Genomic DNA, 144179 nt, shown 5'->3' on the forward strand with positions numbered 1-144179 from the left:
AACAGGGACGCGAATAACCTCAGTCTTTCTGAAAACATTAAGTATTTCTATTTTAAACAACACCATTCCCACTGTGGTTGTGGCTTTCCTTTATTCTGGCTCTCTCACCTAGAATTATGCTGAACACGAAAGACCCTCTGGCCATGCTCAGAACTGGGCTAAAATTCTAGGCTATAATATATTTTTGTGGACAGAGCCTGAAATTGGCCATACACCCTCACTCCACTGCCCTAAGGTCCTGTTTTGTACCCCAAGTAGTATTGGAAGTGTGGGAATGACTTGTATGGGCCTGGAGCTAGGGTTTGGGCTGACCTGTGGGCAAAAACAGCCACAGCCTTCCCAGGGGACTGCTGGTCTTCACACTGCTGCAGCATGGTTAAATGTCTCCAAGTCATTTGGAAAATGGTCACGAATCAGGAATGTTTAACTGGTCCCAAGTGGTAAAGGATCACAGGTTTCCATCTGTGCTTTGAAAAACCTTACCACAGCGAGGATTATAAGTCAATCCAGCTGCCAACTGAGGAAAATTCCATTAAATTGTGTTCACCGGAATACGTGCATATTATTTGATGCATTATCATTTGTTTTGTTTTTCAGTACATTTAAATTCACTTATAAAATGTATACCTCTTGTCTAAATACATTTTGATTAAATTTAGTGTTAAATTGATGCTAACTGAACAAAAATTGTTTATTTTTGATATATTCTGTGTATGGAAGTAGCCCTTATTTGAGAAGAAAGAAAGAAAGAAAGAAAGAAAGAAAGAAAGAAAGAAAGAAAGAAAGAAGAAAGAAAGAAAGAGGAAACTATGAAAACAGGAGAAACACATATAACCAAGTGATGCATTTAGCACAAAAGGGAGATTTTTTTCAATAAACTACCACACTAAACTTGCTTCTGCCTCTGGCAAAATCTATTGATAAAACCTTTGGTTCACTGTTGGCTTGGAAATCAAATGCAAGTGTGTTGTTGTTTCTAGCCCAAGCTGAAATGGATGCTCAAAGTGTTAATTCTCAGTCGTATAAGCTATAGCTAGGAGTTACTGCTGGAACACAGTGTCAGAAATGCTGTCCTTCTGGGCATCTGGGAACATATTTAATTTTCTACCCAAAGACATGTCTAAGAATTTATCCATGTTTACTCCAATGATGATTTTTAATGGATGTATTTTAAAGGATACAAATAATGAGGACAAAACAGGGTAGATGTCAAAGTAGGGCCCTGGTAATTTTAGTCTCCCAGGACTGTGCTGTATGCCACTTGAGTCCCTCCCTTGATTCCCGAAGTTTCAAGAGTCTTCATGACATCCCCCATTACTTTCATTCTTCTCAACCAATACATGAGGTTAAATGCTTCAGGAATGTGAAGATGCAAATAACGAAGGACAAAAGAGATTGTTAGCCACTTGAGCATTGCACTTAGGATTATACCTATAACTAGATGAATAAAACTAGGTCAGCTCTGCCAGGCGCGGTGGCTCACGCCTGTGATCCCAGCACTTTGGGAGGCCACAGCGGGCAGATCACGAGGTCAGGAGATTGAGACCATCATGGCTAACATGGTGAAACTCCGTCTCTACTAAAAATAAAAAAAAATTAGCTGGGCATGGTGGCGGGCGCCTGTAGTCCCAGGTACTCAGGAGGTTGAGGTAGGAGAATGGTGTGAACCCGGGAGGTGGAGCTTGCAGTGAGCCGAGATCGTGCCACTGCACTCCAGGCTGGGGGACAGAGCAAGACTCAGTCTCAAAAAAAACGAAAACAAAACAAAAACAAAACAAAACAAAAAACAAACAAACAAAAAACTAGGTTGGCTCTTATATAAAAGAACTATTTTGATCAAGAGAATTGAAACTCCATTATACCCCATCAAAAAGTAGGCAAAGGATATGAACAGACACTTCTCAAAAGAAGACATTCATACAGCCAACAGACACATGAAAAAAATGCTCATCATCACTCGCCATCAGAGAAATGCAAATCAAAACCACAATGAGATACTATCTCACAGCAGTTAGAATGGCAATCATTAAAATCAGGAAGCTGTAATCCCAGCACTTTGGGAGGCCGAGGAGCCCAGTAGGATCACGAGAGATGGTCAGGAGATGAGACCATCCTGGCTAACCTGGTGACCCCGTCTCTACTAAAAATACAAAACTGCTTGAGGCCGAGGTGGCGTCTGTAGTCCCAGCTACCCGGGAGGCTGAGGCAGGAGAATGGCTAAACCGGGAGGTGGAGCTTTACAGTGAGCTGGTCGACCACTACGCTCCAGCTGGGTGACAGAAGCGAGACTCCGTCTCAAAAAAATCAGGGAGCAACGTTGCAGGAGGGATGTGGAGAAGCCAGGAACACTTTTACACTGCTGGTGGGACTGTAAAGCCAGTTTCAACCATTGTGGAACAGTGTGGCAGTCGTCAGGTCAGAACTAGAAATACCATTTGACCCAGCCATCCCATTACTGGGTATATGCAAAGGATTATAAATCATGCTACTTAAAGACACATGCACATTATGTTTATTGCAGCATATTCACTCAATAACAAAGACTGGAATCAGCAAATGCCCATCAGTGGCAGACTGGATTAAGAAAATGTAGCACATATACACCATGGAGTACTATGCAGCCGTAAAAGGATAGTTTGTGTCCTTTGTAGGGACATGGATGCAGCTAGAAACCATCATTCTCAACAAACTACTGCAAAACGAAAACAGAAACACCACATGTTCTCACTCCATAGGTAGAGATTGAACAATGGGATTGCTTGGACACAAGGGAAAAATGCACGGGGCCTATTTGGGGAGGGAGATGGGAGGGAGGATAGCATTAGGAATATACCAATGTAAATGACAAGTTAATGGGTGCAGCACAACGTAGCACATGTATACATATGTAACAAACCTGCACGTTGTGCACATGTACCCTAGAACTTAAAGTATAATAATAATAAAAAAGAAACTCCATTATAGCTAACCATTTATCATACTTATGCAAAAATTCATTAATTCACTCATTGATCCATCTGTTAATTCATTTGATGACTATGTAGAGAGCATCAACTATGTACCAGGTGTGATTCAAAGATAAACTGGTAGGCAAAGCACTCTTAGATATGGCATATTATGAAATAATGGCTGAAAACTCCCCAAATTTGGCCAAAGACACTAAGAAGTTGAGTAAATCCAAAATAGGATAATCTCAAATAAATATATGTCCTGACACATTATAATTTAACTTTTGAAAACTCAAGGCAAAAAAAAATCTTGAAAGCAGTCCAAGAAAAATGACACATTATATGTATAGGAACACCACTTTGAATGGCAAGGGATTTCTTATCTGAAATCATGGAGGCCAGAAAGAACTCCTGAATGAAAATAAATGCCAACTGTGAATTCTACATCCAGCAAAATGATTATTCAGAAATGAAGGGAAAATAAAAATGATCTTAAATAAAAGAAAACTAACAAAACTTGTTAGAAGTCTTAGCCATAAAAAATTGACTAAAGGAGGTTCTTCAAACAGAAAGGAAATGATAAAAGAAGGAACTGTAGAGTCTCGGGAACAGTAGAAGAGCAGGAATGTAGGTAATAAAATAGACTATGCTTTCTCTAATGAGTTTTATAAGTCGCGTTTAATGATTGAAACAAAATTTTTAGCACAATATGATACTCAAGGCAATAATATTTTTAAGTGGTAAAGGTAAAAGAACCCGAATTGAAGTGAGATTTCCACACTTTATGTAAAGTGGTAAAATGCTGATTAAAAAGTAGATTGTTACAAGTCACATATGTATATATTAATACTCAGAACAATCACTACAAAACTATAAAGAGACATACACCCAAAAATACTATACATAAATATAAAAGGAATCCTAACACTGTTATACACACACACACACACACACGCACACACACACACAATGAACAAAGAGGAATGAGACCTAGTGAAGATAGAAAACAAACAATAAAATGGGAAACTTAATTAAGCACTAACATAGCAAGAATTACCTTAAATATAAATTATGAAAATATAACAATCAAAGAACAGAGATGGGCAGAGGGGATTAAAAAGAAACATAGTCCAGCTATATTCTACTTTTAAGAAACTCACTTCAAATTTAGTGACATAGGTAGGTTGAAAGTAAAAGAATGCATAAAAGATAAACCATGCAGACACTAATGTAAAAAAGAAGTGGTTATATTAATATCTGATAAAGCAACTTTAGATCAAATAAAAATTACTAGAGAAAAAGAGTGACATTACACAATAATAGAAAGATCAGTCTACCAGGAAGCCATAACAAACCTAAGTGCACATGCAGTAAACAAAAGAACCTCACAAGACATGAAGCAAAAAGTGATAGAGCTGAAAGGAGAAATAGACAAATTGACCATTTTAGTTGGAGATTTCAACACTCCTATCCCAATGGCAGATAGAATAACCACATGGAAAATCAGTAAGAATATAAAAGAATTCAATAACACCGTCAGCCAACAGAATCTAGTGGGCATTTAGAGAACACCACATCCAACGACAGCAGGTACACAATCTTCCTAAGTGTGCATGGAATATATAGTAAAATAAACCACATCCTGGGCTATAAGACAAACATTAATAAATTTAAAAGAATTAAAATGATACAATGTTTTCTCTGACCTTGATGTAATTAATCTAGAAATAACAGAATGACAATAGGAAAATGTGCAAACACTTGGAAATGAAACAATCCACTTCTAAATAATCCATGGGTCAAAGATGAAGTCTTGAGGGAAATTGAAAAATATATTGAACTGAACGAAAAGAAAAATAAATGTCAAGATTTGTGGGGAACAGTTAAAGCAGTGCAGAGGGAAATTTATAGCATTAAATACTAACATTAGAAAAGAGTAAACATCTTAAATGAATAAGCTTCCATCTCAAGAATCTAGAGAAATAACAGGAAAATAATCCCAAAGCAAGCAGGAGGAAGAAAATAATAGAGGAATCAATAAAATTGAAAACTGAAGAATAATAGAAAAATTAGCAAAATGAAGAGCTTATTCTTCAAAAAGATCACTAAAATTGACAAACATCTAGCAAGACTCACAAAGAAAAAAAAAGAGAAGATACCGATTACCAATATCAGGAATGAAACAAGGCATATAACTGTAGACTCTGCAAACATTAAAAAAAATGCAAATGCTATGAACAACTTTATAGGCATAAATTTGACAGCTTAGATAAAAGAGATCAATTCTTCAAAACCACGCAAACTATCATAAGTAACCCAATATGAAACAGAAAATTCAAATAGCCCTATAACTATTTAGAAAATTGAATCTGTAATTTAAAATTTTCCCAAAATAAATCTCCAGACCTAGATGATTTCACTGGAGAATTCTACCAAACATTTAAAGGAGAATTAATGCCAATTCTACACAACTTTTTCTAGAAAACAAAAGATGAGGCAATACTTTCCAATTCATTTTATAAAGCTAGTATTACCATGAGATGAAAAGCAGACAAAGACTATAAAAAAGAAAACTACTGACTAACATCATGAATGTAGACACAAAATCCTCAACACAATAGTAGCAAACAGAATTCAGCAATATATAAAAAGAATTGTACCATGATCAAGTGGAGCTTATTTCAGGTGTGCAAGGCTGGTTCAGTGCTCAAATATGAAGGCAATGAAAGTAATTCACCATATTAACAGCTAAAGAATAAAGATCATATGATCAAATCAATTTATGTAGATAAACAATTTGAAAAAATTCACCATACATTCATGATAAAAACTCTCGAAAAATGGGAATACAGAGGAACTTCCTCAACTTGGTAAAAGACATCAACAGAAAACCACAGCTAGCATTATACTCAAGGGTGAAAACTTGAATGTACTCCCCTCTAAGATCAAGAACAAGGTGAGAATGTCCACTCACATCACTCTTATTCATATAGTGCTGGTAGTTCTAGCTAGTTCAATAAAACATGAAAAGGAATTAACAGTTGTACAAATTATAAAGGAAGAAAAAAAGCAGCCCCTATTTGCAGATTACGTGATTATCTACACAGAAAATCCCAAGACATCTACAAAACAAAAACACCAAACAAAAAGACCCCCACAAAACTTCTAGAACTAATAGTGAGTGCTACTATAGGATACTAGGTAAACATGAAAAACCCAATGGTACTTCCATGTACTAGCAACTAACACTAAAATATAACACAGGCATACCTTGCTTTTTTTATACTTCACTAAATTGCACTTCACAGACAGTGCATTTTTTTTTTGAGTGTTAAATGAGATATTTAATTAATTAATTAATTTATTTATTTTATTATTATACTTTAAGTTCTAGGGTACATGTGCACAACGTGCAGGTTTGTTACATATGTATACATGTGCCATGTTGGTGTGCTGCACCCATTAACTCTTCATTTATATTAGGTATATCTCCTAATGCTATACCTCCCCCATCTCCCCTCCCCACAATAGGCCCCAGTGTGTGATGTTCCCCATCGTGTGTCCAAGCAATCTCATTGTTCAATTCCCACCTATGAGTGAGAACATGCGGTGTTTCGTTTTCTGTTCTTGCAATAGTTTGCTGAGAATGATGGTTTCCAGCTGCATCCATGTCCCTACAAAGGACACAAACTCATCCTTTTTTATGGCTGCATAGTATTCCATGGCCATGTGCCACATTTTCTTAATCCAGTCTGTCACTGATGGACATTTGGGTTGATTCCAAGTCTTTGCTATTGTGAATAGTGCTGCAATAAACATACGTGTGCATGTGTCTTTATAGCAGCATGATTTATAATCCTTTGGGTATATACCCAGTAATGGGATGGCTGGGTCAAATGGTATTTCTAGTTCTAGATCCTTGACGAATCGCCACACTGTTTTCCACAACGGTTGAACTAGTTTACAGTCCCACCAGCAGTGTAAAAGTGTTCCTATTTCTCCACATCCTCTCCAGTACCTGTTGCTTCCTGACTTTTTAATGATTGCCATTCTAACTGGTGTGAGATGGTATCTCATTGTGGTTTTGATTTGTATTTCTCTGATGGCGAGTGATGATGAGCATTTTTTCATGTGTCTGTAGGCTGTATGAATGTCTTCTTTTGAGAAGTGTCTGTTCATATCCTTTGCCCACTTTTTGATGGGGTTGTTTGCTTTTTTCTTGTAAATTTGTTTGAGTTCTTTGTAGGTTCTGGATATTGGCCCTTTGTCAGATGAGTAGATTGCAAAAATGTTCTCCCATTCTGTAGGTTGCCTGTTCACTCTGATGGTAGTTTCTTTTGCTGTGCAGAAGCTCTTTAGTTTAATTAGATCCCATTTGTCAATTTTGGCTTTTGTTGCCATTGCTTTTGGTGTTTTAGACATGAAGTCTTTGCCCATGCCTATGTCCTGAATGGTATTACCTAGGTATTCTTCTAGGGTTTTTATGGTTTTAGGTCTAACATTTAAGTCTCTAATCCATTTTGAATTAATTTTTGTATAAGAAGTCAGGAAAGGATCCAGTTTCAGCTTTCTACTTATGGCTAGCCAATTTTCCCAGCATCATTTATTAAATAAGGAATCCTTTCCCCATTTTTTGTTTTTGTCAGGTTTGTCAAAGATCAGATGGCTGTAAATGTGTGGTATTATTTCTGAGGGCTCTGTTCTGTTCCATTGGTTTATATCTCTGTTTTGGTACCAGTACCATGCTGTTTTGGTTACCGTAGCCTTGTAGTATAGTTTGAAGTCAGGTAGCATGATGCCTCCAGCTTTGTTCTTTTGGTTTAGGATTGTCTTGGTAATGCGGGGTCTTTTTTGCTTCCACATGAACTTTAAAGCAGTTTTTTTCCAATTCTGTGAAGAAAGTCATTGGTAGCTTAATGGGGATAGCATTGAATCTATAAATTACCTTGAGCAGTATGGCCATTTTCACAATATTGATTCTTCCTATCCATGAGCATGGTATGTTCTTCCATTTGTTTGTGTCCTCTTTTATTTCACTGAGCAGTGGTTTGTAGTTCTCCTTGAAGAGGTCCTTTACATCCCTTGTAAGTTGGATTCCTAGGTGTTTTATTCTCTTTGAAGCAATTGTGAATGGGAGTTCAGTCATGATTTGGCCCTCTGTTTGTCTGTTACTGGTGTATACGAATGCTTGTGATTTTTCCACATTGATTTTGTATCCTGAGACTTTGCTGAAGTTGCTTATCAGTTTAAGGAGAGTTTGGGCTGACACAAAGGGGTTTTCTAAATATACAATCATGTCATCTCCAAACAGGGACAATTTGACTTCTTCTTTTCCTAACTGAATACCCTTGATTTCTTTCTCTTGCCTGATTGCCCTAGCCAGAACTTCCAACACTATGTTGAATAGGAGTGGTGAGAGAGGGCATCCCTGTCTTGTGCCAGGTTTCAAAGGGAATGCTTCCAGTTTTTGCCCATTCATTATGATATTGTCTGTGGGTTTGTCATAAATAGCTCTTATTATTTTGAGATACATTCCATCAATACCGAATTTTTTAAGAGTTTTTAGCATGAAGGGCTGTTGAATTTTGTCAAAGGCCTTTTCTGCATCTATTGAGATAATCATGTGGTTTTTGTCTCTGGTTCTGGTTTTTTGTTTGTTTGTTTGTTTGTTTTTTTGAGACGGAGTCTCGCTCTGTCGCCCAGGCTGGAGCACAGTGGCCGGATTTCAGCTCACTGCAAGCTCCGCCTCCCAGGTTTATGCCATTCTCCTGCCTCACCTTCCCGAGTAGCTGGGACTACAGGCACCCGCCACCTGGCCCGGCTAGTTTTTGTATTTTTTTTGGTAGAGACGGGGTTTCACCGTGTTAGCCAGGATGGTCTCGATCTCCTGACCTTGTGATCCGCCCGTCTCGGCCTCCCAAAGTGCTGGGATTACAGGCTTGAGCCACCGCGCCCGGCCTTCTGGTTCTGTTTATGTACTGGATTACGTTTATTGATTTGCGTATGTTGAACCAGCCTTGCATCCTAGGGATGAAGCCCACTTGATCATGGTGGATAAGCTCTTTGATGTGCTGCTGGATTTGGTTTGCCAGTATTTTATTGAGGATTTTTGCATCGATGTTCATCAGGGATATTGGTCTAAAATTCTCTTTTTTTGTTGTGTCTCTGCCAGGCTTTGGTATCAGGATGATGTTGGCCTCATAAAATGAGGTAGGGAAGGGTCCCTATTTCTCTATTGATTGGAATAGTTTCAGAAGGAATGGTACCAGCTCCTCCCTGTACCTCTGGTAGAATTCAGCTGTGAATCCATCTGGTCCTGGACTTCTTTTGGTTGGTAGGCTATTAATTATTGCCTCAATTTTAGAGCCTGTTATTGGTCTATTCAGGGATTCAACTTCTTCCTGGGTTAGTCATGGGAGAGTGTAAGTGTCCAGGAAATTATCCATTTCTTCTAGGTTTTCTAGTTTATTTGCATAGAGGTGTTTATAGTATTCTCTGATGGTAGTTTGTATTTCTGTGAGTTGGTGGTGATATCCCCTTTATCATTTTTATTGTGTCTATTTGATTCTTCTCTCCTTTCTTGTTTTTTAGTCTTGCTAGCAGTCTATCAATTTTGTTGATCTTTTCAGAAAACCAGCACCTGGATTCATTGATTTTTTGGAGGATTTTTTGTGTCTCTATCTCCTTCAGTTCTGCTCTGATCTTAGTTATTTCTTGCCTTCTGCTAGCTTTTGAATGTGTTTGCTCTTGCTTCTCTAGTTCTTTTAATTGTGATGTTAGGGTATCAATTTTAGATCTTTTCTGCTTTCTCTTGTGGGCATTTAGTGCTATAAATTTCCCTTTACACACTGCTTTAAATGTGTCCCAGAGATTCTGGTATGTTGTATTTTTGTTCTCATTGGTTTCAAAGAACATCTTTATTTCTGCCTTCATTTCATTATGTACCCAGTAGTCATTCAGGAGCAGCTTGTTCAGTTTCCATGTAGTTGAGCCATTTTGATTGAGTTTCTTAGTCTTGAGTTCTAGTTTGATTGCACTGTGGTCTGAGAGACAGATTGTTATCATTTCTGTTCTTTTGCATTTGCTGAGGAGTGCTTTACTTCCAACTATGTGGTCAATTTTGGAATAAGTGCGATGTGGTGCTGAGAAGAATGTATATTCTGTTGATTTGGGTTGGAGAGTTCTGTAGATGCCTATTAGGTCCACTCTGTGCAGAGTTGAGTTCAATTCCTGGATATCCTTGTTAACTTTCTGTCTCGTTGATCTGTCTAGTGTTGACAGTGGGGTGTTAAAGTCTCCCGTTATTATTGTATGGGAGTCTAAGTCTCTTTGTCAGTCTCTAAGGACTTGCTTTATGAATCTGGGTGCTCCTGTATTGGGTGCATATATATTTAGGATAGTTAGCTCTTCCCAATGAATTGATCCCTTTACCATTTTGTAATGGCCTTCTTTGTCTCTTTTGATCTTTGATGGTTTAAAGTCTGTTTTATCAGAGACTAGGATTGCAACCCTTGCTTTTTTTGTTTTCCATTTGCTTGGTAGATCTTCCTCCATCCCTTTATTTTGAGCCTATGTGTGTCTCTGCATGTGAGATGGGTCTCCTGAATACAGCAGACTGATGGGTCTTGACTCTTCATCCAATTTGCCAGTCTGTGTCTTTTAATTGGACCATTTATTCTATTTACATTTAAGGTTAATATTGTTATGTGTGAACTTGATCCTGTCATTTTGATATTAGCTGGTTATTTTGCTTGCTAGTTGATGCAGTTTCTTCCTAGCAGCAATGGACTTTACATTTCGGCATGTTTTTGCGGTGGCTGGTACCGGTTGTTCCTTTCCATGTTTAGTGCTTCCTTCAGGATCTCTTGTAGGGCAGGCCTGGTGGTGACAAAACATCTAAGCATTTGCTTGTCTGTAAAGGATTTTATTTCTCCTTCACTTATGAAACTTACTTTGGCTGGATATGAAATTCTGGGTTGAAAATTCTTTTCTTTAAGACTGTTGAATATTGGCCCCCACTCTCTTCTGACTTGTAGAGTTTCTGCCGAGAGATCTGCTGTTAGTCTGAAGGGCTTCCCTTTGTGGGTAACCCGACCTTTCTCTCTGGCTGCCCTTAACATTTTTTCCTTCATTTCAACTATGGTGAATCTGACAAGTATGTGTCTTGGAGTTGCTCTTCTCAAGGAGTATCTTTGTGGTGTTCTCTGTATTTCCTGAATTTGAATGTTGGCCTGCCTTACTAGGCTGGGGAGTTCTCCTGAATGATATCCTGAAGAGTGTTTTCCAACTTGGTTCCATTTTCCCCGTCACTTTCAGGCACATCAATCAGATGTAGATTTGGTCTTTTCACATAATCCCATATTTCTTGGAAGCTTTGTTCATTTCTTTTTACTCTTTTTTCTCTACATTTCTCTTCTCGCTTCATTTCATTCATTTGATCTTCAATCACTGATAATCTTTCTTCCAGTTGATCGAGTCAGTTTCTGAAGCTTGTGCATTTGTCACGTAGTTCTTGTGTCATGATTTTCATCTCTGTCAGTTCTTTTAAGGTCTTCTCTGCATTGATTATTCTTGTTATCCATTCACCCATTCTTTTTTCAAGGTTTTTAGTTTCTTTGCACTGGTTACGTAGTTCCTTCTTTAGCTCTGAGAAGTTTGATCAACTGAAGTCTCCTCTCAACTCATCAAAGTCATTCTCCATCCAGCTTTGTTTCGTTGCTGGCGATGAACTGGGTTCCTTTGGAGGGGGAGATGCACTCTGATTTTTTGAATTCCCAGCTTTTCTGCACTGCTTTTTTCCCATCTTTATGGTTTTATCTGCCTTTGGTCTTTGATGATGGTGACGTACTGATGGGGTTTTGGTGTGGGTGTCCTTTCTGTTTGTTAATTTTCCTTCTAACAGTCAGGACCCTCAGCTGCAGGTCTGTTGGAGTTTGCTTGAGGTCCCCTCCAGATCCTGTTTGCCTGGGTATCAGCAGCAGAGGCTGCAGAAGATAGAGTATTGCTGAACAGTGAGTGAGTGTTGCCGTCTGATTCTTGCTCTGGAAGCTTCGTCTCAGGGTGTACCCAGCCGTGTGAGGTGTGATGTGTTGGTCTGCACCTAGTGGGGGATGTCTCCCAGTTAGGCTACTCAGGGGTCAGGGACCCACCTGAGCAGGCAGTTTGTCTGTTCTCAGATCTCAATCTCCATGCTGGGAGAATCACTGCTCTCTTCAAAGCTGTCAGACAGAGACTTTTACATCTGCAGAGGTTTCTGCTGCTTTTTGTTTAGCTATGCCCTGTCCCCAGAGGTGGAGTCTACAGAGGCAGGCAGGCCTCCTTGAGCTGTGGTGGGCTCCACCCAATTCGAGCTTCCTGGCAGCTTTGTTTATCTACTTAAGTTCCTCCTCCAGCCTTGTTGCCACCTTGCAGTTAGATCTCAGACTGCTGTGCTAGCAATGAGGGAGGCTCCGTGGGTGTGGGACCCTCCAGGCCAGGTATGGGATATAATCTCCTGGTGTGCCGTATGCTAAGACCCTTGATAAAGCACAGTATTAGGGTGGGAGTCGCCTGATTTTCCAGGTGTTGTGTGTCTCAATTTCCCTTGGCTAGGAAAAGGAATTCCCTTCCCCCTTGCACTTCCCAGGTGAGGTGATGCCTCGCCCTGCTTCAGCTCTCGCTGGTCGGGCTGCACCCACAGACCAGCATCAACTGTCTGACATGCCCCAGTGAGATGAACCTGGTACCTCAGTTAAAAATGCAGAAATCACCCGTCTTCTGCGTCACTCATGCTGGGAGCTGGAGGCTGGAGCTGTTCCTATTTGGCCATCTTGGGTGCCACCCAGATAGTGCATTTTTACAAATTCAAGGTTTGTGGCAACCCTACATCAAGCAAGTTGATTGGTGCTATTTTTCCAAAAGTATATACTCACTTCATGTCCCCTTATGTCATTACATTTTGGTAATCCTTGCAATATTTTAAATGTTATTATTATTATTATTATATCTGTTATGGTGATCTGTGGTCAGTGACGTTTAATGTTACTCTTATGATTGTGTTGGGGTGCCACAAACAAAGCCCAAAGAAGATGGATAACTTAATAAATGTTGTCTGTATTCTGACTGCTCCACTCATCGGCCATTGCCTGGTCTCTCTCCCTCTTTTCAGGCCTCCCTCTTCCCTGAGACATGACAATTTTGAAATTAGGGCAATTAATAACCGTACAATTGCCTCTAAGTGTTAAAGTGAAAGAGAGTCACGTGTCTCACTTTATATCAAAAGCTAAAAATGATTAAGCTTTGTGAGAAAGGCAAGTCAAAAGTCAAGATAGGCTGAAAACTAGACCTCTTGCACCAAACAGCCAAGTTGTGAATGCAAAGGAAAAGTTCTTGAAGGAAATTGCAAGTGCTGCTCCAGTGAACATACAAATGATAAGAAAGTAAAACAGCCTTATTGGTGATATGGAGAAAGTTTGAGTTGTCTGGGTAGAAGTTCAAACCAGCCACATTTCCTTAAGCCAAAGTTTAATCCAGAGCAAGGCCCTAACTCTTTTTGATTCTATGAAGGCTGAGAGAGTTGAGGCAGCTGCAGAATAAAAGTTTGAAGCTAGCAAAGGTTAATTCATAACGTTTAAGGAAAGAGGCCATCTCATAACATAAAAGTGAAAGGTAAAGAAGCAAGTGCTGATGGAGAAGCTGCAGCAAGCTATCCAGATTTAGCTAAGATCATTGATAAATGTGACTACCCTAAACAACATATTTTCTTTTTTTTTATTGTGTCTGTTTTATTTTCTTTTATTTATTTTTTTTATTATTATACTTTAAGTTCTAGGGTACATGTGCACAACACGCAAGTTACATATGTATACATGTGCCATGTTGGTGTGCTGCACCCATTAACTCATCATTTACATTAGGTATATCTCCTAATGCTATCCCTCCCCCCTTCCCCCAACCCCACAACAGGCCCCAGTATGTGATGTTCCCCACCCTGTGTCCAAGTGCTCTCATTGTTCAATTCCCACCTATGAGTGAGAACATGTGGTGTTTGGTTTTCTATACTTGCGATAGTTTGCTGAGAATGATGGTTTCCAGCTGCATCCATTTTACCACAAAGTACATGAACTCATCCTTTTTTATAGCTGCATAGTATTCCATGGTGTATATGTGCCACATTTTCTTAATCTAGTCTATCATTGATGGACATTTGGGTTGATTCCAAGTCTTTGCTATTGTGAATAGTGCTGCAATAAACATACGTGTGCATGTGTCTTTATAGTAGCATGATTTATAATCCTTTGGGTATATACCCAGTAATGGGATGGCTGGGTCAAATGGTATTTCTAGTTCTAGATCCTTGACGAATCGCCACATTGTCTTCCACAATGGTTGAACTAGTTTACACTCCCAACAACAGTGTAGAAGTGTTCCTGTTTCTCCACATCCTCTCCAGCACCTGTTGTTTCCTGACTTTTTAATGATTGCTATTCTAACTGGTATGAGATGATATCTCATTGTGGTTTTGATTTGTATTTCTCTGATGGCCAGTGATGATGAGCATTTTTTCATGTGTTTGTTGGCTGTATGAATGTCTTCTTTTGAGAAGTGTCTGTTCATATCCTTCACCCACTTTTTGATGGAGCTGTTTGATTTTTTCTTGTAAATTTGTTTTTCTTTGTAGGTTCTGGATATTAGCCCTTTGTCAGATGGGTAGATTGTAAAATTTTTCTCCCATTCTGCAGGTTGCCTGTTCACTCTGATGGTAGTTTCTTTTGCTGTGCAGAAGCTCTTTAGTTTAAGTAGATGCCATTTGTCAATTTTGGCTTTTGTTGCCATTGCTTTTGGTGTTTTAGTTATGAAGTCCTTGCCCATGCCTGTGGTCTGAATGGTATTGCCTAGGTTTTCTTCTAGGGTTTTTATGGTTTTTGGTCTAACATTTAAGTCTTTAATCCATCTTGAGTTAATTTTTGTATAAGGTGTAAGGAAGGGATCCAGTTTCAGCTTTCTACATATGACTAGCCAGTTTTCCCAGCACCATTTATCAATGAGGAATCCTTTCCTCATTTCTTGTTTTTGTCAGGTTTGCCAAAGATCAGATGGTTGTAGATATGTGGTATTATTTCTGAGGGCTCTGTTCTGTTCCATTGGTTTATATCTCTGTTTTGGTACCAGTACCATGCTGTTTTGGTTACTGTAGCCTTGTAGTATAGTTTGAAGTCAGGTAGCATGATGCCTCCAGCTTTGTTCTTTTGGCTTAGGATTGTCTTGGCAATGCAGGCCCTTTTTTGGTTCCATACGAACTTTAAAGTAGTTTTTTCCAGTTCTGTGAAGAAAGTCATTGGTCGATGGGAATGGCATTGAATCTATAAATTACCTCAGGCAGTATGGCCATTTCCTCAATATTGATTCTTCCTATCCATGAACATGGAATGTTCTTCCATTTGTTTGTGTCCTCTTTTATTTCATTGAGCGGTGGTTTGTAGTTCTCCTTGAAGACGTCCTTCACATTCCTTGTAAGTTGAATTCCTAGGTATTTTATTCTCTTTGAAGCAATTGTGAATGGGAGTTCACTCATGATTTGGCTCTCTGTTTGTCTGTTATTGGTGTATAGGAATGCTTGTGATTTTTGCACATTGATTTTGTATGCTGAGACTTTGCTGAAGTTGCTTATCAGCTTGAGGAGATTTTGGGCTGAGATGATGGAATTTTCTAAATATACAATCATGTCATCTGCAAATAGAGACAGTTTGACTTCCACTGTTCCTAATTGAATACTCTTTATTGCTTTCTCCTGCCTGATTGCCCTGGCAAGAACTTCCAACATGGTGTTTAATAGGAGTGGAGAGAGAGGGCATCCCTGTCTTGTGCCAGTTTTCAAAGGGAATATTTCCAGTTTTTGCCCATTCAGCATGATATTGTCTGTGGCTTTGTCATAAATAGCTCTTATTATTTTGAGATACATTCCATCAATACCTAGTTTTTGAGAGTTTTTAGCATGAAGAGCTGTTGAATTTTGTCAAAGGCCTTTCCTGCATCTATTGAGATAATCATGCAGTTTTTGTCTTTGGTTCTGCTTATATGATGGATTACATTTATTGATTTGTGTGTGTTGAACCAACCTTGCATCCCAGGGATGAAGCCCACTTGATCATGGTGGATAAGCTTTTTGATGTGCTGCTGGATTCGGTTTGCCAGTATTTTATTGAGGATTTTTGCATCGATGTTCATCAGGGATATTGGTCTAAAATTCTCTTTTTTTGTTGTGTCTCTGCCAGGCTTTGGTATCAGGATGATGTTGGCCTCATAAAATGAGGTAGGGAAGGGTCCCTATTTCTCTATTGATTGGAATAGTTTCAGAAGGAATGGTACCAGCTCCTCCCTGTACCTCTGGTAGAATTCAGCTGTGAATCCATCTGGTCCTGGACTTCTTTTGGTTGGTAGGCTATTAATTATTGCCTCAATTTCAGAGCCTGTTATTGGTCTATTCAGGGATTCAACTTCTTCCTGGGTTAGTCTTGGGAAGGTATAAGTGTCCAGGAATTTATCTATTTCTTCTAGATTTTCTAGTTTATTTGCATAAAGGTGTTTATAGTATCCTCTGATAGTAGTCTGTATTTCTGTGGGATCAGTGGTGATATCTCCTTTATCATTTTTTATTGTGTCTATTTGATTCTTCTCTCTTCTCTATTAGTATTGCTAGCAGCCTATCAATTTTGTTGATCTTTTCAAAAAGCAGCTCCTGGATTCATTGATTTTTTGAAGGGTTTTTTTGTGTCTCTGTCTCCTTCAGTTCTGCTCTGATCTTAGTTATTTCTTGCCTTCTGCTAGCTTTTGAATGTTAAATAACATATTTTCCATATATGTGAAATAGCATTCTATTGGAAGCTGTCATCTAATATTTTCATAGCTACAGAGAAGTCAATGCCTGACTTCAAAGCTTCAAAGAACTCTTTGAAGTGGCTCATGTGAAGGGCTAATGCAGCTAGTGACTTTATGCTAAAGCCATGCTCATTTACCATTGTGAAAATCCTAGGGCCCTTAAGAATTGTGCTAAATCTACTCTGCCTGTGTTCTATAAATGGACAAACAAAGCATGGATGACAACTCCTCTGTTTACAGCATGGCTTACTGAATATTTTAAGCCCACTGTTGAGACCTATTGCTCAGAAAAAAGATCCCTTTCAAAATATTACTGCTCACTGACAATGCACCTGGTAATCCAAGAGCTCTGATGAAGATGTACAAGAAGGTTCATGTTATTTTCATGCCTACTGACAGTACATTTACTCTGCAGTCTATGGATCAAGAAGTAATTTTGACTATCAAGTCTTATTATTTAAAAGCTACGTTTTATAAGGCGATAGCTGCTTCTGATTCTCTGATCTGGCAAAGTAAGTTGAAAAACTTCTGGAAATAATTCACCATCCTATTATCACATGAGAGTTGGAATTAACTTCTTTCAAACTCCTGTTAATGTGATGTTAACTCCTGATATTAAATATCAGGAGTTAATATCTTCCTGTGTATTTTTTAGAGTCACATATAAGTACTGGTGGGCATGGTGGTTTGTGCCTATAATCCCAGCACTTTGGGAGGCCGAGGTGGGCGTATCACCTGAAGTCAGGAGTTTGTGACCAGCTTGGCCAACACAGTGAAAACCTGTCTCTACTAAAAATACAAAAATTAGCCAGACATGGTGGTGGGTGTCTGTAATCCCAGTGACTTGGGAGGCTGTGGCAGGAGAACCGCTTGAGCCTGGGAGGTGGAGGTAGCAGTGAGCCACTGCACTTCAGCCTGGGCGACGAGAGTGAAACTCTGCTTCAAAAAAAATAAAAAATAAAAAAATTACAGAGGACTTGTATGCTGAAAAAAACAAAATGCTGATAAAAGAAATGGCAGTAGACATATATAAATGGAGAGACATGTCATGTTAATGTATAGGAAAACTTAATAAAAATATAAGTTTTATTAGAAGGATGGTTACCAGAGGCTGGGAAGGGTTGTGGGGAGGGGCAGTGGGGGGAGGTGGGGATGGTTAATGGATACCAAAAAAAAGAAAGAATGAATAAGACCTAGTATTTGATAGCACAACAGAGAGACTGTAGTCAATAATTATTTAATTGTACATTTAAAAATAACTAAGCGTATCACTATATTGTTTGTAACACAAAAGATAAATGCTTGAGGTCATAGATACCCAATTTCCCATGATGAGATTATTATTCATTGCATGCTTGTACCAAAATATCTCATGTACCTCATGAGATATTTTGTGGGTTCTATGTACCCTCAAAAACTTAAAAATTAAATGTCAGTTCTGCTTAAATTGATATATAGATTTAATATCATTCTTATGAAAGTCTCACAAGATTTTTTTCTAGATACAGACAATAATATTCTAAAATGTATATGGAAATGTAAATGAACTGCAGTGACTAAAATTTTCAAAAAAAAAAAAAAAAAAAGAAATAAAGTTGGAGAAAACAGTCTACCTGACTTTAAGACTTATCATCTAGCTATACAGAAATCAAGACTGTGTGGTATTGGTAAAGGGACAGACAGAGAACAGCAGAATAGAGCAGAGAATCCAGAAACAGAGCCACACAAATACACCCAACTGACTTATGACAAAGGTGCAAAAGTAATTCAATGGAGGAATGAGAGCCTTTTCAACAAATGTTGCTGGAGCAGGTGGACAACCATAGGCAAAAATGATTAACCTCAACCTAAATCTCACACCTTATACAAAAATTAACTCAAAGTAAATCAGTAATTAAATGTAAAATACAAAATTATAAAACTTTTAGAACAAAGTAGGAGAAAATTTGGGGGATCTGGGGCTAGAAAATACTTCTTTTTTGTTTGAGACTGAATCTTACTCCATTGCCCAAGCTGGAGTGCAGTGGTGCCATCTCCACTCACTGCAGCCTCTGCCTCCCAGGTTCAAGCAATTCTCATGTCTCAGCTTCTGAAGTAGCTGGGATTACAGGCGTGCGCCACCATATCAGGCTAATTTTTGTATTTTTAGTAGAGATGGGGTTTTGCCATGCTGGCCAGGCTGGTCTCAAACTCCCGCCTGCCTAGGCCTCCCAAAGTTCTGGGATTACAGGCATGAGCCACCACACCTGGCCTAGCAAAGAGTTGTTAGAGATTGATGCGAAAAGAACAAGCCACAAAAGGAAAAACTGATAAATTGGCATTCATCAAAATTTAAAACTTTTGCTTTGTGAAAGACCCTTTAAGAGGATAAAACAAGCTATGGACTGGGAGAAAATATGTGCAAACCACATAGGCAATAGAGGAGTTGTATCTCAAATATATAAAGAAATCACAACACTCAACAGTAAAAAAGGAAAGACAACTCTTAACAACTGGGCAAAAGATATGAAGAGACATTTTACCAAAGAGGATATCCAGATGGCTAATGAGCAAATAAAATGCTATTTCAACATCAATAGCCATTAAAGAAATGTAAATTAAAACCATAATGAGATATTCCTATATACCTATCAAAATGGCAAAAATAAGAAATAGCGACACCACCAACTGCTGATAAGAATGTGGAAAAACAGGTTCATGCGTACATTGCTGGTAGAAATGTAAGATGGTACGATCCTTCTGAAAATAGTTTGGCAGTTTCTTAAAAAAAAATACATGCAGTTACCATATTACCTAAATAAATGACAACTTATATTCACACAAAAACCTGTACACAAATGTTCATAGCAGCTTTATTCATAATAGCCCAAAACTGGAACCAGCCTATATGTCTTTCAACAGGTGAATGGTTAAACAAACTATGGTATATCCATACCATGGACTACTACTCAGATCAAAAGGAAAGAACTATTGATATATATAACTATGCTAATGAATCTCCAGGAAATTATGCTGAGTAAAAAATGATTAATCTCAAAAGGTTACACACTATATAAATCCATTTATTTACCTTTTTGAAATGACAACATTTTAGAAATGAAGAACAGATTAGCATTTACCAGAGGCTGGAGACATTGAGGGAGAGGATGAAAGTGAGTGTGGTTATAAAAGGATAACATGAGAGATATTTATAGTGCTGGAATTGTTCTGTATCTTGACAGTGGTGGTGGATACATGAAACTACATAGATGATATAATTGTGTAGAATGTAATACTAATATTAATTCATGTTTCTAATACATAGAAACACCATACACACACATACACACACACACACACACATACAAATGGCTACCAGAAGTGGAGAAAATTGAATCAGGACTACATTGTATCACTGTCAATATCTTGGTTGTGTTATTATACTTTGTTTTGCAAAATATTATCATTGGATGAAACTTAATAAAGTACACAAAGATTATTGTATTTTTTATTACAACTGCATATGAATCAATTAATATCACAATAACAGTTCAGTTAAAAAGTGAGATTGACAGTAGAATCCCAATTTTGTGATCTGCTAACAGTGATTATTTTGGAGTTGTGGAATTATAGATGATGGTTTTTTTCCTTTGTATTATGCTGGATTCTCAAAAATATTCATAATGAGCATCCAAAGATGGTACTGTGAGAAAAATAAACTATCTGGAGGACTGAAGCAAGATGGCTGAATAGAAGTCTCCACTGATCTCCCCACAGGGACACCAATTTAACAGCTATCTACACAAATAAAGCACTTTCGTAAGAATCAAAAGTCACGTGAACACTCACAGTACCTGGGTTTCACTTCATGTCACTGAAAGAGGTGCCAAAGAGGTAGGAAAAACAGTCTTGAATCACTAGTGCCACTCCTCTCCCATTCCCTAGCAGCAGTGGTGTGGTGGGGAGAATGGTTCTGTGCCCTGGGGAGAGAGGGACAGCCGCCAATTGTGAGGTATTGAACTCAGTGCTGCCCTTGTTATAGCAGAAAGCAAAACCTGACTAAACTCAGCTGATGCCCACCCACAAAGGGAACATTTAAACCAGCCCTAGCCAGAGGCAATTGCTGATCCCAGTGACGGGAACTTGAGTTCTGGCAAAACTTGCCACTGTGGGCTTAAGTGTTCTGAGGCCCCAAATAAACTTGAAAGGCAGTCTAGGCCACAATAACTGCTACATCAAAGTGAGTCCTAGGGCTGAATTGGGCCCAGAGACAATGGATGGGTCGGGGAGGGGCAGGGAGAGAAGATGACCTACTGAGACACCAGCAAGGGCAGCAAAGAAAGTGTTGGCATCACCCCTCTCCTAACCCCAGGCTGCACATCTCATAGCTACAAAAGAGACTCCTTCTTTCCACTTGAGGAGAGGAGAGGAGAGACAGGGGAGGACTTTCCCTTGCATGTTGGATACCAGCTTAGTCACAGCAGGATAGGGCACTAGTCAGAGTCGTGAGGCCCTCTTTCCAGGCCCTAGCTCCTGGATAACATTTCTAGACACACTCTGGGCCAGAAGGGAACCTGCTTCCTTAAAGGAAGGGCCCAGTCCTGGCAGGATTCATCACCTGTTAACAGAAGAGCACTTGGGTCCTGAATAAACAGCAGTGACACCAAAGTACTACGTTGAGGGCTTTGGATGAGACTCAGATTTGCAGGCAGGTGAGACTCAGCACATTCCCAGTTATGGTGGCTACAGATCAAGACTCCCACTGCTTGAGACAAGCAGAGGGAAAAGAGGACTCTGTCTTGCACCTTAGGTACAAGTTTTGCCACCAAGCAGGCTCTTGGGGACCCTGATTCGAGGAATTCAAGAATCACAAAATGGGTACACAAAAAATAAAAAAAACAAGAAACTAAATCATATCATCAGAGAAAACCACCTTTGCTAAAAGGAAAACAAGAAGGAAGAAAAGACCAAAAACAACCAGAAAGCGAATAACAAAATGGCAGGAGTCTTTACTTGCTACCAGTAAAATTGGATGTAAGTGGACTAAACTCTTCAATCAAAAGACATGGAGTGGTTGAATGGATGAAAAAACAAGACCTATTGATCTGCTGCCTATAAGAAACACACTTCACCTATAAAGACACAAGTGGACTGAAAATAAAGGAATTGCAAAAGATATTCCATGCCAATGGAAACCAAAAAAGGAGTAGGAATAGCTATACTTACATCAGACAAAATAGATTTCATGACAAAAACTATTACAAGAGAAAAAGAAGGTCATTATATAATGATAAATGGGTCAATTCAGCAAAGGGATATAACAATTTTAAATAAACATGTACCCAACACTGGAGCACCCAGATATATAAATAAAATATTATTAGAGCTAAAGAGAGAGGCCCCAATACAATAGCAGCTAGAGAATTCAAACCGCACTTTCAACATTGAACAGTTCTTACATTGGACAGAAAATCAACAAAGAAGCATCAGACTTAACCTGCACTATAGATTAAATGAATCTAATAGATATTTACAGAACATTTCATCCAATGGCTGCAGAAAACACATTCTTTTCCTTAGCACATGGATGATTCTCAAGAATAGATCATATGTTATGTCACAAAACAAGTCTTAAAGCATTAAAAAAAATTGAATACCAAGCATCTTATCTGAATACAAGGAAATAAAACTAGGCATTAATAACAAGAGAAATTTTGAAAACTATACAAATTTATGGAAATTAATATGCTCCTGAATGAGCAGTGGGTCAATGAAGAAATTAAGAAGGAATTTGAAAAAAATTTAAACAAATGTTAATAGAAACACAGCATACCAAAACTTATGGGATACAGCAAAAGTAGTACTAAGAGAGAAGTTCATACTTGTAAGTCCCCACATCAAAAAAGAGGAAAAAAATGTCAGTGAGAAATCTGATGACGCATCCCAAAGAACTAGAAAAGCAAGAGCAAAACAAACTCAAAATTAGTAGGAGAAAAGAAATAATAAAAACTAGACAGAAATGAATGAACTTGAAATAAAGAAAACAATACAAAAGCTTGAGCTTGTTTTTGAAAGGTTAAACAAAATTGACAAATCTTTATTCAGACTAGGAACAAAAGAGAGAAGATCCAAATATATAAAATTGGAAATGAAAAAAGAGACATTACCAAACATTTAAAGAAGAACTAGTACCAATCCTATTCAAACTATTCCAAAAAAATAGAGAAGGAAATACCCAAACTTACTCTATGAGGCCAGTGTCACCCCGATATCAAAACCAGACAAAGACACATTAAAAAAAAAAAAGGAAACTACAGGCCAATATCTGTGATGAACATTGATGCAAAACTCCTCAACAAAATATTAGTAAACTGAATTCAACAATACATTAGAAAGATCATTCATCATGACCAAGTGGGAGTTATCCCTGGGATGCAAGGAAGGTTCAACATAGGCAAATCCATCAATGAGATACATCATACCAACAGAATGAAGAACAAAAATCATATGATTATTTCAATTGATGCTAAAAAAGCATTTGATAAAATTCAACAACTCTTCATGATAAAAACTCTCAAAAAACTAGGTATAAAACAAACATACCTCAACATAATAAAAACCATATAAAACAGACCCATGGTTAGCATCATACTGAATGGGCAAAAACTGAAAGTCTTTCCTCTAATATCTGGAACACTACAAGGATGTAGTGAACACCCACTTTCACCGCTGTTATTCAACATAGTGCTGGAAGTCCTAGCTAGAGCAATTAGACATGAGAAAGAAATAAAAGGCATCCAAATTGGAAAGGAAGAGGTCAAATTATTCTTGTTTGCAGATGATATGATCTTATATTTGGAAAAATCTGAAGACTCTCTGAAAAATCTATTCAAACTGATAAATTCAGTAAAGTTGAAGGATACAAAATCAACATACAAAAATCAGTTGCATTTCTGTATGCCAACAGTGAACAATCTAAAAAAGAAATTTAAGTAGTCTCATTTACAAAAGCCACACATAAAATTAAATATCTAAGAATTAACCACAGAAGTGAAAGATCTCTATAATGAAAACTATAAAACACTGATGAAAGAAATTGAAAAAGGTACCAAAAAATTGAAAGACATTCCATGTTCATGGATTGGAAGAATCAATATTGTTAAAAATTCCATACTACCAAAAACAATCTATGTATTCAATGCAATCTCTATTAAGATACCAAAGACATTCTTCACATAGCTAGAAAAAACAATCCTGAAATTTATATGGAACTACAAAAGGCTCAATACAGCCAAAGCTATCCTAAGCAGAAAGAACAAAACTGGAGAAATCACATTACCTGACTTCAAATTATACTACAGAGCTATAGTAACCCAAACAGCATGGTACTGGCATAGAAACAGACACATAAACCAATGTAACAGAATAGAGAATGCAGAAACAAATCCATACACCTCCAGTGAACTAATTTTTGACATTAATAATCAGTAATCAATACATGATGCTGGGAAAACTGGACATCCATATACAGAAGAATGAAACCAGTCCCCATCTCTCACCATATGCAAAAATGAAATCAATAGATTAAAGACTTAAATCAAAGACCTCAAACTATGAAACTACTATAAGAAAATATTGGGGAAACTCCCTAGGATATTGGTCTGGGCAAAGATTTCTTGAGCAATACCCCACGAGCACAGGCAACCTAAGCAAAAATGGATAAATGAGATCACAAGTTAAAAAGCTTCTGCACATAAAAGGAAGCAATCAACAAAGTGATGAGATAACCTACAGAATGAAAGAAAATATTTGCAAACTACCCATCTGACAAAGGATTAATAACCAGAATATATCAATAGCTCAAAAAAAACTCTATAGGAAAAAATCTAATAATCTGATTTTAAAAAGTGGGGAAAATGTTTGAATAGGTATTTCTCAAAAGAAGATATACAGATGGCAAACAGGCATATGAAAAGGTGCTCAACATCATTGATCATCAGAGTAATGCAAATCAAAACTACTATGAGATGTTATCTCATCCTATTTAAAATAACTCATCCAAAAGACAGGCATTAAATGCTGGCAAGTACGTGGAAAAAGGGAACAGTCATACACTGTTGGTAGGAATGTAAACTAGTACAACCACCATGGAGAACAGTTTGGAGGTTCCACAAAAAAACTGAAAATTGAGCTACCATAAAATCCAGCAATCTCACTGCTGGGTATCTATCCAAAAGAAAGGAAATCAGTATATTGAAGAGATATCTGCACTCCCATGTTTGTTGCAGCTCTGTTCATGATAGCCAAGATTTGGAAGCAACGTGAGTGTCCATCAACAGATGAATTGATAAAGAAATACAATGGAGTACTATTCAACCATAAAATATAATGAGATCCAGTCATTTGCAACACTATGGATGGAATTGGAGGTCATTATGTTAAGTGAAATAAGCCAGGTACAGAAAGACAAACATTGCATATTCTCACTTATTTATGGGATGTAAAAACCAAAACAATTGAACCCATGGAAGTAGAGAGTAGAAGGATGGTTACCAGAGGCTGGGAAGAGTAGTGGGGGTGTTTGGGGAGACGTGGGTTAATGAGTGCAGAAAAATAGAATGAACGAATGAATAAAGCCTAGCATTTTACACACAGTAGGGTGACTATAGTCAATAATAATTTAATTGTACATTTTAATACAACTGAAAGAGTATAATTGGATTGTTTGTAACACAAAGGATAAGTTCTTGAGGAGATGGGTATCCCATTTTCCATTATATGATTACTATGCATTGTGTGCCTGTATCAAAACATCTAATGTATCCCATAAGTATATACACGTGCTATGTAGCCACAAAAATTAAAAATAGAAAACATAATTTAAAAAATAAAAGCTAAAATAAAGTATTTGATCTGACCATCATTGTAACAATGTTTTGGAGCAGTATAGAAAAAGTAAGACTGAGGCTAGGGAGACCAATTAATTCTAGTAATACCTCTATTTCAGCAAAGATGGGCAAGAAAGAATTTTGAACTTCCAATGTCATTTCTGCCACTATGTAGGTCTGTGTTCTTTCCTGGTTTCACAGTTTTTAAAGACACCTTCTCTACTGAGTAGAAGGCATAATTCACTAGGTCATACTGTTAAACAGTTTAGCTTTTGAAACGAGATTACAATTGAGCTTTAACAGCATGGATTTGAGCTGCACAGGTCTACTTACATGTGGATTTTTTCCACCTCTGCCATCCCTGAGATAGCAAGACGAACTCCTTCTCTTCCTCCTCCTCCTCCTCAGCCTACTCAACATGATGACAGTGAAGATGAAGACTTTCATGACGATCCACTTCCACTTAATGAACAGTAAATATGTTTTCTCTTTATTATGATTTTCTTAATAACATTTTCCTTTCTCTAGCTTACTTTACTGTAAGAATACAGGGTACAATCATATAACAGAAAGTGTGAGTTAATCAACTGTATTATCAGTAATGCTTCCAGTCAACAGTAGGCTATTAGTAGTTATGTTCTGGGGGAGTCAAAAGTTATATCTGGATTTTCAACTGTGCAGGGGGGTCAGTGTCCCAACCCCCATGTTGTTCAAGGACCAGTTGTATTTGTGAACCTACATTTCTAAAATATATTCTTGTTTGAAGTACAAGTAAAGGAATACTAAAGAGATAGAGCCTACCTATGTTATTTAGCAGGAGGAGGAATGGTAGAATGGAGTTTGAAAAGTGTGACCAGTAGCCCAGGTAAAAGGTAATGAGAGCCTGATATGTGTAAGGCAGTCGCTGTAAGAGGTGGACAGGAGGGAACAGCCGTAAGATGTGTTAAAGAACAGAGATTTGATTGTATCTGTAAGGAGATTTAATGCAGAGAGTTGGTTACACAAGTGAGAGAGGAGCTGGGAGTAAAACAGAGCTCAGTGAAGGACTCCAGAGACTGGCAATAGTAAGAAGCTTCCACCAGCCTTCAACTGATGAAACAAGGGCTTCAGCCACACTACTGAAGCCAGGATTGCCCAGAGGAAGCTGGAAGTACAGTAGCTTTCCTGGCAAGAGCTAAAGCCACAGATGTAGCCCCAACTGGAAAATCTGCCGACATCAGAGAGAAAGGGTGAAAGCACCCTAGGTTCTTTCTCCTTCTAGTGCTCCAGTCTCCTACCAATGCCAAGTTCAGTTGAGGTCAGATGACTTGAGAGCCTGGGAAATGGAAATGTAGCCCCTAAGACACAGAGTAGAGCTGGAGAAGGGCATGAAACAAATCTGATGGCAAACATGCCCAACACTGACATAGTCCATCTATTTCACTACTCAGCATTCATTCTTACCTCATATCCATGTCTAACAAATTCACGTCTTTGCCAGACATGAGACAACTATCCATGACACAACTCACCAGCTCTCTGCAACAAGGGGAGGAACAAAGTCTGATTTGTCATTTTTCTATCTCAAGTCCAGATCTCCAGGCATTATGGAATTCCTCCTGTAAATAGCAAGTGTGGCTCCCTGTAGTCTGGTGACTTATAAGTTAAATTACCAAGTGCTTATTATTAACACTCCTTATACAAAATAGTAGGAAAAAGGTTGTTGGTTAACACACACATAGTAAAATATGCCTGGTAGTTACAATTCTTGTTCTACAACTGGTCATGTGGCCATAGTATATACATATGACTTTCTTCTTCCACCACATGTTTTGTTTCTTCTTGCCCTTGTAACCAGCATGTTGGTTGCCATTCTTTGCTCAGTGGGGTAATCCAACCCTTTATTCTTACAAAGTCTGAATCTTCGGTAGTCCTGTACTTAATTGGGTTGCTGTAGATTTTAATTGACTTTGACTATCAAACATAGAAGTACTAAAAGATGCACCCATATATCTCCTGGGTTTCAGCCATAGTCTTTATGCTCTTATTGTGTAGCAGCAAACCAATTTCCCATTATTAATCATGACCAATCACTTCAACCAATATAATTCGCCCTTCCTTTGCTTGTTGGTTCAGTGGTATAAGGAGCTCCAAATGCCAGGTGAGAGCCTCAACTTCTAGTTTATAACGAGGCTGGGTGGAAAAAATTTCTTCACTGGGAACAAAGATTTCTAGACTAGTAGAGCTGAAGGTTGTGGACAGGAAGTGAAAATTCTGCAAGTGGATTATTAGAGATAATAGTGAGAAAAGCCATTCCCATTCCTGCCCCTTAATTCATGAACCCATGCATTCTACATAAGGGAGAGACATACCATATATTCATCACTGGTTCAAAGCATGTGCTCCATCCTGGGGGATGTATACAAGCTCCACAGAATGTGACCTCCCAGGTGATACCATAAGCCATTTCACCATTTAATCAGGTCAGCAGCTCCTGAGTAACGGGGTGCATGCTAAGATCAGCAAATTTTCATGGCATGGTTTACTACTGTATTTTCTTTGTAATAAAATATGTCCCTTGGACAGAAGCATTGTTATGTGTGATAACATGATGGTGAATTAGGCATTCTATAAGCCCATAGATGGTGGTTTTGAGAAGACATATCCACACCCATAATAGTAACAACAAACGGTGGCTCCTCCATGACAGGAAAGGGTCAAATGTAATCAACTTGTTACCAAGTGACTGGTTGGTTCCCCAAGAGAATGGTGCCAAGTTAAGAGCTTAATGTTGACCTCTGATTTGGTGGGCTGGGCACTCAGTAGCAGAGTGGCAGAACATTATTGGTTAAAAAAAAGTCCACATGCTTGAGTCTTGCTAGTCTCTAGCAGCAGGGTTTCTCATTGGATAAACCTAGCCACAGGCTGACACAAGAAACTGAAGAATGCAGCCTGCAGGGGATTAAATACTTTTGAGTAGAGCAGAGGATTGGCAGGGAGCAGTTCTGAAAGAAAATAGGCCTGGTTTTCTGAATGCAGAGTAAGAGAGAAAGTGGCTTCCCTATTTTCTATCTTGGGTGACTAGGTGGATAGTAATTCACTAAGCTGAGCACATAGAAATTTGGGAACGTGTTGAGTTTAAGGTGCCTGTGGGATGTTGTGGTAGAGCTGCCCAGGATGCAGTCTGAAGTTGAGGAGAGAAGTCTGTGATAAAGATATATAACCAGGTGTCCACAGAAAGTAAACAGTCATGAAAAATTATGGGAGTGAGTGAATTCCCTCAGGGTCGATGTAGGATGATCAGAGACCAGAAACAAAGGTTAGCTATCACCAACATTTGAGTGAATGGTGATGAAAAAGACGGCTGTGAGGGAGAAGTTAGAGTGATGTTTCAGAAACTAAGGGAGACAGGGCCATCAAGAAAAAGTGGGTGATCAAAAAGGTCAAACTCATCTGCGAGGTCAAGTAAAATAAGCCTGAATATAATCAAGAGCAATAAGAGGCCACTGATGACCATTGCCTGGCTGAAATAGAAATGAATAATCTGAACCAAATCCTTGATTTTGCCTCTTTTCTTTACTTCTCAGAGCATCTGTCCTGAAAGTTTTATCAATTTGAGGGAAAATAACTTCCAATTCAAGGTTTATGTGTACACCTCTGAGCAAGAACTCTGATGCTCTTGGTGGGGAGTCTGGGCAGGGCATGTAACAGGGAGAGAAGGGGATGGAGGCAAGAATCCCTCTTACCAATCTCTTTGCTGCGTACTGGAGAATGGAAAAGGTCAAACAAGCAATTAATTCCCTGTCCCTCCTGGGAGCTGTGAGAATTGTGGTCCTATTGTTCTAGCAACAATTTTCTTCTTAGGAAGAGTGCACGGAATGCACTTACTCCATCTTATTGAAAAGTTAAGATAATAACAATTTTTTTTTTTAGTTTTTTAAAAGAATTTTTAAAGCTCCAAATCCCACCACAATACCATTATTTTTAAAATATGTTCTTGCATAAGTATACTTTGTACATGATTGTAATCATAGCATGTGATTTTTTTCCCCAAATTAGAGTCATAACATAAAGAAAAAAATCTTTAGAATTTTGAACCATCTCCTTGAAATCCTTAGAACTAGGAAATCTTGCCTTTGAAAACTGAGAGTATGTTAAATTTTTAGTCCTTAGAAATCTGAAAGAAACTTTAGAGATGATCTTACCCAATCCTTTGTTTTAGAAATGATTTGATTGAGACGCAGAGTGGGAGAGTGGACTGATTTAAGGTCAGAAAGTAATTGATGGTAGGATCTTCTCTAGGACCTTGGTCTTTAGAGTCCAGTTTCCAGCACTCTTGCCACCATCACAGCTCGGACTCCAGCAGCAGGTTTATTTAGCGCAATTGTGATTAAAGTGCCATGTATCACATGTACACCTCTTCTTGGAGATAGCAAAATTAGCCACAATAGTCTGTAGCTTTTACCTTCAAGAAATAGGATCTACTTACCCATCCTTTGAATCTTGTGACTTGCTTTGGAAGTAATATTACGGAAGTGATGTATAATTGTTAGCCTAAGCCTTAAGAAGGTTTGCGGCTTCTTCCCTCACACTCTTAGAACCCTAGGATCAGCTCAGGGCTAGCCTGCTGAATCATGAGTCATCATTGTTGCCCTGCCAAACACCAACTATGTGAGTGAGTCTGTCCTAGATCATCCAGCCTCCAGCCAACCTGCCAGCAGAGATTAGTAGAGCCTGCCCAGACCAGAAAAACTCTTCCATCAACCTGTAGAATCAAGAGTGAAATAATTGGTTGTTTTAAAGCACTATGTTTTGAGGTGGGTTTTTTTGTTTTGTTTTGTTTTGTTTTTTTACATTGCAAAAGCCAACTGATGCATAGGTTTCTTCATTGTGCTGATAACCCACTCCATTAGAGTAAATCATACTTCATGTCTCATGGTTTCTTGAATCAGGAGGTGAGGAAATGTATTTTTTCCTGCCTTAATTTTTGTTTTATTATTTTCATTTAGATATCTAAGTTTCAAAAGACAATTTATAGAATAATGTTTTTGGACATGCAAGTCTATGTTCAGCTCCTTGCAAGCCATCTGCTTTGAAAAGAACGGTTGGTAGAGTCCTTTATTTTTACCAACAATCTCCCCTTCTCCTGCCCACATTTCAAGACATTCAACAAAGATCTGTACATATGGATTAAGGTGGGACTAAAAGGGGGAAGGAGGAGGAAGGTAGCTTTACTGTGAGTTAGGACACAGCAGTGATTTTTTTTCTTAGTTTGAATCTAGCCTGAAGCTTCTAAATAAACACTGCAGAAGTATCTCCCCAAGTGGTGCACTGAGGAAAACAAAACAGAATGCATGTATTCCTGATCTGGAGCATGGCAGATGAACAGACTGGAAACTCCTACTCCTGTCAAAGGCTTTAGGGATTTATTACTCATAGCTCTTCATTTCCATGGTATCTCTAATTTGATACAAACTAACTCTTTATAAAAACCAGCTTATAGAAAATGTCCATATTTGGTGGACTAAGTAATAAAGTTCATGTACTTTCAACATTCAGTGATTCAATCTTGTAATCAAGTTTGATATTTAGTTCAATGAGATTGTACCAAGAACTGAGCCTGGGCTCTGCAGCACAGCAAAACATTAAGCTGGATGATATTTGAGTGTTGCAATTACACGCCTACACTCTTTCCCAGAAAGGAGAGGTGGAGGGGGGCAGGGGATTATTATCTTTTATACATTTAGTCCCTGTAATCACACTCTGGTTAGTAGAGATGTTTTCTTTTTATCATTTAAATACACTTCAAAGATAAATCAAAAGTCTTTAGACTGCAAAGTTTGCAGTGAGCTGTTTCACCTCTTTCTTGGTTTCTGGTTCCACTTATCTCCTCTTTACTTCCACCAAGTTCCTCTAACAAGAAATAAGAAATGAAAAATGATGAGTGAGATGACAGATCACGTTGGTTAGCTTGACTTAGTCAGTTCACAATGTATACATCTATCAAAACATCATGTTGTACACTGTCAGTATGTACTATTTTTATTCGTCAAGTACACCTTAATAAAGCTGGGGGGAGAGAAAAAATAATAAATGTTGTTGCTATATCAAAAAAAGAAAGAAAATAGTCACATTCAATGACACAGAATCTAATTAATGATAATCATTAAAGATCCCTCTTGCCACACTCAAGCTCTAAGCAGAGGTTCAGAAGACAAGAAAAACGACGAGTGTCCACCTTTTAGGAACCATCATTTATTCAATGGTTTATTGAGCACACGATCGTGTGCCAGATCAGGCATGATGCAAGATTATGAAGATTTAGAGGTGAACAAAAAAGATCCTTATCTCACTCTTAGGGAATAGTCGAGTTTTCCTTGCATCAACCTGATTTCCATAGTTCTTCCAGTTACATCTTTAGCTATAGGTCTGTACCAAAAGAAAAGTTGCCTAGTGACATAATTTCTTTACAAATAACAATAATTAATAACAAAAACAATAATAAAATAGCTAACACTTACCTTGTGCTTCCTGTGTGCCAAAAAGTGTTCTACGCACGTTCATATATTAACTAATTTAATCTCCAACAATCTTTCGAGTTACTATCATTCTTCCTTTTAAAAAAATATAAGGAAACTGAGGCACAGAGAGGTTAAGTAATTCACACAGATTCAGACTATTTGCTACACTATTCTTATTAAGACAGAATACTCTAGAGTGTTGTTATTTTTTAATAACAAGGGTTGAAAGAGAATGGGATGTTTTTAATCATAAGTAAATCAATAAATTTCGATGTCAAAATACCCTGTTCTCTAAGCATTCAGTCTAATCGAGATTTAATAATCTAGACCGAATCTTTTCCACTTAAACAGATGCTCATAAAAGCCACATCCAAAGAAAAATAAATTGCAGAGTGTGCTGACTTTTCTTAAAAACTGTGGCTGATTTTCAGTCAGCCTGTCCAAATCTCTTTTCAAACTTTCAGCCCATAAGCCAGTACATCTGCTCCAATATCGAAGTAGGATGTCAAGCCCCTAATATTCCCAGAAGAAAACAGGGGAATTTGGCCAAATGTTTACTAGGATTTCCTTGTAGGCATCTTCTTCCAAATATATGAAGATCCCCAGTTGGGGGTGTTCTAAAGAAGCTCAGATTCAGTGATTTACTCCAATTGCCAGAACATGTACCAGATGAGCCATTATGTCCTGTCTCTTGCATGTGCATGTGTGTACCTGAGCCAGGTGGGTAAATACTGAAGAATGTTTTGCTTAAACTTACTCTGATCTCCTGTAAGTAACTGCAATCCTCCGTCTGATACCTGGAGCCAAGAGCATTCTGTAGGCAACAACTGCCTACCTGATTTAATACGCAAACCAGCATACAACTTGCTTGCTCTCAAAGACATGTCAGTATGATATCTCCCAAACTCTCCCAGAGATAATCTTTGAAAATAACAATGATGCCTGGGTGCGATGGCTCCTGCCTATAATCCCAGCTATTCAGGAGCCTGAGGTAAGAAGACGGCTTGAGTCCAGGAGTTTGGGGCTGCAGTGAGCTAAGATCATGCCACTGCACTCCAGCCTGGGTGACAAAGTGAGACTCTGCCTTTAAAAAAATTAAAAAATTAAAAACAACGATGATGTTGGTGATGATAGTAAAAGCAGACCTTTATTGACCTCTTATAATATGTCAGGCTTCACACTTAATGCTTTATAGCATTTATAGTCTTTTAAAATTTAAATTTCACAATAATCTTTTTTCCCAAAGAACTTTATTTTTTATAATTTCAACTTTTATTTTAGATACAGAAGGTACCTGTGCAAGTTTGTTACATGGGTATATTGCATGATGCTGAGTTGGGAGTATGAATGATCCCATCACCCAGGTAGTGAGCACAGGACCTAATAAGTAGTTTTTCAACTTATGTTCCTCTCCCTCTCTCCCACTCTAGTAGCCTACAGTGTCCATTGTTCCTATCTTTTTTTTAACCTCTGAACGTTTTATTGTCCTCCTACTCTCCAAAGGGTCCCCTGCTTCTGCTGGCTTAATATCTCAGAACTTTGGTGTGGTTGGTCTCAGACACCACTTTGCCATCCACTATCTGGCGGGCGGTGGTCTTTTGGATGGTTTGGATGGAGTTGCTGTCCAGGGCATCACCAAGGTTGAAGTTCTTGCCATCTTCCAGCAGGCGGCAGTAGGTGGTGATCTCAGCCTCCAGCTTGACTTTGATGTTCAGCAGGGCCACCTATTTCTGTACCTAGCGCTGTCCCTCTGCCCTGGTCTGTGCCGGCTCAGACTCCAGGTGCAGCAGGATGCCGTTGAGCTGCTCCTTCTGCAGGGCATAGCGGGCCTCCACCTCCCTCAGGCTGTTCTCCAAGCTGGCCTGCAGATTTCTCATGGAGTCCAGGTCGATCTCTGAGGACTGGACTGTACGTCTCAGCTCTGTGAGCATCATCTCAGCAGCTCCAACCTTGGCGGACTGTGTGGTGCTCTCCTCAATCTGCTGAGACCAATACTTGTCCAGTTCCTCTCAGTTCTTCCAAGCCAGCACGTCATATTGGGCCCGGACGTCTGCCATGATCTTGGCAAGGTCCTGAGATTTGGGAGCATCTACCTGCACGGTCAACCCAGAGCTGGCAATCTGGGCTTGTAGGACTTTTACTTCCTCTTCGTTGTTCTTCTTCATGAAGAGCAGCTCCTCCTTGAGAGCCTCGATCTCTGTCTCCAGCTGCAGCTGAGTGACATTGGTGTCATCAATGACCTTGTGGAGCCCACGGATGTCGCTCTTCACAGACTGGTGCATGGCCAGCTCTGTCTCATACTTAACTCTAAAGTCATCAGCAGCAAGACGGGCATTGTCCATACTGTCCACCGTATTTGCGAAGAGCTGAGCCCTCAGGTCCTCCATGGTCTTGAAATAATGGCTCCAGTCTCTGACCTGGGGTTCCTTCTTCTCCAGGTGCTCCCGGATTTTGCTCTCCAGCTTCCGATTCTCGGTCTCCAGGCCCCTCATCCTGTCCAGGTAGGAGGCCAGGCAGTCTTTCAGGCTTTGCATGGTCTCCTTCTTGTTCTGGATGCCTCCCATTCCTGCTAGACCCCCGGCCATCCCTGTGGCCAGGCCTCTGGACCTCATGCTCCCCCGGAAGCTGGTGGAGCGGGACACGGAGATTCGGGAACCAGAGCCCCCCACGCCTGCATAGAGGCTGCCTGCACTGCTGACTGGCCGGGTGCCATAGCTGGGCACCTGGACAGAGCCCCGGGACCGGTAGTTGGTGAAGGTGGAGCAAGTGGTGAAGCTCATGCTAACCGGGGAGGAGAGTGAGAGGACAGGACTTAGGCTTTGTCGACGACCCATTGTTTCCATCTTTATGTTCACGAGTAACCAATGTTTAGCTCCCACTTATAAGTGAGAACATGTGATATTTGGTTTTCTGTTCCTGAGTTAATTTGCTGAGGATTATGGCCTTCAGCTGCATCCATGTTGCTGCAAAGGACATGATCTCATTCTTTTTCATGACTGCATAATATTCCATGGTATATATGTACCACATTTTCTTAATCCAATCCACCACTGATGGGCACCTAAGCTCATTCCATGTCTTTGCTATTGTGAATAATGCTGCAATGTACATACAAATACATGTGTCTTTATGGTAGAAAGCTTGATTTTCTTTGGGGTATATACCCAGTAATGGGACTGCTAGGTCAAACAGTAGCTGTTTTAAGTTCTTTGGGGAATTTCCAAACTGCTTTCCACAGTAGCTGAACTAATTTACATTCCCAACAACAGTATATAATCATTTCCTTTTCTCGGCAGCCTCACCAACATCTGTTATTATTGGACTTTTAATAACAGCAAACAACCTTTAAGTAACCAGTACAGCAAGATTTTCAAATTTGGTATGTGTAAAAATTACCTGGGAAGCTTATAAAAATGTAGCTTTCCAGGATCCACTCTAGAATATCTGATTCAGTAGGTTTAGGGAGTGGTGTGAACATCTTTTATTAAAAATAATAGAAAACTGGTGAAAGTGACTGAAATCAATCTAATCCAAATAAATAAAATGTATTGTGCTTCTACTAAGTCCATATGGAAATTAACAAGATAGAGTCTTTGTTGTTCCTCTTATAAAAAGAATAACAATATTGAACAAATCCTTTCCCAAGAAGTAAAAAGTATGTGTTGATTGTGTGACAGATTTGGGAAAAAGCAAGTGAAACTAACAGGGAAGGAAAAGATGGGAAAAGGAGGGGTCAAAGAAGGGGAATGTTCTATCTCTTGCTGTATACAAAACCACTAAGAGACTTAATGGATTAAAAGGCAAAAATTATTTCATTTGTTTATGAATCTGAAATTTGGGCAGGGCTCAGTGGGGACAGTTTGTCTTTGCTCCATGTGTTGCCATCTGGGGTGGCTTAACCTGGGCCAGGGAATCTACTTCCAAGATGGCTCACTCATATAGCTGACAAATTGATACTGGCTATTGATTCCTCTTCATGTTGGGCTCTCCATAAGGTGGCTTGGGCTTCCTCACAGCATGGTGGCTGGGTAATGAGGGTGATAATCTCAAGGGACAAGAAGTAGAAACTTCCAATTTCTTAAGGCCTAGCCTCAGAAATATGCACATTGCTTCTATCATACTCAACTGGCTAAGCAGTCACAGATCCCAGATTCAAAGGAAAGGGATATAGATTTCACCTTTTAGTTGTAGGAGTGCCAGAAAACATTGGAGCCATGCTTTAAAATTGCACAGGGACAGACAAAGGAAAGACTGAGAACATGAAAAACAAACTTTGCCTATTTTGCTAAGGCCAGTTCAACCAGGAAGAAAGCAAACACTCCTTCCTTGGTTAGTCAAGAAAAACCATTCCAAGTAGAGTTAGCACACTTTCTAAGATCTTGTCACAAAAATGGGAAACATGGGAGATTTTCCCTACATACTTAAATGGAAAGAAAGTTCTTTCAAATGTCACTCTTATTTCCTAAAATACTTTCTTCTTCTTAACAAATATTGAATGTGCTTACATGCCAGTCACTGTACTAGATGTAGGGGATATCAAGATGAATAAGACATAGTCTTTGTCCTCAGATATGAATAGTTAGAAGAAATAATCATCAGAGTCATGCTACACACACATAAAGCTATTTTGGATGCCCATAGGAGAGACAGATAGGTGGGTGGACCAGCTCAAATCCCACTTTCCTTGGGCCATGGATCCCTGAACAGGATACCAGTTCAGGTATCCTGATCTATGCTGTCACTACTCCTTGTATCACAGTACTTTATTATATATTTGTGAGACTATTTGATTACCATCTCTTTCCCATACAGGATCATAGAATCCTCTTGAATATTGGGCCAGCTTTAGTGATTCACTTCTAATGAAAGATACACAGAACTGACTCTATGTGACTTCAGAGGTTAGGTTACCAAAGTGTCTGCCTGGCTCTCCTCCTAGCTATACACACCTTGGAGCTCTGGTGCTGCCATGCTGGAGAGATCACACTGAGAGATGAGAGAGACAGACAGAGAGAGAGAGAAAGAGAGAGAGAGAGAGAGAGAGAGAGCTTGAGAAGAGAGAGAGAAAGACAGAGAGGAGCTTGAGAAATCCCAGCTATTTTAACTTCAGCTGTTGGAGTCTTCCAGCATCAACCACCAGATGTGTGAGTGAACAAGCCTCAGATGATTCCAGTCCCCAGCCTTCAAGCTGCCTTAGCTGATGCTGCATGGAGCAGAGACGAGCCTTCTTCTCTGTGTCTGCATCCTATCCGAATTCTTGACCAAAAGAATTCGTAAACATAATAAATGGTTGTTTTATGCTACTAGGTTTTGGAGCGTTGTTATGCAACCATAGTAATTAGAACAGAGAAAGAAGCAAGATTCAGACTTAGAGGCACTTTACATGAATGAGGGGGAGTTTGTACTTTCCCTAGGGCTATGGAGAGATATGGAGAGATTTTAGCCAGAAGAAAGGGACAGCTCTATTTGGGTTTTAGAAAATAACTCTGCCTGGGAACAGTGGCTCATGTCTATAATCCCAACACTTTGGGAGGCCAAGGCAGGGGTATCTCTTGAGCCCAGAAGTGCGAGATCAGCCTAGGCAACACAGTGAGACCTTGTCTCTACAAAAAAAAAAGTCTTTTTTTTTTTTTTTTTTTGAGACAGAGTCTTGCTCTGTCACCCAGGCTGGAGTGCAGTGGCACGATCTTGGCTCATTGCAAGCTCTGCCTCCTGGGTTCACGCCATTCTCCTGCCTCAGCCTCCCGAGTAGCTGGGACTACAGGCGCACGCTGCCATGCCCGGCTAAGTTTTTGTATTTTCAGTAGAGAGGGGGTTTCACCGTGTTAGCCAGGATGGTCTCGATCTCCTGACCTCGTGATCCGCCCTCCTCGGCCTCCCAAAGTGCTGGGATTACAGGTGTGAGCCACCGTGCCTGGAAAAAATTTTTTTTAGTTAGCCAAGTGTTGTGGTGCATGTCTGTAGTCCCAGTTACTTGGGAGACTGAAGTAGGAGGATTGCTTGAGCCCAGGAGGTTGGGGGTGCAGTGAGCTATGATCGCACCACTGCACTCTAGCCTGGGTGACAGAGTGAAAACTCGTCTCAGAAAAAGAAAATAAGAAAAGAACTCTGGCTACATGCAGTGGGACTCTCATGGGAGACTGCATAGGACATTGGTAAAGATTAACACTTAGAGTCAGAATGATGAGGGTCAAGTTCCAGTTTGCTACTGTGTAATCAATGGCATAGTCAGTTAACCTCTTTAAATCTCGGTTGTATCATCTATAAATTAGGAATAACAACACTCCCCTCTCAGTGAAGAATGTGAAGACAGCTCAAATGTGGTCACTGGACATGTATCATTTCAAGCCTACTTTTCTACTTTCAATTAAACTGGCTGTTGGGGGAAGTTGGTCACATGACAATTCGAAATGATTGTTGAGATAATAATATCTCTTCATCACAAATAATGCCAGTAAAGACTAAGTCTCTGATTCTAAGTGGCTTATTCAAGTTGAATTACTTAGAAATATACTCAACAATTACAACAATGTAATTGTTAGGACCAAGAGTCATGGTTTTCCAGTGATGATAAGATAGGATGTCTTATGATGACTAAACTGTGATGTAAAATTTTCAATTCCAAGAGTTGACTGTTTCCCAACACTGGGTGATTTTCTTCACTTGTTAAAAAACTAGTCATTGACGTATCATGGAGCATATTTTTAAATCACCTCCAAGTACTGCATCTGAATATGATGAAATATGTTCAGAGAGGAATATGACGAAAGAACAGATCAGTAATATATTTAATGCTGCTTCCCAAGCTAAAACATTCATCCCTCTAAATTTTTCTGATATGTGATTCAGCTTAGCATCTGACAAAACATTAATTTTTAGTTAGAATCCTCTTCATAATTTTTTGGTCTATCTTTAATCCAGTATCAAAACAGGTAAATGCAACAAACACATGACGTCATTTCTACATCTCGAAATTGTGAATTAGGACCTTCTAAAAGAGTATAAAAGGAGGAAGAAGAAGCAGCAGATAAATATGGTATTTTGCCTAAAACTCAAGCTATTCAACATTCAGTGAGATAGAGATATGGCAAGGAAAGGTTACAAATGTCATCACTTTCTCTGTTATGAAACTATTGTCAGTATCTCATTGGTAATAATTACGCATTTTTTCATTTTACAAATAGAAATGTATCTTTTAATTAAAAAATTGTTGGTCCTAGTGTGTCATTATTGCATTTGATTCCAAATGTTTGAGAAAAACTATACAGATGGTGATGACACAGGCAGTGGGTTAGATCGCTCCAAAATAGTGTAAATGAGAAGCAAAGAGAACCAAGGAAAGATCCCAGGGAACACCCACATGAAAGAAACAAAGAGTCAGCGAAGGAAACTGAGAAAGGAGAGGCCAGCAATGTAGGAGGCAATACAGGAGAAAGTGTACTCATGGGATCAAGGAGAAGAAAGGGTTCAAGGAAGCTTTGCTAGTCACAGAGAGGGAACAATGTCAAATGTTTCACAAGTCACCGGACATAAGTTGAGAAGGCTTACCGAAATGAGTTAGCATCACTGAACTCAGTAAGAGCAGTTTCAGCAGCGTGGTGTGGCTGGAAACCCTTCTGCTTGAATCGAGGTGTGGGCGGGAACAATACAACAGAAACAGTGAGTGTGGAGTACCTTTTCTAGATTCTTGGCTAAAAATGGAAGGTGAAAAATGGGATATTAGCCAAAAAGGTATACAGGAGAGAGAGAGAGAGAGCGCACACAGCATTCCTAAAACAAAAATAAATTAATATTTAAATACTGACTGAAATCACTTAATATACAGGGAGTGTTTTAAATAGAACAAATGTTTCAAGAGGCTGGAAGGGATAGCATCCAGATCCTGATACAGAGAATAACCTCAGAAAGGAAACTTCTTTTACAGTGATGCTGTGGTTTGGATATGGTCTGTTGTCCCCATCTAAACTCATGTTGAAATTTGATCCCCCATGTAGTGGTGTTGGGAGATGAGGCCTCGTGAGAGGTATTTGGGTCATAGGACTGGATCCCTCATGAATAGCTTGATGCTGTTCTCCCGGTAGTGAGTTCTCACTAATGCAAAACTAGATTAGTTCTTGAGGGAATACATTAGTTCCTGAGAGAGCAAGTCGTTATAAGGCAATGTTTTTCCTCTTGGTTGGACCTCTTTACCTCCTCCACCATGTTGTAATGCAGCACAAAAGCCCTCACCAGAAGCCAGGACCATGTCCTTGAACTTCTCAGCTTGCAGAACTACGAGCTAAATAAATCTCTCTTTTTTAAAATAAATTACCCAGTCTCAGGTATTCTTTTATATCAACACAAAGTGGACTGAGACAAATGATGGGAGGAAAGTAAGAAAGAATGATTAAAAAGGCAGTTAAAAATAAAAAAAAAAACTGTGTTCAGTGTGAGCAATGAAACAATACTGGCTATGAGTTGATAATTATTGAAGCTGGATGATACATACATGAGGGTTCATTATACCATCCCCTCAAGTTTTGTGTATGTTTAAAAGTTTCCACAATAAAAACATTTAAAAAAATGATAAAAAACCCTGGGGTAAAAAATTGCTGTTACTTGGGGGATAGCTTAAGTTTCTGATGTGAAGTTGAGGAAAAGTTGTCTGCTGAGAGTTAAGGTTGTGGGTTGAAGGTTTAATAAGATTGGTGAAAGTTTGAAATCACTGCTGTGGGAGAAAGAGTTGATGATCCAGCTGAGGTTAGAGGTCTTGAATTTCCAGTTGCAAATATTTGTGTGTTGTAAGATTTTCTCTAGGAGCTCTCAAGAGCACAAGTGTGAGAACTGTTGGGGAGATCCATAATTGATTTTTGATGGGCTGGCGCAACTGTAGATTAAGGGAAGCATCAATAAGAAAGATTTAATGTGATGGGGCATGTTGCTTCCCTCCCCCTTCATGAAAAAGTTATTGTGTTTTTTGTTTGTTTGTTTGTTTGTTTGTTTTTAAGTAGGAGAATACTTTAGTATAGTAGTCTTGAAGTTTTGAGTTTGATTCTAATGGGAAAGAGAGAAAAACTAACTTGAGAGGTAAGATAGTTTTTCTTTAAAAAATATTGTCTCATGTATTATCATATAATATTGATCATAACTGTTTACAAGGAAACTGAATGATAGTAAAATCAAATAATCCAAATGCAATTTCAGAAATATTTTAAAATTTAAACCAAATATGATTTTAAGTACTTATAAATTATTTATACTAAAAAACTAGTATCTATCTAGAGGAAAAACCATTTCAGATATTGACCTCCAAATTTAGCAATCTTTCTGGTATTTACACTGATGGCTTTATTTCCCATTCTAGATTTCAAACTATTATTTTAACTCATATTCATTTTATTTGAAGTTTTCCATAAGTTATTGGGGTACAAGTGGTATTTGGTTACATGAGTAAGTATTTTAATGATGATTTGTGAGATCCTGGTGCACCCACCACCCGAGCAGTATACACTGCAGTGCATTTGTAGTCTTTTATCCCTCGCCCCCTCCCACTCTTCCCCCTAAGTCCCCGAAGTCCATTGTATCATTCTTACGTCTTTGTGTCCTCATAGCTTAGCTCCCGCATATTGGTGAGAACATACGATGTTTGATTTTGCATTCCTGAGTTACTTTACTTAGAATAATAGTCTCCAGTCTCCAGTCTCATCCAGATCATTGCAAATGCTGTTAATTCATTCCTCTTTATGGCTGAGTAGTATTCCATTGCGCACATATGTGTGTGTATATATATATATATATGTATATATATATCTCACAGTTTCTTTATTTACTTGTTGATTGATGGGCATTTCGGTTGGTTCCACGATTTTGCAGTTGTGAATTGTGCAGCTATAAACACGAGCGTGTGCAAGTATCTTTTTCAAGTAATGACTTCTTTTCCTCTGGGTAGATACTCAGTAGTGGGATTGCCGGATCAAACGGTAGTTCTACTTTTAGCTCTTTAAGGAATCTCCACACTGTTTTCCATAGCTGCTGTGCTAGTTTACATTCCCACCAGCAGTGTAGAAGTGTTCCCTGTTGACCACATCCACACCAACATCAAGTGTTTTTTAATTCTTTGATTATGGCCATTCTTGCATGAGTAAGGTGGTATTGCATTGTGGTTTTGGTTTGCATTTCCCTGGTCGTTAGTGATGTTGAGCATTTTTTCTTATGTTTGTTGACCATTTGTATATCTTCTTTTGAGAATTGTCTATTCATGTCCTTAGCCCATTTTTTCATGGGATTGCTTGTTTTTTTCTTACTGGTTTGTTTGAGTTTGCGGTAGATTCTGGATATTAATCCTTTGTCAGATGTATTGATTGTGAAGATTTTCTCCCACTCTGTGGGTTGTCTGTTTACTCTGCTGACTGTTCCTTTTGCCGTGCAAAAGCTCTTTAGTTCAATTAGATCCCAGCTATTTATCTTTGTTTTTATTGCATTTGCTTTTGGGTTTTTGGTCATGAAATCCTTGCCTAAGCCAGTGTCTAAAAGGGGTTTTCCAATGTTATCTTCTAGAATTTTTATAGTTTCAGGTCTTAGGTTTAAGTCCTTAATCCATTTTGCTAACTCAGATTTAAATGTACTTTTAAAGAAGATTAATTGTTGTACATCTTCCACATTCTACCAATATCTTCATAGCCTAAGAATCCCTTGAAACAGAATGACCTACACTCCATTTGGGACCAGTGACCACTGACAAAATCTCAATTTGCTGTATATCCTCCTCCCCTCCTTGTGTTTACATTTTGTAAACTGGATCCTGAGGTTTAAATATTGTGGGCAGTGGGTTACTAGTAACCAACATGGCAAAATACTATAATGCTTCATTAAACAAAGCTGTAAGATAAGGTTAATATAACTAGGGAATAAGGAAGCCTGTGCTATGAGCAAAATGAGGGTTAGTGGAAATCTTGGTGCACTGTAACTAGTTTGCTTATGTGTAAATTTATTTGTTTATATTGTTTCAAGATGGGCTGAATTGTATCGTTTACATGACAAAGTTGTCAGCAATTTCCAGTTTGCACTGTAGATTTTTGGAGGGTGAGACATCTGTGAAATTCTCTATAATGAAAGCCAGCAGCTTTTAAAATGATATGATTTCACTGCAGTTCAGATAATCAGGGACTAGAAAAGTCAAACCAACCCTCCCATTCATGACAATTAACAAAGCTGGACAAAATATAAAAACCATCTTCATAAAGGCATCAGAAAACTAAAAAAAAAAGTGAAAAATTACAGTGCCAAGATGGGGTGAAAGCAGAGGTTCCAGAAAGTAAGACCGTCACTGGGACCTTGTTTTTCTCTTGGGGTGTTTTCTCATTTCAGGAGAAGACTAAGTAGTTAAGACATTGAATAACATTATTAGCAGCTTCGCAGGACTGGGTAGACAGGGATTGGAGTCTCCTTTAGGGTCCCTAAAGGGGACCTAAAGAAGATATTCATTTTTCAGACTTTAGCTCAGCTTTGAATCATTACCCCAATCACTAGACTTGAATTGAAGCTATTCCCTATTGCTAGTGCCAACAAGCACTTGATGGAATCAAACATAAATCCTCTCTGGAGGACAATAACATTCATTTCGACTTCAAATTACTTCTTACAACAGTTTTGCAAATACAATGTCCACAATTGTGAATTGTACTGCAATAAACATGCAGTGATGCCTTTTTTTGTGGTGTCTTTTTTGATATAGTGACTTCTTTTTTTGGGGGGGTAGATACCCAGTAGTGGGATTGCTGGATCAAATAGTAGATCTACTTTTAGTTATAGAAGAAATCTCCAAACTGTTTTCCATAGAGGTTGTACTAATTTACATTCTCACCAGCCATGTATAAGCATTCCAGATGAAGGGAGATTTAGTGAACTAGAAGGTAAATCAGAAAATATTCAAATTGAAATATGGAGAGAAAAAAGGATAGAAAATACAGAAGAGAGAATAAATGACATAGAGAACTCCATAATAATATTTGTTTACATTTAATTGAAGTCTCAGAAGAAGAAAAGAGAAATAACAGTATAGACACAATATTTAAAGATATAATAGCTGATAATTTACTGAATGTTTTTAAAAAATCATTTATAAAGGCTTATATACCCTAAGGAAGAAGCAGAAAGTGAGGCTGGAAAACTCATTTGGAGTCAGAGTGTTAAAGACTCCATCAATCCATGCAGCTAAATTTTGGCATGTGGGCAGATGGGAACATTGATGGAACAAATGTCAGGATGAGATCCCGGAAGCCCAAGGAGTCATATGAGGGGCCATTTGCTTAAAGAAACCAAGAGCAGAAAAGGGAGACACGTGAGTACTTAGAGGACTACAAGAGTCAAATCTGGAAAAGCTGAGCTTAATTGCAAGTCCAAGCAGACAGGAGACAGAAGAAATAGAAGAGAAACATCCCACAGGTTGGGACCTAGGCAGAGCTGAAATGGAATAAGAAACTAGAGCCAAGCAAAGTTGGGAAGTTACAACAATTTCATGGAAACAGTCTGAGTATCTGAGGCAAATGGTTTAATTTGATTTACGGGCATGGTACTGGGGTGGATGATTGAAGGCTTTAAGGAGGTGAATAATATGGTACTAAGTGTGCTTTACAAAGATCATACTACAAAGATCAGTGTGAAAGGTGAACTAGAGAACTTGTGATGGTTCCAATCTCGGGATTGGGGATCAGGCAGTCTTGAGTGCAATGCTGATTCCACCTCAACTATCTCTGTTTCCTAGGGCATTTTGCATAAGCTCCCTGGGCCTTGGCTTTCACATCTGTAAACTGGGCATCTTCACGGGGTTGTTTTGAAGTTAATGAGATAATACATGTGAAGTACTTGGCCTAATGCCTGGTTTACAGTGAACATCCAGTGACCAGTGACAGGGCTCTTCTGAGGAGAAACCAGAGGCAGCAAGATCAACTGGGATGGTATTGAGATAGTCTAAGAGAGCCCGAGGGAGTGCAGGCATGGGCCAATAAACAGCTGTAAGAATGAGGAGGGGGGAAGATGTATCAGGGAATGTGTATGTGTGTGTGGGCAGGGGAGTATAGGGACAATGGAATAAGGCAAAGAAATAACACTGGAGTCCCCACCCCAACACTTCTTGAGCACATGCTGTGTGCCTAATTGTGTGCAGCTGATTAAGCCCTATGCCCAGATAACACTGAGAGCCCCAGGCCTCATTAAGCAAATTCATGCATGCTGCCATGGATGTACAAAAGATACATTTGGTCTTCAGAGTGAAGGGGCCTGCTATAGCCAAATATTCTGCAAGAATGTGCAAGCCTGGTGTGAACTTCGACCAGAGGCAAGCACTTTATTTGTAATAATCTCTGTCAGCCATACCGTGACCACCAACAATTTGCACAGGTCCAGTAGGCTGTTAATTTTTCCAAAAATTGAAGAAGCAATTGAGAAACTTACTTGTGTAGTTAATTTACTCCCCCTTTCCACATGAGCACTTCTTCAACCCAACCTAATACTTATGAGTAACAGCTCAGAACAGACGCTACTTATTTTCTCAGCCCAAGCAAGCTGTCTTGCAAAAGAGGTTAAGAATAGATTGCAACTCCCTCTAAGGTCTTGGTTTTGTCTCCTTGTTGCTTTCATTTAGACAAAAGGAAGTCTGTTTATCAAAGGATTTCCTGAGGCTCCAAATCCCTGGGTGAGGAGGTGAGGTGTGAAGGCCAAATGGCTCACTAGGAAAGATTTTAATCAGTGAGTACCACCGGTGGGTGCTTTCCCTTGGTTATGTTTGATTCCTCCAGCTTCACCACTGAGAAAAGTAGGCAAAGGGCAGAAGGGGTGACTAGTGAAGCAATGGGAAAGAGGAATAGAGGAGAAAACCTTCTCACTGCTCTAGCACCTTAGAGAGACTGAATAAAATCCTGTTTCCCCCAAGTTAACCACTCCACTGCCAGCTCCCCCATCAGCCAGCCCTAGGAAAAATAGTGTAATAGACGAAATGATTTCTGGTACCCTCATCTGCTTGCTTCTCTCACCCATCATTACCTCCTTTCCCAACACTGAATCCCAACTGCCCTCATGCTGTACCCCTTCCTTTGCCATCAGACCAAATGTAACCTTATCTTGTGATCCGGGCCTTTCTTTCCCTTATTCAACTTTGTCCCACAGAGCCTGAACTAATGTGTGTGTTCATTCTAGCAGTGCCCAAAAGGGCCACATACACATTGGAAACTGGGAGCCTCAGGTAACTTAAAAAAAAAAAATGATATCTGGCCTCTGCCAGAAAATAAAATGGCACCTTGAAGGAGCTGCAACAATTTGGACAGATATAATACTTTGACACTTTTGTTCACCTCAGTTAGTCTAAATTCAGTACTAATTCAGGTTGCTTTCAGTTTTGTTTCCGTGTATGGACAACAACTTGGGGGCTTATTTGGGAGAGCAGCCATGCCCATCTGGCTCATCGTTATGCCCACCCACGCACAATTCCCCCCAACACCTGTGTCTGGCACATAGAGTTCCATAATTGTTCCCCAGATTTAATGAGAATGAGCATATGATTGTTAATTTTTCTCCTGCTGAATCCAGAGATAGCAAAAAAAGCACTTTTCCATTTTAATAGCAGCCCTTGAAATATCAGTTTTAATATTTGCTGAGACTTATGTAATCATTCAATAATTAATTCTCATATTATCTTGTGAAATTGGTTATTCTTATGAAAGTTTTACAGATGAAGGAATTATGTTGAAATCCTGGTTTAAGAACAAGGGAGAGGCAAAATTTAGATTTGAATCAGATGGAAATTGCTTAAAGGTAGATTTAGCCCAGTTTATGCTTAAAGGTATTAATGACAGTGATGGTGAAGATTCTGAGATGTCTATTTTCTTTTTTGAGACAGAGTCTCTCACTGTCACCCAGGTTGAAGTGCAGTGGCGCGATCTTGGCTCACTGCAACCTCCACCTCCCATCTTTAAGCCATTCTCATGCCTCAACTTCCCAAGTAGCTGGGATTACAGGCATGTGCCACCACGCCTGGCTGTTTTTTTGTATTTTTAGTAGAGATGGGATTTTGCCATGTTGGCCAGGATGGTCTCGAACTCCTGACCTTGTGACCCACCCACCTCCACCTCCCAAAGTGCTGGGATTACAGGCGTGAGCCACCATGCTTGGTCCTGAGATGGCTATTTTCTAATTGGAAGTCCTCATCTGTGTACATGACACGTTTGTCTTCCTCCTAAAAAGACATATTTTAATAAAAGGGGAAAACAGTTGTCTTTTTAATGGTTTATCAGATTATATTCTCAAGTGTTTTCCTATCCCAGTCAAGGGCTTCATCATTCTTCTAGTCCGTCAAAGTCATTATGGCTTCCCTCCTTTTCCCATCCACACCCGTTCATCAGGAGGTACAATCACCTTGACCTCCTAGCCGTGTTTTAGTTTTTGATTGCTACCACCCTAGCCCCCGCTCTTGCCTAGAAGAATGAAATAGCCTCTTAAATATTCCCCTGCAACCATTCTTATTTCCTTACAATCCACAATCTTCCGATCAGTATAACTTTTATGCTTTTTTATAAACACAAATCAGTTCATGTCGCAGCTCTGTCTCCCATTGTATTTCAAAGAAAATTTAAACTCTTGTCCAAGGCCTTACATAATCTAGTTGCTCTTTGACCTCATATCTTTTCACTCTCTTACTTTCTATACTGGCATTATACTCCAGTCATTCCAGCCATCTTACTATTCCTTAAATATAGTGAGTTTATTTCTACCTGAAAGTCCTTTTACTTGCTGTTTACTGACCAGTGTTGCTAGTATCTTTGTTAATACATTGTTAATAGTTTGTTAAAACCTACTAAACTCTACAGGGTGCAAGCAAGAAGCAATTTTATTATTTCTTACTACTACTCCTCTGTCAATTTCTTCCTCAGCCCTGATGAAATCCTGGACAGATCTCATAACTTGTTTGATGTTTTTCAGTTATGAAAAGGTCCACTAAAATCTAAAATTGTGGTTTTCAACAGAAGAGGCCCACTCTCTGGGGGCATTTGGAAATTCATGGGACACATTTGGCTGTTGCAATGGTGGGGAATGAGATTTAATGGCATTAGCTATATACAGGTCTGAGAAACAAGGCTTCTGCCAGCAAATGAACTCTTGTTGCAGATATTGCATGGCTTTCAAATGACCTGTTGGACATTCATGTATACTTGAATAAAACCCATAAATATAAAACATTTTTGCCTTGATTGACTGTACACTAAATTTTCCAAAATCGAAAACACTGGATAAATTAAAGGACGATTATACATTGTTTTGTTCAGAACTTTCCCAAGAGTTGTTTGTCATTTCAAAAAATCATTTCACTAACAGACACACCATGTGTGGTATATAAATAACCAATATGACACACTTGTGTAAGACGTGATCAGTAGCTGTTGTAATTATGGTGGTTCTGTATGTATGTATAGGAATATACTTAATCTTTATTTCAAATGGTTAAATATAAAGAAAAGATACTGATTATATTAAATTAAATATTGTTACTCACTTCGATCCAGACTTGTTCACTACAAGTAGTTGCAAGCATTTCATTCATTATGTGATCTAGGATAGTCATGCCAAAGGATTTGTATACTGAAATGTTTATTATTTTATTATAAATTGCTTTTATTCATTTCACCTTCACATTACAGTTTGGTTTACACCTTTGTTTTTGAAATGTTGTGTGTAGGTAGCTTGTATTATCTATATATTTCATTTCAGGATATTAAAGAGATATGTTAGAATATTTATTATAAAAAGAGGGCATTGAGCCTGACAGGATTAAGGACCAGATTCTCAAGAAATCTTACTCTGGTGCATCCCATCAACTCGATGAGAATGCAGTTCACTTCTGCAGTAGCCTCTCTTCTCACTTTGCCCTCAAGGAAGTCTTATAAATCCAATTCCAGTTGAATCCCTGAAGCCCCCAAATTCCAGAGGGTACAGCTATCCAGGTGGTTTTCTTAAATTACCCCAACTTGACTTAAAGGAAAAGGAACAAGATGGGAAACATCACAGTATTGCAACAACTTGTTCTCTAAAGAAATAGTCCTCATCAACTCAACAACTTATCTTTGTTAATCTTGTATGTCCTGTGCATATAATAATCTGAGGGGAGCAAATCAACTTTTGCCACCTTGTGTGCAAGCCTTCCATAAATTTTCTGGCACCTTATTTTAGAATTTGACACAGTCAGGGCCTCTGTTACAACCTTGAGGCAAGATGGAGACCATTTTTAAAATTTGAGAAGATGAGGATTCCTCTAGGAATGAGTATGAGTACTGGGTGAATGCCATTTTTCTTTTTTCTTTTTTTTTTTTTTTTTTGATACAGAGTTTCACTCTTTCGCCCAGGCTGGAGTGCAGTGGCGCTGTCTCGGCTCACAACAACCTCCGCCTTCCAGTTTCAAGCGATTCTCTTGCCTCAGCCTCCCGAGTAGCTGGGATTACAGGCATGAGCCGCCACGCCCAGCTAATTTTTGTATTTTTAGTAGAGACTGGGTTTCACCTTTTTGGCCAGGCTGGTCTAGAACTCCTGACCTTGTGATCCACCCACCTTAGCCTCCCAAAGTGCTGGGATTATAGGCATGAGCCACTGCGCCCAGCCATGAATGTCATTTTTTAACTGCCAAATGTCAACTTTCTGGTGTTGATATTACAATATGATTATGTAAGATGTTACCACTGAGGGAAGCTGGACAAAAGGAATACAGAACTCTCTGTACTTTTTTTTTTTTTGAAAATTCTTTTGAATCTATAATAATTTTAAATTAAAAAGTTAATAATATGCTAATTTGATTCTTACATGTATATTATTAAATCTCATCATGGGAGTGACATCAGCAACATGGCACAGTAGGAAGCTCCAAGCCCTTGTCCTCCTATGGCATCATTAAATAAACAACTAGGAATTGACTAAAATGACTTTATAGGAGGTCTGGAAATCACTCAAAGATCTACAGCAACCAAGCAAATAGCCAATTTTTTAAAAACCGAAATTACAAATGGTAGAAAATTTTGTAACATTTTTACTTGTCCTTGCCCCACCTGCCCCTAGCGTAATTCCCAAATTTGAGGCAATGCATAAATATACAAATATAAGAAGCTCCATGAACTCAGAGATCCACAGCAGGCACATTATAATCAAACTGTCAAAAGACAAAGAGAGAACCTTGAAAGCAGTGAGAAAAGCAACTCATCATGTACAAGGAATCCTTAATAAAATAATTTCTCAGAAGAAGCCATGTAGGACAGAAAGCAGTAGGATGATACATTTAAGGGGTTGAAGGGGGGAAAAAAACCTGTCAACCAAGAATTTTACATATGGTAAAACTGTCATTCAAAAATTACAGAAAAATTAAGAAATTCTCAGATAAACAAAAGTTGAAGGCATTTTTTATCACCATTACATGACATGCTAAAGGAAATCTTTTAGGTTGAAATGAAAGGATGGTAGATAGTAACCGAAAGCCATATGAAGATATAAAGTACAGGTAAATACATGGACAAATATAAAAACCAGTATTATTGTCATTTTAGTACCTAATTCTGCTTTTTATTCTTCTACAACATTTTAGAGTTAAAAGAATAAAAAATCACAAATCTATATTAATGGGTAAACAATATATAAAGATGTAATTTGTGACATCAATAACATAAAGTGGGCAAGAAAGATATGTAAACAAGTACAGTTTTTGTATGCAATTGATGTTAAATTATCAGCTTAAATTGTTATAATGTTAGTATGTTACATGTAATCTCCATGGTAGCCATAAAGAAAGTATCTATAAAATATACTTAAATGTAAATGAAAATGGAATCAAAGTATGTTACTACAAAACATCAACTACACACGAAGGAGGGCAGTAAGGGAGGAAATGAGGAACAACAACAACAAAAAAAACTATAAGACATGGAGAAAACAATTAAGCAGCAATAGTAAGTTATTTCCTATCAGTAATTGTTTTAAATGTAAATGAATTAAACTCCCAAATTGAAAGATATAGATTGGCTGAATGGACAGAAAAACAACATCCAACAATATGTTATCCGCGTGAAACTTTCATTAAACTTAAAAACATGCAGAGATTGAAAATGAAAGGATGAAAAATAATATTCCATGCAAAGACTAACCAGAAGAGAGCAGGGGTTGACTAAACTAATACTGGACAAAATAGACCTTAAATAAAAAAATTAGGCCAGGCACGGTGGCTCATGCCTGTAATCCCAGCACTTTGGGAGGCCAAGGTGGGTGGATCGCCTGAGATCAGGAGTTCAAGACCAGCCTGGTTTACATGGCAAAACCCCATCTCTACTAGAAATACAAAAATTAGCTGGGCTTGGTGGCAGGCACCTGTAATCCCAGCTACTCAGGAGGCGGAGGCAGACAGAATTGCTTGAACCTGGGAGAAGGAGATTGTAGTAAGCTGAGATCATGCCACTGCACTCCAGCCTGGGCCACGGAGTGAGACTCCATCTCAAAAAAAAAAAAAAGTAAAAAACATAAAAAGATGTAGAATATTATATAATGAAAAAGGATTAATTAACAAAAAATATACAATTTTTAATTAACCAAAAAGATACAATAATTATAAATATATATGCATCAAACTTCATAGCTTCTAAATATATAAAGCAAATATTGCAGAATTGAAAAGAGAAACAGGCATCTCTACAATAGTAGGAGGAGACTTCAATATTCCAGTAGGCCCACTTTCAACAATGGAGAGAACAACTAGCTGAAAAAATCAACAAGGAAATAAGGAACTTGAACAACACCACAGAGCAATTGAATCTAAAAGACATGCAGGACACTCCATCCAATAATAGCAGAATACACCTTTTTTGTCAAGTTCACATGGAACTTTCTCTAGGACAGACTACATGTGAGGCCACAAAAAGTCTTAATGCATTTAAAAAGATGGAAGTCGTACAAAGTAACTTTTACAATCACAATAGAATGAAAATAAAAAATCAATAGCAAAAGGAAAACTGAAAAATTCACAAATATGTGGAAATTAAACAAGATATTCTTAAATAACCAATGGGTCAAGGAAGAAACAACAAGAGAAATTTTAAAATATCTTAAGACAATGAAAGTGAAAGGTCAACATTTAAAAAATGAAATACAGTGAAAGCAGCACTAAAAGGGAAATTTATAGCTATAAGGACATTAAAAAAGAAGAAAAATCTTAAATCAACAACCTACCTTTAAATGTTAAAGAACTAGAAAAGAAGAACAAATTAAACCCAAACAACAGAAAGACAGAAATAATAAACATAAAAGCAGAGATAAATAAAATAAAAAATAGTAAAACAACAGAGAAATTAACAAAATTAAGAGTTGGTTCTTCAAAAAAATCAACATTGACAAATTTTCAGTTAGATTGACTAAGAAAAATGAGAGAAGACTCAAATAACTAAAATTATAAGTGAAAGAGGGGACATTACTACTCATTTTAAAGAAATAAAAATTATTACAAGAGAGCACATGTATATAAACAATTATATACCAATAATTTGGCAAACTAGATGAAATGGACAAATTTCTAGAAACACGCAAGCTACCAAGACTGAATCATGAAGAAATGGAAATTTTGAACAGATCTATGACTAGTAAGGAAATCAAATCAGTAATCAAAATCCTCCCAACAAAGAAAAGCTCAGGAACAGCTGGCTTCACTGATGAATTCTACCAAATATTTAAAGGATAATTAACACCAATCTTCCTCTAACTCTTCCAAAAAGATTGAAAAGGAAGTAACAGTATCAAACTTCTTCTATGAGGCCAGCATTACCTTGATACCAAAGCCAGATGAAGATCCTACAGGAAAATTATAGACCAATATCCCTGATTAATACTGATGGAAAATCCTCAACAAAACATGAGCAAACCAAATTCAACTGTAAAGGAATTATATACCATGATTGAGTCATTCCTGGAATGTAAAGATGGTTCCCCAATTGAAAATCAATGTAATGCACCACATTAACAGAATGAAGAATAAAAATCTCATGATCATCTGAATTGATGTAGAAAAAGCAGTTGACAAAACTCAACACCATTTAATGATAAAAAATACGCAACAAACTGGTAATATGAGAAACTACCTCAACATAATAAAGAACATTTACACAAAGCCCACATTTGACATCATACTCAGTAGTGAAAGACTGAAAGCTTTTTCTCCACAGGAACAGAAATGACACAAAGATACCCACTTTCATCAAGTCTATTCAACATAGTACTGGAAGTTTTAGCCAGAGAAATTTAACAAGAAAACCAAAAAGAAAAGGCATTCAAATTTTAGAGGAAGAAGTAAAATTATCCATTTGCAGACAATATAATCTCGTATATAGAAAACCCTAAAGATTTCACATGCACACACAAAACTCTGTTAGAACTATTATAGGAGGTGGTTCACACTTGTAACCCCAGCACTTTGGAAGGTCAAGGTGGGTAAATTGCTTGAGCCCAGGAGTTTGAGACCAGCCTGGGCAACATGGCAATATCCCATCTCCATAAAAATATAAAAAATTAACTGGGCATGGTGGCATGTTCCTCCCAAATATTCCCAGCTACTTGGGAGGCTGAGGCAGGAGGATCACCTGAGCCTGGAGGTCAAAGCTGCAGTGAGCTATGATCATGCCACTGCCCTCCAGCCTGGGTGACAGAACTAGAGCCTGTCTTAAAAAAAAAAAGGAACTAATATAAAATAATTCAGCATAGTTGCAGAATACAAAACCAACACACAAAAATCGGTTTATTTCTACACATAAACAATGAAAAACCTGAAGAAAAAGAAAATTTAAGAAAACAATTCCATCTACAATAGAATCAAGAAGAGTAAAATACTTCGGAATACATGTAACAAAAAAGGCAAGAGACTTCTACACCAAAAAACTATAAAATATTGCTGAAAGAAATTAAAGACAGACGTAATGAAAAGATATCCCCTGTTCATGGATTGGAAGACTTAATAATGTTAAGATGTCAATACTACTCAAAGTGATCTACAGATTCAGTATAATCCTTATCAAAATACCAATGGTGCTTTTTTTTACAGAAATAGAAAAATCTGTCCTATAATTCATATAAAATCTCAAGGAACCCTGAACAGTCAAAATAATCTTGGAAAAGAACAACAAAGTTTGAAGCCTCACACTTCCTGATTTCAAAACTTACAACAAAATTACAGAAATCAAAACAGTGGACTATTGCCGTAAAGACAGACATATAGATCAATAAAATAGAATAGAGAGCCCCTAAATAAGCTTATATATAATCAAATGCTTTTTGCCAATGCTTCCACGACCATTTGAAGGGGGAAAGAGTAGTCTTCATTCTTTTCCATATGCACATACAGTTTTCCCAATAGTTTGTCGAAAAGACAGTTGGGAAAACTGTATGTGCATATGGAAAAGAATGAAGTTAGAATTTTGCCTTATACCAGTCACAAAACTTAACTCAAAATGTATCAAAGACCCAAACATAAGAGCTAAATCTGAAGTCTTCTAAAGTCTTAAAATAAAATGTAGGGGAATACCTTCAATGACATTGGATTCGGCAATGATTTATTGAATATGACACCAAAAGCAGGGGCAAAAAAAAAAAAAAAAAGAATTACATTAAGATTAAAAACATATGTGCACTAAAGGGCACTATCAACAGAATGAAAAGGCAACCCATGAAATGAGAGAATATTTGCAAATAATATATGTGATAAAAGGTTAATGTCCAGAAGGTATTAAAAAACTCCCATAGCTAAAGAACAAAAAAATCAAACAACCCAATTTAAAACTAGGGAAACAAATTGAATAGATATTTCTCCAGAGAAGACATAGGAATACAAAAAGCACTTGAAAATATTCCCAACATCACTAATTATAAGAGAAATACAAATCAAAGCCACAGCAAAATACCACTTCACACCCATTAGAAAGGCTACTATTAAAAAATCAAGTAACAAGTGTTGCTGAGGATGTAGAGAAATTGGAACTCTTGTCCATTATTGGTGGGAATGTAGAATGTGCAGCCACTAGAGAAAACAGTGTGATGGTTCCTTAAGAAATTAAAAAATAGAATTACCATATGATCCAGCAATTCATCTCCTGGATATACATCCAAAATAATTGAAAGCAAATGACGAGTTGCATGTTTCATAGATATTTTTGAAAAATATTATTTTTTTTAACTTTTATTTTTGGTCCATGGAAACATGTGCAGGTTTGTTATATAAGTACATTGGGTGTCACGGGGGTTTGGTGTACAAATTACTTTGTCACCCAGGTAATAAGCATAGTATCTAGTAGGTAGTTTTTCAATCTCCACTCTCTTCTCACTATCCACTCTCAAGTAGGCCCCAGTGTCTGTTGTTCCCTTCTTTATGTCCATGTGTACTCAATGTTTAGCCCCTGCTTATAAGCAAGAACATTCAGTATTTGGTTCTCTCTCCCTTAATTAGTTCACTTAGGATAATCACCTCCAGATCCATCCATGTGCTGCAAAGTACATAATATCAGTCTTTTTCAGGGCTGTGCATTTGAGAGGAAGATGAATTCTGCTATTGTTTCAAATAATTTCTTGATTTCTGTCTTAATTTAATTGTTTGCTCAAAAGTCATTCAGGAGCAGGTTCCTTAATTTCCAAATAATTGTATAGTTTTGAGCAATCTTCTTAGAATTGATTTCTGTTTTTACTGCACTGTGGTCTGAGAGTGTGGTTGGTAGGATTTCGGTTTTTTGCATCTGCTGAGCATTGTTTCATGGCTGATAGTGTGGTTGATTTTAGAGTATGTGCCATGTACAGATGAGATGAATGTATATTCTGTTGTTTTAGGATGGAGGGTTCTGAAGATGTCTGTTGGGTCTATTTGGTTAAGTGTTGAGTTCAGGTCCCAAATATCTTCATTAGTTTTCTGTCTCAACAATCTGTCTAATTGTTGGGGCATTGAAATCTCCCACTCTTATGACGTGGTTATCTAAGTCTCTTCAGAGGTCTCTAAGAACTAGCTTTATGACTCTGGGTGCTTCTGTGATGGGTGTATATATATCTAGGATAGTTAGGTCTTCATGTTGAATTGAACCCTTTACCATCATATAATGCACTTTTTTGTCTTTTTTGATAATTGTTGGTTTAAAGTCTGTTTCAAAGTCTGTTTTGCCTGAAACTAGAACAGCAACCCCTCCTTTTTTCTGTTTTCCATTTGCTTGGTAGATGTTTCTCCATTCCTTTACTTTGAGCCTATGGGTGTCATTGCTTGTGAGATGGGTCTCTTGCAGACAGTCTACAGTTGGGTCTTGCTCCTTTATCCAACTTGCCACTCTGCCTGTTAACTGGGGCATTTATATTCAAGATTAATACTGATATATGTGGATTTGTTCCTGTCATAATGTTGTTAACTGGTTATTGTGCAGACTTGTTTGTGTGGTTGCTTTATAGTGTCAATGGTCTATGTACTTAAGTGTGTTTTTGTGGTGGCTGGTAATGGTCTCTCCTTTCCATAGTTAGCATTCCCTTCAGGACCTCTCTTGTAAGGCAGGTCTGGTGGTAACAAATTCCTTCAGTATTTGCTTGTCTGAAAAGGATCTTATTTCTCCTTCGTTTATGCAGCTTATTTTGACTGGATATGAACTTCTTGGTTGGAATTTCTTTTTTTATAAGAATACTCAATATAGGTCCCCAATCTCTTCTGGCGTGTAGGATTTTTTTTTTTTTTTTCTCAGACGGAGTTTCGCTCTTGTTGCCCAGGCTGGAGTGCAATGGTGCAATCTCTGCTCACTGCAACCTCTGCCTCCCAGGTTCAAGCAATTCTCCTGCCTCAGCCTCCCGAGTAGCTATGATTACAGGCATGAGCCTCCACACCTGACTAATTTTGTATTTTTAGTAGAGACGGGGTTTCTCCATGTTGGTCAGGCTGGTCTCAAAATCCTGACCACAGGTGATCCACCTGCCTCAGCCTCCCAAAGTGTTGGGATTACAGGCGTGAGCCACCGCACCCAGTGGCTTGTAGAGTTTCTGCTGAGAGGTCCACTGTTAGCCCAATACAGTTCCCTTTGTAGGTAGCCTGTCCTTCTCTCTAGCTGCCTTTAATATTTTTTCTTTCATGTCATCTTTGGAGAATATGTTTTCCAAGTTGCTTCCTCTCCCTTTTTCAGGGATGTCAGTGAGTCATACGTTTGGTCTCTCTACATAATCCCATATTTCTCCAAGATTTTGTTCATTCTTTATTATTCTATTTCCTATTTTTTGTCTGACTGAGTTAATTCAGAGAACTGGTCTTTGGCCTCTGAGATTCTTTCCTCAGCTTGGTCTATTCTGCTGTTAACACTTGCAATTGTATTATGAAATTTTTGAAGTAAGTTTTTCGACTCTATCATATCAGTTTGGTTCTTTCTTAAAATGGCCATTTCGTCTTTCAGCTCCTGTATTGTTTTATTGTATTCCTTAATTTCCTTGGGTTGGGTTTCAACTTTCTGCTGAATGTTGATGATCTTCCTTCCTATTCAACATTCTGAATTCTGTCTGTCATTTCAATCATTTCAGCCTCGTTAAGAACCATTGCTGGGGGGCTAGTGTGGTCATTTGAAGGTAAGAAGACACTCTGGAGTTTTGAGCTGCCAGAGTTCTTTTGGTAGTTCTTTCTCATCTGTGTGGGCTGATGTTCCTTCAGTCTTTGAAATTGCTGTCCTTTGGATTGGGTTTTTTTGCTTTCATCTTCTTTGATGTCCTTGGGGGATCTTATTGTGGTATAAGGTGGGTTCACCTAACTGACTTCATTTCTAGAATATTTAGGGGGCCAAGTCTCAGGTCAGCACCCCTGATCTGCATGCTCTAACTCTAGGGTTCTGATTTGAGGCCCTTGGCTTTGTTCTCTGGCTCCTTGAGGTTAGGAATCTGCAGTGCTGGAGGGGCCAAGGTGTTCCTGGTCCACCGGCCACAACATTGTGGGTGGTGCCAGTCAAAGCACTTTGTCTGGGTGGTGGCAGCAGGATCCATGCTTGCTTGTGTGTGCCAGTAGCTGTGGCAACATGATAGGGTTCATGCACTTTAGCTGGTGCAGGGCATAGGGGAGAGCAAGGCATTGTTCTTGCACACACTTGCTGCAGCAGTAGCAGCAGCAGGGGTGGGGCGCTGGTGGGAGTGGGGTTGCTGGCATCTCTGTGTGTGCTCACATGGGTGGCAGCTGTGGCATGATTGGGGTGGGGTTGCCAGTGTTTGTGTGTGCATTTGTGCTGGCAGTGATGGTTTGGTGGGGTGTCTGTGTGTCAGCAGGCAGGGGGACATTGTGGTGTGCTTGCACTGGCAGTGGTGGTGCAGAGAGGTACATGCTGGTGGGAGGCCATGGGTGAGTGCATGCTGGCAAAGCACTGGGGGAAGGCCAAGGTGCAGGGATCCTGTGTGTGGGCTGGTGCATGTCAGTGGGGGCTGGTCTGCTGGAACTCTCCAATGGTCAGGCATGGTCTTCCAGCAAAGAAGCTAGGACGAGGGCCCCTGGGAAGCAGTCTGGTTGGGCATGTGGCTGCAAGTGGGTGTGGCCAGACTGGGATCCCAGGAGAGGCCAGCAGACAGTGGGGCACTCAGATGGGACTGGCCTTGTCCCACAGGCAGGACCACCCAGCTTTGTCCAGGTCTGACAGTCACCTTAAGGCTAAAGTCTCCTAGAGGAGCACAGAGAAACTTGGGGGAGGGGTGTTCCTGGCCATGCTCCACTGCAGATGTTCCTGCACCAAATGCTCTGGGCTCCATACAGGCTGGAGTCTTGCCCCTGCCACCTCTCTAAGCAGCTCCTCCTATGAGCTCAAGTGTCCGTGTGGCTCGTGGGATTTTCTGCTGCTAGAATTTCAAAAGTCGTCCATGGCAAAAGCAAGCCATTTCCTACCTGTTCAACTCATCCCTTCCCCAGGGGTCCCTGGGACCTAGGAAGGAGTTTTGGTACTTAGCAGCAATGTGCAGCCTTCCCAGCTTCCTCCCCCTTCAAGCCAACACCTGGGAACTTCTGTCCACTCTCAATGCCTTCCCTCTGAATATCTGCTCAGCGTGTGTCAGTGTTCCTGATGTCCTGGTCTCTCGCTGGGAGATGTTCCTCCTGGCTGTGTCTAGTGGGCCATCTTGGCTCCTCCTTCCTATATTTTATCACAATAAAAAAACTCATGAATAATTTCAGTTATTGTTTAGGACTTAAACAAAATATTGTACAGGGAGATTATATTATTACTGATATAGTTTAGACTTACTGGCTCATGGTAATAATAAACATAAGATTGTGGTAGTTGATTTTATTGTTTTTGTATTCTCAACAGACAATATACTCCATTACTGCTTGCATCCAGATCATATTGCTTTCCACCACCCAACCCTCTGTACACCACTACTGTTCAGTAGTCATTTATTGATGAAAGAAGGCATCCTGAAGGTGCATTAAAATATGACTCCCGATGGATTAGGAATTCTCAGCTATTATATTTGAGAAGTTACCTTTTTAATTTCTAAATTCACCCAACAAACTCCTTTGGTCAAGGATTCTTTGTGCCTCTGAAATACCTTGTGGATCATGAATAGACAAAGCCCCTTCTCTTGTGGAGTCTGCATGCCTTGTATAGGGGAGAGGCAAAGTTTTTAGATCACCTGACTAGTAATAGAGTAGGGAGTAAATGAGGATGAAGACATTTATGGAAACTCTTGAGGAGGAACCATGTTGGTGGTCTCCTCCTACATCCCTTTACATTTAGAAGAGTCATAGATCGTCAGTCATGAATATCCATCAGATACCATTCTATCTTTAGTAGAGTTGAGAGATGGATAGATTCATCACAAAGTAGTAGATCAGGGTCCTTCCTCTGATTTTTACAGGTTTCAAATAGATATTAATGCACTGAATTCAAATCAAAGCTTCATATTCCTCCCACATCACTGATGTATTAATATTTCTGTTTACCTTATTAGCACTTATAGCCTGTTAATCTTTTTTGTGGGTTGCATTAGCAAACAGACCCATGTCAAAACCAAAATGAACAGTGGCTTCCCATCTCACTCAGAGTAAAAGCATGTAAGGCCCTGTACCATCTGCACCCCTTTCCACCAACACAAAGTTTACACACATGCACACATACACACACACACAATACAACTCTTTCCCTTCAACTCTCTCCCTCTCTTACTTCTGCTGTTACTAGGTACATTGCCTAATCTGCTGTTCCTTGAACTTGCCAGTCATAATCCTGCCTCAGCGTCTTTGCACTAACTGTTCCCTCTGCCTAGAACACCCTTCTTCCAGATATCTAAATGGATCACTTCTTCAAATTTTTGCTGAAATGTCACCTCAATGAGGCCAACTCATCAAAGTTAAAGCTCCGTTCCCCGCCCCACATACACACTTCCTACTCTCTTCCCTGCTGAATTTATCTCCATGGCATGTATCATCATCTAATAAACCATTTTTCTCCCCTTACTACAATGTAAGCTGCGTGACGGCAGGAATATTTGTCTATTTTGTTTACTGCCATGTCCTAAGCATAGAGAATACACCTGACCAAAAAAAAAGGCACTCATTAAATATCTGTTGAATGAATAAATAGATAGGAAAAGAAAAGGAAAAAATGAAAGAAGAAAAGAGAAAGAAAAAAAACCCTTCAGACGATATTCCAGATTCAAGAAGATACAGCCACCACCAAGAAAACGGGTCAACACACCAGTTTTCTTCCTTGCTCTCATTTTTGCTTCCTCTGATAGGTTAGGTAAGGAAGATAAGAATAAATAAGACATTTGTAAGAGCACTTTAAAATTCCAAAGAGCTATTTTTTTTTTTTTAATGGAGTCTCACTCTGCCACCCAGGCTGGAGAGCAGTGGCACGATCTCGGCTCACTGCAGCCACTGCATCCCAGGTTCAAGCCATTCTCCTGCCTCCTGAGTAGCTGGGATGACAGGTGCACAACACCATGGCTGGGTAAATTTTGTATTTTTAGTAAAGATGGAGTTTCACCATGTTGGCCAGGCTGGTCTCGAACTCCTGACCCTAAGTGATCTGCCCTCCTCGGTCTCCCAAAGTGCTGGGATTACAGGCATGAACCACTGCACCCAGCCCAAAGTCCTTTTATATACAATGTCTGGTTTGATAAAAATGTTGGACTACATTCCTGGAGAAGAGGTCTACTGGTAGAATGTGACAATTTTATGGTTGCATTTTATTTCTCATTTAAACGAATTAAATTTCTGCAAGAAACAGCCCATTTACTTATCAGAGAGCCAAGACCTTCCACTTATTTTGTTTTAAGGAATCTGCGTTCCTCACTGTTTTCTATTTAGTCCTGCCTTTATGCCTTTACTCGTGCTGTTCCTCTCATAAGAAAGGCTTTCCCTGTCTCTCTATCTAAATGCTATGCACCCTTCAAGGTCCATGTTGACAGGGTAGAAGAGGAGCAACATACTAGTATGCATTAATAAATGAATTCTATTATTCTTCAATTACAAATTGCACCTGCATAACCTGCTTCTTGTAATGTGAAGAGAACTTTTAAATGTAGCATTCACTGGGAGGGAAATGCTTTGTCAGCTCTGTTTTCCCCATGCCCAGTGGTTTCACCATGAACCATTCCTGGCACATGGTGGGTACTCAATTAATATTTGATACTTGAATAAGTGAATGATTCTGAGTCTCTGTATAATCAGAATTCAGCTTAATTATACCTTGAACCATTAAGAAATGAGACTGCATCAGAGCTCATACACTGAGTTAGAAAGCCAGTACAATTCTATGACAAGGCATATTTTCATATTCCCACATCCTCTCAACATACAGCCTCCTAATTGCCTTCTGCACTACCCCACAGTATGCACATAATGCCATGCAATGGGCTTGCTTTGTGCAGATCTCCTTTGTGCGTAACCATGGCAATGCTGTCTACTTCATACTTGAAGTGTCTGGAGGACTATGGCTGTGAATGTTAACTCACTGTATGATGACTTAATGACTTGCTTTGCATGCAGGAGGGCCCAGTACATTTTGGAATTTTTTAATCATCATAATCAGAACACTTCCTCTGTTTCTTCCATGAAGTAAAACACCTATTTACCAAATAGGCTAGAATAAAAATTCTAGATTCCCCAAACTGACATACGAAGACAATGTCTGGCGCTAAAATCTGAGGATAAAAGACTCGGGGATTGTCCTCAGAGCTTCCATTACCATCTGATATCTACACATTGGCAGTGGAATTCCTGTCACCATTTTGCACAGAAAGAATCACGTTGTGGCAATGCTAAAAGTACAGAGGATACAAATGCAGTGCATCCTGTACATTTTGTCTCCCACAGGTTCTAGCTATGACATGTGGCCAAGTTCTCCATGCAAGAAGGCATATTTCCCTCCAGGGTTTGCATTTATTTCTCATGTGAATATTTGGATGCTGCCAGAATCCCACCCATATGCCACTAATCTGATCAATTTTAAGCCAACTCTTCCTTTACTGTTAATTGGAAATACAAAGTATGCTGAAATACCAAATAAGGCAAGCAGCCGTCTTTTAAAACACATACACACACACACAAACGCACACATTTCCATATTCTGACAAACTATACAAGATTTTGAAATCAAACCCACCTCTCACTTTTGATCTGTTCATGATTATGTCATTATGTAAACACTTTGTGAGAAATTCATAGATAGTGTATGTTTAAAAATAACTCAAATTTCAATTGCATTTTAATTAGTTTCTTTATAAACCTATTGCGGGTAAATTTTCATGAAAGTTTTTATAATTTCCTTTAGGAAGAATATACAGAATGTGAAAGTAGTCTAAAACTCAGATGAAGAACAAAACTGGTACATTTCAGATTAACTTTAAAAAGTAATAAGAAGAAGTCCACGTTAAGGAAAGTTGATACATTATTCTAAACTTACAGCATCTTCAAAGAAAGGTGAAATACAGTTTGGTTCACTGTTGTGTCAGTCTTAATTTTTACTTGGAATATAGCTTATGTGTTGCAATTTCAGCACTATATAGAATGTAAATTCTTCACGGCAGAATTTCTTTTTTTTTTTTTAACTATATAACTTACCTTCTTTAAAACATTGTGTATATTTATGATTCTTTGTATATGTGGTTCTAGAAATGGTGATTCATACTTTACAATTTTTCTTAATTTTGTTTCTTATTCAGTGAGAATATTTAAAAGAATAATAATCTGGCTTATCGTGTTTGGCTTCTAAAATAAAGATTTTCATTGACAAAGACATTCCAGCCCACAGCTGGGTTACCAAAACAGACAAATAAGAAGTACAAATAGGTAACTTATTCACGGCTTTAAAAATAAATGATTTTCCGTTATAAGATGAAGTCTCAAAAAACAACGAGGGGATAACATCAGTGAACATTTTGGAGTAATGAACTCTGAAATGTTGCTCCTCCAGAAAAGCAATGCGAAAACTAACCAAAATTGTTAAAATCAACTTTTTCAGTTCTCTGGAAACTAAGCAATGGCTTTAACAACATGGGAAGTGTTTAGTCAAGAAAAACAGCTGCATCTCAATGAGAACAGTAAGCTTCACGGCATTTACACTTGCACTAGTCCTATCATCTGTTTCCATGCTCCACACCACCATGAAAAATAACAGCCTGCCTTCCCAGTACTAGAGAAAGTGGAGCAGAGCTGGAGATCTTTCACAGCTCCACTCAAAAATAGGAATCACCACCAAACGGCTCCTTGGAAGATACCACTTGAAAGGCTTGTCATTATTAGAGCTCACTGAAACTCTCCTAATGCTAAACATTTCTACCCAGATGGTGGAGGGGCATTTCTCAAATGTTTTAACCTCACAGTTGCCTGAAGTGATGGATAGCAGTTAAGGCAAACAATAAAGTAGTCAGAAAGCTTAAAAGAAAAAGCTGAGGAATCAGATGTTTGTCGGGGTTTTGAAAAGTTTCAACATATTCTTGGGAATCTAAAAGGTCACAAATGTGTGTAGGGCTTTTCAGAAGCTCAAGAAAAACAATGACTATAATCGTTCACCTCTGACTGAACATAAGGCTCTGCACAAGCAGGAAGTGAAGGCTAAAACAGAGTTGTAAACTGACTGGTAGAGTGTTGAAGGCACGCCCCAGCACATGCACATACAGAGCCCCTATGACTGGAAGACTTGAAGACTTTTTGGTTCCAGGCATTTAAGAAAAATGCTGACTAATCATTATCTGACCGCTAAGCTAAGTAAGCGGAAACTTTAGTGCCACGAATGCAAAGATAAAGAATTTACAACATTTCTTCATAAAAGTAATTAAACAACTACTTAAAGCAGCAATGAGAAACTCTGGGAGGGTAAGCGACTGATTTTCAGAGCTGTCACATTATATTCTTCGAAATGTCCAGTTTTTTTTTTTTTTTTTTTTTTGGGACGGAGTCTTCTGCTGTTTCCCAGGGTGGAGTGCGGTGGCCGGATCTCAGCTCACTGCAAGCTCCGCCTCCCGGGTTTGCGCCATTCTCCTGCCTCAGCCTCCCGAGTAGCTGAGACTACAGGCGCCCGCCACCTCGCCCGGCTAGCTTTTTGTATTTTTTAGTAGAGACGGGGTTTCACCGTGTTCGCCAGGATGGTCTCGGTCTCCTGACCTCGTGATCCACCTGCCTCCGCCTCCCAAAGTGCTGGGATTACAGGCTTGAGCCACCGCGCCCGGCCTTTTTTTTTTTTTTTTTTTTTTAAATGTCCAGTTTTCAACAAAAAAATTAGAAGATGTGCAAAGAAACAAGGAAGTATGGCCCACACAGGAAAATAAGCAATCAGTAGAAGCTGTCACTAAGGCAATCCAGACATTGGACTTACTAGGTAGACTTTAAAATGGCTATTTTAAATATTTTCAAAGAGCCAAAGGAAAATATGCCTGAAGAACTAAAGGAAAATATGAGAAAGATGTCTCACCAAATAGAAAACAAAAAGAGTCAGGAATAATAAAAAGAAACCAAATAGAAATTCTGGAGCTTAAAAATTACAATAACTGACAGGAAATAATCACCAGGGGAGCCAATAGCAGATTTGAGCAGGCAGAAGAAACAATCAAAGAACATGAAGTGTGATTACATTATCCTTAGCAAACCAATGCAGAAACAGAAAACCAAATACTGCGTGTTCTCACTTATAAGTGGAAGCTGAATGATGAGAACACATGGACACATGGCGGGAACAACACAAACTGGGGCCTGTTGGAGGGTGGGGAATCGGCGGAGGGAGAGCATCAGGAAGAATAGCTAATGGATGCTGGGCTTCATACCTGGGTGATGGGCTGATCTGTGCATCAAACCACCATGGTACAAGTTTACCTATGTAACAAACCTGCACATCCTGCACATGTACCACAGAACTTAAAAGTTGGGAATTAAAAAAAAGAAAGAGAGAGATCAATGAAGATGATCTGTTCTGAGGTGTAGTGATTGAAAAAAAAAAAATGAAGAAAAATGAGCAGAGTCTCAGAGATCTGCTCTGTGATGTGGGATACCACGAAGCATACCAATATATGCATAATGGGAGGGCCAGGAGGAAAGAAGAAAGAGAAAGAAATAGAAACATGTTTGAATAAATAATGGCCCCAAGCTTTTCAAATTGGTTTTAAAACATTAATCTGTGCATCCAAGAAGTCAACAAACTTCAAGTAGGATAAGCTCAAAGAGACCCACACCTACAAACATTATAATTAAACTATTGAAAGCCAGAGAAAAGAGATAATCTTGAAAGGAGCGAGAGAGCGACCACTCATCACATACAAGTGATCCTCAATAAGATGAACTCATCAGAAACCATAGAGGCCACAAAACAGTGGACTGACATATTCAAAGCACTGAAAGAAAAACCATAAACCAAAATTTCTATTTATAGTAAAACCATAATTAAAAAACGTAGGAGTAATTCAGACAGTCCCAGATAAATAAAAACTGAGAGTTTGCCACTAGTAAACCTGCACTAAAGAAATGCTGGCCAGGCATGTGGCTCACTCCTGTAATCCCAGCCGTTTGGGTGGCTGAGGTGGGAGGATCGCTTGAGCTCAGGAGCTAGAAACCAGTTTGGGCAACATAGTGACACCTTGTCTCTAAAAAAGAAAAAAGAGGAAGAAGAAGAAATGCTAAGGGAACTTCTGAAAGGACGCTAGACAATACCTAGAATTTATACCTAATTTACTTGAAGAAATAAAGGCCCTGTCATTCCAGACAGGAGACTCCACTAGGGAGTATGTTATCTGGGCAGCCACCAGGGGCCCAATCACCTCTGACAGGCCTCCTAGGCCAGGTTTCACTTCTCAGGTGCTCCAAGCCCTTCTAATAGTACTTTGGTGGATGACTTGGATTCATCTTTCAAGGCTTGCTTTGTTTCTCTGGTGAGTCAGGACTATGTCAATGGCACTGATCAGGAAGAAATTTGAACTGGTGTTAATCAGCGTATCCAGAAGTTTCTGGATACTGCAAGAGAGACAATGTTTTTTGTTTTTTGTTTTCCTGAAAAAGATTGCAATTATCTGTCCAGAAACCAGAGCAAGTTATGAAAGAGGATATCTCAGAACTAAGGAATGAATTACAGCATTAAGATGCACTGATTCAGGTTAGGCGAGAGCTGTGCTACGCGAGGGTGTCGGACGTCGTTTCTCCTTTTCATCATATAGACAACAGCCCTGCTGCAAAGATGGTCAACGTGCCTAAAACCCGAAGAACCTTCTGTAAGAAGTATGGCAAGCATCAGCCTCACAAAGTGACACAGTATAAGAAGGGCAAGGATTCTTTGTATGCCCAGGGAAAGAGGCGCTATGATCGGAAGCAGAGTGGCTGTGGTGGGCAGACAAAGCCAATTTTCCGGAAGAAGGCTAAGACCACAAAGAAGATTGTGCTAAGGCTGGAATGTGTTGAGCCTAACTGCAGATCCAAGAGGATGCTGGCCATTCAGAGATGCAAGCATTTTGAACCAGGAGGAGATAAGAAGAGAAAGGGCAAGTGATCCAGTTCTAAACTTTGGGATATTTTTCTTCTGATTTTGAAGAGAAAATGTTGAAGCCATAGAAAAATTACCTGAGGGAAAATAAATAGTGATATTCTTACGAAAAAAAAAAAAAAAAAAAAGATGCACTGATTCAGAAGCATTTGAGAAAGCTGAGGCATTGGTAGCAGGTACTAAAGAACATCAACATGCAGCACAAAAAGCCAGCCGACATCCCTCAGGGCTCCTTGGTCTACCTTGAGCAGGCATCTGCCAGTATCCTTGCACCTCTGAAGTCAACCTGAGCAAAGGGCAAAGGCTGTCGGCCTGAGAGAGGCCTGGTGTGCAAGGTTTGCCATACATCCCTTCTTGTGGACTTGGCATTTGGGAAGAAGTCTTTGCCAGAGAAGGAGTTGATTTTAGTTTTCTGCTCCCCACCAAAAATTTTTCCACTACTGTTACAAGCTGTTAATTCCTTGAGTACTCTATAAAATGTCTATAGCTTAGGTAAACCAAGTAAATTTTTTTTTTTTTTTGTCTAGCAAAGTTTAGAGTGTTAGTGTGATGGTACGGATTCTTTTTTATGGTGGTTGTGCTTGTTTTTAAGTTTTTGTATGACTTATTGTCTTTTCATGTGTGTTTCCCATTGTTTGTTTGATCTGAGGGAAAATTTGTAATAGCCTGAGAATCAGGGGATGAGGATTTTTCTTGTAGGCCTCTTAGGGATGACAGTTACCCTTCACTGGTAGTATAGAAAAATATATAAATTTGCTCTGTTTCAAGACTTCAAACTACCTCAAGAAAAGGAATCTAATGCAACAATATTTGTAATGCTTCCAGAGCTCTCAAAATGAGAATTTTTTATAAATAGGTCTGAAGAGGATTAAAATATCCTGGGTCAGTGTAGCAATATGACAGTAGGATCCTTAGGTTGATGCTGACTTTTATTTGGCATAAGTTTATATTTTGTGTGCTGTTTATTTACTTTTTTGACAGGGAGGGCTGTAGCGGAAGCTGTGATAGACTAAAAGTTGTTATGTTCTGCAGTAATGAATTAGTTTAAGTAATGAGGTAGACCCTGTTCTCAGCAGTGTGACAGTTGGGGCAGAGGTGAACTATGAGGGGCTGAAGCTTGCTCTGATCATTTCTTTCTGTTTTGAGTTTTGTTTGCTTGTATAATTTTTGTTTTACATTATGGGAGATGAGATATTTTCCATTAAGGAAGATTGTTGCTAATGGATTTCTTGATTAAAAACCTAAATAAACTGATTAAGTTTTAGGCATTCTTTCAAAGGGGTTCTCGGTGAAGAGATTGGGGACTATTCTATTTGGTGCTTAGTGAAAACATTTTGAGTTAATGTACGTGCCAGTTATTGCCAATTCTTTATTAAATTCAAAAGCTTTTTTGTCAAATAAATAGCAATTTTCCAAAAAAAAAAAAAAAAAGAAAACACTAGTTAAGGTAATTACATAGGTGAATATAAAAGACAGTATAAACATGTTCTTTGTCATAACTTTTTTCCCATATATGATTCAAAAGACAACTCATAATGCAATACATATAAATGTAAGCTGATGGGCACACAATGTATAAAGACGTAATTTGTATAATTTGTTAGAAAAACAACATAAGGAGGGCAGAATGATGCTATTTAAGAGCAAAGTTTTGTATACTATTGAAATTAAAGTTGATATTAATCTGAACTAGATTATTATGAATTAAGATATTATTGATAACACTCAGGGTAACAACTAAACATTACTCAAAAATATATAGGAAAAGAAATGACAAATGAATTAAAATGGTACTATATCTCTCTATGTAACACAAAGGAAGATAGTAATGGAGAAACTGAGGAATACAAAAAACACAAGACATTGAAAACAAATAGCAAAATTATAGACATAATCCTATTTTATTATTCATTACATTAGAAATAAATATATTAAATTTTCCAATTAAAAGACATAAATTGGCAGAACTGGTTTTTAAAACATCATCCAACTATATGCTGCATACAAAATATATACTTTAAAGATACAAAAAGGTTGAAAATAAAAGGAAAGAACAAAATATTCCATATAAATAATAAGCAAAAAAGAGCTGAAGTGGCCATACTAATATCAGACAAAATAGATTTTAAAGCAAAATTGTTACTAGAGAAAAAGGATGACACAGTATAATGGCAAAAGGATCAACTCAAGATATAAAAATTATAAACTTATATGCTGAATTTTGAGGGTTCTAACAACAGAGCCCTCAAATTACAAAAGTAAAAACTGACAGAATTGAAGGGAGAAGTTAGCAAATCAACATTAATAGTTGGAGACTCCAACACTCTACTTTTAATGATGGATAGAACAACCAGACAGAAGATCAGCAGAAAAAATAGAAAACTTAACAACACTACAAACCAACTAGACCTGACAGACATCATAGAACATTCTACCCAACTATGGCAGAATACATATTCCTCTGAAGTGCACATGGAATGTTTTCCAGGATAGATGATATATTAGGCCATAAAACAAGTGTTAATGTGTTTAAAATGGTTGTAATCACACAAAGTATGTTTTCTGACCATAATGGAATGAAATTAGAAATCAATAACAAGAAAAGTTGGGAAGTTAGCAAATATGAGGAAATGAAACAAAAATAATCCTTAATAGCCAATGGGTCAAGAAGAAAACACAAGGAAAATTAGAAAATAAAGTGATATGAATTAAAATCAAAACATGAAAAAACAACTCATGGGCAGCAAATATGTGTTCAGAGGGAAATTTATAGCTGTAAACCCTTACACTATAAAAGAAGAAATATCTCAAATCAACAACCTAAATATCTGCCTTAAGAAATTTGCTGAGAGTTTTTGTATACATGGATGTTGGATTTTGTCAAAAGCTTTTTCTGCATTTGTTGATATAATCATTTAACTTTTCTTCTTTAGCCAGTTAATGTGATAGACTACATTACTTTTCAAGCATTTAACCAGCCTTGCTATTTAGAGTTAATCCTAGTTGGTTGTAGTTAACATTATGTCTGAAAGTACCCGTTTCAACTGGATATAGCTGGTTCTTTATAGATCAGTGGTTCTCAAAATGTAGTCTTCAGACTGGCAGAATCAGCATCACATGGGAATTTGTTAGATATGCAAATTCTTGGGCCCCAGTCTAAACTAATGGAATCAACAACTGTGGGGGTGGGGTGAAGAAATCTGTTTTAAGAAGCCCTCCAGGTGACCCTGATGAACACTAAGGTCTAAGAACCACTGGCATAGATGGAGTGAGATAAGCAGCACAGGCAAATTCTACTATTTCTTTCCCACTTGACTTGTAACTCCAATATCTGTTTCCAAAGACCACTGTAGAGTCCAGTGGTTTTCAATCCTGGATGCACATTGAAATCTTGTAGAGAAGGCTCCAGGAACTCTGATTTAATTGTTCTGGAGTATAGCCCTTCCTCATTAGCACTTTAACAAAAGTTAGTTTATCAGATTAGGTGAGGACTCTTTGAACCACAGTTCAAATGAACTGCTTAAAAGGTCTGACATGGAGCCCAGCTATCTGTTTTAAAGAAGCATCCCAGACCACATTGTGTGGAAAACTACTCTAGAGCAATGATTTTAAACTTTTTGACCGGAACTAATAGGAAGAAATATGCACTAAATGCATGGTGACCTAGCAGACACATACTTGTATGCATGTATGTATGTATGTAGCTATATGTATGTTATACACATAGCTATATACATATAGCTACATACATACATGCATATATATATGTGTATACCTACATATAGATACATACATACAAAACCCTCTTGAAATCATATTTATCTTTACTACATACTATGCACTTTGGTATATTCTATTTCACATTTTAATGGTTGTTTAATGATTAAATGTTGATTTTGTGACCTGGTAAAGAGTTACAATGACTACTTTGAAAACAGCTGTACAAAATTTATCCAAAATATTCAAATCCATGTCTGTGATGTCAAGTGACACCATCTTAACAGGATGGGGGCTCATAAAATTCAATGGGTGGGAGAGGGAAAGAATTGTAATGATCTTTCATGGGTGGCCAAAGGCTGAGTAAATGTTCATTGAAAGAGAGGGCAGACTTGGGAAATGGCTCCCCCAACTAAAAGGGAAATTATTTTGGGAAACACCCCAAAAGGTTATTTTTTTGCAGTTTTCTAAGGGGAAAACCCTGTATTTGCTTTTTAGGGTCTTTTCACTGCTAAATTTCCGATGTTCAGTGTAATAGAGAAGTTATGAGTCTGAGTAGCTCAGGCTTTATGATGACCATACACTAACTTAAAAATGTAAAATGAGCAGTGGTTTATTTTTATGGATACCATTTTATTGCCACTCAACTTCTTTCCATTTTAGACTAAAAATATTCAATTGAAATTAATAAAGCAAACAGCATGCATTTGTTGGTAAGAAACTGAGAGGAATTATTCCAAAGCTTGCACATCTGGTTGTAACTTAAAAGATTTAAAATATTACTAGGCTTCATTGGTGATTCAGTATTGTAATTACCCATGAAAAGGTATGTTAGTGCTTTATTGTGTGAATTAATTACCAATCCCATGAGACAACACCTGCAAGTCCATATTTAATGCATTTCTGTTCCCATTAGCAACATTCATGCAAACAGAGCATTCAGGGAGTAAATCTACCAAGTTATTTTTTGTAGTATTAATACAAATCTCCATAGTTTTCAGTTTTTAAATAGAGATGTTGAAGCACTACACCTACTGATTGCCCTTGTATTACAGCTGTATGAGTCAATAATGATAAACGAGACCTTAAATCAGGTGAGCCTCCTGGATATCCACACCATTATATCATTCTTGCCATTGGCCTAGACTAGTAAGAAATGGAGGGAAAACATTCTATTATGTATGTTGATATACAGATTTGCAATCACCAAGGAGGAACAATATGATTTTTTAAAACTCTTCAACTTTCCTTAGTATACTATCCTGCTTAATATTAATAGCAGTACCAGCTCTTCTGTTGGTTTGGTCAGATCAGTTAAAAATTCCAAAAGACAGCCTGGCGTGGTGGCTCATGCCTGTAATTTCAGCACTTTGGGAGGCTGAGGCGGGCAGATCATGAAGTCAGGAGATCGAGACCTTTCTGGCCAACATGATGAAACCCCATCTGTACTAAAAATCCAAAACTTAGCTGGGCGTGGTGGGGCATCCCTGTAATCCCAGCCACTCAGGAGGCTGAGGCAGGAGAATCGCTTGAACCCGGGAGTCGGAGGTTGTAGTGAGCCAAGATCACGCCACTCCACTCCAACCTGGCAATAGAGTGAGACTCCATCTCAAAAGAAAAGAAAAAAAAAAATTCCAAAAGACCCTGATTGTTGCCAGCAGATAAAAAAAAATACACAAGTTTATAGTAGAATGATTTATAATCCTTTGGGTATATGTTTATTGTAGCACTATTTACAATAGCAAAGACTTGGAACCAACCCAAATGCCCATCAATGATAGACTGGATAAAGAAAATGTGGCACATATATACCTTGGAATATTATGCAGCCATAAAAAAGAATGAACTCATTTTATGCAGTCATAAAAGAGAATGAGTTCATGTCCTTTGCAGGGACATGGATGAAGCTGCAAGTCATCTGAAGCTGGAAGCAAACTGACACAGGAACAGAAAACCAAACATCACATGTTCTCACTCATAAGTGGGAGTTGAACAATGAGAACACATGGACACAAGGAGGGGAACATCACACACTGGGGCCTATTGTGGGGAGGGGATAGGGGGGAGGGATAGCATTAGGAGGTATACCTAATGTAAATGACGAGTTAATGGGTGCAGCACACCAACATGGCATCATTAACAAGAAGATATAAATTCCCAAATATTTGAATATTAAACCACACACTCATGGAAGATTAAAAAATATTTTCAACTAAATAAAAATGAAAATACAACATATACATCTGTGGGATGTAGCTAAAACAGTGCTCTTAAAGGGAATCAGAGCTGGCCAGTAAAGCAGTGTTAAAAGTAATGGCCAAAACCACAATTACTTTTGCACCAACGTAATAAAAGCAGATTTTATTCAGGAACAATTGCAATAGGGAAAAAGAGATCTCAGTTTAGAACTGATCTGGTTTCTGAATACAACAAGGAAACGTAGGAATTTATAGCCCAGGATCAGCATGGAGGGTTGGTGGACAAAAAGTTACTAAGAGTAGGGCAATTCTTGCTAAACTGACCCAACAGGATTCTTGCTGAAGGCAGGCCAGGGGGATCATATATCACCTGGGACATGATGGAGGGTGAGGAATTTGACCAGATATTGAGAGTGATCAGATATCAAGGGATTCTCACTAAACTAACTCAGCAGAATGCTTGCTAAACTGTTTTCTGCAAAGACACAGTTTGGAGGCTTAAAGGTTATAGTGTAGCTGAGAAGAAGGCTCAGAGGACCCCAGCTAAAGTTTGGTCAAGGAGGGAGGCGTTGTCAGTGTTTAGAGGGAAATCTATAAAATTAAACAAAAAAATAGAAATAATAAAATATGTCCAATTGAAAACAGAAAAGCAATAAAGAAAAATCATGAAACTAAAATCTGGTTCTTTAAAGAATAATGAAACTGATAAACCTCAAGTGAGACTGACCAAGAAAATACAAGGCACAAATTATCTATATCAGGAATGACAGTGGGGAATTTCACTAGAGACTACACAGACATTAAAAAGATAATAAGAGAATACTATGAATGTCTCTATGCCCATAAATTAGACAACTTGGATGAAATTGATTAATTCCTTGAAAGCCATAAACTATAAGACATTATTGAAGAAAAATATATAACCTGAAGGGTCCTATATCTATTAAAGAAATTTTGTAGTTAAAAATCTTCCAAGAAAGGAATCACCAGGCTCAGATGATTTCACTGGCAAATGCTACCAACTATTTAAGGGAGAAATAATAACAATTCTACACAAACCCCTCCTGAAAATAGAAGAGAAAGGTACAATTTCCAATTCACTTGATAGGGCCAGCATTACCCTAATGCCAAAACAAGATAAACATATTACAAGAAAAGAAAACTATGAACCAACGTCCCTAATAAAAATAGATACAACAATCCCTAGCAATTAGTAAGCAGCTTCTGCAATATATAAAAAGAAGAGGCTGGGAGCAGTGGCTCATGCCTGTAATCCCAGCACTTTTGGAAGCCGAGGCGGGTGGATCACCTGAGGTCAGGAGTTCTAGACCAGCCAGGACAATATGGTGAAACCCCGTCTCTACTAAAAATACAAAAATTAGCTGGGCGTGGTGGTGGACACCTGTAATCCCAGCTTCTCAGGAGGCTGAGACAGGATAATTGCTTGAACCCAGGAGGTGGAAGTTGCAGTGAGCCAAGATCATGCCACTACATTCCAGCCTGGGCGACAAAGCAAGACTCCGTCTCAAAAAAAAAAAAAAAAAAAAAAAAGATTACATCATGACTAAGTGGAGTTTATTCTTGAAATTCAAGGCTGATTTAACATTCAACAATCAACCAGTGTAATCCACCGTATTTAACCAAACTAAATTTAAAAACCATATAATCACCCTAATGAATGTGGAAAAGGTATTTGACAAAATTCAACAACTATTCATGATTTTTAAAAAATTCTCGGCAAATTAGGAATGGAAGTTAACTTCCATAACCTAATAAAAAGGCATCTATTAAATACCTACAGATGACATTATACTTAATATTGAGGAACTATTTGCTTTCTCCCTAAGATAGAAACAAGGCAACAAGAAACTAGCATCTAGAGAACAAGGCAAGGGAATCTTCTCTCACTACTCCTATTAAACTACATACCAGAAGGCCTCACCAGTGCAATAAAATAAGAATATCTTGAAAAGGCATACAGAAAGAAAGAAATAAAACTGTCTGTGTTTGAAAATGACATGGTTATCTATGTAGAAAATATTTTAAAGTCTCTAAAAAAAGCTTTTAGAACTGATAAATATATTTACAAAGACAGGATTATAAGGGCAATATGCAAAAGTCAATCATATTTCTAAATATCAGCAATGAACATTGGGATTTGAGTTAAAAAAATAACATTTACAATTGCAACCAAAAAATGAAGTACTTAGAAATAAAATCTAATAAAATATATGTAGGATCTATATACCAAAAACCAAAAAACAGACAAACAAAAAACTCAAAAAAACTAATAAATCAAAGGAGATAGAAAATAGTGAAGAGATAGATCATGTTCATGGGGTGGTAGAATCAATATTAAGACGTCAATTATACTCTATTGATCCTTAAAGTCAATGTAAATCTAACCAACACACTGCAAACTATTTTGTAGACATCAACAAATTGATTCTAAAATGTATATGGAAAGACAAATGAACTAGAATATCTAAAGAATCCTGGAAAAGAAGAGCAAAATTGGGGGATTCACACTACCTTATTTCAAGACTTACTATAGATTTGCAGAAATTAAGACAGCTTGGTATTGGCAAAGGGATAGACAAATAGATCAATTGAATAGAATGGAAAGCCCAGAAATAGAGCCACACAAAGAAGGAACTGATACTTGACAAAAGGACCAAGGAAATTCAAGGATAGTCTTTTCACTAAATAGTGTGGGAACAACTGTACATCCGTATTTTAAAAATTAACCTTGGCACATACCTTACAATTTATTAAAAAATTAACTCAAGATGGATTATAGACCTAAATGTAAAATGGTGTTTTTTTTGTTTTTTTGTGTTTTTTTTGAGATGGGATCTCACTCAGTTGCTCAGGCTGGAATGCAGTGGCGTGATCTTGGTTCCCTGCAGCCTCGACCTCCAGGGCTCAAGAAATTCTCCCCACTTTCACCTCCTGAGTAATTGGGACGACAGGCACAAGCCATCATGTCGGGCTAATTTTCCTTATTTTTTCTAGAGATGAGTTCCCACTATGTTGCCCAGACTGGTCTCAAACTCCTGGACTCAAGTGATCCTCCCACCTCAGCCTCCCAAAGTGCTGGGATTACAGGTGTGAGCCACCATGCCTGGCCCTAAAATGTAGAGCTATAAAATGTAAAATGTGAAATGTAAAGCTATAAAATTTTTAGAAAAAAAGGTAAGAAAAAAAAAGAAAGAAAGAAAAGTAAGAAATCTGTATTAACTTGGGGTTAATGACGAATTTTCAAATGTAACACCAAAAGCAGGATCCACGGAGGAAAAATTATTAACCACAATCTATTAAGACCACTATTTCTTTTGACTCTGATATCTCTTCTGTCACACTTTTCCTCTTGTCCTGTGGCATTATAACTACTGCGAGCATTTTCTCTAAATTAATATATATTCCCTTATCTAATTTTGTATTACTAATTTTACATTCTTTTGCTTAAAGAAGGCTTCCCAAATTATGTAAGCTTCAAGACCCACAAAATCGGATCTGTCCCTAAATGTATATAAACATAAAATGAAGCACATTTTAAATGACATGTGTATATATATAGTAAAACCAAAATGGGAAATAAAAAACATGGGACTGATAAATATAAAAATAAAAACTTTACATGGTGATGCACACCTGTAGTCCCAGCTACTTGGGAGGCTGAGGTGTGAGAACCACTTGAACCCAGAAGATTAAGGCTATAGTGAGCTATGATTATGTCCTGTACTCCATCCTGGGCAACAGAATGAGACCCCATCCCTACAAACATATATAAATAAGGCCGGGTGCAGTGGCTCACGCCTGTAATCCTAGCACTTTGGGAGGCTGAGGCAGGTGAATCGCTTGAGGTCAGGAGTTCGAGACCAGCCTGGCCAACGTGGTGAAACCCCGTCTCTACTAAAAATACAAAATTAGCCAGGCCTGGTGGTGCGCGTCTGTAATCCCAGCTACTCAGGAGGCTGAGGCAGGAGAATCGCTTGAACCTGGGAGGCAGAGGTTGCAGTGAGCTGAGATTGCACCATTGCACTCCAGCCTGGGTGACAGAGCAAGACTCAGTCTCAAACAAAAACAAACAAAAAAACAAAAAAATACATATATATAAACAAAATACAAATTGAAAAACTTAAAAAGTCACTCCTCTCACAGGGAGAGAACATGCATAAGATTAGAGAAGAAACAGGGGAGGCTGCAAAGGTGTTGAATGTATGAGTGATTAATTATCCTTTATACCTTATATATAAGTTATATATGTTCTTTAGTGTGGATTATTTCATAAGAAACAAAATTAATTTTGAAAGATAAACCACTGCTGACCTATCAGCAAGCAAATACACTCAAAAAATACTCAACCTGTTGGGCGCCGTGGCTCACGCCTGTAATCCCAGCACTTTGGGAGGCCGAGACGGGCGGATCACGAGGTCAGGAGATTGAGACCATCCTGGCTAACACGGTGAAACCCCGTCTCTACTAAAACTACAAAAAAAAAAAAAAAAAAAAAATTAGCCAGGCGTGGTGGCGGGCGCCTGTAGTCCCAGCTACACGGGAGGTTGAGGCAGGAGAATGGCGCGAACCCGGGGGGCGGAGCTTATCGCACCACTGCACTCCAGTCCAGGCGACAGAGCGAGACTCCGTCTCAAAAAAAAAAAAAAAAAAAAAACTCAACCTAACGAAGTTTCAAGGAGCTTCTCTCCCTGGCAGATTTTTGGGGTATCTCTCCTGGAGAATTTCCCTTATGTGAAGAAGAAAAGAAAAGAGAACAATAGAAAAGGAAAGAGAAGAGAGGAGAGGAGAGCAGGGGAGGGGAGGGCAGGGGAACGGAGGGAAACAAAGCAGTTGCCATTTATATCCACATGCTTATGTGCATCTGGGCGTTCAACATATTGTGTCTGTCTAGAAATTGCAAGGGTTTGTCTCATACTGAATCTTTCAGGTAATTCTTGCTAACTTGAGCTCAGCACAATTCTGTTTGGAATTAATAAACTCAACTCAGCAGCAGCCTGCCCCTTAGCTAATGAGACAAGTAGAAAAGAATTCACATGTTTTGTTTCCTTAGTGTCAATTTAAAACATCTTTAATACTAAAATACAGCGATAGATTATGGGGCAAAATTCAAAATTTGGCTGGACGCGGTGGCTGGCGCCTGTAATCCTAGCACTTTGGGAGGCCGAAATTCATAGAGATTTTTGAGATTAGCATGAGTTTATCTTGTAGTGAATACTCCCATTCTATGCATTCCATACTCCACATCCCACCATCCCTTTCAGTTAGGGCTTCAGTTACAGAAACCTTTGAGAAGTTCTGTTATAAGGCCCATCAGAATCTTCAGTCCAAATTTCATTTAGCAGCTTTTCTGTGCCAGAGACCCTGCTTACTACTGGACAAAGAGACTGCTCTTAGGAACACATAGTAAGCAGAACGTAGGAGATAGACAAAAGCCGGTAGTTATAATTTGGCTTACTATGCTTTAAAACATGGATGAGGGAATTGTGTGATTCCCAAAAAGTAAGATACCAAGAGGTTAGATACTTTGGGGGAACATCTAACATAATAGTTAACATTTGAGCTGGGCTTTAAAATATAGTAAGAGTTTTGCAGAAGAGGAAGAGGAAAAATGAAGGAAAAGTAAATTTCAGGCTTGGAGGAAAGAACGTATAAGAGCAAGGAGAGATGAAAGATGTGCAGTGTAGCAAGACTGTGAGTTCCAAAGTGAGGGATATCTTGAGCAGATGGTAAAGGGTATTATATGCTATGCTAAGTTGTATGGACTTTAGCCTATGTACATTAGGGAGTCAAGAGAGGTTTTTGATGGGAGGAAGGAAGAAGGGATCCTAACTCTAGTAACACCAAGAATCTTCTGGGTTCGGGTTATAAAATAGTAGTCCTTGTCACAAGGACACTTGATGTCTTTATTTTGCCCCTCACTCCCACCCTCCCATGCAAAGCGGACCCTGAATCAAGGGTTTGGGTATAGGCAGTTTATTTGGTAAGTGATCCCAGGAAGCATGATGAGGGAGTGAGGAAGTGAGACAGAGAAGAGAGGAAACCAACAAAGGATTTGCTAATGAGCTGGTTACACCTCTTGGCAACTGTCTTTAATTTTTCTCAGAATTTTCTGAGACCGTTCAGAAAAGTGCTGTTCAATAGAAACAAAATGCAAGCTACGTTTTTAAATGTAATTAAAAATTTTCTAGTTAAAAATTTTCTGGCTACGTTTTTAAAACTAAAAAGGGGCCGGGCACGGTGGCTCATGCCTGTAATCCCAGCAGTTTGGGAGGCCGAAGTGGGCGAATCACCTGAGGTCAGGAGTTCGAGGCCAGCCTGGCCAATATGGTGAAACCTCTTCTCTACTAAAAATGCAAAAATTAGCCGGGCGTGGTGGCAGACGCCTGTAGTCCTAGCTACTCAGGAGGCTGAGGCAGGAGAATTGCTTGAACCCAGGAGATGGAGGTTGCAGTGAGCCAAGATTGTGACATTGCACTCCAGCCTGGGTGACAGAATGAGACTCTGTCTCATAAATAAATAAATAAAATAAAAAGGAACAGATGAAAATAATGATAATAATATATTTTATTTATCACAATATTTCTAAAATATTATTTCCATAATATTTTAAATCAGTATTTAAAATATCAATGACGGCCAGGCGCGGTGGCTCACTCCTGTAATCCCAGAACTTTGGGAGGCTGAGGTGGGTGGATCATGAGGTCAGGAGTTCAAGATCAGCCTGGTCAAGATGGTGAAACCCCGCATCTACTAAAAATACAAAAAATGAACTGGGTGAGGTGGCGGGTGCCCGTAATCCCAGCTACTCGGGAGGCTGAGGCAGAGAATTGCTTGAACCCAGGAGGCGGAGGTTGCAGTGAGCTGAGATCATGCCACTGCACTCCAGCGTGGGCAACAGAGTGAGACTCTGTCTCAAAAAAATAAAAAAATAAAATAAAATAACATAAATAAATAAATAAATAAAATATCAATGACATTATTTACTTTCTATTTTTCATACTAAGTATTTGAACTACAGCATGTATTTTATACTCACAGCACATCTCTAATCAGACTAGCGGACAGTGTAGGCGCTATAGGACATCCCTTAGGATATACTTCATAAATACCCCTCTGTGGGGCAAGGACGCTAGGGTATGTATCCCCCAATTTTTGTCCCACATTAATTCCTGAGGCATTAACACTGTAGTATTTCTGGACCACCTCAAGTGATGGTGAAAGTGGTCAGAAAACACTTGGGTAGACACAGAAGGCTATGTAAGGAACTTTCTGGGAGTAACCTCCAGCATGGGCAGAGGGGATATGGGTAGGGCAGTGACAGCATCTGCTGCACTTGAACTTTTCTAAAATTCTAAACTCTTTTCATCACAAGCATGCATGACAGTTTCAGTGATGTCTTGTATTCATTTGTGATTATGCTTCCACTAGAATTTGTGTGTATCGCTTTCACTTTGTTTTCTCTGTCCTTGCTCCCACAGATTTTCATCATCTCTTTCCTCTGCCAGGGAAGGGTGGAGAGGTGAATTGAAACAGTCTCTCCTCAAGTATTTCATTTTGTAGAGACACATAATTTTATGAGGTTTTCCAAATAAGAGACATCTAGACCGTGTTTTATGACGTTCATCTCACAAAGTGAGAGACAGTCAAGTTGGCTCTGGCCCTGACAGTCGCTCCGTAGAACCCAGAGAAAATTAAAAAGGAAGGTGTAGTGAATAATCTGGTGCAAGATCAGATCCTCTCTTTACGCTGGAGGTACTAACTTTCCCAGCTGCTAGAAGTGTTGGCTGCTGAAGATCACAGTTGAGTCCTTCCCCAGGCCTTAACCTGGGCTAATGGTTGCTGCCTCCCCAAAGATCACACATACTCCCTGGGTATAACCCATATCGAATCACTGGTTTGTGGTGGAGAGAATGGTGAGGGTTCATGTAAAGGCCTAGTCCATCCACCTCAGTTCATGACAACTCTAAAAGGTCATTCCAGCTCCAGGGCTTCCCATGGGATTGGCTGAGACCTCCTGTTATGACTGTATTAGTTCAACCCCTCCCTCTGTCCAATCCTGCTTCCCTTGCTTCCTCACAGAGGTTGTTCCTGGAGCATTCCCCAATAAATCACCTGCACCCAAATCTCAGGGTCCCAAAATCTGCTTTCTGGGGAACGCAGTCTACAACAGGAGAGGACTTCACCAATTTCCCCATGTTTTAGTGTTCTAGTTTAGCTAAAGTTGGGCAAAATTAGGGAACAGTCCCCAAGACCACACTCACTTCTGATACCAATTGCAAGTCCATGGGTCCCCCAGGACTACACTCAGGTTGATAATTAGCTAACAGGACTCACAGAACTCACTGGAAGTAGTTATACTCATGGTTAATTACAGTGAAAGAATACAGATTAAAATCAGCCAAGGGAAGAGATGCATGGGGCAGACACCAGGAAATTTCCACATGTGGAGCTTCCAGTTGTCCTTTCCCAGTGGAGTTGTAGACAGTGCTAACTTTCCTAACAACAGTGTGTGGCAATACACACAGAACATTGCCAACCAGGGAAGCTTGCCTGAGCCTTGATGTCCAGAGTTTTTACTGGAGCTGAGTCATACAGACCTGTCTGTCTACTCTTGTGGCCGATTTCGGTCTCCAGCTCCTCTAGAGGTCCAGCTCCTGTGATACTGCATGACCCAAAGCCCCCGCCATAAATTACATTATTAAACTATCAAATGTGGCCCACAATCCCCAGAAAAACAAAGACACTTTTGTCAGGTAGGGTATTCCAGGGCCTGAAAGAGTCCCAGGAGTCAGGGGCAAAGACCAGACATTACTTTGGGTAGCGTTAAATTCTTTACAAGTTGCCAGGTAACATTTGAAGGAAAAAAAATAGAGATTTAAACTCTATAAGAGCATATTATCTGGAAGTCTTTGTCATAATTTAAATGAAGTTATTGCAGATATTGTATAACATGCAGGTCTCTCATTCTCTTAATATTAACGTTTTATAAGTATGTATGTTATGATAGTAAAGGGAAATGTATCTAAATTTGACTTTGAAGGAAGCAATAGCTGCTTCTTCCTACTTTTACACAACACAGAAATAGCTTTGCTTGGAGAGAGAATGAGTTTGTCCAGAAAACAAGTGATATATTTTCTGTTTTATTAAGGTAACCATCAACTTTTATTCACTTGTGACGACAAACCTTCCCCCAACTCCATTTGTGTATGCTGCCTGCATATCTCCCTGGTAGGCTTCACTGGGGTATCTGGTTGCATTTCATTCAAGATTAGATTCAGCATCAAATGATACAGTTAGACACGTAGACATGAGAGATACAAAGATTCCAAATGAACACCATCAGACAGTCAGTTCTCGGCTGCGTACACTGTTCTCACCTTCTACCCTATGACCTTTCATACCATGAGTAAGATCTGCACAGTAACAAGCAAAAACAGCCCCCATATTTATGATGTCTAAAAACAATACAAACCCTGAAGTCACCATGGAAACTGCCTCCCACTAGCATTTGCCTTTCAGAGGTTTTTAGAAGCATTTATCCACAACAAATCAGCAGAGAAAAAAATGCAAGACAGATGACCCTAATTATGAATGCCTATGCTTACTAGAGGGAGATTTACTAGGAAACAAAGAAGAAGGGGTCTTGATTCCAAACTTCATTAAACATGTATTTTAAGAAGGCTTCCCTTACCTATCTTCCAGCAAAATCCTCCAAAGGAGCATTTAAAATGCAGCGTTTATAAGTGTTTGGTTTTACATATTTCATAAATATTCATATTTTAAAGCAACATGTATTTTTTTCTTTTTGAAATTTGTTTTATTGATACATTTGATATTTTATGAAGCAAAATAAGTTGTCAGGAAGAGAGAGCCAAATCATTCCATGGTACCCTTAAAAATTACAAGATACACATACCACAATTGTACTTTAATCAGGAACCAAGTAGGCTGGTATATTTAAGATTGTTCTCCTCAAGAGTGTCCACCTGTAGAAGGGAGGTAAAGAGGAAGCTTAAGAAAAAGTCATTATTTGCTGAAGCTATGTCAGAGGTGAAGATCAGCTTTGTTTGCAAAGTCACCAAAGTATCAATAATTCTACCTAAGGCAGATATAAGATTTAGATAAGATTTACTACCTTCAGTAGCCAATAGAGCTTAAGGAGGTCTCAGTCTGTATCAGGAATTAAAGCTAGGTTGCATTTCCTCCTGGAGTTTTCATATTCTCTCCAACAGAAACTAATCTCTCCAGCATTCAAGTTCCCAAAGCAGGTTGTACCTCTCTTAGTTCATTTTGTGTTGCTATAACAGAATACCCAAGACTGAGTAATTTATAAAGAAAAGAGATTTATTTGGCTCCCAGTTTTGCAGGCTGAGAAGTCTCAGAAGCACGGTACAGGCATCTGTTCAGCTTCTAGTAAGGGCCACATGCTGGGTCAAAACATGTAAGAGAGGGCCAAAGGGGAAGTGTCGCTATGTGAAGAGCGAGAACCCAAGTGGCATCCTGGCTTTATAACAACCTACTCTGGTGGGAACTAATTCATTCCCACAAGAACTAATCCAGTCTCACCAGAGCAAGAACTCACTCACTACCTTGAGAAAGGCACCAAGTCATTCATGAAAGATTTGCTCCATGATTCAAATACCACCCACGAGGCCCCATCTTCCAATACTACCATGCTGGGGATTACATTTCAACATGAGTTTTGATCAGCACAAAGCAGACCCAAACCATAGCAGCCTGCCTTTAGCCACCTATTATCATAGTTATTTTTTGTGTCCTTCTTTGGTACAAAACCCTTTGAAGGTAGAGAAGAGCTCTTATATATTATTTATTATTTATTTATTTATTTATTTGTACTTTTAGTAGAGACGGCGTTTCACCACGTTGGTCAGGCTGGTCTTGAACCCCTGACTTCGTGATCCGTCCACCTTGGCCTCCCAAAGTGTGGGATTAAAGGTGTGAGCCACCGCGCCTGGCCTTATATATCTTTTAAACTCCATAGCCCCAGTACAATTCCTTGCACACAATGGGAGCTCACATGTGTTTGTGAAATGTATTAAGAAAGCCCTCCTAGCTCTTCTTAGTGCAAGGTTAAGCTTAGGATACTCTTAGTTCACAGGGAGGCTCTTTTTGATTCACCAAATGTTTCCCTGACAGAGTAACCATAAAGTGATATGCTTAATGGGAAGACTCACCAATTAACTTTGTAATTTGCTGTTTTTCTCAAGAACATTTAATATGGAAAGCAATACACTTGCCTGTGTGGAGTATTTGGCATAAGATAACACACATACAGCACAGTAAAGATCAAGGAGGAAATTTACACCATTTCCTGCTAGAATTGACTGCTAGAATATTCATCAGTGAGGTAGTGAAGACAATGACCTTTCGGTTGATTGGAATTCATGAATCTTTTCCAGATCATAGATAGGTTTTGAAAATATGACAGCTTACAAATTGTCCACCAATTGACTTCACCTGGATGATCACTGTTAGGCCATATATTATAGCAGTCAATAAAACAGCCTGAAGAAGAAAATATAAAACAAATGTTAATTTTTCATCTCACTAAACATTTACTGATTACATATTTTTGTACAGAGTGCTGAGTTGGGTGCTGTGCGATGGAAAAAACGAACCTGTATCAAATAATTGCTACTACGTATTAAGTACCAGCTAGAGGTCATGGACTTACTGTAGTAACCTTATAACATAGATACATTGTAACCCCCAATTTCCCAACAAGAGAATAGAAGGTCAGGGAAGTTCTATAGCTTCCCCAAAGTCACATAGCTAGTAAATGGTAGAATCAGGATTTGAACCCTCGTCTGACTTTAGAATCTATGTTATTCCTATGAGCCAAAGTCCTTTCTTTCAAGGATTGCTAAGTCACTTTTATCTTGATTTGCAAAATAAGATACAAGTTTATGTGATAACATTTATTTAAAAAAAAAAAAAAAAAAACACCATATTCTAGGCCGGGTGCAGTGGCTCAATCCTGTAATCCCAGCACTTTGGGAGGCCAATGCGGGTGGATCCCCTGAGATCAGGAGTTTCAGACCAGCCTGGCCAAGAAGGCGAAACCCCATCTCTAATAAAAATACAAAAATTAGCAAGGCGTGGTGGCGGGCAAAGATCATATCATGATTCTGTAACTTTTATCAAAGCACCTATTATGGTGCTGAGTACATAAAAGACCTTCCAGATGTACTAACAGTTTGAAAAAATTTTCCTCAACCTGGTTTCTGGGGAATAGGCCTAATAATACTTGTTATCCAGGGCTAAAAGAGGAAGAAAAAATGAGTATATCATAATAGTTTATATTAACTGAGCATTCACTTATATTTGATGTACATTATCTCATTTAATTCTCAAAACCCTAAAAAGTAGGTTTTATTATCCCATTTGTGCAAATGAGAAAGCTGAGGCTTAGCAAAGTAAAGTATCTGGGCCAAGGTCACAGAACCAGTAGTTTACGAAGCAAGAATTCAAACAGTTCTGATCAGAGTTCACAATCTTAATTGTTTCACTATCTCTTCTGTTCTAAGACCCCATAGATTGTAAGATACACCCTCAATTTAATAAGAGATTTTCAAAGAAATAGAGAATACTACCTCATTAAATGAATAGGTTGATCGGAAAATGTATACCAGCCTGGGCACGGTGGCTCATGCCTGTAATCCCAAGACTTTGGGAGGCTGAGGTGGGTGGATTGCTTGAGCTCAGGAGTTTGAGACCAGCCTGCGCAACATGGCAAAGCCCCCATCTCTACTAAAAATACAAAAATTAGCCAGGTGTGGTGGCACATGCCTGTAGTCCCGGCTGCTCAGGAGGATGAAGTTGAAGGATCACTTGAGCGGAGGTTGTAATGAGCCAAGAACATGTCACTGCATCCCAGCCTGGGCAACAACAGTAAGACCTTGTCTCAAAAAAAGAAAAAATAAATAAATAATTAAAAAATAAAAAAAAGAAAGAAAGGGAAAAAAATGTATTATCAACTTCAGAATGAGAAAATAGGTATCTCAAGAAGCAAGAAAATGAGGTACATTATATTTGTAATACATTTTAGAGTTTCCTTTGAATGCTGATGTCAAAAAGACAATGAGAACTTCCACAGTGTGGCATTAATGACATTTAGCAAAGTGCTAAAAAGATTCAAAGACTCTAGGCATCAAATGTATACTTGTTTGAATTACAAACTTCCTGTGCTCCGTGAATGAGTAACACCGGTCACGTGACCCATCTCAAAGGGGTGAAACTGATCTGAAAATTTGACAAGATAATTTTTAATGATGGTTTATAGTTCCCCCATAGTTTTTTTGATTTTTTTCCTTTTTTTTCAGTGTGGCATTTATTATTTTTTTTTTAAGATGGAGTCTCGCTCTGTCGCCCAGGCTGGAGTGCAGTGGCCGGATCTCAGCTCACTGCAAGCTCCGCCTCCCGGGTTCACGCCATTCTCCTGCCTCAGCCTCCCGAGTAGCTGGGACTACAGGCACTCGCCACCTCGCCCGGCTAATTTTTTGTATTTTTTAGTAGAGACGGGGTTTCACCATGTTTGCCAGGATGGTCTCGATCTCCTGACCTCGTGATCCGCCCACCTCGGCCTCCCAAAGTGCTGGGATTACAGGCTTGAGCCACCGCGCCCGGCCCTATTTCCTCTTTTTTAAAAGAATGCCTTCGAGAAACCTTTTAAAAATAACTGTCCTCCCAGCCTTGGATGCTTCCCCTCCACTACTTCCACATCATGCATTCTACAATGGACCCTAATTATCTCTAGCCTGACCTACAACCCCTAGCCAGCTCAGACAAACCCTGCTCCAGACTTTAGTATAGTGTCCTGGTAGGATCCACAGGACTGTGGGAATTGAGTGGGATTCTCCACTGTCTTATTACTTCAGGATACTGTCCCCACCCCCTCAAAAAAGGGAATCCTTATTCTTTCCTGGCCCTTGGAATTTGTAAATTGATCAGACCTAAAGTTTCTCTTAGTTGTGAATTGAAGGTAAAAATAGATCTCTGAATAGGGTTTTTAGATGCCCTACACAAAAGTATCAGGTCTCTGAGGATGGTGTGGGCAGGGAAAGCTAAGAAGGGAATCTTTCTAGTTTCTTGGTGTATTTAAATGCATTCGATACCCAATAATATGCTGTAAAATAAGAAGAATAGTTCTCCAGTAAAAGCCACTATAACAGAACAATTTACAATTAGCTTCAAAGCTCCGTTCGATTCCACAGTTATCACTTTTAGGATAACTTTTCTGATCCCAGTTCCTAACTTGCTTAACATCAATAGTAAATATTATCCCCTTGGAGTGCTTGCCAGACACTATGGACACCTATTGCCTTGTGAATTGAGATTTATAACCATGGGCATTACATCCCTACGTAATTTGTACTCTCTTTTAAACGATTCTTGTAAATTACTCCACCTCAATTTTTTTTGTCCTCCATGAACTTTGAGTAAATTATTTGTCTATCTCTCATTTATATCTAGAGTTACCAGATTTCCAGTCTTGAATGAAATCCAAATTTTAGGTTGCTTCCAGTAAAATGAAATTTTTTATTCGTTGGCTATATAAATAATCTCATTATCATGCAGAAAATTTTTCATGTGAAAAAAATAACTCCATACAGGGAAATTTCACTCTGTTGTAACTAAGCTTCCAGGCTCCATGATGAGGATGAGGAGAGATGGATGAAAGTTCTGTTCACGGGCATAAGTTGCCTGGGTAAGGGCCGGGCGCGGTGGCTCATGCCTGTAACCCCAGCACTTTGGGAAGCCGAGGCGGGCAGATCACCTGAGGTCAGGAGTTCCAGACCAGCCTGGCCAACATGGTGAAATCCTGTCTCTAGTAAAAATATAAAAATTAGCCAGGCGTGGTGGTGGGCGCCTATAATCCCAGCTATTCGGGAGGCTGAGGCAGGAGAATCACTTGAACTTGGGAGGCAGAGGTTGCAGTGAGCCAAGATCACGCCATTGCATTCCAGCATGGACTGGACTCTGTCTCAATGATGATAATAATAATAATAATAAGTTGCCTGGCTAGGAGCATCATGGATTCCAGTTAAGCCAGGAGATGAGATCCAGATAGTCCTGATATTCCTGGCACCAGAAGGCATGAGAGACTATGAGGAACTTACGAGTGCCACTAAAAACAAAAGCAGGAAAAGATTTCAGGTTATGGTGTCATGCAGAAATCGGTGAATCCTCTCAGTAAAGAACAAGCATAAAACTGGACAGAAGTGTCAAAAACAATAGTTTTAGAGCTTTAGAATTAGCCGAAGATACAAAACAAATTGAGAAACATTTATTCTTGAGAAATTTTCTGAGCTACAGGTTAGAACAGTGGGAGTCTGTGGCTTTCACTCCTGGGGCTGTTCACATACTTTGCTCCCAGCTCCGTCAGTAAGAACTTATTTTTGCCAGTTTGAGGCTAGCCATGAAAGCTAACAGCTTTGCTACTAGATGGCAGGTATTGGGGGCCACAACACATGCTTTAATCAGCTAAAAGTAACAAATTTTATGGGAAACAAATGAGAACCACAGCTTTCCTAACCTGAGGTTGCAGTCCTGTTTGGAGTGAGTAACAAACAAGCCAAAAACTTTGACAGGGAGATCCTGGAAATGACAGAGCTATAGAAGGGCTGAGATAAGCTCTCTGCTCTCTGGATATCTTGGAAATTACACGCATGCACAGAGGAAACCTGACTGAGCTCAGCAAAAAGTAAAAGCCAAGGGAGACACGAGAATTAGCGGCAAATCTGAATGTATTCCCTCACCTACACACAAATCAGCAAAAAGTGGAAGTCTTACAGGCTTAGGATGTTTCAGTACAACCTCGGTCCAAATTGTTGGCTTGCTACTAAGCTATGCAGACAAAGGAATGACTTCTGGGAAGCCAGGCTAAAAATAAGAATAAAAATTTGAGAACAGTGGCCATACACTATGGACAAATTCCATAGTTTAAGTCCAGGCAAGTTACTAAGAAACAACAACTCTCAGAAAAATAAAACAGAATCTAGAGTCACCACAATCTATTATGTAAAAAAATGTTTAGTTGTAAACCAAAACTTGTGAGACATGCATAGAAACATAAAAATGTGGTCCATATTCTGGAAAATTAAAAAGCAGTCAAAGAAATGATTCTGTGTACACACATTATGGATTTAGCAAGCAAAGATTTAATATCAGCTATTATATATTACAAATGTGTTCAAAATATTAAATTATCAAAGAATTAAAGGAATATATGATGACATTGATTCAATAAATAAGAAATCTCAGAAAAGAAATAGAAACTGTGAAAAATAACCGAATACAAATCTAGAGGTGAATAGCACAATAACTGAAGTAGAAATTTTCCTTGATGGGCTTAACATCAGATTTAAGATGGCAGAAGAACCAGTAAGCTTGAAAAAATTAATAGAAAATAATACAAAGAACAGAAAGAAAAATACTTGCGAAAAATTAACGGAGTCTCAGAAACCTGGGGAACATGACAAATATACCAATGTAGTGGACATTTCAGAAGGATAAGAGAGAATGAGGCAAAAAAAATTTGAAAAAAATAACACCAAAAATCCCAAATTGGCTGAAAAACAATAAAGGTAAAAGGGGTTTGACAGATCAAGTAGGAGAACACAGAGATTCACATTTAGACATATCATACTTAAACTGCTGAAAGACAAAGAGATCATCTTGAAACTAGCAAGAAAAAATAATCATCACAGGAGGAAACAATAAAATTAGCAGATGGATTTATATCAGAAACAATAGAAGAAAGACGGCAGTGGAATTACACATTCAAAGTGCTGAAAGAAATGAACTCTTAACTGTGAATTCTCTATCCATCAAAACTGTACTTTAAAAAATGAAGTTAAACACATTCCCAGATAAACAAACATGAAAATAATTTGTTGCTAGCAAAGTTCTTGAAGAAATATTAAATGAAGTTGTGGTTGTTTAGGCTAAAAGGAAATGACATGAGATGTTAACTCAAATCCCCAGAAAGGAATGAACACTGGAAATAGTAAATATGAAGGTAAATAAAAAAGACCCTGTGTGTGTGTGTGTGTATACACACAACTGTACATACACGTATATACATATACATATTTTTTATTATTTAAAAAACAATTATTTTAAAACACATGAGTAATTAAAGCAATAACTATAACACTGCATTATTGGCTATATAGCATATATGCATATAATATATGTGATAGTAACAGCACAAAGGCAGGGGGAAAAAAGTACATACATTGGAACAAAGTACTCTATTTTACTAGATTGAAGTCAGTATTAACCTGAAGTAGATTGTTCAGTTAAGGATGCATATTTTAATCCCTAGAGTCATCAGCAGGAAAATAACTGAAAACAATGTAACCTAAAAATTAATAGAGATGTTAATATGGTATAATATTTGTTTAACACAAAAAAAAATCAGTAAAAGAGAGACTGAAGAACAAGAGACATGAGATATTTAGAAACTAAAAAGCAAAATGGAAGACAAATTTAACAATATTAATAATTATATTAAATGAGAATGGACTAAACACTTCAATTAACAGACAAAAATTGTCAGATTGGATAAAAAAGCAAGTTCCAAGTATATACTGTCTATAAGAGATCTACTTTAGATTCAAAGACAGAAAAAAGGTTGAAAGCAAAAGGATGGGAAAAGATACACCCTGCAAACAGTAACCATAAGAGATCTGGAGTGGCTAAATAAATATCAAAGAAAATAGACTTTGGGAAAAGAATTATTACTTGAAATGGAAACAGACATTTAATAATGATAAAAGACTCAATACATCAGGAACATATAAGAATTGAAAATGTAAATGCAGCTTTAAAAAGAGTTCTAAAATACATTTTACAAAACTGACAAAACTGAAAGCAGAAATAGAAAATTCAAAAATTCTTGTTGGGTATTTCAATATGTCTCTCTCAGTAATTGATAAAACAACTAGAAAGAAAATCAGCAAGTATATAGATTTTAACAATATCAACTAATTTAACTTAACATATATATGTTGTGTGTGTGTGTATATATATATATATGCTTTATTTATTCACCTAAAAACAGAAGGATTCACATTCTTTGTAAGCACACATGAAACATTCTTCAGGATAGACCCTAGACTAGATCAAAATATCTCTCAATAAATTAAAGACGTACAAAGTATGTTTTATGACCACAACAGAATTAAATTATAAATCAACCACAGAAAACAAATCTGGAAAATACCAAATACTTGGGATTTAAAAATACACTTCTAAATAACACGTGAATCAAAGAAGTAATCACAAGGGAAATTAGAAAATATGTTGAAATGAATAAAACTAAAAACACAGCTCAAGAAATATTTGCCCAGACCAATGTCCTGAAGATTTTCTCCAGTGTTTTCTTGCAGCAGTTTCATAGTTTGAGGTCTTAGATTTAAGTTTTTAATCCATTTTGATTTAATTTTTTATATGGTGAGAGCTAAGTTCTAATTTCCTTCTTTTGCATATGGATATCCAGTTTTCCCAGCACCAGTTATTGAAGAGACTCACTTTTCCCCAGTGTATGTTATTGGTACCTTTGTCAAAACAGCATATCAAAGTGTATGGGATGTAGTTAAGACAGTTCTTATTGGGAAATGATAGGTTTAAATTTTTTTTTTTTTTTTTTTTTTTTTAGTTTTTATGGGTACATAGTATATATCTCTGTGGGGCACATGAGCTAGCTGCACTCCTATGTTGGCTGCAGCACTGTTTACAATAGCTAAAATCTGGAAACAATCTAAATGTCCATCAACAGATGAATGGATAAAGAAAATATACAGGCCGGGCGCAGTGGCTCATGCCTGTAATCCCAGCACTTTGGGAGGCCAAGGCGGGCAGATCACGAGGTCAGGAGATCAAGACCAGCCTGGCTAGCACAGTGAAACCCCGTCTCCACTAAAAATACAAAAAATAAACCAGGCGTGGTGGCGGGCGCCTGTAGTCCCAGCTACTCGGGAGGCTGAGGCAGGAGAATGGCATGAACCCGGGAGGTGGAGCTTGCAGTGAGCTGAGATCAGGCCACTGCACTCCAGCCTGGGAGACAGAGCGAGACTCCATTTCAAAATAAATAAATAAAATAAAATAAAATAAAATAAAATGTGCACAATGGAGTACTATACAGCCATAAAAAATGAGATCCAGTCATTTGCAACAACAACATGGATTGTACTAGAGAGCATTACGTTAAATGAAATAAGCCAGGCAGAGAAAGATTTTTAAACTGTATATCAGATGGCATGATGATAAACATATAGATAAGTTTTTAAAAAAGGAGGAAGTCCAGAAATAGACCCAAAATTTGTGATCAATTGATTTTCAACTAAGGTGTCAAAGCAATACAATGGGGAAAGAATAACCTTTCAACGAGTATTACTAGAACAATTGGGTATCCATATACCCATAAAAAGATGAAGAACTTAAATCCTTGCCTCACATAAGATACAAGAATTAAATCAAAATAGATCATAGACTTAAACATAGGAGTTAAAACTATAAAACTTATAAGACAAAAATCTTTGTGATATTTGACAAAGATTTCTTAGTTATGACACCAAAGCTGTGTTTCATAAAATTGTCAAAAAATTATAAATAGAACTTCATCAAAATTTAAAACTTTTGCCTTTCAAATAAAAATAAAGCCACAGTACTTGCAGACTTTTTTTTTTTTTTTTTTTCCTGAGACAGAGTTTTGCTCTTGTTGCCCAGGCTGGAATGCAATGGCGCTATCTCAGCTCACCACAACCTCTTCCTCCTGGGTTCAAGAGATTCTCCTGCCTCAGCCTCTTGAGTAGCTGGGATTACAGGCATGTGCCACCATGCCCGGTTAATTTTGTATTTTTAGTAGAGACGGGGGTTTCTCCATGTTGGTCAGGCTGGTCTCGAACTCCCGACCTCAGGTGATCTGCCTGCCTCGGCCTCCCAAAGTGCTGGGATTACAGGCATGAGCCACTGAGCCCGGCCAGTACTTGCAGACTTTTTTTTAAAAATGTTATTTTCAAAACAAAGACACAAGCTTGAAGAAAAAGTTGTCAAATCATGTATCTCATAAGTAGCTTATATCCAGAATATAGGCATACCTCAGAAATATTGCAAGTTCAGTTCAGTTCCAGACTACCACAAAACAGCGAATATCACAAAAGGTTAATCCCACAAATTTTTTGGTTTCCCAGTGCGTATGAAAGTTATATGTACAGTACATTGTAGTCTAGTAAGTGTGCAATAGCATTGTGTCTAAAAAAAAAAACAATATGCATACCTTAATTTAAAGATACTTTGTTGCTAAAAGTACTAAGAATCATCTCAGCCTTTAGCAAGGTGTAATCTTTTTGCAGGAAGAGGGTCTTACCTTGATGCTGATGGCCTGCTAATCAGGGTGGTGACTGCTGAAGGTTGGATTGGCTATGGAAATTTATTAAAATAAAACAACAATGAAGTTTACCACATTGATCGAGCCTTCCTTTCATGAAAGATTTCTCTGTAGCCTGCAATGCTGTTTAATAGTATTTTGCCCACAGTAGAACTTTTTTCAAAATTGGAGTCAATCTTCTCAAACTCTGCCACTGCTTTATCAACTAAGTTTATGTTATATTTTAAATCCTTTGTCGTTGTTTCAACAATGTTCACAGCATCTTTACCAGGAGTGGAGTCCATCTCAAGAAACAACTTTCTTTGGTCCTCTGTAAGAAGCAACTCCTTATCCATTCAAATTTTATCATGAGATGGCAGGAATTCAGTCACATCTTCTGGCTTCATTTCTAATTCTAGTTTTCTTGTTATTTCTACTACATCTGAAATTGCTTCCTCCACTAAAGTCTTGAATCCCTCAAAGTCATCCATAAGGGTTGGAATCAACTTCTTTTAAACTCCCGTTAATGTAGATATTTTGACCTTCTCCCATGAATCGCAAATGTTCTTAATGCCATGGAGAATGGTAAATTTTTTCCAGAAGGTTTTTGATTTATTTTGCCCCAGATCCATCAGAAGAATCACTATCTATGGCAGCCATAGCCTTACAAAATGTAGTTCTTAAATAATAAGACTTGAAAGTCAAAATTTCTCCTTGATATATGAGCTGCAGAATCATGTTGTGTTAGCAGGCATGAAGACAACACGAATCTCTTTGTACATCTCCATCAGAGCTCTTGCATGACCAAGTGCATTGTCCATGAGGTGCAACATATTGAAAAAAATCTTTTTTTCCGAGCAGTAGGTGTCAACAATGGGCTTAAAATATTTTATAAACCATACTATGAACAGATGTGTTGTCATCCAGGCTTTGTTGTTCCATTTATAGAACACAGGCAGAGTAGATATAGCATAATTCTTAAGGGCCCTAGGATTTTCTGAATGGTACATGAGCATTGGCTTTACCTTGAAGTCACCAGCTGCATTGGCCCCTACCTAACAAGAGATGCCTGTCTTTCGAAGTTTTGAAGGCAAGCATTGGCTTCTCCTCTTCAGCTATAAAGGTCCTAGATGGCATCTTCTTCCAATAGAAGGCTGTTTTGCCTACATTGAAAATTTGATGTTTAGTGCAGCCACCTTCATTAATGATCTTAGCTAGATCTTCTGGGTAACTTGCTGCAACTTCTGCATTAGCACCTTGTACTTTTATATTAGTGAGGCAACTTCTTTCTTTAAACCAAATGAACCAACCTCTGCTAGTTTCTGAAGCTTTCTCACCTCTGTCAGCCCTCATAGAATGAAAGAGAGTTAGGGCTTTGCTCTGGATTTGACTTTGGCTTAAAGGAATGGTGTGGCTGGTTTGATCTCCTATCCTGACCACTCAAACTTTCTCCATATCAGCAATAAGGTTGTTTCACTTTCTTATTATTCCTGTGTTCAACAGAGTAGCACTTTTAATTTCCTTCAAGAACTTTTCCTTTGCATTCACAACATGGCTGTTTGGTACAAGAGGTCTAGCTTTCAGTCTATCTTGGCTTTTGACACTCCTTTCCCACTAAGCTTAATCATTTCTAGCTTTTAATTTAAAGTGAGACACATGTGACTCTTCTTTTCACTTGAACATGTACAGGTCATTGTAGGGTTGTTAATTGGCCTAATTTTAATATTGCTCTGTCTTAGGGAATAGGGAGGCCTGAGCAGAGGAAGAGTCAGGGGAATGGCTGGTCAGTGGAGCAGTTAGAACACAAACAACATTTATCATTCAATTTCACTGTCTTATATGGGCATGGTTGTAACATCGAAGACCACTGATCACAGATCACCATAACACATAGGATACTAATGAAAAAGTCTGGCCGGGCACAGTGGTTCATGCCTGTAATCCCAGCACTTTGGGAGGCCAAGGCAGGTGGATCACTTGAGGTCAGGAGTTCGAGATCAGCCTGGGCAACATGGTGAAACCCCGTCTCTACTAAAAATACAAAAAATTAGTCAGGCATGGTGGTGCACGCCTGTAATCCCACCTACTTGGGAGGCTGAGGCAAGGAGAATCGCTTGGACCTGGGAGGTGGAGGTTGCAGTGAGCCCTGAGATCGTGCCATTGCACTCCAGCCAGGGTGACAGAGTGGTACTCTGTCTCAAAGAAAAAAAGAAGTCTGAAATATTGTGAGAATTATCAAAATGTAAGACAGAAACACAAAATGAGTACATGCTATTGGAAAAATGGCACCAATGGACTCGCCTTACTCAGTGTTGCCACAAATTTTCATTTGTAAAAAAAAAAAAAAAAAATGCAACATCTATAAAGCCTTCTAAAGGGAAGCACAATAAAATGAGATAAAAGGAGATTTGTCTGTATTTAAATGAACCCTTACATCTCAGTAATAAGCAATAACACAATAAAAATGGAAAAAATATTTTAATAGACATTTCACCAAAGATAATATACGGATATCTAATGAGCGTGTGAAAAGATGACTAACATTATTAGTCACTGGGGAAATAGAAATTGAGATGCAAATTAAAACTACAATGATGTATCACTTCATGCCCACTAGAACGGTTATGATAAAAAAGATTGGTAATACAAAGAATTGGCAAGGATGTGGAGACACTCATATTCTCAAAATAGTTGATGGGAATATAATGTGGTACAACTACTTTGGAAAGGAGTTTGATAGCTTATTAAAAAGTTGTACATGTGATCACCATGTAACCCAGCAATTCCATTCCTGGGTATATAACCAAGAGAAATGAAAACACATGCCCACACAAAGACTTGTATGTGAATGTTCATAGCAACACTATCCATAATAGCTTAAAACTGGAAACAACCTAAATGTCCATTAACTGGTGATTGAATAAACAAAATATGGTATATCTATGAAGTGGGATTCTACTAAGCAACAAAAGGAAATAAACTAAATGAACTATTTATGTATATAACAACATGGATGAACTTCAAAAACATTATACTGAGTAATAATAGAAGCCAGACACAAAAGAGTACATATTTTATGATTCTATTTACATGAAATTTCTAGGAAATGTACAACTATGAATACAGAAAGAAGAGTGGTTGCTTGAGACTGGAGGTTTGTGTGATAGTGGACTGAAAATGAGTACTGTGGAACTTTTTGGGATGAAGAGATTGTTATAAGATCAGATTGTAGTGATGTTTGCACCAGTGAATAAATTTACTATAAATCAACAAATTGTACATTTATATAGGGCACATTTTACATATGTAAAGTGTACCTCAATAAACTTCTTAAACAAAGAAACTTCAGAACAATGTAAAAAACAAAAAGACAACAGCCTGTTTCAAATCCGCACCACAGTTAAAAGAGCACAGAATAGGGGCAATCAAAAGTTTACTGTGAGGGCCGGGCACGGTGGCTTCATGCCTGTAATCCCAACACTTTGGGAAGCCGAGGTGGCAGGATTGCTTGAGCCCAGGAGTTCAAGACCAGCCTAGGAAACATAGTGGGACCTTGTCTTTACAAAAAAAAAAAAAGTTTGGTGTGTGAGGACAGTGTGAAATTGGCAAGGACTTAGGCGTTAATTGGGATGAAAGGGCCTGCAGACCCAAGTACATGCAGCCCACTGTGTACTCAGAGATGGTCACTGTGTGCCTAAAGGAACTGAACTAGTGGAAACCTTCAACTTCTTTAGGTTGATTTCATGCCATATAGGTGTTATTTCTTTTCTTCACTGTTAACATGGATTTTCAAAGACCATAAGAAGCATATCTAAAATTATACAGTTAGGCGGAAAGGACAAGACTTCCAGTTAAGGATATCAACCAAGGAGCTATGGAAAGCATGCTTTCAACCACAATAAACCCATAGAAACTCTAGATAAAATATCAGGAAAAAAAAACAAAAACAAAAACGGAAATTTGGGCTGGGTGCATCTCAGCACTTTGTGAGGCCAAGGCAGGAGGATTGTTTGGGCCCAGGACTTTGAGACCAGCCTGGGGAACATGGCAAGACCTTGTGTCTACAAAAAATTTAAAAATTAGGTAGTGTGTTGGTGTACACTTGTGATCACACAGCTACTCAGGAGGCTGAGGCAGGAGAATCTCTTGAGCCCAAGAGTTCAAGTCTGCTGTGAACTGTGTTCGTGCCACTGAACTCCATCCTGGATGACAGAGTGAGATCGTATTTCAAAAAAAAAAAAAAAAGTAAACATGTAGTCAGACTGAAAAATAAGAAAAAGATAACTCAAAGTATCAGAAATAAAAAGGGAATTTAAAGCCATCATGGTATCCTATCAGGAAAGAGAATCCCAAACTGTTACCTGGAAACAATGTAGCAATGGAGACTCCAATAAAGTAGGCTGGGCGTGGTGGCTCACGCTTATAAACCCAGCACTTTGGGAGGCTGAGGCAGGATGATTGCCTGAGTCCAGGAGTTTGAGACCAGCCTAGGAAACATAGTGAGACCCCAATCTCTACAAGAAATGTTAAAAATTAGCCGGATGTGGTGTTATGCATCTGTAATCCCAGCTATCAAGAGGCTAATGTGGGAGGATTACTTGAGCCCTGGAGGTCTAGGTTGCAGTGAGCTATGATCACGCCAGCTGCACTCCAGCCTGAGCGGCACAGTGAGAACCGGTCTCTAAAAATAAAAATTAAAAAATAGTAAACTACTGATAGAGGATAAATTGTTATAAGCACTTAAAAAATAAGCACTTAAAAAATGAGATTACCCAGAAAAACTGAGCCATGCATATGATTTATGACAAGGGATTCTCCATAGATTTTACCATGAGACATGCATGAGGATGTTCAGAGCATGACTGTCAGAGGAAAAAAAGCATAGTATATTCATAAAACGGAATATTCTATAGTAATGAAAATAAACTGTGGCTATACACATTAATATGAATGATACCAGTGTAATACTGAATGGAAAAAAAAGACTCTTAGAAGAATGTATTCAGTAGAGTTGCATTTATTTAAAGTTCAAAAATAATACATTGTTTAGGGATATACATATGTGTTAAAACTTTGAAAAAAGGCAAGGGAAAGATTCATGCAAAGTTCAGGCTAGTATTACCTTTGACAGAAGGGAGAAAGAAAGGATTAAAGAAGCACAGGACAGCAGAGTACAAGTCTGAGGCGGAGGGAGTCATGGCAGGACAAGCGTTTAGAGAGTTTCTTCCACTCTTTGACCTAGTATTGGTTGAAAGGAGTGCTGCTGAAACTGTAACCAAAGGAGGCATTATGCTTCCAGAAAAATCTCAAGGAAAAGTATTGCAAGCAACAGTAGTCGCTGTTGGATTGGGTTCTAAAGGAAAGGGTGGAGAGATTCAACCGGTTAGCGTGAAAGTTGGAGATAAAGTTCTTCTGCCAGAGTAAGGAGGCACCAAAGTAGTTCTAGATGACAAGGATTATTTCCTATTTAGAGATGGTGACATTCTTGGAAAGTACCTAGACTGAAATAAATCACTATTGAAATGGCATCAACATGAAGCTGCCCATTCCACTGAAGTTCTGAAATCTTTCATCATGTAAATAATTTCCATAGTTCTCTTTTATAATAAACTAATGACACCCAGTGTCTCCAAAATTATTTCCTTGTGCTGATATAAACATTTCCAAATAAAAATATGTAAATGAAAAAAAAAAAAAAAAAGAAGCACAGACAGTTTAAAAAGGACTGACAATATTGTACCTCTTGAGCAAAGTAGTGGGTGAATGAACGTTCATGTTATTAGTCTTATTTAGGTTGTTCATGTATCTTATGTATGTTCTTTTTATGTATGATACATTTCACAAGAAAAATAAATAAATAAAAATTTTATATTACAAAAAAAGACTGCTGGCCACAAGGGTCATCATAAAAATAGTGAAATTCCTATACGTCAGTAATCACAAATTACATAATATTGAAGTTGCATTAATTCAGAGACCAACTTAGAAGAATTGACAACCGTTGCCATTAAAAGTAATGGCAAAAATGCAATAACTTTTGCACCAACCTATACAATAGGAAAAAACTCATTTACAATAACAAAACACTATAAAATAACCAGGAATAAGCATAACAAATTATGCGCAGACTTTTATGTGGAAACATATCAAATGTTATTGCGGGATGTTGAAAAACACTTTCTTTTTTTTTTTTTGAGACGGAGTCTCGCTCTGTCACCCAGGCTGGAATGCAGTGGCCGGATCTCAGCTCACTGCAAGTTCTGCCTCCCGGGTTCACGCCATTCTCCAGCCTCAGCCTCCCGAGTAGCTGGGACTACAGGCGCCCGCCACCTCGCCCGGCTAGTTTTTTGTATTTCTTAGTAGAGACAGGGTTTCACCGTGTTAGCCAGGATGGTCTCGATCTCCTGATCTCGTGATCCGCCCGTCTCGGCCTCTCAAAGTGCTGGGATTATAGGCTTGAGCCACCGCGCCCGGCCCCGAAAAACACTTTCATAGAGAGGTATGCTTGTTTGTGGATGAGAAGATTCAATATTTTAAGGTTGTCAATTCTTACTAAGTTAGTCTCTAAATTAATGCAACTTCAATTAAAATTATACCAGAATACTTAATGTATTTTAACAAACTAATTCTCAAATTCATATAACAGTGTAAAACTAATGAAAATCCAAGGCATTCCTGAAAAAATACAGGGCAAGGACATTTGCTCTTCCAGAAATAAAGAATTATATAAAGCTACAGTGATTAAAACAGAGTGATATTAGCATGAGAATAAATAATTAGATTGATGGAATAGAATAGAAATCCCAGAAACAGACTGAATATATGGGGATTACTACAGAAATAGACTTATAAATCATTAGGGGAAATTTTGAACTATTTAATGACTACTATCAGGAGATTTGATTATCCCTATGTGGAAAAAAAAAATTCTTACCTCTTAGTATTGACAAAAACCAGATTTTAAATGGATGTATCTAACTGTAGAAATCAGAATTTAGAAACTATTAGAAAAAATTTAGAGTATCTTTGTGTATGCAGTATACGTCATAAAAAGCACAAGTCACAAAGGGAAATATTGATAAACTGGACTACATTAAAATTTTAAACTTCTGTATAAAAATACATCACGAATGACATTAAAAGTTGAACAAGACTGGGTGCGGTGGCTCACGCCTGTGATCCCAGCACTTTGAGAGGCAGAGGCAGGCGGATCCAAAGGTCAGGAGTTCGAGACCAGCCTGGCCAACATAGTGAAACTCTGTCTCTACTAAAAATACAAAAATTAACCAAGCATGGTGGCACATGCCTATAGTCCCAGCTACTCAGGAGGCTGAGGCAGGGGAATCGCTTGAACCCAGGAGGCAGAGGTTGTGATGAGCCAATATTGCACTACTGCACTCCAGCCTGGGCAACAGAGTGAGACTCTGTCTCAAAAAAAAAAAAAAAAAAAAAAGTTGAACAATCCCTTGGGAGGCTATATTTGTAATGCATATAACTATCACATGATTGGTATCCAGAATAGATGAAGATATTCTATATATTGATTAGAAGTAAACCAATCAGAAAAAAATGGGTAAATGATATGAGCAAACAATTAATGGAAGAGGGCATACAAATAGCCAATAAACATATAAAAAGAGGCTCAACCTCACAAATAATCAGCAAAATGCAAACAAAGACAAAAATTAGATCTATTTCACATGTATCAGATCAATAAAAACAAAATGTCAGAAAATATCAAGTATGGATGGTTGTCTGGAAAACTAGAAGCACTCAAACACTGCTAATGGAAGTATCAAGTGCAATTTGGCACCAGTAGTAAAGTTGAAACTATACCTAGCAATTCCATTTTAAGGTAGCCCAGATAAACTTTCATCCATGTGTTCAAGGAGGCATATATTATGCATTGCAGGATTATTGTTAATAGCAAAATCTATTACCAACTTAATGTTCATCAAGTTGGAATATATTCATATAATGAAGTACTATACAACTGTAACAAATGAACCAACTCTCTTCCAAAAATATGCTAAAATATGTTGAAATAAAAAAACAAATTGTACAATTATGTGTATGGTATGATGCCATTTACATAAGCACAAATACAAATGTATGAAACATGCAATTAATGCATTTATGATTAAATTATAGGAACGCAAACTGGAAAGATACACACAAAATTCAGGATGGAAAAGAAGAAAGGTAAGTGGCTCTGAAGGAGTACAAAGACACTTTGAACTCCATCTGTAATCTTTTTCTTGTATTTAAAAGATCAGAAGCAAATGGCAAAATTCAGTTATGTGCTTTGCATACTTGAGTGTTTGTTACATTATTCTCCGTACTTTGTCTGTACTTTAAAAACGTGTCCCAATAATCAAGGGAAGAAAAACATATTATATGAAGTAGACTAAGGTTTGGAAAATGACATTTCTTCATACTCGCTCACTGGAGGCCCTTTCTCCCTCACAGAACTTTGAAATGATCCTCCGTGAGGTATAGAATTGCTGTGCGGACACTGTCTGAGGAAGGATTGCTGTTTTTAAAGTGGTGAGCTGATGAATATGTTAATTAGCTTGATTGACTCTTCCTATAACATATACATAGATTAAAACAGCACATTCTACCCCATAAATAGACACGATTATTATTTGTCAAATAAAAAAGAGTATCCCTCCAAAAAAGATTATACGATAGAATGTTATTTGAAGAAATACACACACATACATATATATGATATAGGATGTATATAACATATATCTGATAAATATGCCTCTTTTATTGCTAAAAATACTGGCAGAAGAGGCTCTTGCCTAAAGTGCTAAGCACAGGCTAAGGGCTGAGGGAGTACCCGAAGGGAAACTTTGTGCTACTATGCGGGGTTCGTATGTCAAGGCAGAGAGCCAAGACAACACAGAGGCTGGGCATAGTGGCTCACACCTGTAAGCCCAGCACTTTGGGAGGCCGAGATGGGAGGGAAGATTGCTTGAGCTCAGGAGTTTGAGACCAGCCTGGACAACATAGCAAGACCTTGTCTCTACAGGAAATAAAAAAAATTAGCTGGGCATGGTGACTCTTGTAGTCCTAACTACTCGGGAGGTTGAGGTGGGAGCCTGGCGGTTTAGGCTGCAGTGAGCTGAGATGGCATCCGTGCACTTCAGCCTGGGTGACAGAGCAAGACCCTGTTTCAAAAAAAAAGGAAAAAAAAAAGAAAAAGAAAAAAGAGCAGAGGATGATTAGGAAGCCTCATGGACAGATAGAGCAGATAGGACGCCTCACCCCGGGCAGAGGGCTCAACGGCTGAGACCCCTAATCCAGGTTTCTGGCCACAACTGATAGAGCAGAGGAAAACTTGAAGCAAGCCACCAAGAAGTGGCAGCTTTACAAATCTCGTTCCACCTCAGAGATCCATGAAGGATGCCCCATGAGCCTAGCTGTCTTGGAGAGGTCCTGTCATGCACTGATGACCTTGTTTTCCACCACAAAGCAACCGATAGACAGGTCCTGGGCCTGTCTCTCTCCCTTTTCCTCTGGGTCAGACTTACAATGAAATTGAACATTCTGTTAGAATATTTCTCCTTTCCTGTGCAAAGCAATACTGCTGACCCATGAGCATTAAGAGTGGAAGCTGAGTTGTTCTTCAATAATGGTAACCCCAAATCAATGCTGGGCCATCTGCACCATCTTAGTGCTTTTATTACTTCTACTTCCAAATGCTCTCCGTCAAGCATTAGCTTTTTTTTTTTTTTTTTGGAGATGGAGTCTTACTGTGTCACCTAGGCTGGAGTGCAATGGCACCATCTCAGCTCACTGTAACCTCTGCCTCCCAGGTTCAAGTGATTCTCCTGCCTCAGCTTCTAGAGTAGCTGGGATTACAGGCACCCACCACCATGCCCGGCTAATTTTTGTATTTTTAGTAGAGATGGGATTTCACCATGTTGGTCAGGCTGGTCTTGAACCCCTGACCTCAAACTACCCACTTGCCTCAGCCTCCCAAAGTGCTGGTGTGGGCCACCATGCCCGACCTCAAGCATTATCTTAACATCATCATGCATGGTTCTGAACACCTTACATAAACAAAGCACGGCACTATATGACAGCATAACAGAGAGATAGGATAAGATAACATAACCCCACTGGTGAGGGATCTGCAATCCTATATACCTAAGAAAATAAATAAAAGCTCAATAAGCCTATGGTAAATGCCAGTTGGATGTTTAGATAGTATACACTGCAGGGGGTTGGGAGTGGTTGAGGTTCTGAAGGAAGGTTTTATCAATTACTTGAGGCTAGGCACAGTTCTAAAAGATAACTGTAACATACATTTGAATCATGTCCACATGAATTTTTTTTTTTTTTTTTTCAGAAAGAATGTTTTTAGATCAGGAATGGCAAATGCATTTCATCTTAAGTGACTATTCCAATCAATAGGTGCCGAGCATGAAGAAGGGCTAAGACTGCTTCTGGGCTGGGAAAAAAAGAGTTGGTATCCTTCCCAGATAGCTGTCACTGGTACAGCTTAAGTGGGTGGCAGCATGTGTGAGCCATTTCTATACATCTGATTCACCTACTGAATGAAAATGTGCATATTACCCATGTGTGGTCCTGCAGCAGGAAATTCAAGATCCTCCTCTTGTGCACTAGGACACTTTTACAGCTTTATACCTCAGTATAGTTGTCCCTTGATATATGCAGGGGATTGGTTCAAGGTCCCCCGGGGTATACTCAAATTCACACATACTCAAGTCCCACAGTCAGCCCTGCAGAACCCACGTATATGAGAAGTTGGCCCTCCCTATACTTGGGTTTCACATCTTGTGAATACTATATTTTCTTTTTTTTTGGTAGCAAACTTTTATTTAAATCTTACATAACTCAAGCTTTATAAAAAGCAAACATAATTGAAAATTGGGTTGTCCCTCTAAAGCCTTAAGTATTCAAGATTTGAAATGGTTAATTTAAAAATAAGCCAACAAATAACACAACAACAACAACAAAAAACCCTGCAGCAGATCCTGCTGAAATACTTTTTAAAAAATCTAAATGAGCTTAATCTTTACAAAAGTCATTTTAGCTCAAAAGCTGTAAAATTGAAGTTATCTTAATTCTACAAAGAAGGGAGAAGGTCTTTGACTTTATGCCACCATTTCCTTAGAGCCTCATCTTTTTCATCAAATTTGGCCATAAATCAAATTTCTGTGTGCCTTTGTTTTCAGGAGATTCCTCTTGCAAAAGAAGCCAAGTACAAACATGGAAGAACAACTGCCTAAGCAAGTAGAAATGTGTTCCAAAATAGTGTGCAATGAATGAAGAGTTCTGGATTAATCTCTGGAACTCAACCTGGACCCTGATCTTTATTTTGAATGAGATCTAGAACAGGATCTTGAAGTAGCTCTTTTTGGTGGAGAGGACACAGAATGACCCTTTGAGGGTGGAACAGGTAGGGGTGAATTGGAACGAGACTGGCTCCTTAATCTGTATTTTGACTTCGTATCACCTTTTCCACTTTCTTTGGAAGATCGAGACCAAGACCTGCTTGGAGATTTCTCATACTCATCCTCAGATCTGCTTTGAGAACAAGAACGGGAGTCTATATCCGATTTGCGCATAGATTTGCTCCTTGAGCTAGATTTCCTGCCTTTTGAATGAGAACGTGATCGACCTTTGCTCCGTAACCTGGATCAGGAGTGACTTTTTGAGATACTTTGAGATCTACTGTGGCTGCTCCGGTGACTCCTACTTCGTGACCGTCTTCTAGATCAAGACCTGGATCTGCTTCCAGAATCGGATCGCCTATCGCTTGTGCCTGGCTTACCTTCAATAAGCTTAATATTTTTGCACTATCCAGTTTGTCCAACGCATGCTTCATGTCAAAACAGGAGTGAAACTCAATGCCCTCACTTGTGCATTCCTTGTGAGCGTCAACATAGGTTACTTCTTCTGCTTGTTGCATAAAATCCTTTAAATCTTGCCAACCGTAACCACTAGAAAGACTTTCTACAATAAGCTCGTATTCTGTATGAACAGGTGGTCCATATTTGTCTCTGCCAGATGTTCTCTGACTGCTATATCCACCTCCATCACCATCTCCCTGCATCTAAGGGCAAAAGGCTGCTGTCATCATGGCTTCCGGTAAGGTCAGCCAAAGGGCCATGGGGCAAGAGTCACACAATGTATGGAAAAGTCAAGGCCAATCATGAAAGGCAGTCATCTTAGCCGCAGTAGACACGGCCTCGGACCCATTGGCCACCAATCACCACACTCTGGCATCCCATGGCTGCCCCAGGATGTGAAGGCAGCAGGGCTCGGGGACACCCGAGTCATATGATCCCCAGCCCCCACACCTAAATACTGTATTTTCAATCCACATATAACTGGATGTGCTCAGTTCAAACCCATGTTGTTCAAGGGTCAGCTGTTCAGAGCTGGTCAAGAAAGCCCTGCATCCCAAAGATAGTTTCAATAGCTGCCTGGAATGTTATTGTGGTAGATGTCTTTGTTCAAAGTATGGCACTAGGATTTGCCAAGTGGGTGGAATCTTGTGGGATGCTGACAGTTTGCAGGAATTCTATGCGGAAAGGACTGGGTTAATCAGGGCACCTTTCTGTCTTTTTATTTATTTATTTTTTTTTAGCTTAAGCATTATTCTACAGCGCATGTGTAGAAAGTCTTTCTTATTTCCAGAGCCTGCATTCAATATTTTCATAAAAGAAATCATGGTGACAGTGTATATCAGGAAATGAGTCATGTGTTATTTGAAATTCTAAAGACATTTCCCTCCAGAATCAGAGCGACAATAATAATAACAATAAAACATTCACGCACACACAAAACTTCTCTGACAGATGATACGCAAGTTGATGTAAGAGCACAGTCTCTGGCTTGCCAGGTAGACATAAATACCTACAGCATGTTCCCCTCAGTCTCAAACTGGGCCATCTGCAAGATAGGATAGGAAGTGCGTGGGCTCTGCAGTCAGAAAGACCTTGATGCATATCCTGACACTACCATTTTCTAACTGTATGACTTGGGATGAGTTCCTTAAATATGAAATGGCAAGAGTCATAGCTAGCCCACAGGATTGTTAAAAGGGTTAAATGAGATCATGTACGTAAAGCACGTAGTTAAGTGCCTAGTACACTGTATGGTTTCAGTAAATCGAAATTCCTTTCCTCCATTTTATTGTCTAAACCATAATAGCTGAATAGCTAACTCTATCTTTGTAAATTTTCTCTAGCTTTCTATTCAATTTTCAGCTGTGAACAGAGGAACATGCTTCCTTCATTTCGGAATGACCTTCGGTGCTTCTACTCCTGATTCCAGCACTTCCTTCTGGGAACACAAATCCTATGCCCTCTGTGGCCCTCCATGTCCTTCTCCACTGTCTGTCACCAGATCCAGCCCTTGCAGCATTTTTACCTTGCAGGGTTGCTCCAGGCAGACTACTGGCTGATGCTTTTACTAATAATTATAGTCTTCAGAAGGTCAGGCTTCATGGGGATTGAAAAGGGAGTCTGCACCTAGTAGCAAAAGATTGAAATTTATGCTCGGGCACTATATGTCATGCTTTCTTGTTCCCTATCCGTGTAAGTTAGGAAATATTAGTAAATACTTAGCCAATAGAATTTAATATTCATCTGATTATTTATCGACTGATAATAGGAAAAGAAAGAAATGGCAGGAATACAGGCATAGGGGTCAAAGAAATAAAGAGTTCGAGAGGGAAGAAACATGAAAAAAGCTGGAAAAATAGCAGTGCTAAAGGTGGGGTAGATATGCCTCAGCACGCCATAGGTTTTCAGCAAAACAAAAATAAGTAAAATAAGCAAAAATAAACTCTGTGCCCCAGTTACCCAAATTAGTAAGGGACAGTTTGTGGGCCATGAAATGTTTTATTGTGTATCGCTCTATTTTGCTGGAGTGCGCATGGCTTCCCTTATAGTCAGCTAGGTACACACTTAAGGCTTTTTAAGTCCCTCATGGAAACTCTACCCCAGCCACAAGTAATTTCCAGACTTTATTATGGTTCTGTTGGGGGATTCTATATACTTTTCAGCTCAGAAATGATTTCAAGTATCACCGAAACCTCAGCTTCAATGACCTGAATAAAATTTGGAAGGAACCGTGATTTTTCAGGAAACTCCTCAAACGCTGAGCAGCGAATGCAGAGTGTTACTTTATAAATAGGCACCTGCTCATTGAGCAGTAGCAATGTGTATTGGACCGACACAATTGACGCTACTTTTATCCTCATGGTATGCTGGATTCTCTTGGGAAGAAAGTGGACTTTTCCCCCCATTTGTCTTGCCACACGGACACTGTGGAAGCCACCACCCTCCCCCCGCCAACACACACACAGATAAAATTAGTTATAACGTTTGAAGTAGTAGAGTAACCTATATAACCATTCCTGAAAATAAAATTCAGACTATCTTAGCGAAACCCATTGTGTACGCACGCGCATACATACACATACACACAGAGTCTTGTGGGCTTATAAAAAGTTTTATGAGCAGATAAAAGACAAAGGAAAGGAAATGACTCGATAGGAACAATGATCTGATGACTCTTTAACATTTCTGATGCCCTATATACTGTTTTTTAAAAGTTTGATTTTAAGAAAACAATAAAAGGCCAGCACAGTGGCTCATGACTATAAACCTGGCAGGAGAATCCCTTGAACCCAGGATTTCGAGGTCAGCCTGGGCAACATAGGGAGACCCCATCTCTACAAAAATAAAAATAATAGCTGGGCACTGTGCTGCATGCCTACAGTCCCAGCTACTTCAGAGGCTGAGGCAGAAGGATCACTTGAGCCCAGGAGGTCGAGGCTACAGTGAGCTGTTGTCATGCCACTGCACTCCAGCCTGGGAGACAGAGCAAAATCTTGTCTCAATAAAAATTAAAAAATGATAATAATAACAATAAAAAGGTAATGCTTGCTGTTCATTGACTGAAGGGGGGCTGTTAGTACAGATTAATGTGAATGCCAACACAATATGTTTCTCAAAGTTAAGTATGAAGTCCTTTTAATGGCTTAAAAAATTCCCTGGGACATGTAAAGATACATGTTTGGATTTCTGAGGGTCCTTGGTCCACAGTTTTAGAGACAATGAGTTCATAAACTAAATTTCATTTTGTGAAACTATCTTTAAATTGGGAATTATCACCAGGAAAAAAATTTGGTCTTTACAACTGGTACCCCAAAAAAGAAGATTATTATTACAATAAAGACAGAATAGAACATCATTCTTTGTATTAATCATGTTTTTAATTTTTCTGTATCTTATGAGACTGATATCTTGGGGCCTTGCTAATTCCAGGGAGACTGCCTCTCCGGGGGCCAGCTAATTCCTAGAGATAGCAAAAAAGTTGCCTCCCAGGGCGCCTTTCACATGCAAACTAATCAATTCATAGCCCATACCGCCTCCACCTCCCCACCACCTCCCTTATCTAACTTTTACACACCAAGCCTTCCCCAAAGCACCCTAGGGCCACGCACTGAACTGGAGACTATGTCTATAGCCCAGAGCCCACTGAAATTATTTATTCGAAGCAGCCAACCCTAAACTGCCCACCTTGCCCTGCCCATTTCTTCCTGCAAAAAACAAAAGGCTTTTGCCCATTGTGACCCCTCACTCTTTCTGCCTAACTGTGAGTAAGGCAACCGTCTCAGTGTCTGTCACCTTGCCATACCTGATTTAAACAAATCCCAGGTACATTTTTGAGCATTCTTAGATTCTCAATCAGAGACCCCAGTTTGAGAGACACTGCTCCAGAACAGCAGTTCTCAAGTGTCTGTGCCCCACCCTCATCCCCCCAAGGCCAGTAGCGGCACCTGGCAGCATTGTTAGAAATGCAGCTTGTGGACAAGGTGCGTTGGCTCACGCCTGTAATCCCAGCACTTTGGGAGGCTGAAGTTGGAGGATCACCTGAGGTCAGGAGTTTGAGACCAGCCTGACCAACATGGAGAAACCCCGTCTCTACTAAAAATACAAAATTAGCCAGGTGTGGTGGTGCATGCCTGTAATCCCAGCTTCTTGGGGAGGCTGAGGCAGGAGAATCTCTTGAGCCCAGGAGGCAGAGGTTGCAGTGAGCCGAGATCACACCACTGCACTCCAGCCTGGACCTGGGCGACAGAGTAAGATTCCAACTCAAAAAAAAAAAAGAAAGAAAGAAAAGAAAAAAAGAAATGCAGCTTGTTAGAACTGGTCCAGACTTACCACTGAATCTGAAACTCTGGGAGGTGGTGTCTAGCGATAAACCCTCCAGGGGCTTCTAAAACATGCTCCAGTTAGAGAAACTACTTCCTAGATTCTCATGGTGATCCTTCATGAAGGTTTGGTTTTTAATATATCTTGCCCTTTTTCACTTGAGTTCCTAGGCTCTCTTTTTACTCTCTCCTGCATCTTTTTTTTTCTGCACCTTTTTGGTAAATTGATAGCTTATCTTTAGAGGTGCAGTCACACACACCCCCTCCCCCACCGTCCACAGACACGAATGCATACCTGATTGCTCCCCTGCACCATTTTGTCTCTGTTATCTTACGTAAAATGCAGATTCCCAGCATTTTTCCTCTGCCTCATTTGCCTGTGTCATCTTAGGCAAAAAAAAGAGATGCAGATTCACTGAGCCAGACAAAGGCATGAATGACTGTTTTTCCCTACACCCCTCTTACATGAAAATTATGTACTTCTCAATATCCCACCCTTTCCCCTTTAAATTTGGAGCCCTCAAAATTATCTTTGGAGAAAGGCATACACCTGTCTCCTGGGCATGTGTCCTTAACTTTGGCAAATAAGCCTCCTAAAATGATTGAGACTTGTCTCAATCAATCATTGGCTCTAAGTCTTCTTGGACTCAGGCAGCACAGTAACGACAAGAAATTAGGTCTCAAAACTCTAAGTCAGTGCCTAAGTTTCCAATATCTTTTATGCCTTTATACGCTCATTTCTGTCTCACAAATAAAGGCAATTAGCACACTGCTCAAACTGAACCCTTCCTAAAACTTGGAAACTGTAAGACGTTTTCATGATATCATTTCATGTTAGCTGTCAAAAACACCAAAGCAAAATGTATATTTTAAAAAATGTTTTGTTTTTTTTAAAATTTATTTATTATTATTATACTTTAAGTTGTAGGGTACATGTGCATAACGTGCAGGTTTGTTACATATGTATACTTGTGCCATGTTGGTGTGCTGTACCCATCAACTCATCATTTACATCAGGTATAACTCCCAATGCAATCCCTCCCCCCTCCCCCCTCCCCATGATAGGCCCCGGTGTGTGATGATCCCCTTCCTGAGTCCAAGTGATCTCATTGTTCAGTTCCCACGTATGAGTGAGAACATGCGGTGTTTGGTTTTCTGTTCTTGTGATAGTTTGCTAAGAATGATGGTTTCCAGCTGCATCCATGTCCCTACAAAGGACACAAACTCATCCTTTTTTATGGCTGCATAGTATTCCATGGTGTATATGTGCCACATTTTCTTAATCCAATCTGTCACTGATGGACATTTGGGTTGATTCCAAGTCTTTGCTATTGTGAATAGTGCTGCAATAAACATACGTGTGCATGTGTCTTTATAGCAGCATAATTTATAATCCTTTGGGTATATACCCAGTAATGGGATGGCTGTAATCTTAAAGACCAGGCCCAGTGGCTCATGCCTGTAATCCCAGCACTTTGGGAGGCCGAGGTGGGCAGACCACTTGAGGTCAGGAGTTCGAGACCAGCATGGTGAAACCCTGTCTGCACTAAAAATACAAAAATTAGCCAGGCGTGGTGGCATATGCCTGTAATCCCAGCTACTCGGGAGGCTGAGGCAGAAGAATCTCTTGAACCCAGGAGGCAGAGGTTGTGGTGAGCTGAGATAGCACCACTGCACTCCAGTCTGGGTGACAGAGTGAGACTCTGTCTCAGAAAAATAAATAAATAAAATGTAATCTTGAAAATAGTTCCATAATCATTTTCAACCAAGTGAGTGATAATTCTCTCTCTTCCCAAATGCTGAAAAATTATCCACAGTGAGCCGCTACAGTTTAATAAGGTAGCGTTATTCAAATTAATGTGATGTTACCTATTTCTCACAAATAGAATAAGTTTTCTTTTCCTTGCTTGCAGAGATGAATGTTTAAACTTTTCTTCCATGTGTAGTAGCACCACAGGCTCCAGTTTATGTGCTAGGTAAACAAATCAGCATGTGAAGGCCTCACGCAGAAAAATCATAAATATTTCCTAATCATTATTGCTGTCCCGCCTTATTTATTTGGATCCTAGTACAAGAATCATCATTTTAAAAGCCTTCAAAATTTTGCTAAGGGGGCTCAAATGCTAGCAGAAGCATGACGATTCAGGGAGAGGGGAATAGAACTGAGGCACGATTTTGAGGAAGGAGACCTGAGTCCATCCCAACTCTGCCAAAAGCCCATTGTGGGACTGCAGAACAGTTACTTAACCTCTCAGGCCGACATTTTCTCCTCTTCTCGTTTTAGATAATGTCTAAAATCAACTGAGTCCCCTTGGTCCAAAGCTTCCATGATACAAACAGAGTTTGATATCTTCTCCTTGCCCCATTCCAAGACTTTAGTCAACTTTGAGAAGACTGTAGTTTTCTATAGTCTTCTATAGTCTGGCGCCAGACTGGGTGGTAATAGTGGGGTTGTGAATTGCTCCAGAAGTGCAGTTGTCTGGGGTTGCCTCCTGCCCTGGAAGGAACTGACCATTCATCACTCTGCAAGCTCCTTCTCAGGCAGCCCACTTGTGATTCTAGATTACTTGCCCTACGACAAGCCTCTGGCTGACATTCCTTCAGAGGGAGGAGCGTGGTTTTGCTTCACAGTGTGATGAAGTTAAATTCTACTCCTAAAACAGTGGCTCTTAACCTTGGCTGCACATTCACGTCACCTAGGGGAACTTGACAAAAATACCAGTGTCACAAACGACCCCATTAAAAAGCGGGCAAAAGACCTGAATAGACACTTCTCAAAAGAAGACATATACACAGCTAACAAGCATATGAAAAAAATGTTCAACACCACTGATCATTAGAGAAATGCAAATCCAAACCACAGTGAGATAGCATCTCACACCAGTCAGAATGGCTATCATTAAAAAGTCAAAAAATAATAGATGCGGGTGAGGTTGTGGAGAAAAGGGAATGCTTATACACTGCTGGCAGGACTGTAAATTAGTTTAGCCATTGTGGAAAGCAATACGGCAATTTCTCAAAGAACTTAAAACAGAATTGCCATTTGACCCAACAATCTTATTATTGGGTATATCCTCAAAAGAATATAAATCATTCTACCATAAAGACACATGCACGCGTATGTTCATCGCAGCACTATCCACAATAGTAAGGACATGGAATCAACCTAAACGTCCATCAGTGGTAGACTAAAGAAAATGTGGTACTATACACCATGCAATACTATGCAACCATAAAAAAGAAAGAGATCATGTCCTCTGCAGCAACAAGGATGGAGCTGGAGGCCATTATCCTAAGCAAATTAATGCAAAATCAAATACTATATACTCTCACTTATAAGTGGGAGCTAAAAAATGAGAACACATGGATACTAGGAGAGGGACAACAGACACTGGAGTGTACTTGAGGGTAAAGAGTGGGAATATGGAGAGGATCAGAAAAAATACCTATCGAGTACTATGCTCATTACTTGGGTGATGAAATTATCTGTATGCCAAACCTCTATGCCACGCAATTTACCTGCATAACAAACCTGCACATGTACCCCTGATCCTAAAATAAAAGCTAAAAAAAAAAAAAAAATCAGTTGTGTAGCTCCAGCTTCCAGAGATTCTGATATTGGTCTAGGGTACGGCCTAGACATTGGGATTTTTAAAATCTCCCAAGATGCTTCCAAATGCAGCCAGATTCCAAAACCACTGCCAAGGGAATGTAGTACACTAATTCGAAAGCCTGGCTACAGATCCCTCTTGAAGATGAATATTAAAACAAAGGTGGAAAGAAGAAAGGATTCACCTGGGAAGAGGATCAGAGGAGAAATGAATGGCTGAAGATGGAAGGACTAGGCAGATACTGAAGGCAGTCTCCACCGTCCTCATAAACAAGTGCCGAGCAAATGCGTCCCTACTGGTGAGGTGGCGATTCTGTACAGGCGGCTGACTCCCCAGCTTGGCTTCTGGCTTCCCCAGAGCCCAGGGGACATAGAAGCTAACCCTGTGTAGAGATGTGTCTGTTTTCCATCTGGCTCTCTGCTATCCTTCCCTAGAGACTGCCTGTTATGGGGACAGCCAAGGGGGCACACTTTTCTCAGTGTGCCACAATGGGTTTGGCACACGTCCTCAAGGATGCGTCTGGGCTGAGCAAGGCAGTAGCTGAGCCCCCCTGCGGATCTCCTGATTTGGTAGCCAGTAGACCCTGGTCACAAACAAATGATTCCATTTCCTGAGCCTGCGCTTTAATTGCCTTTCCTTGCAAAACAGGCTCATAGGCAGTTTAAGCGAATGGATCTGGCAAAGGTATTTCTTTGGTTGAGGGATTACACTAAAAGCAATTGCCCAAGAATGCAAGTGATAGTATTAGAAACTGACAGGCTCATAAACTTCAGGACCCTCTGACACCTTATTTTGTATAGCACCTCAGAATTTACCAAACACTCCTACATCCTCTAGCTCATTTCATTTTGGTTCAGAGCATCCCATGAAATAAGTAAAGTATTAACCATCTTCTTTTGTATGTAAGGACAGGAAAGCTCAGAGTGGTTTAGTAACTAGCCCAAGGTGTTACAGCCATTATGCTGGTTCTGGACCTACTTGCTCTCAATTTACTTTTGTATCGTTTTCCAGTTCCACTTTGTAGGACAGGAGGGTTGACCCCTGCAGGCCAATTTTCTGAGTAAGCTCCTGTGTCGCTGCCTGGGTGCAGCCAATGGAAGGAATGGTTCGGAGGGGAAAGCTAGACCACCCCTCCCTGCCTTTAATGGCTTCTCCCACAGGGGCTATGGCTTTTCCCTTGAAGGACAGACCCGTCCTGGTGACAGCTTTCACTGGTTGACTCCTGTTCCTCAGTGCCTGTGTCATGGGCTCCTCCCCTTCTCCCTCTGTTTTTGTGGCTTCCTGCTGTTGCTAATCTCTGAGTTGCCAAGTGGCCTGTTTGGCTTCTCAGCAATTCCTTTACCTGAATAACCAGCTTCCTGCATTAAAGTGCTCTGGGTTAAACACTCAAGAGGGTTCTGTTTACTGGCTAGACTCTGTATCAGGCAGGATCCTGGCAGGAAACAGATGGCGCGCTCAACAGGGTCACCAAAGGGAGTTGAATGAAGAGACTGTTTACATTGATGTGGGCAGGCTGATAGAGTATGGTGGGGAATTGCTGTGGCCTTTCCTTCCCTGGGCCAGCAAGGGCAAGGGGAGGCAGTAAGGATTATCAGAGAAGATGAGACCTGCAGTCTTGGAAGAGGGGCTTCCTGGCAGAGCTGTGGCTATAGACACTGGAACAAAGGAACTGTCAAAATCACATCTTACCAGGGAGGGAGAGATAGAAGGTGGAGAATAAATACAACTTTCTCTCCTCCCACCCTCCTGTCTCCAGTTGGTGCCTCCCATTGACCAAACTTAATAAAAAGCCCTAGGCCAAGGGTGATGCAGTCCTTAAAGGTTAGTCTCCAGGGACCCAGTCAGGGCAAAAAACGAGAGGGAAGATCTGTGTGTGTACATGTACATGTGTGCATGCATGTGCGCATGTCTTTGTTGAGGGAAGCAAGGAACAAATGGAGGAAAAAACAGCTCAGCTTGACTCCGACAAATATAGCCAATAAAAGGCTGGGTTAGGACAAGCATGCTGTTATTCTAATGTCAGGTCCCAAATTTATTCTACTTCACCAGGTCGATTTGACACAAGATAAATATGACGCATACATCCTTACCTTGGTTTCTGTTGATTTTTATTGCACAGAATGTGTTCAGTATTTAGGCAATTTAAGCTTTTCGTTATGTATTTTAATTGGCAAAGTAAAATTGTATGCTTTTGTATGGGACAATGTGATGTTTCGATATATGCGTACAATGGGGAATGATTAAATCAAGCTAATTGACATATCCGCCACCTCACATATTATTTTTTGTGATGAGAACATTTGAAATTTACTCTTTCAGCAAGTTTGAAATATATAATACACTATTATTATTATCATTATTGGTTTTTTTTTGAGACGGAGTATTGCTCTGTTGCCGGGCTGGAGAGGTGCAACGACGAGATCTCAGCTCACTGCAACCCCTGCCTCCCGGGTTCAAGTGGTTCTCCTGCCTCAGCCTCTTGAGTAGCTGGGATTACAGGTGCATGCCACTATGCCCGGCTAATTTTTGTATTTTTAGTAGAGACAGGGTTTTGCCATGTTGGTGAGGCTAGTCTCGAACTCCTGACCTCATGATCTGCCCTCCTTGCCTCCCAAAGTGCTGGGATTACAGGGGTGAGCCACCACACCTGGCCATAATACACATTATTAGCCATAGTTACCATACTGTACAAGAAATCTAAAAACCTAATTTCTTCTGTCTGAAACTTTGTACCCTTTAATCAACATCTCCCCAATATCCCTCACCCCCAGATCCTGGGAACCACCATTCCACTCTCTCTTCTAAGTTCAACTTTTTTTAGATCCTACGTGTGAGTGAGATCATGAGGTATCGGTCTTTCTGTGCCTGGCTCATTTCACTTAACATAGTAACCTCCAAGTTCACCCATGTTGCCACAAATGACAGAATTTTCTTCTTTTTTAAGGTTGAATAGTATTCCATTTTGTGTATACACCACATTTTCTTTATCCGTTTATCTACTAATGGGCACTTAGGTTAATTTCACATCTTGGCTTTTGTAAATGATGCTGTAATGAACATAGCCAGTTCAAACGTTTATCTGTTACTTTGGGGTGCTAAAGACTTCTCTGGGCACCGTGCCTTTAGAAGGAAGATTTATCTGGCCGGGTGCGATGACTCACGCCTGTAATCCCATCACTTCGGGAGGCCGAGGCGGGCAGATCACAAGGTCAGGAGACTGAGACCATCCTGGCCAACATGGTGAAACCCTGTCTCTACTAAAAATACAAAAATTAGCTGTGCATGGTGGCACATGCCTGTAATCCCAGCTACTCTGGAGGCTGAGGCAGGAGAATCGCTTGAACCAGGAGTCGGAGGTTGCAGTAAGCTGAGATAATGCCGCGGCACTCCAGCCTGGCAACAGAGTGAGACTCTGTCTCAAAACGATCTAAAAAAAGTTGAAAAAAAAAAAAAGAAGGAAGATTTATTAAGGCGACACTGATAGATCTCCTAAGAATAATCTTGTTCTGAATGAAGAGATTTTAGATAATTCTGACTTTTCTCATTGTGTGTGTGTGTATGTGTGTGTGAGAGAGAGGCTTTCATTGTTTCTAATGAGCAAGTAATTTCACAATGTAAAAAATTGTACTGTTTTAATTTCAGGCTTTAGAAAAGGATGATTTTTTCAGGACAACTATGCCTTCAACCCTCCAAACTCATTTTCTTGATTACTGACAATATTCCTGAGTTTCTACAAATAGGGAACTTCCTTGTTTTACAGACAAGGAAGCCTGAGCCCAAAGGAAAGTGGCTTGTCCCTAGTGTCCCTGCCGGTTGGGGACAGAGCTGGGACTAGACCCAGGTCTCCTGCCTCCCTCCTGCACCAGTGCCCTTTCTGACCAGCCGCGCCTTTGCAACACTGTCCAGCTCACAGAGAAGACCGATTTTGCCTCTGCAAAAACAATATTCATTGCCTTTCCCCCTGAAAGCTTCTGTTAGACTAATAGCCCCTTAGATAGAAGAAGCAAAGGGAGGGCAAGGGAGGAGTTGGAGGGTGAGCTGAAACCGGCTGGAAGAAGAGGCAGAGGCAGGGCTGACAACATGGGAATGAGGGGGTAGCTTGAAGAGAGCCGGCCGGAGGAGGATGAGGGCTCAGCGACCCACACACATAAAAATAAGTACAGAAGAGAGTGACCTTCCATTGCTGTTCCCATGGCAAATGCATCTGACTGTTTTTTTTTTTTATAACTAAAAGTAACATCTGAGGAGTCATGATGGGCTGGGGTTTTGCCAGGCTCAAAGTGCTTTATTGGTTTCTGTACGCTGCAAGGTCGCTCTCCCCTCACTGAGCAGCAGGAGCCCTTTATAGACACATGCTTTGTCTCGGGAGGAATGCACGGTTAAAATGGACCGCTTAATGTTCTAGACTAGAGTGAATCCGGTAATGTCTGAAAAAATGCCAGAGAATGTGCCTTAGAATTTCACTCGGGCCCATTTGAATCCTTAGCATTTATGTGGTCTGAGGAGTCAGTCCACCTTTGAGTGTCTTACCTGTGTGGCTGGGCTGGGTTGTCTTCTTAAGTGGCAGAAAGCCGCGATTAACCTTGGAGCAACTGAAGAAAATGAAACATGGAGGAAGTGCACAACATCATGAAAAGAAAATCAGGCTGGGCATGGTGGCTCATGCCTGTAAGCCCTGCACTTTGACAGGCCGAGGTGGGAAGATGGCTTGAGGCCAGGAGGTCTTGAACTCCTGGCAACATAGTGAGATCCTGTCTCTACTATTTCTACTACTACTAATAAGTAATCAGTGAGCCCCACTCCTTGTTAAAGCTCTGCTCACAGCCCACAGCAGTGATCACTCCGTATCTAGAACCGTGACACACCACAAAATAGTCTAGTGGCTATGAACTGAAGCAGGGGAAATTTCCCAAGTAGACAAATACGTTTCACACACTTTTCTTTCCCTTTCCACTTGTCTTTCCCCGTCACACTCTGTGAATGTCTCCACCATCTCCTGCTGCCTGGACCCGTTGAAGCCTCCCCATGGGCAACCTGCCCCTGGAACCCTCTCCCCAAGTTTCAAATGACCCTCTTCTCAACCTTAAAGTAGACTTGACTTGCTCTCCCTTGGAAGTGCACTTTAGAATTCTGTCTTGGGGCCGGGCATGGTGGCTCACGCCTGTAATCTCAGCATTTTGGGAGGCTGAGGCAGGTGGATCACCTGAGGTCAGGAGTTCGAGACCAGCCTGGCCTACAGGGTAAAACCCTGTTTCTACTAAAAATACAAAAATTAGCCAGGTGTGGTGGTTGTGCGCCTATAATTGCAGCTGCTCAGGAGACTAAGGCATGAGAATAGCTCAAACCCAGAAGGCGAAGGCTGCAGTGAGCCAAGATGGTGCCACTGCACTCCAGCCTGGGTGACAGAACAAGACTGTCTCAAAAAAAAAAAAAAAAAAAAAAGATTCTGCTTTGGGCCTCAAGAACACATGATGATATTATCTCTACATTCTGCTCTGCTGTTCCTCATTTTCTTCTGTTTTTATACTATGTTCTCGGAACCTGTTCTAATAATTATACCCGATAAACTCAAGCCGTGAAGATTCTGGACCACCCCAGACATAAGATGTTCTCAAATGAGATCAGAACAGTAATCACAGCTAAGCCTCTGGAATCTGGAGGCCTATCAGGAGCTAATGCTTCTAAGCATAAAAGAGATAATGATTTTGATGTGGACGCTTTACCCTGACCCTGGAAAGTTCTGTATGGAATGATCCCCAGAATTATTGCTGGCATTGATTGAAACAACAGATCAGATATCTTACAATGTTCATCTTCATGAAATTGTTCAACTTCAGTGAGGAGACTAGAAAAGTTGAAGAACGCAATGGTTGGTTGGTTCCGAAGTGAAAACCAGTCTCAATCATTCCTCAACAAACTAAAAATAGAGCTACCATATGATCCAGCAATTCCACTGCTGGGTATATACCCAAAAGAAAGGAAATCAGTATATCAAAGAGATAATCAATGATACTTGATTACCCAGTACATGCAGAAGAGCATTGACCATCTCCCTCCCTTTTTTTTCAATCATTACTGCATTTCAGGGATCATGAGATGATTTACTAAGAGCTGTTCACCTTTGGTTTTATGTTCTCAGGGAAAATGGATTGGAAAGCATTTGAAGAAATATGGCTTATAGGTAAACAATTGTTTGTAATATATTCTTCAGGAGGAGAAAACTTACCATCTTTAATGTCAACTTGGAAGCAAATATTTAGCATTCCAAAATGTTCCTATAGTGGTGGCTTTTAAAAAGTGGAAATAATGTGAATATGTCCTACTAGAGCTGAAATTTAGAAAAAAGAAAAATCATACAAATAAAAAATCTAAGACAGTGATTGTCTGAACTACAACTTGCATTTGATCTGATTGAAATGATCTGTCTTGTTGTACCAGTGAGATAATACAATGTTCCTTTCCTCACTATTCATTTGGTGCTGTAATTAAGGTAGGACTGAATAGTGTTGGGTGGAAGCTTACTATTGTCAATGCTTTCATGATGAGTCTGTGGGAAATATGAACCACAGTATAGCCTGGAAAAAGGCAAACGTGACTTTAACAGATTGGAAACATTAGTGATGGATGAAAGGACAATTGGTTTCCAATTATGCCTGGTTGTACTCATTTCTGTTTTCACTGATTGTGACAAATATATACTATAGGATTTGGTGGGAAGCACTTCGTTTTTTTTTTAGCTCAATAAATAAATATACAGTATTTAATGGGGAATGTTTCTTTCTTACAAAGTCCCCAAATTAAAATTCACTCAGTTCATTAACAACTTGGAATTTTATCTTGTTCTGGTTATGACAACGTCACAGGCAAGATTAGCTATTTTATCATGGCATTTCGATGGTAAATGTAAGCTTTTTAAAAGTTAGAACTGCACAAAGAAAGCCCTAGTGATTATGAACTGTAATATAGTGAACTTCTGGGGTTTTTTTTTTAAATCACAAATTGTCTTGGTGCATTAGCAATATGTCAGCTGCAATTACAGTGGAAATGGCACCCTGACTTAAAATGAAGTGCTATTTCCTTTCCTTAAAAGATTTACTTGAGTATGAAGAGAGCACACTGTTAAGTACTCTGAGTTTGCATTCAGGTCTGTGAGTTGCCTACTTAATGGATGCCCACAGAGCATGTTTTAGCTGTACTTTTCTCTGTCAGTTATGTACAAGTCATTATGTGCTTCCTATATATAGTATTTGATAGTTATTGATTTGCATATAATCTAATATGTTGAATTAATTTTTAAAGTATAAAGTGCATTAATGTAATACTGACAATTAAAAAATAATATCTTGAATTTATATGGCATAAGATTCTTATATGTCTATTTACCTACTGGTTATATTCAGCCAAAACCTGGTCCTCCTCTTCCTGTCTTCTCTAACTCAGTTAATGCCATCACCAACCACCCAGTTTCCCAAGACAAAAGCTGGGCACAAAGATTCTTTTTCTCCCCTTATTGCCTCATCCAGTTCATTATCAAGTCTGATCAATTCTATACCTCTTCAAGATCACTCAGCTGTGTCCTCTTCCCTCCTTTTCTGTTGCCACTTTCTTATTTCAACCCAGCACCATCTCATGTCTAGACTCTTGCAAAAGCCTCTTGACTGGTCTCTCTGCCTCCGGGGTTATTCCCACATTGTTCTCCTGTAAATCCAAATTTCTCATCATAGTCTGCCAATTCATAATCTACCTCTTTCTCCTCTCTTGCCTGACATCCTGGGCTAATTCTCCCCACTTCTCATTCCCCCTTACTCCTACTCCTCTTTTTCATGGTTTTGGTGAAATGAGCCCTCCTCCTGGAAACCATCCTTCTCTCTTTCCCTTCACCCCAGGACTTCCTTCGCCCACAGGTAGCATTTGTTACACTGTGCTGTAATTGCCAATTTACTTGCCTGACTTACAAACTAGATTATGAGTACCTTGAAGGGAAAGAGTGGGTTGTTTTGTAGTTTGTATTTCTGGGGCCTAGCACATCTCTTATCATTTTGAGTGTGTAATAAATATTTGCTTAATAAGCAAATGAATACCCAGTATACTTCATCCATAATGTTCCCTGTTTGTTACCTTTAGGTTAGTGTGACACAAAAATAAATAAATAGGCTGGGCATGGTGGCTCACGCCTGTAATCTCAGCACTTTGGGAGGCTGAGGGGGGCGGATCACTTGAGCTCAGAAGTTCCAGACCCATCTGGGCAACATGATGAAATCCCGTCTCTACTAAAAGCACAAAAATTAGATGGGTGCGGTGGCACATCCCTGTGGTCTTAGCTACTGGGGAGGCTGTGGTGGGAGGATTGCCTGAGCCTGGGGGGAGGAGGTTGCAGTGAGCCAAGATCATGCCACTGTACTCCAGAGGAAGACCTCGTCTCAAATAAATAAATATTAGGCCGGGCGCGGTGGCTCAAGCCTGTAATCCCAGCACTTTGGGAGGCTGAGATGGGTGGATCACGAGGTCAGGAGATCGAGACCATCCTGGCTAACATGGTGAAACCCCGTCTCTACTAAGAAATACAAAAAACTAGCCGGGCGAGGTGGCGGGCGCCTGTAGTCCCAGCTACTCAGGAGGCTGAGGCCGGAGAATGGCGTGAACCCGGGAGGCGGAGCTTGCAGTGAGCTGAGATCCGGCCACTGCACTCCAGCCTGGGCTACAGAGCAAGACTCCGTCTCAAAAAAAAAAATAAATAAATAAATAAATAAATAAATAAATAAATATTAAATAAATAAATAAATAAATAAATAAAGTCTCTGCCCCTGGTTCTGGCACAGAGCTTCTAAAATCCTTGTAATTTCCTGAGCCATGGGGTGCTAGGTGCATCCTTTGTTCCAATATTTGGTCTTTGATCCTGGTTCCTGACACAAAGGTCCTAAATCCCTTGGAATTTCCTGGGTGATAGGAGTATCTTTTGATCTCATGAGGTGACTCTTGGTGAGTTCCTGGTTGGGAGTTGGTTACCAGAAAAAACCAAGCCATGATTAGATGCTTGGAACCTTCAGCCTTACCCCCATCCTCTGGGGAGTGCAGAGGGCCTGGAGATTGAGTTAATAATCAATCATGTCTACATGATGAAGCCACCATTAAAATGCCTAAGGTATATGGCTCAGAGAGCTCCTGGATTGGTGAACATATCCACATGCTGGGAAAGTGGCATACCCCAACTCCCACTGGGACAGAAGCTCCTGTACTCAGTTTCTTCCAGATCTCACCCTATGTACCCCTTCGACTGGCTGTTCCTCTGTATCCTTTATTATATCCTTTATAATAAACTGGTAAATGTAAGTGGTTCCTTGAGTTCAGTGAGCTGTCATAGCAAATTATTATTGTTATTATTTGAGATGGAGTCTTACTCTGTCATAGCAAATTATTATTATTATTATTATTTGATTTGGAGTCTCACTCTGTCACCCAATCTGGAGTGCAGTGGCATGATCTCTGCTCACTGCAACCTCCCAGGTTCAAGCGATTCTCCTGCCTCATCCTCTTGAGTAACTGGGACTACAGGTGCATTCCACCACTCCTGGCTAATTTTTTCTTATTTTTTAGTAGAGACGGGGTCTCACCATGTTGGCCAGGCTGGTCTTGAACTCCTGACTTCAAGTGATCCGCCCACCTCGGCCTCCCAAAGTGCTGGATTACAGGCATGAGCCACCACGCCCAGCCTATAGCAAATTATTGAACCTGTGGGAACCTTCAATATGTAGTCAAGTTGGGTAGAAGTGTGGGCCATCTGGGGACCCAGTTCTCATGATTGGCATCTGAAGTGGGAGCAGTTTTGTGGGACTGAGCCTTCAACTATGGTGTCTGCACTAACTCCAGGTGGTTAATGTCAGAATTTAATTGTAGGATACCCAGTTGGTATGCAGAGAGTTGAAGAACTGGTTGGTGTTGAAAAACCTTTCACACATCAGTATCAGAGTGAAGTGTGAGAGTAAAGAATCAGGGTTTCCCTTTTTAGTAAGTGCAAACTTGTTCTAAAGTGAAGGCAAAGTTGACAGGACAAATGGTGTTGGGTGCATGTTGGGAGACAATTCTCCACAGGTCTTTGGTGTTTCCGCACATCTTACAAGCAGAGGCACTGACTGCTTTTGTTCCAGACTAACTTTTCCAGAATATTTATATAGCAAACAGCCTTAGAAGATAGAAACAATGTCTCCCTTCAGAGCAAAGGGCAGGTTTTTTGAATGTCCCATTATAGCAAAGATAATATCTCCCTCTAGAGCAGGGGTGTCCAATCTTTCGACTTTCCTGGGCCACATTGGAAAAAGCAGAAATGTCTTGGGCCACACGGAAAACACACTAACACTAACCACAGCTGATGAGCAAAAGAAAAAAAAATCACGAAAAGCCCTCAAGTTTTAAGAAAGTTTATGAACTTGTGTTGGGCCACATTCAAAGCTGTCTCAGGCTGCATGCAGCCCATGGGCTGTGTGCTGGAAAAGCTTGCTCTAGAGCAAAGGTCAAGTATGCTTACTGACCATTATAAAAGATATGAGCTCCCTAAGCTTGGGGTCCCACTCCTATAATGCAACCCACACATGTGCAGGTGTCATCTGATCCTCTTTGTGTTGCCCTGCAAGAATTAGGCTTAGGGAAGCAGCACAAATACTGATGCTCTGGCTACTGCTATTGCTGTGAGGAATGAACTGTCCTTATCCTATGTCTCTAACCCCAGAGTCTCATGTCTTCACTAGCATCTATAAAACTGTGCTAAGCTAACTTCTTTGTTTCCGAGTAAAATCTTATGGACTGGATAAAGAAAATGTGGTACATATACACCATGGAATACTATGCAGTCATAAAAAAGAACGAAATCATGTCCTTTGCAGGGACATGGATGGAGCCAGAGGCCAGTATCCTTAGCAAATTAATGCAGGAACAGAAAACTAAATTCCAAATACTTCCACTTATAAGTGGGAGCTAAATGATGAGAACACATGGATACATAGAGGGGAATGACACACACGGGGGCTTATAGGAGGGTGGAGGTTGGGAGGAGGAAGGAGATTAGGAAAAATTACCAGCAGAGACTAGGCTTAATAGCTGGGTGATGAAATAACTGTACAACAACTCCCATGACACAAGTTTACCTGTGTAACAAACCTAGATATCCTGCACATAAACCCATGAACTTAAAATAAAAGTTAAAAAAAAATCTTAGACCTTTCACAGTTCTTGAAGGTACTAACTTGGGAGAACATAATCTATAGACACATTTGTAGCCAGGATATCAAGTTTCCTAGAAAAGGTAGAATTGTCAGTATGTGTCATGACAGTGGTCATGATCATATATTGGGAATATGAGTTTGATCATATGAAAAAAATAAGTTGCCTGATTAATCTTACAGACCACCTTCCTCAGAGGCTAAGCAGGCAACATAATTGAGTGATATGGGCTGAGATGAAATCATCTACACAGTCCAGCCAATTGTTGCCTCAATTAAATGAGGACCACTTTTTAGCAGATCTTCCAAGTGAATGAAGCCTGAAATACAGATTTTTATGTGAAAGTCCCAATTAATAAAGGTTGAAGACTAATTTACTTTTTAAATAACATGCTTTACATTAAGCTAAACAAAAACCCACTGCTATGTACCACCTCTGCATCAGACAAATGGAAAATTGCCCAGGTCTCTTAAGCCCCTGCCCACAGGAAATAAGCAAGTGGAAATTAAGGCCCATATACAGCCACCAATCAAGCCAAGGTAGACCAGGACCTGCATCCTAACTCCTTGTCCCCATAATAAGACCATAAGAATACTCATCCTCCTCTTTCCTCTTCCACATACGGTCTCTTGTTGCTCGCTTCCTTCGTACTCATCTTTCTCTAATTATAGCCTTTATTTGTGTTTATATACCCAATTTCACCCATGTTAATTCATGATGTTTTCAAAAAAATCATTAAGACAGAATCATAAATAATAATATCTAACATTTGCTGAGCACTTAATTGTGTATGAAGCACTATAGCAAGCAATTTGCATACATTATTGTCTTAGTTTGGGGTGTATAACAAAGTGCCATAGACTGGGTAGCTTATAAACACAGAAATTTACTCTCACAGTGCTGGAGGTTAGAAATAGATCAGGCATGGGTTCTGGGGAGGGTCCTCTTCCTGGTTGCAGACTACCGATTTCCCCTTGTAGCTTCACATGGCAGAAAGAGAATTAGAGAGCTCTTTAGGGACTCTTTTATAAGGGCACTAATCCGTTTCATGAAGGCTTCATCCTCAGGACCTAATCCCCTCCCAAAGGCTCATCTCCTCATACCATCACAATGGAGGTTACGATTTCAACATCTGAATTTTGGGGGGACATAAACATTTAGTCCATGACACTTAACTCATTTAAGTCTCATAACAATCCTTTTGGAATAGTGTCCCTATTTTACAGTTGAGAAAAGAATAGTTTGGGAAGGTGGTTGCTGAGGGCTGGAGATGGGAGGGAATGAAAAATTCTTGTTTAATGCATATCAAGTTTCAGTTTGGGTAAATGAAAAGAGTTCTGGGAATTCATTGCACAACCATGTGAACACACTAAACACGATTGAACTGTACACTTAAACACGGTTAAAAGGGTACTATGGTAGTTGCATAGTTCAACAGATTGAATCATCAAGAGATTTAATATTTGTCTGATATATCTGGGACAATTTTTTTAATGATTAAGAAGGTAAATGTTATGTTATCTGTATTTTACCACAATTTTTTTGTTTGTTTGTTTTTTGAGACAGAGTTTCACTCTTGTTGCCCAGGCTGGCGTGCAATGGTGCAATCTCAGCTCACTGCAACCTCTGCTTCCCGGGTTCAAGCGATTCTCCTGCTTCAGCCTCCTGAGTAGCCGGGATCACAGGCATGTGCCACCATGCTTGGCTAATTTTGTATTTTTATTAGAGATGGGGTTTCTCCATGTTGGTCAGGCTGGTCCCGAACTCCCGACCTCAGGTGATCTGCCTGCCTCAGCCTCCCAAAGTGCTGGGATTACAGGCGTGAGCCACCGCACCCAGCCTTACCACAATTTTTAAAATAAATAAATACTCCCTACAAGTTAAAAAGGCTGGAAGCATCTACAGCAAAATGGGAGCAATGATTATATTTAGAGAACACAAATGGAACAGTTGTTGTATTTAGAGGTACTATTGGGGTGCATCTTATCTGGTGCACCTTTCTCTATTTACAAATTTACAATAATAAACATAAAAATAGTTGAGGGGGGTGAAAGGGTTGATACTGTGTGAAATGCCCCACAGGGTACACCAACATGTCCATTTCTGGAACCGTCTTCTCATTTGTTTCCCAACTCCTGCTGTGCCCTCCACATCACTGTTCACAACCAGCCATCTGGGTAGGTTGATTGGCTTTCTAATGACTGTTGGTCTACAATAGCCCAGAAGAAATAAAGTTGTTGTTGTTACTTTTAGCAATCTAGAAACCCATTTAACAATCCAACTTACGTAATCTCTTCATGTCCAGTAGCTAAGGGTCACGGCTCTGGGCTTTTTTGTCCCCACTTTGCTCAGGGCCCTACAACTCTGTCCCCACAAACAATCAAATAATATACTTTGGCCAGGTCCACAAATATATATTGAGCAATGCCTATCCACAAAACAGGAACCAAGAGTGTTTCCTGAGGCAAACTCACATGTCTTTTGGGAGGTCGCAGGGGGAGTCCTTTGGCCCCCCTTCCTTGGGTTCCAGATCAAGATGAAAGAGACAAGCCCAAGCTATGGCTGTGAGATCACAGATTGCCCTGTGGGTGATGCTGAAAATGTTGGATACGAGAGGAAGAGAAATCCTAATAACTTTGTAGACCAGACTCATCTCATATTAATGAGAGGTTCCTACGTTTGGCAGGCATTGGCCAATTTAGGTTAGAGCTTGGGATTTCAGCTTCCAATGTGTATGTATACATAAGGATCATTAGGTAATAAGTGCACGTAAGAAAGTATTATTGCAAGGTGGAGGAAACTATTGCAATAGGGAGGATGCTCCTGATAATAAGATCTGCAAGAATCCCCCATAAAATGTATTTTAATACATGCAGTTTATCAGCATCACATACTGTCCAGAATTATCTAAAATTATGTTATTGTCAATCTTTGTAACATACCTATGAATATGTTTAATCACACAGTTGAAAGGTTTGAGGTATATGAAGATAATGAGATGTGTCCAAAACTCTCTCTTATTCAGCAATAGATCAGACGATGGAATTTAAGCTTTCTTACTAATATTTAGAACACACTGGTCGGGCATGGTGGCTCATGACTATAAGGATTGCTCGAGCCCAGGAGTTTGAGATCAGCCTGGGACACGTGGCGAGACTCCATCTATACAAAAAATACAAAAATTAGCCAGATGTGGTGGCGTGCCTGTGGTCCCAGCTACTTGGGAGGCTGAGGCAAGAGAATCACTTGAGCCCAGGAGGTTGAGGCTGCAGTGAGCTGTGTTTGCACCACAGCACTCCAGCCTGGGTGACCCAGGAAGACCCTGTTTCAAAACAAACAAACAAACAAACAACAACAACAACAACAACAAAACCCCCCCACACACACTGAATAGAACAGAGGGGAGATAGCCAGATTTGGTAGCATTAGAAATTGAGACAATGTAACAGTGCTAAAATCTCTTGCTCTAGATACCTGATATTATGCTATTATATTTGAGTAACTTTATTTTTCCAGGAGAGTCTCAAATTTAAATATTCTGTCCTGCTCTCAGAATATGAATATTTGACTTTATACAATTTTTAGTTTGTTAATACTGTCATAATACCACTGGACTTGTCAAAACGTCTGTATGTATTTCATCGTAACAAACGACAGGCAGCTCTTGTATTGCAAATTGTGCACAGCAATCTTAATAACCAGTAGGAATAATTATAATTGTTCTGTGACCTTGACAAATTATTGTTAAAAACATCAAAATTTATCTTCCTGTCACTTAGAAGTGTATAGGAAAACAGAAATAGTATAATTAATGTTTATTTAGTGCATTGCAATTTAAAACATTAGACACACTGAGAATTAGAGTGTTTCATTTCTTTGTAAAAAGTTATCAAAAGTAGGCCGGGGCGGTGGCTCGCGCCTGTAATCCCAACACTTTGAGTGGCTGAGGTGGGCAGGTCACTTGAGGCCAGGAGTTCTAGACCAGCCTGGCCAACACGGTGAAACCCCATTTCTACTAAAAATGCAAAAATCAGCCAGGCATGGTGGCACGCGCCTGTAATCCCAACTACTCAGGAGGCTGAGGCAGGAGAATCCCTTGAACCTGGGAGGTAGAGGTTGCAGTGAGCCGAGATTGCGCCACTGCACTCCCGCCTGGGTGGCAGAGCGAGACTGTCTAAAAAAAAAAAAAAAAAAAAAAAAAAGTAGTTTGAGCAGTGCTTGCCTCCTTCTTTTCATAGTATAACTTACAACATAGTATAACTTACAAATGGAGCAAGCACCTTTTCTATCCCTTCGCAAATTGTCATACTCCTTTCTAAGTCTGAATCAGCTTCCAACATTTTGTTCTTCGCAGTATCTCCGGGAGTTCCTTTAATGTGAAGTTTTTGCTGGCATCACTCTCTTGTAGACATCTTTTCAGCACCACCATTTTCCTCATTTGTGAGTTTCATAAGTTCCCCTTCACTAAGTTCCTCTGGCTGCATAAGAATCTCTTGAGAATGGAGGCAGGGTCAACATTCCCACAGTCAGCTTTTTCTTCTATAACTCCATTTATGTTTGATGCAAATTTAACTTCCAGTACAGTAGTTTCCCCTTATCCATGGTTTCACTTTCCATGGTTTCAATTAACTGCAATCAACTGCAGTCAACTGCAGTCTGAAAATATTAAATGGAAACTTACAGAAATAAACAAGTTTTAAATTGTGAATCAAGTTTTAAATGTGTAGCCATCCTACTCCATCCCACCCGGAGGTGAATCATCCCTTTGTTCAGCAGGTCCACGCTGACTTTGACCCACCATCTGTTAGTCACTAGTAATCGTCTTAGTTATGAGATGGAAAAAAATTAGTAGATGGAGAGTTCCGTACTACCTGCAGTTTCAGGCATCCACTGGGAGTCCTGGAAGGTATCACCCTCAGATAAGTGGGGGCTACTGTACATCTAAACTGTGCAAAGCAAGGACTAATTGTAGCAAAATCATGCGATTCCATTGCCTCTCACAATTTTGAGGAAACAAGTGTTTTTCCAGGGTTAGTGTCAGAGTTTAATTTGTACAAATAACGATCATGGGATGACCCAAGGTGTCCCTAGAATGCTTAGGCAAGTGCCCTTCCACCCCGCAGGAGAGGGAAGATGGTTTGGGGTTATGACCAAGGCCCTTAGATACCTGGGACTAAACACTCTTAAGGGAGAGAAAAGCGCCACACTTAAAGCCTGCTCCTGAAAAGACTGGTGGAAATAGGCCAGGCATGGTGGCTCATGCCTATAATCCTGGCACTTTGGGAGGCCGAGGTGGGTGGATTCCTTAAGCTCAGGAGTTCAAGACGAGCCTGGGCAGCATGGTGAAACCCTGTCTCTACAAAAATATGCAAAAATTAGCCAGGCCTGGTGGGGGCACGCTTGTAGTCCCAGCTACTCAGGAGGCTGAGATGGGAGGATCACTGAGCCCAGGGAGGTCAAGGTTGCAGTGAGCCATGATCCCCGCACTGTACTCCAGCCTGGGCAACAGAGTGAGATCCTGTCTGGGGAAAAAAGAAATTGTAGTGGAAGTAGGAGGGCTCACTTGGGGCAAGTATCTGATGCAGTGACCTGCAGAAGACCCCTGAAAAAACAGTTAGGCCTCAGCCATTGCCTCAAATTTGAATCGTTGATTGCAAAAGCTTCACAGCATTATATTCACCAATCAAGGGCACTTCCTGAGCAGCTGGTCACTCAGGATGTTGCTGAGAAAGGCACTTTGCTCTACCCAGCAACAGAGGGGGCTGGGACTATTCCAAGCACAGAGAGAGTAGCAGAGAAACACTGCTGAAAGAATCAGTGGAAAAATCATCCAGGAGGGGCTGTTTTTGCATTTCTTTGGCTACTATTCACTGGCCTATGCAATAATTTATAAACTTCACACAGCAATACTTGCTCTTTTATTCAACAAATTATTAGTGAGCACCAACTCTGGCCTGCTCTATGCAAAGTCCTTGGATAAGGTGGTGAAGGTCACAGATTTCTTAGGAGGGTAGCCATCAAATGGCTAATGACACAACTGATCATGTCATTTTATCAAGATATTAAAGTAAGTGCCACAAAGGAGATTCACAGGGTGGCATAACAACGTGCAAAGGAGAAGGGGTATTTGGGGAAGATAGCTTTCTAGAGGGGGTAATATTTGAGCTGAACTTTGAATAAAATGCAGGGTTTTAACATACCTTTGAATAAAATGAAGTGGATTTAACATACGCTGTTGATAATCTGGATCCAAACTTGGCTCTTCTGAGAGCATAGCTACCCCCTGATTGACCGCAACCTCACTGGTAGGACCCAGATAGTTTTGTTAAATGCAGTCAGACTCTAAGATGTTCTATTCTGCTCCCATTAAAATGTAAGGTCCACAAAGGCAGAGTCAATGTCTCCTTTGTCCCAGGCAGTACTCCTGGTATAATCATTAGGAATTGCTCTATCAACATCCAGCTTCCTTAGCGCTTGGCAGGGGGTCTGGGCATAGCTCTCGTATGGATACTTTATAGTTTCCCAAAGATCCCTAGTGGGACTGAGAACCAGTTGCCCACAGTGATGACCTACTTGATATTGCACCCTTTATTGGCTGCCTTCCCTCCCCTGTCTCACTTCCACACTCCTTTTTTAGTGTTTCCTGAGATCATCTCCCAGATAAACAAATGACTTGCACTCAAACTCTTGTCCCAGGACCTGCTTCTGGGAGAATACAAACTCGGTCAGCAGCCTATGAGAGTACCGTCTTCCTGGCAATGTGCTAAGTATTTGACATAAAGTTGTATTTGACAACTTTAAGAGGTATTCACTGTATTTTCCCATGCCTTACAGATAAGAAATGGAGGCCCTAAGAAGTAAGTAACTGGCTCAAGATCACACAGTAAGTTAATGGTGGAGCTAGGATTCCAAACAAGACAGCCTGACTCTAAAACTGCATCCTTAACCACAATATAAAGTTTTAGGCTTTAGAAACATAATTTTTCCACCAGGTGCAGTGGCTCACACTTGTAATCCCAGCACTTTAGGAGGCCAAGGCTGGCAGATCACTTGAGGCCAGGAGTTCGAGACCAGCCTGGCCAACAAAGCAAAACCCCCTCTCTACTAAAAACACAAAAAATTAGCTGGATGTGGTGTCGGGCACCTGTAGTCCCCGCTACTCAGGAGGCTGCGGCAGTAGAGTCGCTTGAACCCGGCGGAAGTGGCAGTGAGCCAAGATCATACCACTGCACTCCAGCCTGGGTGACAGAGCAAGGCTCTGTCTTAAAAAGAACAGAAAAGAAAAGAAAAGAAAAAAAAAGAAACATAATTTTTCAGCTATCAAGGAGCTTACATTAACTTCAAATGCATTCATCAAGTAGCACCAGCAAAGGTCATCTTCATTTGCAAATGCTCTCTGATTTGTACCCACTCTGCTTACTTTTTTTTTTTTTTCTTTTTGAGACAGAGTCTCACTCTGTTGCCCAGGCTGTGGTGCAGTGGTGCGATCTCGGCTCACTGCAACCTCCACCTCCCAGGTTCAAGTGATCCTTCTACCTCAGCACCCCTAGTAGCTGGGATTACAGGCACATGCCACCATGCTCGGCTAATTTTTGTATTTTTTAGTGGAGAAGGAGTTTTGCCACGTTGGCCAGGCTGGTCTCAAACTCCTGACTCAGGTGATCCACCTGCTTTGGCCCCCCCAAAGTGCTGGGATTACAGGCATGAGCCACTGCGCCCAGCCCACTCTGCTTACTTTTAAGGGCAATTCGATTTTATTTTTAGTTTTATTTATTTATTTTTGAGATAGGGTCTCTCTCTGTCATCCAGGTTGGAGTGCAGTGGCGTGATCATGGCCCACTGCAAACTCAAACTCCTGGGCTCAAGGGATCCTCCTGCCTCAGCCTCATGAGTAGCTAGGACTTCAGGCTCGCACCACCATGTCCAGATAATTAAATTTTTTTTTGTAGAGATGAGGTCTTGCTATGTTGCCCAGGCTGGTCTCAAACTCCTGGGCTCAAGTGATCCTCCCACCCTGGCTTCCTAAAGTGTGGGGATTACAGGCATGAGCCACCATATCTGGCTGACGATTCTACTTTAGGGCAACCTGGGTTCAATAGTACAGATTACATTCTCGATTGCGCATAAAATATTTTAGGGCAATTATTACCCTCATGGGGAGGGGCAGAACTAAGCAAACTGTAACCCAGGTTTCATCCTAATTTTCACAAAATCCAAAGAGTTCAAATGAGTGAATATTTTGAAATTTATAAAAGTTGACCCACATAAAAGCTACAATATGAGCATAAATCTTACTCCATATTTAAAGATGAGGTCAGCAAAAGGTGGTTAAAAGGAAAATAATTTTTTTTTTTTATCTGAAAGGTAGAAAATAAAGAACAATCAGTGGGAGCTAAAAATCCAAGTCAGCCGAAGAAGTTCTAAATTGTAACTCCCAGGGTTTTAAGTGTTGAGATGAGTTTTCTTCATGTGAAACAAAAGGAAAATCAGTTAATGAGACTGAAGGTGAAGTGTTATGAATCTGCAGAGAAAGCAAGCTGACAGCCTGATTGGCATATTGAAGGAAAGGAGGAGAATGAATGGAAAATTTATCAGACAAAGTTTACGGTTGCCTTTTTAACCTCAGCCATGAACAGGAGTGAGGATGGAAAAAATGCTTATATCTTTAAAATAAATGGCTGAAAATTATGGACCATAATTGTCTGGAAATGGGGAAGATTTGTCCAACTGCTATAAAATCTTGTGATGCATCTGAAGGCAGAAATGAGACAAAATCGTGAAGATAGAATGCCCATAAAGTAGATTCGAGAACTAATGTCTAATGCCTTGAGGTATTCAGCAAGGCACAAGTACTTTGAGGACCTGCCTGGGCCCAATAGAAACATGAATAATTGGGCCCAAAGATTACAGAGGCAGGCGTGCATTATTTGAGGATGTTGTCTTATCTCCATTTCTCACTTTCCATTTGGATCCCTGATCTATTGACCAAGTTAGCTTTCAACCATACTCCTTCTTCATCTCATGGTTTGCTGCTTTTTCTGTGAAGTGCTTGGCTGAAGTGCTTGATCCCTTGATTACTCCTGTGGCCTCTCCCAAGCAGTTAGCCCCAGAATTCAAACTTTGTCCTCAGTCCTGGATTTGTTCCTAAGGTTTAGACTCCAAATATGAAGAGTGTTAGACAGGTGATAGAACTTTGGGGGATACACGAGTACCAGGAGCCTTCTACAATACAGAGCAGTGATTCGAAAGTCAGGGGACCCATTGATTTTGGCCCAGCCTGCTTTATGTTTACAGCTGTGGTTAGTGCCAGGACAGGCCAATGCCCCTTCTGATCATTCTCCATGGGATATATAGTGTGAGACTTTATTTTGTTTAACTTTAAGTGGATCACAGACCTATTCTTTGCTGTAACTTAAGGAAATGTTGGACTCAGATAGCCCTAAGGTAGGTCTATTTGTCAGGGTTCTACAGAGAAACAGAACCAATAAGAGATAGATATAGATATAAATATAGAGAGATAGACAGATGGATGGATAGATATAGATTAGATAGATGATAGATAGACAGACAGACAGACAGACAGATAGATAGATAGATAGACAGACAGATAGATAGAGATTCACTGTAAGGAATTGACTTATGCAATTATGGAGGCTAGGAAGTCCCATGATATGCAGTGGGCGAGTCGGAGACCCAGAAGAGCTGATGGTGTAGTTCTAGTCAGCAAGCAGAAAAAGACCAATGTACCAGCTCAAGCAGTCAGGTGAAGTTCCCTCTTAGTCTTTTTGTTCTATTTAAGTCTTCAATTGATTGGAGGAGGGCCACCCACATTAGGGAGGGTAATGTGCTTTACTCAGTCTACCAATTTTAATCTCATCCAAAGCCACCCTCCTCCAAAAGCACAGACACACCCAGAATAATGTTTGACCAAATGTCGGGGCACCCCATGGCCCAGTCAAGTTGATACATTAGGTTAACCACTACAGTAGGATTATCTTTAGAAGTAAGCAGAGTGAGTATTGCCCCAATTTCTGGGAGACATTCTGGGAGGGCTCCTCACCCCCACCCACCAAAATGTCTATCCCACTGTCCTGTTGGTTCAGGAATGAATCAGAACAAATGAGAGGCTGTTTTGTATGTATGTATGTATTTTTTAACATCGTGTTGCAATGGCCCAGAAGACTGACGAAGAGCTTTCATTTCTGCCCCTGTCTCTTCTGGCCTCTAGAAAGCCTTGTGAATTCAGGATAGAAGCCATGGCTTTTTTGACTCATCAGAAGAGTGAAAAAAAAAAAAAAAAAAAAACAGACTTAAAAAAAGACAAGAGACAGTCAACCAGTAAAATACAGTCAACTCCTGTATATTACAAAATATTATATATTTGTAATAGAAAGTTTTCTCTTACATTGGTACTGAATTCCTGATACTAGTTGTTCCTCTTTCCTCCCAGCAGCTGCCAACTTTTCTCCCTTCACCTGCAACTGCTGCTGGAAAGTGGCCACTGTCAGTCATCAGGAGGCTCCTTCCCATCCATGCTTAAATTAAATGTTAACCAGGATCTTTCATTTAAACAAAGAAAGTATCCAAATGTCTTACGCCTTATCTTACACCTCTTTTACACAACACTTTTGTGGCTAAGTGGTAGCCACGAGAGTGATGAGTTTTGGTAGTTAAAAATCCCTGAACTTCTTTGGATTCCATTTGGAACCAGATTTCATTACAAGTTTGTTTGTTTTGAGACAAGGTCTTGCTCTGTCACCTGGACACCTGGATTGCAGTGGTGCCATTGCAGCTCACTGCAGCCTTGACCTCCCAGGCTCAAGCAATCCTCCCACCTCAGCCTCCTGATTAGCTAGGACTACAGGCATGCACCATCATGCCCAGCTAATTTTTAATTTTTTTTTTACAGACAGGGTCTCCCTATGTTGCTCAGCCTGATCTCAAACTCCTGGACTCAAGTGATCTTCCCAACTTGGTCTCCCAAAGTGCTGGCATTACAGGTGTGAGCCATGGCACCTGGCCCATTACCATTTTAATAATCATTCCTATTATTTTGTGTTTGTTTATTTGTTTGTTTGCCTGTTTTGTTTTATTTCACTTCCAAGCAGTGAGAAGTTCTGTAGAGACAGAGTTGATCATACACCCCAATTTCCCAGGGACAGTGTCAATTTATGACTATTGCCCTGGCTTATTTGTTAAGGACACCTCTTTTTACTCTCTAAAGTCTCCCGGTTTGGATGATAAGTCATATGTCCACCCTACAAATAGGGGCCATTTGGAACAGTTTAATGGTAATTTAGTCTCATTGGCAAATGTTAAGCAGTTCTACCATGTTCCTTCGTGCTTTTCTGAGACAAGATCGGAGCTTCAGCATAGGTATTTGTGAGTGCCAACGTTAACATCTGAAAGGGGTATCTTCATGGAGTAGTCTCCACTACACCACTTTGAGCACTATGGGGAATTTCTGTTTACTTGGTTTTAAATAATATAATATCTTGATCATTCAAATTCCACTCCAAAAGTCTATTCCAAGAATCTAATGTTTTTGTTTTTGTTTTTGTTTTTAGCATGATTTTAATGTAAATTCAGGACTTCTATTTTTTCTTTCCAACTTTATTTTTCATATAAAAGTTTATTTTTCACGGAAATCTTGAAGCCTTGAACTCTGTGAAGAACCTGCATTTCAGCATGTGTTTTGCAGTCTAGACAACAGGTTTCTTTTCTCATTGTCAGTAGGAGTGTCTAATGTTCATTAGACCTCAAGTTGCTGCTCTAGACTATTCATTTAGGTTAGCCTATTTGAATACACCCAAATAGGAGTGTATTCACTGGGAGGCTGAACAATCCTCATTCTTCTAATGCCCATTTGAAGCCATCATTTAATTCATTGTCTGGGACCTTTGCCCAAGTGAAAACCTGTGTTTGAGTCAATAGTCACAGAGTGACTCAAAAAAATAGGAAAGAATAAAGGCACCATAGCTAGACAGAAGCTGGACCTGCTGGGGGACACCTGGCTGAGGGAAGGGGAAGTTTCCTGGTGCCCTGAGCCCTGGGGAAGGCTGAAGGATGAGTCTTCTTTTTTTAATTTATGCCCCTCTTTTCCTTTTCCTTTCCTTCTCTGACTCACTGTTATTTTTCTTTTCTCCCAACTTCCTGTCTTCTCTGTTCCTTCTGTTCTTCTTGCTTCTTTCTTCTACCTTTTCTTTCTCCTGTTTTTCTCTTGCCTCTTGTCAACCTAAATAACACATGGAGAGATGCTCTCTAAAAGAAAATGATATTTATTCGGGAATAGGGCATTGCCATAAGAATATGCATGTCATAGTAAGCTACATGGGTATTCAGGGAGATAAAGGAAGACCAGGTTTTCAAAAGGACGAATGAGGAGGATTACATAATTATTTTGAGATAATTATTCCTGGCTACGAGCACCAAGGGTGGTGCCAGTCCAGGGTTGGAGAGACAGTTGCTGAGAAGATATACTAACAGATATATTTTTTTGTGTAAGGTTGCACTAGCCTTTGTGCAAGGTTGTGGTTTTTGCAGAGCCTTTCTTGGTAGTTTCTGTTATCAAGTGTTTATACATGAGAATCCTCTCTTTATGGCCTTCCTTGGCTCTATTTGTCAGGGTTTCTTTTTTTAGTTTAATTTAATTAATTAATTAATTTATTTATTTATTTTTTTGAGATGGAGTCTCGCTCTGTCACCCAGGCTGGACTGCAGGGGCACAATCTTGGTTCACTGCAACCTCCACCTCTCAAGCGATTCTCCTGCCTCAGTCTCCTGAGTAGCTGGGATTACAGGCGTGCACCACCAGGCCTGGCTAATTTTTGTATTTTTAGTAGAGATGGGGTTTCACTATGTTGGCCGGGCTGGTCTCACACTCCTGATCTCAAGTGATCTGCCCGCCTCGGCCTCCCAAAGTGCTGGGATTACAGGTGTGAGCCACCGGGCCCAGCTGCTTTTGCTTTGTTTTGTTTTGTTTGTTTCGTTTTTTAATTAAAAAAAAAAAAAAAACACAGGTAACTCCACTTTTATTCTGACAACTTTCACACCCTCCCTCTCCTTTTGCCTCTTCAGTTTGCCCTCTTTTCTTGCTCTGCCTCTGGCCCTGTCATTGGCTCCATCTTGCAGTGGATCTGAAAAGCTCTCACTTTTCTAATTTTTTATACTCTAACAAAAACTAGGAACCCTCTCCCTAGAATAGGACGTACAGATATGCAAATCAAATATAAAACTTCTGAGAGTTGGTGATGCTTGAAGCTTTCCAAGCTAAGCCCTTCTGGGATAAGTGTACTTGTGGTCCACTTCTTTTTATAAATCAAGTAACAAAGTGGTTTTAAGGAACCGCCATAAGGAGACAAAAATAACGTCAGTGATATTTGGCAAATCGGTAATCAGCATGAAAGTTAAAGTCAACGTAAAAGATCATACTGGATCATACAGCAGGTAGGGAGCTTGGGAAAGCACATGAGGCCCAGGACAATTTTAGATTTTCACACGCTAAGGTTGGTTGTAAGCCAATGTTGAAAACAGAGACACAGCATCATCTGCATGATGACATCTACAGCTAGGTCTTCAACTATCATGGGTGGTAGCTGTAGGTGACATTTTCTGTATACTATTATCTCAGTCCATTTTGTATTGCTATAAAGGAATACCTGAGACTGGGTAATTTGTAAAGAACACAAATGTATCTGGCTCACGGTTCTGCAGCCCATACAAGAAGCGTGGCGCCAGCATCTGCTTCTGGAGAGAACCTCAGAATGCTTCCACTCATGACAGAAGACAAAAGGGAGGCAAAGGTGAGCTGGCATGTAGAGATCACATGGTGAGAGAGCAGAGGCAAGAGAGGGGGAAGGTCTTGGGCTCTTTTTAGCAATCAGCTGTTGGGGAACTCTTGCAAAAACTAACAGAGGGAAAATCTCATTCATTACTGCAAGAATGGCATCAAGCCATTCATGAGGGATCCATCTCCCTAACCCAAACATCTTCCACTAGGCCCCGCCTCCAACATTGGGGATCAAATTTCAACATGAGGTTTGGATCGTCAAGTACTCAAACTATAGCAACAATAAAACTCTAAAGCATTATATACCTGTAAGGAGTGGCATTGAAGTGAATTTAGCTGGTTGGTAAATGTAATGGCCCTGAGTAATTTTTTTTTTTTTTTAATAAATGAACATTCTGGACATTGAAGAATAATTTCAGTCTATATTTTAGGAGTTATTTAAAGCCTTTCCCAAGGTACCGTGCTATTGATAGGAAGAAATTCTGCTTTGCATATTTGTCTTCTTTCCTTAAAACTCCTATTTGGATTTTTTTCTTATTTCTTACCAACCAGCCAGATGACAATTTTACATCTAAAGGAATTTGCATGATATAAATGTGCTATTAAATAAGCATAATGGAAATGTATTACTCTATTGTAAATTACTAATATAATCTCATTTCCATCTGAAAATTTTTTAAAGCATGGTTGAATTTTTAGTAATGGTAAGTTAATGACATATTAAAAATGAAACAGGAACCATTTATCTGAAGTATCAACAATATTATTATTATATATTTTAAAAGGTCATCATTTATGTAAAACATAATTATAGAATGACTCTAAACCACACAGAGACTTACTTTTTAAAGTATACGTTACATTTTCCCACTAATACTTAACTATATTTAAACAGTGGTAGTTGGATTTTTAAAGACAGGAAGCACTATATCATTATTGCGTGTTTGTCCTTTGAACAAATTTGGCCCATAGGGCATTGACCTTCTAAAATCAAAACCGACGGAGCCCACATCAATGAATCGATAGTGTTAGGTCTGATCTCTCCTCTTTTGCCCTAGATTCAGGTTCTAGGGGTTATGTGAACTTAAGATAAAAAGGAATATGATGAAAATAACTTGGCTAGCTGGGAAAAAAAAAAAAAAAAAACCACCTGGGATCTGGGGGAAAGTCAAGTGTACCAGTTAAATGGCACTTCCTTCTAGTAAAGATCTCTCCAAGTTATCATGATAAGAAGAACACGGTGTGTGTTGGCAATTAACTCCTAATTATCTAAGAAAATGAAAGGCATAAATTATCCAAAACAGAGGCCGGGCGCAGTGGCTCACGCCTCTAATCCTAGCACTTTGGGAGGCTGAGGCGGGCGGATCATGAGGTCAGGAGATCGAGACCATCCTGGCTAACACAGTGAAACTCCGTCTCTACTAAAAATACAAAAAATGAGCCAGGCGTGGTGGCGGGCGCCTGTAGTCCCAGCTACTCCGGAGGCTGAGGCAGGAGAATGGCTTGAACCCGGGAGGCGGAGCTTGCAGTGAGCCGAGATCGCGCCACTGCACTCCAGACTGGGCAACAGTGCGAGACTCCGTTTCAAAAAAAAAAAAAAATTATCCAAAATAGAATTTGTTTTAAGTTTTTTAAAAATTCTGTTTCGCTTAGCATTTATCTTCCTGCTATGTTTTTCTTAAACTACTGCTAAAATAATTATATTTAACCTGAGGGGCACATGTTAGTCTGGCAGTGAGGGATACAGGCTTCTTGGAATGTGCTGTGAATGGGAAGATGCACTTTAAGTGAAATATTCACCACACAAATATTTACCAATAGAAAGTAGAGATGCTAATAAAATTGGTATTTATGTAATACTATGCAATTTATAAATTTCACATACATTATACATTCTCCAACTCTGGGAGGTAGAAAAGGTATATGTAATTATTATCCATAGTTCACAGATGGACAAATGGAGAGAAAGACAGTCAATGATAGGATTTTATTTTTTAATTGTCTATGTAGACATTTAAAGTTCAGTTTAGTGCGAATCCCAGCTGTATCTTTCCTAATTGCCACCGAATTTTTCTGTTTTACTAATACAGGTGATAGCACATCTTATGTATGTAGTAACCAGGTTTTACCTCTACCAGGTGTGGCATCCAAACCAGGGACTTGGCAAATGCACGCATCCCCAAATAGTTGTCAGTCTTCAAGAATTCAGACCATTTCCAGATTAATATCTATTTTGGATGAGTGTTTTGATCATGGGAACAGTTGGAAAGGAGGCTGCTAGCCATTCAAATATGAACTTACCTTCACCAATTCATCCATTCCTCCACTTATCAAATGCGTTTTGAGCATAGGGTATGCCAAGCATTATCTGGGTCATAGGAAGATAAGAGTGAATTAGAAGTGGTCCTAGCCTGAAGGAAGCTAAACAAAATTTCCAAATCATAAAACCAGTTAAAAAGTACTTGTGGGAAGCCAGGCATGGTGGCTCACACCTGTAATCCCAGCACTTTGGGAGGCTGAGGCAGGCGGATCACCTGAGATCAGGAGTTCGAGACCAGCCTGGCCAACATGGTGAAACTCCATCTCTGCCAATAAAAAAGTAGCTGGGTGTGGTGGCACGTGCTTGTAACCCCAGCTGCTGGGGAGGCTGAGGCAGGAGAATTGCTTGAACCTGGGAGGCAGAGGTGTCAGTGAGCTGAGATTGCACCACTGCACTCCAGTGTGGGCAACAGAGCAAGACTCCATATCAAAACAAACAAACAAACAAAACAACAACAGCAAAAAATTAGCCTGGAATGATGGCGGGTGCCTGTAATCCCAGCTACTCGGGAGGCTCAGGCAGGAGAATTGCTTGAACCCAGGAGGCAGAGGTTGCAGTGAGCCAAGATCATGCCATTGCACTCCAGCCTTTGTTTGGAAACTGATTTGTAGAAGAAATTAAGAGGCTGGGCACGATGGCTAATGCCTGTAGTCCCACCACTTTGGGAGGCCAAGGCAGGTGGATCACTTCAACCCAGGAGTTTGAGACCAGCCTGGGCAACATGACAAAACCACGTCTCTACAAAAAATACAAAAATTAGCCAGTCGTGGTGATATCCGCCTGTAGGCCCAGCTACTGGGGAGGCTGAGGTGGGAGTATTGCTTGAGCTCAGGAGGTAGAGGTTGCAGTGAGCCGTGATTGTGCCACTGCACTCCAGCCTGGGTGACAGAGTGAGACCCTGTCTCAAAAAAAAAAAAAAAGAAGTTAACAATCAGTCCAAATGTTTGAGTTCTCATAACTTGGGTGATCCCTGAATCTTTTCTATTCACAATGAGCTTCCCATCTGTTTTCTTGAAGCATGTGATATTTGTGTTGATTATAGAGATGAAAACATTTTGCCTAGTAACCTGGTCTGGGTCCGTCTGCCCATCTCTCACATTTGACTGTGAGCTATGAAGGGTTAGCGCTTCACAGCCAACTAGGCTCCCCTCCCTACCCTTGCACAGAAGATGCTTACAATAAATGCCCACTTTATTGAATTAAACAAATAGGATGTTTAAAAATCAGACATGTGTGTGCTCTCCTATTTCAAGAACTGCTTGGAATTGCCTTAAGATGATTCTCCTCTACTGGGCAGCAGTAAGCAGAAAGCCCTAGGAAGGATTCTTTTCCGTCCTCCAAAGGGGAAATGTCATTTTAAAGGGTGCCTCTCCATGTTTCAGGCCTCTCTTGGGCCTACCCCAAAATGTCTTTGTGCTAAGTTAATAAAGAACAGATGACTTATTTAACCCACATTTTCCTAAACTATTTCCTCATATTTTCTCTTGTATGTAAATATTTTCTCTTGAATCCAAATAGAGAATTTTCACTGAAATGATGAACCTATTGTAAAGTTTTTTTTTAGCAAGGTCTCTGTGCAGGTCTTGTTTGATTAGTTATGAGCATTAAATACACACACACACACACACACACACACACACCAGCTGCAAAAATATCCATATGCATCATTCCATTGCACTACTCAAACATATCGAAGAAAATTAGTTAAATAAAAACACACGACAGTGAATGTGTCTGCTGGGAGTACTTCCTTGTGTTTTACATTATCACACCTAAACATTAAGTCAGCCCCTTAACTTGATTTTAATGTATTTAAGCAATAACCATCAAGGCACAGTGCACTTTCTGGGAATTAATGAGCAGCAAGAAGAGTTGATGGCCTAAAGTCGAACCAAGGACTGTTAACCCCAGCTGGCTATTAATTCCCCAGGAAATGCCCGGCACTGAGGTTGGTATTACTATTTATAAGCCCTTTATACATGAAGAAAGGAATTACATATATCCCCCCTGCCGTGCCTTCATTTCAGAGAGTGCTGTGGGAAAGCAGGGAGCTGAATCACGCTGTTGTTGCTGCATCAAGCCTTTTCTGCTAAATTAAAAGTAATTACCAAAATGAAGGCTTTGGTCTACAACCAGACATATGTAAGAGCCTCTACACTACTCTTCTCTTCCTCATTCCCACCATTGGCAAATTAAAGGAAAGTAGTAATGGCAGCACCTTCCTGGGACATTTTTAATGAGGTCTAGCACACATGCAGTAAAGCACATGAATCTTAAGCATACAGCTTGATATAATTTTTAGATACATACCAGATCAAGGTTTAGAACATTCCCAGTACCCCCAAAGCCTTCCTCATTTCCTCTCCCAGGTGGTACCCTAACAAAGGTGATCACAATTCTGCCCTCAGTCTCACAGGGTAGTTCTGCCTTTTCTGAATGTTGTATAAATGGATTCGTACAGCCTGTATTCTTTTGTGTGTGTGTATTTTTTTTTTTTTTCCCGAGATGGAATTTCGCTCTTGTTGCCCAGGCTGGAGTGCAATGGTGCAATCTCGGCTCACTGCAACCTCAGCTGCCCAGGTTCAAGCGATTCTCCTGCCTCAGCCTCCGGAGTAGCTGGGATTACAGGCATGTACCACCGCATCCGGCTAATTTCTTGTATTTTTAGTAGAGACGGGGTTTCTCCATGTTGGTCAGGCTGGTCTCAAACTCCCGATTTCAGGTGATCCGCCCACCTTGGCTTCCCAAAGTGCTGGGATTACAGGCGTGAGCTACCGCACCCAGCGTCCTATGAGAAGCTTTTATACCTTAAAGCCTGAATGTCTAGAATCTGTTTGCCCCGAGAAGGTAAACACATATTTATGAGCCCTGGCACACTAAAACCCAACATCACTGTATGTTTAGGACATGATTAATTCCACCTGTGGTAAGACAACTGCTTTCCAAGTCTGTTCTGAGGACAGGCTCATCAGAATTGTGTATAAAGAAACATTTATATGAGTGTAGTTGAGACATCTTCCCTCTTTCTCCCACTGCCCTATCATGAAAGGAATTCTTTTCAAGTACCTACTATATTAGATTATTAGTCCTCACAACACTCCATAAATGTAGGCATTGTTTTCTCCAGTTTACCAAGGAGGGAAACTAGAACGCTAGTGAATTTGCCCAAGGTCACGGTAGTACGTGCCAAGGTTGGGACTTATTACCTGTCTGACTCCACAATTCAAGCGCTTTCATCACGTCCACAGCTGGGCAAGATGGGGGAGCCAGAGGTAATCAGTAACTGGGGAGAAGAGAAGGAGCAAAGCAGGATGTTCACTCAGTTTCCAGCGTGAAGCCTTTTGCTCAGGGGTACGCTTGAGCCTTTAGCCCATGGATTATTGAAATGACTTTTTGTAGAGCAACTTTGCTTTAGTCTGCATTTGCTGTGTGGGGTATGTCTAAACACCTGAGCACCCTCTCAAATACTCTTGTAATATTGGCACCTAACATTGATTGAGCGCTTACTATCTGCCAGCCACCGTTCTAATGTTTTGTATACATTATCTCATTTAAT

At 39.5% G+C, this 144179-nt stretch overlaps 1 protein-coding gene, 1 long non-coding RNA gene, 1 other non-coding gene and 3 pseudogenes across 3 annotated transcripts; 4 read left to right on the forward strand and 2 right to left on the reverse strand.

Moving 5' to 3' along the window:
- Positions 1-33540: 33540 nt before the first annotated feature.
- On the reverse strand, positions 33541-35064 carry LOC101006646 (annotated as a pseudogene).
- Positions 35065-38191: 3127 nt separating this feature from the next.
- Positions 38192-102482, forward strand: LOC116272125. Its single transcript, XR_004180844.1, has 3 exons — positions 38192-39831; positions 101631-101681; positions 101949-102482. It is a non-coding gene; the product is annotated as an uncharacterized LOC116272125 (long non-coding RNA).
- Positions 66535-67255, forward strand: LOC101006074 (60S ribosomal protein L36a-like). The gene has a single exon (XM_009197448.3). The coding sequence runs from the start codon at positions 66846-66848 to the stop codon at positions 67152-67154; it is 309 nt and encodes a 102-aa protein (XP_009195712.2). The 5' UTR covers positions 66535-66845; the 3' UTR covers positions 67155-67255.
- LOC101005382 lies at positions 98661-99114 on the forward strand (annotated as a pseudogene).
- Positions 102483-103402: 920 nt separating the features above from the next.
- LOC101008392 lies at positions 103403-105573 on the reverse strand (annotated as a pseudogene).
- A 20351-nt stretch (positions 105574-125924) lies between these two features.
- LOC116272268 lies at positions 125925-125992 on the forward strand. Its single transcript, XR_004180985.1, has one exon. It is a non-coding gene; the product is annotated as a small nucleolar RNA SNORD77 (small nucleolar RNA).
- Positions 125993-144179: the final 18187 nt, after the last annotated feature.

Source organism: Papio anubis, chromosome X (genome assembly GCF_008728515.1).
Source record: "Papio anubis isolate 15944 chromosome X, Panubis1.0, whole genome shotgun sequence".
Lineage (NCBI taxonomy): Eukaryota > Metazoa > Chordata > Mammalia > Primates > Cercopithecidae > Papio > Papio anubis.

What these genes read in the sequence shown, in the direction of transcription:
- LOC101006074 (XM_009197448.3), top strand. Translation starts at nt 66,846, where the DNA reads ATGGTCAACGTGCCTAAAACCCGAAGAACCTTCTGTAAGAAGTATGGC.